At 42.4% G+C, this 144179-nt stretch overlaps 1 protein-coding gene across 3 annotated transcripts; it reads left to right on the top strand.

Annotated features, from left to right (window-relative positions):
- Positions 1-36036: 36036 nt before the first annotated feature.
- On the top strand, positions 36037-124951 carry LOC139370679 (prostate transmembrane protein, androgen induced 1). Of its 3 annotated transcripts, none has more exons than XM_071110301.1 (4): positions 36037-36406; positions 99035-99189; positions 115468-115521; positions 115981-124951. In XM_071110301.1, the coding sequence occupies exons 1-4, from the start codon at positions 36301-36303 to the stop codon at positions 116569-116571; spliced, it is 906 nt and encodes a 301-aa protein (XP_070966402.1). In that variant the 5' UTR covers positions 36037-36300; the 3' UTR covers positions 116572-124951. The 3 variants fall into 3 exon arrangements, with proteins under 3 accessions (XP_070966402.1, XP_070966401.1, XP_070966403.1); XM_071110300.1 differs by having other exon boundaries at positions 36077-36406; positions 99040-99189; XM_071110302.1 differs by lacking the exon at positions 36037-36406 and adding an exon at positions 93229-93267.
- Positions 124952-144179: the final 19228 nt, after the last annotated feature.

The following is a 144179-nucleotide window of genomic DNA, read 5'->3' as shown; positions in this document are numbered from 1 at the left end:
GGTCAACAGCCCTGCGCTCCCCACAGCAACTCGCCCAAACCTCCCCCACTTTTCCTTCACCCAAAACCAGATAGCTGATGTTCTGAAAGAGCAGCAAAATCTGGACCCCTACAAATCAGCCGGGCTAGACAATCTGGACCCTCTCTTTCTAAAATTATCTGCCGAAATAGTTGCAACCCCTATTACTAGCCTGTTTAACCTCTCTTTCGTATCGTCTGAGATTCCCATAGGTTGGACAGCTGCCGGGTCATCCTCCTCTTCAAAGGGGGAGACACTCTAGACCCATACTGCTACAGAACTATATCAATTTTACCCTGCCTTTCTAAGGTCTTCGAAAGCCGAGTCAACAAACAGATTACCGACCATTTCGAATCCCACCATACCTTCTCCGCTATGCAATCTGGTTTCAGAGCTGATCATGGGTGCACCTCAGCCACGCTCAAGGTCCTAAACGACATCATAACTGCCATCGATAAGAGACATGACTGTGCAGCTGTATTCATCGAACTGGCTAAGGCTTTCGACTCTGTCAATCACAACATTCTTATTGGCAGACTCAACAGCCTTGGTTTCTCAAATGATTGCCTCGGCTGGTTCACCAACTACTTCTCTGACAAGTTCAAATCGGATAGCCTGTTGTCCGGACCTCTGGCAGTCTCTATGGGGGTTCCACAGGGTTCAATTCTCGGGCCGACTCTCTTCTCTGTATACATCAATGATGTCCCTCTAGCTGCTGGTGATTATTTGATCCACCTCTACGCAGACGACACCATTCTGTATACCTCTGGCCCTTCTTTGGACACTGTGTTAACTAACCTCCGGATGAGATTCAATGCCATACAACTCTCCTTCTGTGACCTCCAACTGCTCTTAAATGCAAGTAAAACTAAATGCATGCTTTTCAACCGATCGCTGCCCTCACCTGCCCTCCCGTCCAGCATCACTACTCTGGACAGTTCTGACTTAGAATATGTGGACAACTACAAATACCTAGGTGTCTGGTTAGACTGTAAACTCTCCTTCCAGACTCACATTAAACATCTCAAATCCAAAATTAAATCTAGAATCGGCTTTTCGCAACAAAGCATCCTTCGCTCATGCTGCCAAACATACCCTTGTAAAACTGACCATCCTAACGATCCTCAACTTCTGCGATGTCATTTACAAAATAGCCTCCAACACTCTACTCAACAAATTGGATGCAGTCTACCACAGTGCCATCCGTTTTGTCACCAAAGCCCCATATACTACCCAACACTGTGACCTGTACGCTCTCGTTGGCTGGCCCTCACTTCATACTCGTCGTCAAACCCACTGGCTCCAGGTCATCTACATGTCTCTGCTAGGTAAAGCCCTGTCTTATCTCAGCTCACTGGTCACCATAGCAGCACCCACCCGTAGCACTCGCTCCAGCAGGTATATCTCACTGGTCACCCCCAAAGCAAATTCTTCCTTCGGCCTCCTCTCCTTCCAGTTCTCTGCTGCTAATGACTGAACTGCAAAAATCACTAAAGCTGGAGACTCTTACCTCCCTCACTAGCTTTAAGCACCAGCTGTCAGAGCAGCTCACAGATCACTGCACCTGTACATAGCCCATCTGTAAATAGCCCATCCAATCTACCTCATCTCCATACTGTATTTATTTATTTATCTTGCTCCTCTGCACCCCAGTATCTCTACTTGCACATTCTTCTTCTGCACATTCTGCCATTCCAGTGTTTAATTGCTATTTTGTAATTACTTTGCCACCATGGCCTATTTATTGCATTTTCTCTCTTACCTCATTTGCACATGCTGTATATAGATTTTTCTACCGTATTATTGATTTTATGTCTGTTTATTCCATGTGTAACTCTGTTGTTGTATGTGTCAAACTGCTTTGCATTATCTTGGCCAGGTTGCAGTTGTAAAGGAGAACTTGTTCTCAACTAGCCTACCTGGTTAAGTAAAGGTGAAATATTTTTTTAATTTGTTTTTTTATCAGCAACCATCACTCCAGTGTTAGCTAATCCAAGTTTAAAAGGCTAATTTGTCATTAGAAAACCCTTTTGCAAATATGTTAGCGCAGCTGAAAACTGTTGTGCTGATTAAATAAGCAATAAAACTGGCCTCTATGGACTAGTTGAGTATCTGGAGCATCATAATTTGTGGGTTCGATTACAGGCTCAAAATGGCCAGAAACAAAGGACCTTCTTCTGAAACTCATCAGTCTATTCTTGTTCTGAGAAATTAAGGCTATTCCATGTTAGAAATTGCAAAGAAACTGAAAATCTCGTACAACGCTGTGACTATTCCATTCACAGAACAACGCAAACAGGCTCTAACCAGAAAAGAAAGAGGAGTGGGAGGCCCCGGTGCACAACTGAGCAAGATGTCAAGTACATTAGAGTGTCTAGTTTGAGAAACAAACACCTCACAAGTCCTCAACTGCCAGCTTCATTAAAATGTACCCGCAAAACATAAGTCTCAACGTAAACAGTGAAGAGATGACTCCGGGATGCTGGCCTTGGAGGCAGTTTCAAAAACCATCAAGCACTATGATCAAACTGGCTATTATGAGTACAGGAAAGGAAGACCCAGAGTAACCTCTGCTGCAGAGGATAATTTCATTTGAGTTACCAGCCTCAGAAATTGCAGCCCAAATAAATTCTTCACAGAGTTCAAGTAACAGGCACATCTCAACATTAACTGTTCAGAGCAGACTGTGTGAATCAGGCCTTCATGGTCAAATTGCTGCAAGGAAACCACTACTAGAGAACACCAAAAAGAAGAAGAAACATGGTTGTGCCAAGAAACACGAGCAATGGACATGAGACCGGTGGAAATCTGTCCTTTGGTCTGATGAGTCCAAATTTGAGATTTTTGGTTCCAACCGCCGTGTCTTTGTGAGACTTAGAGTAGGTGAACGGATGATCTCCGCATGTGGAGGAGGAGGATGTGGAGGAGTGTGATGGTGTGGGGGTGCTTTGCTGGTGACATTGTCTGTGATTTATTTAGAATTTAAGCCACACTTAACCAACATAGCTACCACAGCATTCTGCAGCAAATCACCATCCCATCTAGTTTGCGCTTAGTGGGACTATAATTTGTATTTCAACAGGACGATGACCCAACAGACCTCCAGGCTGTGTAAGGGCTATTTGACCAATATGGAGAGCATGCAAAGCGGTCATTGTAATGGCTGTCGTGGGAAGAAGGTGAGGACCAATGCGCAGCGTTGTACGTGTTCATCTTTTTAATAAAGTAAATGTAACACTGAATAACAAAACAACAAAGACACAACCAAAACAGTTCTGTCTGGTGCTGCACAAAGACTGAAAACAACCACCCACAAAACACAATAGAAAACAGGCTACCTAAATATGGTTCTCAATCAGGGACAAAGATTGACAGCTGCCTCTGATTGAGAACCATACCAGGCCAAACACAGAAATAGAAAATTATAGAAAAATTAACATAGACAAACCACCCAACTCACGGCTTGACCATACTAAAAGAAAATACAAAACAAAGGAACTAAGGTCAAAACGTGACAGTCATCAAGGCAAAGGGTGACTAATTTGAAGAATCTAAAATATATTTTAATTTGTTTAACACTTTTTTGGTTACTACATGACTCCATATGTGCTATTTCATAGTTTTGACGTCTTCACTATCATTCTACAATGTAGAAAATAGTAAAAAGAAAGAAAAACCCTTGAATGAGTAGGTGTGTCCAAACTTTTGACTGGTACTGTATATATTTACCCAAAAATATATGGGGGATTGGAAATTATGCAGACAATTACATTGATGGAACCACAATCTATCTGTAATATTAAAGCTGATCTAGCCCCCCCAACATAAAAAAAAAACAGATTTAATCAGTCCCGAAAAATGTGCTGCGCACGCACATTGCCGAAGGTTACTCTCTGGGGACTGCACTCTCCCAGACCCTTCTTCACTACTGCTTTGCTTCTCACCCCACTACGTGAGTCTCCCCCGAGTTCTGAGTCAGAGCCCGTCGACCTTATCAGGCCAACGAAATGAGCACGTTCTGGTCCTCTCCAAGTCAGGTCAGTCGTCAACTGGGCCCAGTGACATTTCATCTGGCAGATAAATCTCATTGGCACGCCAGCTGTCTACGCAGGGTTCCTGCTCCTGTGAGCACACCAAACTTGCCCACTGCTCCAGTGGTCAGTCAGAAAAAACCTGTTGCCATGCAACCTGTCCAGCCTCCTGAACAACAGCCAGCTCTGTCTGCCCCTGAGCCATGTCAGGGGCTCATGCACGCCAGGACTTTGATACTACCTTTCATGGGGGGGGGGGGGGGGGGGGGGGGGGGGGCTCCTGTGAGTTTGTTGTGGGTCTTTTGACTCACTGTATTGTTATCCTGAAGAGCCACCGTACTTTGGCAAAACGGGGTTGTTATGCGAGCTCAGGACAGTGGGCATGTTACAGTGATAGCGAATAAACTTTGTGTCGTTGATAAAGAACAAAGTCTCGTTCTTCCAACACAATAATATATTGCATTATGTTATGGCTAGTTCTGACACCTACTGTCACACCCTGGCCATAGAGAGGTTTTTACTCTATTTTGGTTAGGCCAGGGTGTGACTAGGATGGGCATTCTATGTTCTTTTTTCTATGTTTTTGTATTTCTTTGTTTTTGGCCGGGTATGGTTCTCAATCAGGGACAGCTGTCTATCATTGTCTCTGATTGAGAACCATACTTAGTAGCTCTTGCCCACAGGGATTTTGTGGGTAGTTGTTTCCTGTTTTGTGTTTTTTCACCTTACAGGACTGTTTCGTTCACTCGCGTTGTTGTTTTTTGTCATTCAGTGTTCAGTTTATTTAATTAAATTTACTATGAACACTTATCACGCTGCGTGTTGGTCCCATGATTCCTATTCCTCATCATCAGAAGAAGAGGAGAACCGTTACACCTACATAAGTGTCAAAACCTACATCCCTGCCAAGAAAGTTCCCTTTCATTTGAAAGCTTGTTACTTGAATCCTTTGTTGTTTTAAATAATTCTTTACAGTCTTCTTTTTTTCATTATATTTTAAATAACTTGTAGAAATTGCACTTCTTGACACTATCATGAAGCATTATGACCACCCTGTACCACATTAGGGTGTGTTTGTAAATTCAATCTGGAGTGTTCTGAGTGTTCAGAGCGCACACTGGACGTGCTGGCAGAAGAGTAGAGTTGATCTGAGAGTTCTGACCTCACAACAGCAGTCAAGCACCCAAGCTAACTGGCTAGCTTACTAGCTACTTCCAGACACAAATGAGAGAACCTCACTCTGACCAATTTACTCAACCTAGCAGAGTTGGTTAGGCTGTTTTCATGTTATCCAGAGATTTGGTGACTGTAACTGTGCTGCTGGCAACAATTTAATGACGCTTTTTTTGCAGAGGAGAGTGCTCTGAAATCAGAGTAGATAGCCAGAGTGAATTTACAAACGCACCCTTACTTGGACTGAGAAAATACACTTTATGCCACTGTTAAGAAGCCTTATGACCATCCTGTGTCACTTCACTTGGACTAAGAAAATACACTATGACACTGTCAAGAAGCATTATGACCATCATAACCATATAAGCCACATAGCCCTATCACGTACATGCCCTTATATGAGTCATCATTCAAAAAGAGGGTGCCTTGTCCTGCTCCTGAAATCTACTCCTGCATTCATCTCAGTTATCAGCAACAGAGCATTGGGGTAGGTGCATGTCTGACATCAATGTGTGTGCAAGACAATTATCATTTTATATGGTCAATTTAATATATATATATACCATAAACATACTATTGACGCATACGCTATGGTGTAATGGAATGTTTTGCCTTGTGCGGAAGGTTTTGTGGGTTTTTACACTCTTATTAAGGTGCCATAACTAGCCATACAATAATGCAATATATGTAACAGGTCTAAATATTTGTGTCATGACAGTGTTATTACCATATTACAAAAGGTTATGACAAGTCATGTCAACTGCTATGACATGGTTATGACCATGTCGTAACGCGTTTAACCTGCTGGTTGTCAAGTAAAGTGTTACCAAAATATGATATAAAACACCATTATTTACATAGAGCTACAGTAGCATGATCTATGCCAAATTGCAGTTTTTTATTATACTAGGCATTCCATATATTCTACAACATCACTCTAACTGAATATGGCTGTTGTGTTGGTTGGATTTTCCAGGCAGGATCCAGAATGTTCTTCAGCTGGTGAACCTCTTCTTGTGTTGGGTAATTGCAGCTGGTTTAGCAAGCTTTGCCGCTGTGGCGATGTTGACAGGGATGTTGAGTTTAGGGGGGTGCGACTCTGGCTCTATGTAGACAACCGTCTGGTCCTTTCTGCACTCCACAGCCAGGTGGACAGCACTTTCTTCAACACCCACTGCTTCGACCTTTTGCAGAAGATTTGTTTGTACTGTAAGTCTCCTGGAAAGACATTTGAAAGGAAACACTCTGAAGTTTGTGTAAATGTGAATTGAATAGGAGAATAGGAGAATATAACACCATAGATCTGGTAGAAGAAAATACAAGGAAATAAACATGTTTTCTGTTTTTATTGTTGCTGCATCATCTTTCAACTGAACAAGAACATCCAAACATTCAGATAGGATGATGGGGACAATTTCAGTGAAAAACATAAGAGGGCAACGGTACTTGTGCAAAGTTTCAGAATGATAACTTCCATAATGAGTGTGCTACATGACATTTACCATGAAGTCACCCAGGTGTCCCACACAAGTAGCCCAAATGTACCCAAGTGGCCAAATTGGTGAAGTTATACATTTTGAATGGAATAACAATATACAAAATACCAAAATGGTATTCTAACACACCCCCCCCCAAAAAAAATGGAGAAAAAACATGAAAAAAATATATATACATTTACAAAATAACACTTTCAATATTTGGAAGACCCTCAGTCCTCTACACAATATTGTGCTGCTGATGCCAGGTGCCATAGCAGTCTCTTTCTGCTGTAAAGCAGAGGGTCACCAAGCATGTGATGCAGGTGACTTCATTTTGCAAAGAACACAGCGACGCCTCCATGCTGTGCCCTTTTGGCCCTGAGGCACATCCATGCCTGCAGAAATAAATTTGGGCAGTTGAACACCACTTGTGGCAGGAGCTGGATGAACCAGCTTCAGTGGGGGATGGACACCTTGGCACTGGGGGCTCCAATTCGGAGTCAGTGTCACTGTGATAGAAAATGTTCAGTTAGAATAGTTTCACATATGAGCCCTGTATCAACAGGTATAATAAACAGATATATATAGAGAGTACAGGGAACATAAGGTTGAATATATTATTATAGACCTGCTAGATCTACTGTCTCATTTATATTATGATATTTCAGCTAGATCTACTGTCTCTATTATATTACAACAGACCCGCTAGATCTACTGTCTTTATTATATTACAACAGACCAGCTGTATCTACTGTCTCCATTTCACTTTGGCCATTGTTGTGGGCCTGCCCTCCCTTCAACAGCCTTAAATAGGCTAGTTCATTTCACAAATAATATTTTATATTATTAATTTCAAACAACGGCATTAGCATGAGAAGAACTTACCAGTCCAAAACGATGTCCTCTCCCTTCAAAAAATATTCCTCCATTTGGGAATTGCTAAATGAAACGTCATCTATCAATTTCTTCTAAAATTGTGTGTACATCTGTATATCTAGACTTAGATTTAGCTTTCCCTGACTTAGTCGCCATACTGATTGATATATAAACAGCTGAATATGCGCTTTACCAAAACAATGCTGTGCGCAACATGTGTGGCTCCTTCCGGTATGAATCGTCAATGGCGAATGAACCTCTTTACGCCGGAGTTTACTACATGGGTTGGTCTTCCAACACATAAACATTACATATTGCCGTTTACCTCAGCTCATTGGCTATCTACTCAGCTAGATTTCAAGACGATCAGTGGTCATTGGGTTAAAATACATTCAATCAACGAAACAGCGGGCAAATCATTGGTGCACAATGATGTCATTATTTGTTGTCTTCAAATCGGTTTCTTTCAGTCAATACGTCCCACGAAATGACCCATCAGGTTTGGTTGTGTTACAAACAAACCAGTTTATTGCAATGAAACCAAACATGACTGGAAAAGTCACGTTTTGTGTGTGTATTTACCTCGAATGTGTCATCAAAAATGGAATGAGACGGAATTCACGACACAAGTGGTTCACAAAATGTTTCGTGTTAGGCTATAAAAATGGATTTTATCAAACAAAAGAACATTCATTGTGTAACAATGAGCATTGGGATTGCAAACAGAGGAAGATCGTCAAAGGTAAACAATTTATTTCATTGCAGTTTGTGATTTTGTTACGCCTGTGCTGGTTGAAATAGTTTTTTTTTATGGGGCTCTATCCTCATATAATCGCATCGTATTCTTTTGCAGTAAATCCTTTTTTAAATCTGACAGCGCAGTTGGATTAGCAAGATTCTAGGCTTTCGAAACATGCGAGACACTTGTATTTTCATGAATGTTTAATATGACTATTTATGTAGCGATCACCGAATTTCATCCCGCTACCGGGTTCTGCGCGCAGAGAGGTTAAAACCCACTCCACAAATCTCTTGTTAACAAACTATAGTTTTGGCAAGTTGGTTAGGACATCTACTTTGTGCATGACACATGTCATTTTCCATCAATTGTTTACAGACAGATTATTTCACTTATAATTCACTGTATCACAATTTTGGTGGGTCAGAAGTTTACATACACTAAGTTGACTGTGCCTTTAAACACCTTGGAAATTTCAGAAAATTATGTCATGGCTTTAGAAGCATCTGATAGGCTAATTGACATCATTTGAGTCAATTGGAAGTGTACCTGTAGATGTATTTCAAGGCCTACCTTCAAACTGAGTGCCTCTTTGCTTGACGTCATGGGGAAATCAAAATAAATCAGCCAAGACCTCAGAAAAAAAATGTAGACCTCCACAAGTCTGGTTCATCCTTGGGAGTAATTTCCAAATGCCTGAATGTACCACGTTCATCTGTGCAAACAATAGTACGCAAGTATATACACCATGGGACCACGCAGCCATCGTACCGCTCAGGAAGGAAACGCATTCTGTCTCCTGGAGATGAACGTACTTTGGTGCAAAAAGTGCAAATCAATCCCAGAACAACAACAAAGGACAACGATAGTACTTTTTGGAGAAATGTCCTCTGGTCTGATGAAACAAAAATAGAACTGTTTGGCCATAATGATCTATGTTTGGGGGAAAAAGGGGGAAGCTTGCAATCCGAAGAACACCATCCCAACCGTGAAGCACTGGGGTGGCAGCATCATGTCGTGGGGGTGCTTTGCTGCAGGAGGGACTGGTACACTTCACAAAATAGATGGCATCATGAGAAGGAAAATGATGTGGATATATTGAAGCAACATCTCAAGACATCAGTCAGGAAGTTAAAGCTTGGTTGCAAATGGGTCTTCCAAATGAACAATGACCCTAAGCATACTTCCAAAGTTGTGGCAAAATGGCTTCAGGACAACAAAGTCAAGGTATTGGAGTGGTCATCACAAAGCCCTGACCTCAATGTCATAGAAAATTTGTGGGCAGAACTGAAAAAGCGTGTGTGAGCAAGGAGGCCTACAAACCTGACTCAGTTACACCAGCTCTGTCAGGAGGAATGGGCCAAAATTCACACAACTTATTGTGGGAAGCTTATGGAAGGCTACCCAAAACATTTGACCCAATTTAAACAATTTAAAGACAATGCTACCAAATACTAATTGAGTGTATGTAAACTTCTGACCCACTGGGAATGTGATGAAAGAAATAAAAGCTGAAATAAATCATTCTCTCTACTATTATTTCACATTCTTAAAATAAAGTGGTGATCCTAACTGACCTAAAACAGGAATTTTTCACTGGGATTAAATGCCAGGAATTGTGAGTTTAAATGTATTTGGCTAAGGAGTATGTAAACGTCCGACTTCAACTGTACTTAAGGAAACTGAACATAAGTAAATTGAAAGTGGTTTTTTTCTGGAACCAAGTTACAGTACACAAACACCCACACAACAATATAACAAGCCATGCCGTGCACTGCTGTGCCCAGTCAGATCTTTGACACATTCACCCACTCCCACGCTGAAAGATCAGCCATAAAAATGTTGGTACCATTGTAACAGGTTGTAATCATGCCCTGGTTTCCAGCATGGGAACAGAAAAGGAAAAGCTGATGTGGTAGTCTCAGGTAGGCCTACTCCAAATCATTTTGACTTTGACACACACAAATGCAATCTTTGCAGGTCCACCAACCCATCTAAATACCGCTCACACCCTACAGTAACCTGTGGATCATGAGAAAACCTTCATAAAATAGCAGATTGTTGATAACCTATTTATTGACACTTGATGTATTGTCCAGTAATATTTAGTTTGAAGTGAGACACCTTCGGTCAATCATAACGCGTCCATAAAGACTCTATATCGCATGACGCTGTACTTACTTTAAAGTCAGACCCCTTTGGTAATTTATAACACATACATAAATGCAGGGTCGGCAGGTAGCCTAGGGGTTAAGAGTGGGGTTCAAATCCCCAAGCCAACATCTGTCAATGTGCCTTTGAGCAAGGCACTTAACTCTAATTACTCCTGTAAGTCGCTCTAAAAGACACCTTCGGGTTTTCATAACAGATACATAAAGGCTTATGGTAAACACAAATGTATTAACACTTAGGGAACAGCTAAAACAAATTCAAAGTTTAAACCATACTTTTATTCTTACATTTTTAAACAATACCCATGCTTTACATTTCAAAAAGTTCAGCAATTACATTTAATACACTACACAGGCCTGTGAATAGTATAGTTTGTACCTGAGCTGTGAATTAATGGTTCTTGCCTCTCTGCCTGCTAAAGGTACTGCATGTTGGTTCCAACCTCAAAAGGAATAACAAAGAATGTTAGCAGGTCTGTTAGGAAATGCTTTTGTCACACCATCTGGATAAGGAAATGTCTGTGCTGCACCAGAAATACTATAAATGAGGAGATGGGAAACTCCTTCGATTCATATTATTATATTCCCCTTTCATTTACAAATCTCATGACATGACTATGAGACGTGGCTATATCTAGGGGGATTTATTTTAGTTGAGCTAGCTATCTAATGTTAGCTGGCTAGCAATTGCTCTGAAGTCACCGAAAATATTTGAAATAACGATTGAGGTAGCTATGTAATCTAACTCGATGCTTAACTACTACAAAGACATTTAAATGACAATAAATAAAGGTAAACTTACACATTTTTTGCTGTCCAGTGGCACCAAAAGTGGGCATTTGATTTGCAAATTCCATCACGTGTGTTTACTCTGCTACTGATACACCGCTAACCAAACAGCAGTGTATGTGTTAAAAGGTAATTAAAGGGTAACATCACTCAAAAATCAAAGTTTCTTCTATTTTTCCCAGACCTCAAAAATGGTCCTCTGATGCAGTTTAAGCGTTGCTGTGAACACAGAGAATCTACTTTTTGGGGAATGGGGAAAAATAGGGGTAATCTGAAACATGGAAAAACAAACAAATAAACAGATTATCTCCATAGATAGATATTGGCAGTAGAATGGCCTTACTGGAGAGCTCAGTAACTTTCAACGTGGCACCGTCACAGTTCGTCAAATTTCTGCCATGCTAGAGCTGCCCCGGTCAACTGTAAGTGCTGTTATTGTGAAGTGGAAACGTCTCGGAGCAACAATGGCTCAGCCATGAAGTGGTAGGCCACACAAGCTGAAGCGCATGTTCTTGGTTGCAACACTTACTACTGAGTTCGAAACTGCCTCTGGAAGCAACGTCAGCACAATAACTGTTTGCCATGTTCCAACATCTTGTGGAAAGCCTTCCCAGAAGAGTGGAGGCTGTTATAGCAGCAAAGGGGGGACCAGCTCCATATTAATGCCCACGATATTGGAATGAGATATTTGACAAGCAGGTGTCCACATACCTTTGGTCATGTACTGTAGTGTATTATCACTATATAGCTGCAATTGAGGCAGCTTATTCTAATGCTTACCCTATAATGATGTACTAAATCACAGATTTGGCACATCATTGCACACATGTTGTTGCACATCATAAAAAAATATTGAGGCAAAAATGACAGACAGAAGCCTACAATTCGCAAATTACAGGTAACTGCCTAAATAAAGAAAACACCAACATAAGATGTCTTAATAGGGCTTTGGTTTACCACGAGCCAGAACAGCTTCAATACACCTTGGCATAGATTCTACAAGTGTCTGGAACTCTATTGGAGGGATGTGACACCATTCTTCCATGACAAATTCAATAATTTTGTGTTTTGTCGATGGTGGTGGAAAACGCTGTCTCAGGCGCCGATCCAGAATCTCCCATAAGTGTTCAACTGGGTTGAAATCTGGTGACTGAGACGGCCATGACACGTGTCATTGACATTTACATTGTTTTCATGCTCATCAAACCCTTCAGTGACCACTCGTACCCTGTGGATGGGGGTATTGTCACCCTGTGGGAGCATAACAATGGTAGCAAAAAAAATCACAACATTTTTATACATGACCCTAAATAAGCATGGTGGGATGTTAATTGCTTAATTAACTCAGGAACCACACCTGTCTGGAAGCACCGGCTTTCAATATACTTTGTATCCCTCATTTACTCAGGTATTTCCATTATTTTGGCAGTTACCTATAGAACTCAACTGATTGAAGATTACGTTGATTATATGATTAAAATATATAGGCCTATGTAGCCTATAGCCTACTGTATTTGTCTTTTCATGCTGTCATCTTGGCTTTCATTTGAAGCATATTTTTTATCCTTCGCTTGTTTCTAACAATTGCAAATACACTGGCAACTTTGTATTTATAGTCAACTTTGTTCTGAAGTTCTGGGTGGTCGCAGAGAAACAGATTAACACCTTGATTCTATATTTAGAGGAAATCTCCTGTGTATAAAGTGATGCTGAAGGGCAAAAAAAGCATCTAACGACGCACTTAGCTGTTCTAGTGGTCTGAGGCAGTCGTAAATAACGAGTGTTTTGAAGTGCAACTTAAGTAAAGATGCTTTCGGGAAACAGCTCAGAGATTTAACAATGCTCATGTGGTTCTAACAATTAATTTAGCTTTAAGATGCTTTTTGGAAACTGGGCCCTGTACCATACTACCCACTGGGCACAGATGGAATTTCAACGTCTAGTTTTGATGTACATTTGTTTGAGAAATCAACTAACGTGAATTCAATGTCAAATTAACAACAAATGTCAGCATGTCATTGGTTAAAAGTTTTGTGAAAAAAAGGAAATTTCCTTACTTTGATTACTTTTTGAAAATCCACATTGATTCAACGTCATCAGATATTTTTGGGGAGGCCGATGACATGGAACAAAGTTGATGCAACCAGGTTTTGCCCAGTGGGTACTAATTCTTCGAAAATCAAACAACATGCTGTCTATGAAGCCAATTAAGAGATAAGATGATGACACTAGGTCTATTGTGTGACTGCAAACCAGGGAGGAAACAAGTGAATTTCCTCTTCTAATGAACCAACATTTTAGGCGACAGTACATAGGAATTGCACAACTGACATTTTGTTAAAATTGAAGACAGATTACAGTTAATCCGTCTACCTTCATGAGGAACATGGTAAATCTCTGCAAATCCTCTTTTGAAAATTACATTGTGCCAGTCTTAAGACTGCAAATCGTTATGTGTGTAACAGGGAGACTAGAAGAGAACACACCTTAGATGCCACCAACCGCCATGTTCTGGCTCTCTCTACTCCCTCTCTGTCACGCTGAGCACTGCGAACATGATTAAGAATGCATGAGGAGAATGTTTTACTTGTTTAGATTATACCTTAGCTGAGCCATTTAACAGCCTGTTAGTAGCCCAACACCATTACTTCTATGACCTTTTCATAACAGAAATTAAGTGAGAAACAGCAGGAACAACACAGGGGGCTCTGTTTACATCTGGCGCTATGGAGGTGCAATTGTCAAACGCACGCTAGTTTTCACATTTTTGCAGAGGAAGTGTTTTTACATCAAACTAAGATGTTTGGTGCAGTTTATCTCAAGTGAAAACATTTGCATGAAAACTAGTCATCTCGTTCAATGACAACAAACACTTCCTTGAAGAATCCCATCCCTAGTTCTCGTGCTACTAGGAGTAAGAGTATATTATGGGTCTGCAATGGATAGCTGCCGTTTTACGGGCTCCTGACCAATTCTGCTATTTGGTGTGTTTTTTCACACTGATCTTAACTTTTTCTGTACATAATATTTCCACCATTTCCACCGGAAACAGCTTCTGGACATCAGCGATCACTAACCTCGATTTGGATGAAGATTTCTACTTCAACGAGTAGGCAGTTTTGTATGTACTGCTCATTCTGGACCAGGCCCTATCCCTGGGCCTCGAAAGATGAAGAGATGGCGCAAGAGAGGAAAATTAATGGGCTCCCTGACGAGAGTAAGTAATCCGCCTCTACCCTTTGGCGAGTAAGTAATCCGCCTCTACCCTCTGTTCTATTGGCGAACGTACAATCTTTAAAGAACAAACTGGACGAGTTCCGGAGTCGTGGCTGAACAAAGATATGGATATTAAACATCTAGCTGTTTTTTTTGTATCGTCAAGACCGAAAGGCAGCTTCGGATAAGGTTAAGAGTAGAGGTGTGTGTCTCTTTGTTAACAATAGCTGGTGAGCAATCTCTAATTTTAATAAGGAAGTCTCAAGGTTTTGCTCGGCTGAGTTAGAATACCTTATGATGGGGCCTCCCGGGTGGCGCAGTGGTTAAGGGCGCTGTACTGCAGCGCCAGCTGTGCCATCAGAGTCCCTGGGTTCGCGCCCAGGCTCTGTCGTAACCGGCCGCGACCGGGAGGTCCGTGGGGTGACGCACAATTGGCCTAGCGTCGTCCGGGTTAGGGAGGGATTGGTTGGTAGGGATCTCCTTGTCTCATCGCGCACCAGCGACTCCTGTGGCGGGCCGGGCGCAGTGCGGTGTAGCCTCCGACACATTGGTGCGGCTGGCTTCCGGGTTGGATGCGCGCTGTGTTAAGAAGCAGTACAGCTGGTTGGGTTGTGTATCGGAGGACGCATGACATTCAGCCTTCGTCTCTCCCGAGCCCGTACGGGAGTTGTAGCAATGAGACAAGATAGTACAACAATTGGATACCACGAAATTGGGGAGAAAAAGGGGTAAAATTCAAAAAATAATAATAATAATTAAAAAAAAAGAATACCTTATGATAAGCTGCAGACCATGCTTTTTACCAGAGAGAGTTTTCATCTATATTTTTCGTAGCTGTCTATTTACCACCACAAACTGATACTAGCACTAAGACCACACTCAATGAGCTGTATAGGTCCATAAGCAATCTAGAAAATGCACATCCAGAGGCAGCGGTCCTAGTGGTCGTTGATTATAATGCAAGGAAACTGAAATTTGTCAAACTTAATTTTTACCGGTCACCTGTGCAACTAGAGGCAAAAAAATTGTAAAACACCTTTAATTCACACACACATACACATAGAAATCTCACCCTCGCCCTCCTAACTCTATCCTCCTGATTCCTACTTACAAGCAAAAACTCAAACAAGAAGTACCAGTGAAGTGGTCTGAGGATGTGGATGCTAAACTACAGGACTGTTTCAGTAGCACAGACTGGAATATGTTCAGATAACATTGAGGCGTTTACCACATGAGTCACCGGCTTCATTAATAACTGCATCGATGACGTCATCCCCACAGTGACCATGCGTACATATCCAAACCAGAAGCCATGGATTACAGGCAACATCTTCACTGAGCTAAAGGCTAGAGCTGCTGCTTTCAAGGTGAGGATACTGATCTGGACACTTGTAATAACATCTGCTACAACCTCCAACAAGCCATCAAACTGACAAAACGTCAATACAGGACAAAGATCGAATTCTAATATGCCAGCTCTGACGCTCGTCAGATGTGGCAGGGCTTGCAAACTATCACAGACTACAAAGGAAAACCCAGCCATGAGCTGCCAACTGACACAAGCCTACCAGACAAGCTAAATTCCTTCTATGCTCGCTTCGAGGCAAGCAACATTGAACCATGCATGAGAGCACCAGCTGTTCTGTACGACTGTGTGATCTCGCTCTCCGTAGCTGATGTAATTTCTTTTAAACAGGTTAACATTCACATACGGATAGCCAGACCTCGTACTCAGAGAATGTGCTGACCAGCTGACAAGTGTCTTCACTGACATTTCAATCTCTCCCTGACCTATTCTGTAATGCCTACATGTTTCAAGCAGACCACCATAGTCCCTGTGCCCAAGACTATCGCCCCGAGGTACTCACATGTGTAGACATGAAATGCTTTGAAAGGCTGGTCATGGATCCACAGATGACAAAATCTCTATTTCACTCCACACTGCCCTCTCCCACCTGGAAAAGAGGAACACCTACGTGAGGATGCTTAGTACCTACAGAAATTATTGTTACAGCCTAAATTAAAAATGTATTAAATTGATTTAACACACAATACCCAAATTGACAAAGTGAAAACATGTTTGTAGAAATGTTTGCAAATATCTAATTGACTTAAGCATTCACACCCCTGAGTCAATACATGTTAGCATCACATTTGGCAGTGATTACAGCTGTGAGTCTTTCTGGTCTCTAAGAGCTTTGCACACGAGGATTGTACAATATTTGCACATTATACTTTTTATTTTGTTCTTCAAGCTCTTCATGTTGGTTGTTGATCATTGCTAGACAGCCATTTTCAAGTCTGGCCATAGATTATCATGCCGATTTAAGTCAAAACTGTAACTAGGGCACTCAGGAACATTCAATGTCATTTTAGTAAGCAACTCCAAAGTATATTTGCTCTTCCATGTTGGTTGTTGATCATTGCTAGACAGCCATTTTCAATTCTGGTCATAGATTATCATGCCGATTTAAGTCAAAACTGTAACTAGGGCACTCAGGAACATTCAATGTCATTTTAGTAAGCAACTCCAAAGTATATTTGGCCTTGTGTTTTCGGTTATTGTCCTGCTGAAACCTCAATTTGTGTCCCGATGTCTGTTGAAAAGCAGACTGAACCAGGTTTTCCTCTATAGGATTTTGCCTGTGCTTAACTCTTTTTCCATTTATTTTTATCCTAAAAAAAAACTCCTTAGTCCTTGCGGATGACAAGCATACCCATAAAATGATGCAGCCCCCAACATGCGTGGTATTCAGTGGTACTCAGTGATGTGTTGTGTTGGATTTGCCCCAACCCATAATGCTTTGTATTCAAGACATAAAGTTAATTTCGTTGCCATATTTATTTGCAGTTTTACTTTAGTTTATTTTTGCGAACATGATGCATATTTTGGAATATTGTTTATTATGTACTGGCTTCCTTCTTTTCACTCTGTCATTTAGGTTAGTATTGTGGAGTAATTACAATGTTGTTGATCCATTCTCAGTTTTTTCCCATCACAGCCATTAAACTCTGTAACTGTTTTAAAGTTACCATTGTTCTCATGGTGAAATCCCTGAGTGGTTTCCTTCCTCTCCGGCAACTGAGTTAGGAAGGACACCTGCATCTTTGTAGTGACTGGGTGTATTGATACAACATCTAAAGTTTAATTAATAACTTCACCATGTTAAAAGGGATATTCAATATCTGCTTTTTTTTACCAAAAGGTAGCCTTCTTTGCGAGTGTCATGGTTCCTCCTGGCACCAGAGGGCGGTAGAGACCGCCCTAGAGACTTTTATTGTACTCAGGTGTGTTTTATTATTTCATGATTGTTCCCCTTTAAGAGAGGTGTGTTTTCTGTTTCCCTTTGTTAGTTCTTGAATTCAGTTCCCTGTATGTCTCCCCCGTGTGAGTTTTGAGTGCTAGAGGATGTTGTTTTTGGGTTTAAGTATCGTTGTGTTCTCCATTATTCAAGTAAAGTGTTTATGTTTTTCCCAAGTTGTTGATTCCTGGTCAGGTTCATTCTCTGCTCATGGGATCAACTCTACCTTGTCACAGTGAGGAATTGGAAAACCTCCCTGTTTATTGTGGTCGAATCTGTGATTGAAATTCACTGCTCGACTTAGGGACCTTACAGATAATTGTATGTGTGGGGTACAGAGATGAGGTAGTCATTAAAAACCCATGTTAAACACTATTGCAGACAGTGAGTCCATGCAACGTATGTGACTTGTTAAGCAAATGTATACTCCTGAACTTATTTAGGCTTGCCATAAAAGGGATTGAATACTTATTGACTCAAGACATTTCAGCTTATTTTTTATTACATTTGTAACAACTTTGACATTATGAAGTTGTGTGTAGGCCGGTGACTCAATTTAATAAATTTTAAATTCAGGCTGTAACACAATGTGGAAAAAGTCAAGGGGTGTGAATACTATCTGAAAGCACTGTAGCTCAGAATTCAACACCATAGTGCTCTCCAAGCTCATCACTAAACTCAGCACCTAGGGACTAAACACCTGCAACTGGATCATGGACTTCATGACGGGCCGCTCCCACGTGTTGAGGGTTGGCAACACATGCTTGCTTATTCTCCTCCTGTACTGCATGTTCACCCACGACTGCGTGGCCGTGCACGACTCCAACACCATTAAGCTTGCTGATGACATGACGGTGGTTGGCCTAATCACTGACAATAATGAGACAGCCTATAGCGAGGAGGTCAGTGACTTGGCAGTGTGGTGCCAGGACAACAACCTCTCCCTCAACTTCAGCAAGACAAAGGAGCTGATTCGTGGACTACAGGGAACGGAGGGCCGAGCACATCCCCATCCACATCGGCGGGGCTTTAGTGGGTTGAGAGCTTCAAGTTCATCGGTGTCCACACCCTTAAGGAATTATCATGGTCCTCACACACCAATGCAGCCATGAAGATGGCCCTACAGGGCCTCTTCCCACTCAAGAGGCTGAATATTTTGTATGGGCCCAGATCCTAAAAAGTTCTACAGCTGCACCATTGAGAGCATCTTGACTGGCTGCATCACCGCTTGGTATGGCAACTGCTTCTGATCGCAAGCTGCTACAGAGTGTAGTGCGTACGGCCCAGTACATCACTGGGGCCGAGCTGCCTGTCATCCAGGACCTCTATACCAGGCAGTGTCAGAGGAAGGCCCTAAAAATTGTCCAAGACTCCAGCCACCCAATTCATAGTCTCTTCTCTCTGCTACCACACATCAAGTGGTACCAATGAAGCAAGTCTGGAACCAACAGGACCCTGAACAGCTTCTACCCCCAAGCCATAATATTGCTTAATAGTTAACAAATAGCTACCCTGACTATCTGTCTTTTGACTCATTACATACACTGCTGCTACTGTTAATTATCTATCCTGTTGCCTAGTCACTTTATCCCTACCTATATGTACATATCTACTTCAAAAACCTTGTACACCTGCACATTAACCTGCATTTCATTGTTATTCTACACCTGATACAAAACAAAGCATGTGACAAATACAATTTGATTTGATTAGTATGGTAGACCAATCAGAAGTATGGGCGTAGACTTCGGTTACCGAACTTCAACTTGCCTCAATAAAAATGTGTGTATAAACAGCAGAAAAAAAACCTGGCGAAACAAACAAAAACATAATCAAAACATTTTGTCATCATATATGCACAAACTGTTTTGACTCGGAAGCATGCCACAGACTTAATGTTATATCAACGGCAGATTCTTTTTGAGAATCTGTCTCGCACATAGGCAATGATACATTAGACATGAGCCTAGTAGTTTGTATAAAATTGCGAATGTTATGTGTAAAAACATTTAAGCCAACGTGTGCACCACAGGTGGCTGCTGGCACTTTAATTGGGGAGGATGTGGTCATAGTTGTCACTACTCCCGCTAGTAACCACCAGTAATGGCAACTGACATTACGCACACCTGGCAACAATCATTGCTCACACCTGTACTTCATCATCACCCTGATTAATCTCCCTTTATTTAGCCCTCAGTAGCCTCAGTCTTCAGGCAGTGTTGGTTTTGTTCATGTTCAGTATGCTACCCCTAGTTTGATTATTGTCATGGTTCTTAATCTCACCTTCTGCACCTGCTTCCTGACTCCCTATGTATGTGTTACAATAGTAAGGGGTTGAATGGAATTAATGGTATGGTATCAAACACATGTGTTTGATACCATTCCATTTACTCCATTCCAGAGATTATGAGATGTCCTCCCTCATGTGAGAAGGTACATAGCTCGATTGCAATGCAATTTCGTCTGCTATTTCTGGAAAAGTACAAATATGATCTGTAAGATGGTTCCATTATGTTTATGAAACATTCCATTTGCGAGTGTCACGCCCTGGTCTTAGTATTTTGTGTTTTCTTTATTATTTTGGTCAGGCCAGGGTGTGACATGGGTTTACTTATGTGGTGTGTTTTGTCTTGTTTTTTTTTGTATTGTGGTATAGTGGGGTTTTCTAGGAAAGTCTATGGTTGCCTGAAGTGGTTCTCAATCAGAGGCAGGTGTTTATCGTTGTCTCTGATTGGGAACCATATTTAGGCAGCCATATTCTTTGAGTGTGTCGTGGGTGATTGTTCCTGTCTCTGTGTTAGTGTGCACCAGTATAGGCTGTTAGGTTTTTGTGTTACGGTTCTTGTTTTTGTATTGTTTGTTTTTCATCTTTATTAAAGATGTATAAAAATTACCACGCTGCATTTTGGTCCGCCTCTCCTTCATCGGAAGAAAACCCTAACAGCGAGGAGAATAACGGTGAATGGACATTTTCCCCATTCTCTTTATATTATATTTAATTAATCTTTATCCAGCTCCTATGAAAAGTTTGGATGTGCGTAAAACCATCCATAGTCTAAATTGCCTTGTCTATATTATACACCCAGGGGAGAAATTATGGTGCCTGTAACTGTATTTAGACAGCCTATTTAAACAAGTTTTTATACCTATTTTGCCAATTGGCCTGAACCCCCGCCGACCCATCACGACTGGACTACTGATGTAATTTTCCCAAGTTTATTTTTTCTCAATCTGGCTCCTCTGTCGCCACGTCCCCTGAATGCCCATCTGCTAGCCTGCTATCCACGGCCCGCTAGATGTCTAGAGCATATCGGACTGTAAGCTTATGAGGCCCATCGGACAAATTCTTTGGCCACTATACCTACTTTGCCAATTGGCCTGGACTCTTTTACCACACAGAGCCCTTCTGATCGACGACGATTGGTCTGCCGACGTAACAGCACGAGGGGGCTACAACAGACTTAATTTGTCGCGACGTCCCTCTAAGGCCCTTCTGATAATTTGCTAGCCCCAGCCTGCTAGCTGCCTGAATCGCCGTGTCTCCGGCCCACCGAGCCATTCACTGGACCCCTATGATCACACGGCTACACATGCCTCTCCCGGATGTCAATATGCCTTGTCCATTGTTATTTTGGTTAGCAATTGCATTCCCCAGGCGCTCTCATTTGTTGACTTCTGTAACCGTAAAAGCCTTGGATTCATGCATGTTAACATTAGAAGCCTCCTCCCTAAGTTTATTATATTCACTGCCTTAGCACACTCTGCCAATCCGGATGTCCTAGCCGTGTCTGAATCCTAGCTTAGGAAGACCACCAAAAATCCTGACATTTCCATCCCTAACTGTAACATTTTCCGACAAAATAGAACTGCCAAAGGGGGCGGCGTTAGCCTGCAGAGTTCTGTCTTACTATCCAGGTCTGTACCCAAACAATTTGAGCTTCTACTTTTAAAAATCCACCTTTACAGAAACAGGTCTCTCACCTTTGCTGCTTGCCATAGACCACCTTCTGCCCCCAGCTGTGCCCTGGACACCATATGTGAATTGATTGCCCCCCATCTAACTTCAGGGCTCGTGCTGATAGGTGACCTAAACTGTGACATGCTTAACACCCCAGCCATTCAACAATCTAAGCTTGGTGCCCTCAATTTCACACAAATGATCAATGAACCCACCAGGTACAACCACAAGTCTGTAAACACGGGCACCCTCATAGATATCATCCTTTTTATTTTTTTTAATGCACCTTTATTTAACCAGGTAGGCTAGTTGAGAACAAGTTCTCATTTACAACTGCAACCTGGCCAAGATAAAGCACAGCAGTGTGAACAGACAATAACACAGATTTACACATGGAGTAAACAATAAACAAGTCAATAACACAGTAGAAAAAAAAGATTATTTACATTGTGTGCAAAAGGTATGAGAAAGTAGGCAATAAATAGGCCATAGGAGTGAATAATTACAATTTAACAGATTAACACTGGAGTGATAAATGATCAGGTAGTCATGTGCAGGTAGAGATACTGGTGTGCAAAAGAGCAGAAAAGTAAATAAATAAAAACAGTATGGGGATGAGGTAGATAAATTGGGTGGGCTATTTACTGATAGACTATGTACAGCTGCAGCGATCGGTTAGCTGCTCAGATAGCAGATGTTTAAAGTTGGTGAGGGAGATAAACGTCTCCAACTTCAGCGATTTCTGCAATTCGTTCCAGTCACAGGCAGCAGAGAACTGGAAGGAAAGGCGGCCAAATTAGGTGTTGGCTTTAGGGATGACCAGTGAGATGCGCGTGCTACGGGTGGGTGTTGCCATCGTGACCAGTGAACTGAGATAAGGCGGAGCTTTACCTAGCATGGACTTGTAGATGACCTGGAGCCAGTGGGTCTGGCGACGAATATGTAGCGAGGGCCAGCCAACTAGAGCATACAGGTCGCAGTGGTGGGTGGTATAAGGTGCTTTAGTAACAAAACGGCTGGCACTGTGATAAACTGCATCCAGTTTGCTGAGTAGAGTATTGGAAGCTATTTTGTAGATGACATCGCCGAAGTCGAGGATCGGTAGGATAGTCAGTTTTACTAGGGTAAGTTTGGCAGCGTGAGTGGAGGAGGCTTTGTTGCGAAATAGAAAGCTGACTCTAGATTTGATTTTAGATTGGAGATGTTTGATATGAGTCTGGAAGGAGAGTTTACAGTCCAGCCAGACACCTAGGAACTTAGATGTCCACATATTCTAGGTCGGAACCATCCAGGTTGGTGATGCCAGTCGGGCGTGCGGGTGCAGGCAGCGAACGGTTGAAAAGCATGCATTTGGTTTTACTAGCGTTTAAGAGCAGTTGGAGGCCACGGAAGGAGTGTTGTATGGCATTGAAGCTCGTTTGGAGGTTAGATAGCACAGTGTCCAAGGAAGGGCCAGAAGTATACAGAATGGTGTCGTCTGCGTAGAGGTGGATCAGGGAATAGCCCGCAGCAAGAGCAACATCATTGATATATACAGAGAAAAGAGTCAGCCCGGGAATTTAACCCTGTGGCACCCCCATAGACTGCCAGAGGACCGGACAACATGCCCTCCGATTTGACACGCTGAACTCTGTCTGCAAAGTAGATGGTGAACCAGGCAAGGCAGTCATTAGAAAAACCGAGGCTAATGAGTCTGCCGATAAGAATGGTAATTGACAGAGTCGAAAGCCTTGGCCAGGTCGATGAAGACGGCTGCACAGTACTGTCTTATCGATGGCGGTTATGATATGGTTTAGTACCTTGAGCGTGGCTGAGGTGCACCCGTGACCGGCTCGGAAACCGGATTGCACAGCGGAGAAGGTACGGTGGGATTCAAGATGGACGGTGATCTGTTTGTTAACTTGGCTTTCGAAGACCTTAGATAGGCAGGGCAGGATGGATCTAGGTCTGTAACAGTTTGGGTCCAAGGTGTCTCCCCCATTGAAGAGGGGAATGACAGAGGCAGCTTTCCAGTCCTTGGGGATCTCAGATGAAACGAAAGAGAGGTTGAACAGGCTGGTAATAGGGGTTGCGACAATGGCAGCGGATTTCAGAAATAGAGGGTCCAGATTGTCAAGCCCAGTTGATTTGTATGGGTCCAGGTTTTGCAGCTCTTTCAGAACATCTGCTATCTGGATTTGGGTAAAGGAGAAGCTGGGGAGGCTTGGGCGAGTAGCTGCGGGGTGGGGGGGGGGTGTCCCAGAACTTTTTGGAGTTAGAGCTACAGGATGCAAATTTCTGCTTGAAAAAGCTGGCCTTTGCTTTCCTGACCAACTGCGTGTATTGGTTCCTGACTTCCCTGAACAGTTGCATATCGTGGGGGCTATTCGATGCTATTGCAGTCCGCCACAGGATGTTTTTGTGCTGGTCGAGGGCAGTCAGGTCTGGAGTGAACCAAGGGCTATATCTGTTCTTAGTTCTGCATTTTTTGAACGGAGCATGCTTATCTAAGATGGTGAGGAAGTTACTTTTAAAGAATGACCAGGCATCCTCAACTGACGGGATGAGGTCAATATCCTTCCAGGATACCCGGGCCAGGTCGATTAGAAAGGCCTGCTCGCTGAAGTGTTTTAGGGAGCGTTTGACAGTGATGAGGGGTAGTCGTTTGACCGCGGGCCCGTAGCGGATACAGGCAATGAGGCAGTGATCGCTGAGATCCTGATTGAAGACAGCGGAGGTGTATTTGGAGGGCAAGTTGGTCAGGATGATGTCTATTAGGGTGCCCATATTTACGGATTTAGGGTTGTACCTGGTGGGTTCCTTGGTGATTTGTGTGAGATTGAGGGTATCTATCTTAGATTGTTAGACTGCCGGGGTGTTAAGCATATCCCAGTTTAGGTCATCTAACGGAACAAACTCTGAAGCTAGATGGGGGGCGATCAATTCACAGATGGTGTCCAGGGCACAGCTGGGAGCTGAAGGGGGTCGGTAGCAGGCGGCAACAGTGAGAGATTAATTTTTTTAATTAGAAGTTTGAACTGTTTGGTTATGGACCTGGAAAGTATGACATTACTTTGCAGGCTATCTCTGCAGTAGATTGCAACTCCTCCCCATTTGGCAGTTCTATCTTGACGGAAAATTTTATAGTTGGGTATGGAAATCTCAGAATTGTTGGTGGCCTTCCTAAGCCAGGATTCAGACACGGCAAGGACATCAGGGTTGGCAGAGTGTGCTAAAGCAGTGAGTAAAACAAACTTAGAGGGGAGGCTTGTGATGTTGACATGCATGAAACCAAGGCTTTTTCGATCACAGTCAACAAATGAGGGTGCCTGGGGACATGCAGGGCCTGGGTTTACCTCCACATCACCCGCGGAACAGAGTAGGAGTAGGATGATGGTGCGGCTAAAGGCTATCAAAACTGGTCGCCTAGAGCGATGGGGACAAGGAATAAAAGGAGCTATATTCAGGGCATAATGTGCAGACAGGTATGGTGGGGTGCGGGTACAGCGGAGGTAAGCCCAGGCACTGGGTGATAAGAGAGGTTGTATCTCTGGACATGCTGGTTATAATGGTGAGGTCACCGCATGTGTGGGAGGTGGGACAAAGGAGGTATCAGAGGTATGAGGAGTGGAACTAGGAGCTCCATTGTAAAAAAAACAAACAATGATATCTAACCTGAACAACAGTATACAAGGCATATTGAAATTTGAGAGAGACATACAGCGAGGCATAAAGTAATCGCAGGTGTTGATTGGGAGAGCTAGCTAAAACAACAGCTGATTAGCTGTTGTTGTCTCACCTAACACAACAACAGCAGGTAAAATGGTGATGACTAGGCAGAGAGGGTCGGATTAACTACACACAGAGCCAGTGTCCAGGGGGCAGCAGTAGATGGAACAGGGAAGCCACCACTACGCTAGCATGCGGGCGACACTGCTTTTAAAGTTAGTAGCCCGGGGCTAGTAGGAGCGTCTGCTCCGACGGAGGCTGGTTTGAAGGCACAGCGGATGGAGTATTCGTCGGCAGACCAGTCGTGGTGGTGCGGCGGGGCGCCGTGTCGATAGAGAATCCAAGCCAGATGGCGAAAGAGGTATTGTAGAATTTAGTTTGCTAGCCGGGAGATGTGCCTGGCTCACGGCTAACTGGTGCTAGCTTCGTGGCAGTGGCGTAAGCCACTATAGCCAATCGGTAGCAGCGGTGATCCGGTGCCAAGGTCCAGAGTTTGCAGCAAGGATCCGGTGGAGTATTGGGCTCTAGCCGTGTATGAGTGGGGTTCGGGTGAGCAGCTGAGTATGCCGGGAGGTGGGCCTCAGGGATAGCTTCGGTACTGGTTGCAAGCTAGCTGTGAGGATCAGAAGTAGTGGTCCAGGGATTATGGCAGGAATCCGGCATTGTTGTGGAGAGACAGTCCGATACTGGTAGACTGGCGAGTATTATCCAGGCTAAAAACAGGGCTGGTATCTGTGCAGAAGGTAAAAGCCGCTAGCAGTGGCTAACAATGACTAAACAGCTTGTAGCTAATTAGCTGGTTAGCTTCTGGAGGTTCTTGAATGTGTTCTAAAATTAAAAGTAATAGCGATTCCGTATCATATTGGTTGAGGCAGGTTACCGGAAGGTAAAATCGAAAAGAGATTAAAAATAAAATTTAAATATATATTCAAAAAATACGAAAAATACAAAAGTACACGAGAGGACGAACAAAACACGTCTTCACTGCTACGCCATCTAACCAACCTGCCCTCCAAATACACCTCTGCTGTCTTTAACCAGGATCTCATTGCCTGCGTCCGTAATGAGTCTGCGGTCAATGACCACCCCTCATCACTGTCAAACACTTCAGCGAGCAGGCCTTTATAATCGACCTGGCCTGGGTATCCTGGAAGGATATTGACCTCATCCCGTCAGTAGAGGATGCCTGGTTATTCTTTTAAAAGTGGCTTCCTCACAATCTTAAATAAGCATGCCCCATAAAAAAAAAACTAGAACCAGGAACAGATATAGCACTTGGTTCACTCCAGACCTGACTGCCCTTGACCAGCACAAAAACATCCTGTGGCGTTCTGCATTAGCAATGAATAGCCCCCGCGATATGCAACTTTTCAGGGAAGTTAGGAACCAATATGCAAAGGCTAGCTTTTTCAAACAGAAATTTGCATCCTGTAGCACAAATTCCAAAAAGTTATGGGATACTAAAGTCCATGGGGAATAAGAGCACCTCCTCCCAGCTCCCCACTGCACTCAGGCTAAGAAACACTCTCACCACCGATAACTCTACGATAATCAATCATTTCTAAAAGCATTTTTCTACAGCTGGCCATGCTTTCCACCTGGCTACACCTACCCCAGTCAACAGCTCTGCACCCCCCACAGCAACTTGCCCAAGCCTCCCCCATTTATTCTTCATCCAGATAGCTGATGTTCTGAAAGAGCTTCAAAATCTGGACATGCTACAAATCAGCCGGGCTAACCAATCTGGACCCTCTCTTTCTAAAATTATCTGCCGAAATTGTTGCAACCCCTATTACTATCCCGTTCAACCTCTTTCGTATCATCTGAGATCTTTAAAGATTGGAAAGCTGCTGCGGTCATCCCCCTCTTCAAAGGGGGTGACACTCTAGACCCAAACTGTTACAGACCTATATATATTCTACCCTGCCTTTCTAAGGACTTCGAAAGCCAAGTTAACAAACAGATCACCGACCATTTCGAATCCCACCGTACCTTCTCTGCTATGCAATCTGGTTTCCGAGCTGATCATGGGTGCACCTCAGCAAAGCTCAAGGTCCTAAACGATATCATAACCACCATCGATAAGAGACAGTACTGTGCAGCTGTATTCATTGACCTGATCAAGGCTTTTGACTCTGTCAATCACCAGATTCTTATTGGCAGACTCAACAGCCTTGGTTTCTCAAATGATTGCCTTGCCTGGTTCACCAACTACTTCTCAGAGTTTAGTGTGTCAAAATCTGAGGGCCTGTCCAGACCTCTGGCAGTCTCTATGGGGTTGCCCCAGGGTTCAATCCTCTGGCTGATTCTTTTCTCTGTCTACATCAATGATGTCACTCTTGCATGCTGGTGATTCTCTGATCCACCTCTACGCAGACGACACCATTCTGTATACTTCTGGCCCGTCTTTGGACACTGTGTTAACTAACCTCCAGATGAACTTCAATTCCATACAACACTCCTGCTCTTAAATGCAAGTAAAACTAAACGTATGATCTTCAACCGATCGCTGCCCACCCGTCCAGCATCACTACTCTGGACGGTTCTGACTTAGAATATGTGGACAACTTCAAATACCTAGGTGTCTGGTTAGACTGTGAACTCTCCATCCAGACTCACATTATTAAACATCTCCAGTAAAGTAAAAAATTTAATCTTGAATCGGCCTATTTCGCAACAAAGCATCCTTCGCTCATGCTGCCAAACATACCCTCGTAAAACTGACCATCCTACCGATCCTCGACTTTGGCGACGTCATTAACAAAATTGCCTCCGTCACGAGTCAGCAAATTGGATGCAGTCTATTACAGTGCCATCCGTTTTGTCACCAAAGCCCCATATAGTACCCACCACTGTATGCTCTCGTCGGCTGGCCCTCGCTTCATATTCGTCACCAAACCCACTGGCTCCAGGTCAGCTCTAAGTCTTTGCTAGGTAAAGCCCCGCCTTATCTCAGCTCACTGGTCACCATAGCAGAACCCACCCGTAGCACGTTCTCCAGCAGGTATATTTCACTGGTCACCCCCAAAGCCAATTCCTCTTTCTGCCGCCTTTCCATACAGTACTCGGCTGCCAATGACTAGAACGAACTGCAAAAATCACTAAAGCTGGAGACTTATCTCCCTCACTAGCTTTAAGCACCAGCTGTCAGAGCAGCTCACAGATCACTGCACCTGTATATACCCCATCTGCCCATCTGTGTAACGGTCTTCTTGAGGCGGACCAAAAAGCAGCGTGATTATATTGATTCATGTTTAATAACAAAAAGGATAAACACGAACACTACAAAACAACAAACGTGGAAAACCGTTACAGAATTACCCACCACAACAGGACCAAGTGGCGTGGTAATGGGCAGCAGCAGGAGCAGTGCGATAAAAACTTCTGGACTTGGGAAGAAATCCTTGATGGAAGAGGACCCTGGGCAAAACCAGGGGAGCGTAGCTGTCCCAAGGTGCGGCAGGAGAAGCGGCAGCAGGAGCAGCGCGAGGAGGAATGGACATGGGAGGAAGAATTGGACGGTAAAGGACCCTGGGCACAGCCTGGAGAATATCGCCGCCCCAAAGAAGAACTGAAGGCGGCGAAAGCGGAGAGGCGCTGGTATGAGGAGGCAGCACGGCGACGCGGATGGAAGCCCAAGAGTCAGCCCAAAAAATTTATTGGGGGGGGGGCTCACAGGGAGTGTGGCTACGCCAGGTAGGAGACCTGCGCAAACTTCCTGTGCTTACCGGGGGGCTAGAGAGACCGGGCAGGCACCGTGTTATGCTGTGGTGCGCACGGTGTCTCCAGTGCTGGTGCATAGCCCGGTGCGGTACATTCCAGCTCCGCATATCGGCCGGGCTAGAGTGAGCATCGAGCCAAGTGCCATGAAGCCGGCTCTACGCAGCTGGTCCCCAGTGCGTCTCCTTGGGCCGGCTTACATGGCACCAGCCTTGCGCTCGGTGTCCCCGGTTCGCCTGCATAGCCCAGTGCGGGCTATTCCACCTCGCCGCACTGGCAGGGCGACCGGGAGCATTCAAACAGGTAAGGTTGGGCAGGCTCGGTGCTCAAGAGCTCCAGTGCGCCTGCACGGTCCGGTCTATCCAGTGCCACCTCCACAAACCAGCGGGGGACTGACTGGAGGGGTGGCAGCTCCCCGCACCAGGCTTCCTGTGCGTGTTCTCGGCGCAGTACCACCAGTGCCAGCACCACGCATCAGGCCTACAGTGCGCCTCGCCTGTCCAGCGCTGCCAGCGCCTTCCTCCTCTCCAGCGCTGCCGGAGTCTCCCGCCTATCTAGCGCTGCCAGAGCCTTCCTCTTCTACAGCGCTGCCGGAGTCTCCCGCCTGTTCAGCGCAGTCAGAGCCTTCCTCCTCTACAGCGCTGCCGGAGTCCCACGCCTATTTAGCGCTGCCAGAGCCTTCCGCCTCTACAGTCAGCATGGAGCAGCCAGAGCCACCAGTCAGCATGGAGCAGCCAGAGCCGCCAGTCAGCATGGAGCAGCCAGAGTCGCCAGTCAGCATGGAGCAGCCAGTCAGCATGGAGCAGCCAGAGCAGCCAGTCAGCATGGAGTAGCCAGAGCAGCCAGTCAGCATGGAGCAGCCAGAGCAGCCAGTCAGCATGGAGCAGCCAGAGCAGCCAGTCAGCATGGAGCAGCCAGAGCTGCCAGTCAGCATGGAGCAGCCAGAGCTGCCAGTCAGCCAGGATCTTCCAGATCCGCCAGTCAGCCAGGATCTGCTATTCAGCCAGGATCCGCCGTTCAGCCAGGATCTGCCAGTCAGCCAGGATCTGCCAGAGCCCCTCAGCCCAGAGGCGCCGGAGCCCCTCAGCCCAGCGGCGCCAGAGCCCCTCTGTCCCGAGCAGCTGCCCCTCTGTCCCGAGCAGCTGCCCCTCTGTCCCGAGCAACTGCCCCTCTGTTCCGAGCTGCACCTCTGTCCCGAGCTGCACCTCTGTCCCGAGCTGCCCCTCTGTCCCGAGCAGCTGCACCTCTGTCCCGAGCTGCCGCCCCTCTGTCCCGAGCTGCCCCTCTGTCCATTGAGAAGGGTCGCCGTGGTTAGGAGGCCACGGAAGCAGACAATAAAGTGGACTAAGACAATGGTGAAGGGTTGGCCACGTCCAGCACCAGAGCCGCCACCGCGGACAGACGCCCACTCAGACCCTCCCCTATAGGTTAAGGTTTTGCGGCCGGAGTCCGCACCTTTGAGGGGGGGGGGGGGGGGGTACTGTCACGTTCTGACCTGTATTTCCTTTGTTTTGTATTTATTTAGTATGGTCAGGGCGTGAGTTGGGTGGGCAGTCTATGTTTGTTTTTCTATGTTTTGGGAGATTTCTATGTTTCAGCCTAGTATGGTTCTCAATCAGAGGCAGGTGTCACTAGTTGTCTCTGATTGAGAATCATACTTAGGTAGCCTGGGTTTCACTGTGTGTTTGTGGGTGATTGTTCCTGTCTTTGTGTTTGTTGTCACCAGATAGGCTGTTTTTGGTTTTCCACATTTATTGTTTTGTAGTGTTCGTGTTTATCGTTTTTTCATTAAACATGAATAACAACCACGCTGCATTTTGGTCCACTTCTCCTTCACAACAGGAAAACCGTTACAATCTGTAAATATCCCATCCAACTACCTGAACCCCATACTGTTATTTTATTCCTTTGCACCCCAGTGCCTCTACCTGCACACTCATCTTCTGCACATCTATCACTCCAGTGTTTAATTGTAATTATTTCGCCACTATGGCCTATTTATTGCCTTATCTCCCTTTTCCTACCTCATTTGCACACACTGTATATATACTTTTTCTATTGTATTATTGACTGTATGTTTGTTTATTCCATGTGTAACTCTGTTTTTGTTTGTCGCACTGCTTTGCTTTCTTGGCCACGTCGCAGTTGTAAATGAGAACTTGGTTAGACTACCTGGTTAAATAAAAAAAAAAGTAAAATAATGAGCCCATAATTCCGGTTGTGAAAATAGCACAAATATTTCTGACACACCCCTGAACCTATAACACTACTGCTAGTGCTAAGATTTACCATTGCATTAGATTTGTTTAAAATAGAGCCCAGGATGTTATACGTCGTCGTGGTCTATGGGCGCATTCTGCTGCCCATTCGGAACTCAGGAAATGCAACTCATCAGCCAATGGCAAATTCTTGTCTGTTAACGCAGGTTTCATAGCCACATTTAAACCAAGCTGTCAAAAATAATGATGCCGCAGACTGAAGTGGAGATACTGCCTGCGTCGGCGACATGGCCATGAATTGAGCAGCGCTATATTTCCTCTCCCCCGCCTGGCTCACGCAGCAAAGCTGCTCAAAGAACAAAGGAATGTTTGGCGGAAAAGAGGGGCAGAGCACCGAGCGTTATGATAATCATCACCATCTATACTGGGAGGTGTGAATTGCAGACAATTACCACACGCTCAGATAGAAGCCATTAGCCCAAACAAAGCAAACCATGTTTCCAAGTTGATACATGTGCATCCAGGTATACTTATGTGGGTAAGTCAACTTATTTGAATTACATCCTTTCACATGATTTAGTACGTTATTAACAAAGTATTCTTCATTGGAAGTAAACTTCTATGTTAAATAATTGCAATCATGGCTGTCTTGGTTGTAGAAAAGCAGGAATCTCTAAAGCTGGGGGGGGACACACACACACACACACACACTATGGCTGCACAATCCACCAACTGAGCAAAGGGACACATCCTTTGGCAGGGAATAGCTAAAAAGGTGTGGAAAACCATTGTAAATTTATGACACATCACAATACATCAAACCAATCAAATTGCCCTCCATAGGTAAAAACCGTGAAGTGGAACAACATTGTGAGGATGGCCGGGAAATTTAATCCGTCGCAGATTAAAACCATATCAAAATATGTTGATGTATGTCATCTTTTTGTTGTGTTTGTTGACATCACAGGAGGAACTACTATTACCTGGTTCGAAAACAGCGGGGAACATAACCTCGTCTCCAGGCTCAATTGCTATATACATTGCATTCTGAAAGTATTCAGACAGCTTCACTTTTTCCACGTTACAGCCTTATTCTAAAAAGGATTTCCCCTCACCAATCTACACGCAATACCCCATAATGACAAAGCAAAAACAGTTTTTTTTTGAAATTTTTGGAAATGTACTTTGTTGGCAGCGATTACAGCCTCAAGTCTTCTTGGGTATGACCCTACAAGCTTGGCACACCTGTATTTGGGGAGTTTCTCCCATTCTTCTCTGCAGATCCTCTCAAGCTTTGTCAGGTTGGATGGGGAGCGTCGCTGCACAGCTATTTTCAGGTCTCTCCAGAGATGTTAGACTGGTCTCTGACTGGACCACTGAAGGACATTCAGAGACTTGTCCCGAAGGCACTCCTGTGTTGTCTTGGCTGTGTGCTTAGGGTCGTTGTCCTGTTGGAAGGTGAACCTTCGCCCTAATCGGAGGTCCTGAGCGCTCCGGAGCAGGTTTTCATCAAGGATCTCTCTACTTTGCTCCATTCATCCTCCCCTCAATCCTGACTAGTCTCAGTCCCTGCTGCTGAAAAACATCCCCACAGCATGATGCTGCCACCACCATTCTTCACAGAGTGGATGGTGCCAGGTTTCCTCCAGACATGACGCTTGGCATACAGGCAAAGAGTTCAATATTGGCTTCATCAGACCAGAGAATCTCTTTTCTCATGGTCTGAGAGTCCTTTAGGTGCCTTTTGGCAAACTCAAAGCGGGCTGGTGTGCCTTTTACTGAGGGAATTGCTTCCGTCTGGCCACTACCATAAAGGCCTGATTAGTCGAGTGCTGCAGAGATGGTTGTCCTTCTGGAAGGTTCTCGTATCGCAACAGAGGAACTCTGGCCAAACCTACAAATTTAACATTGTACTTAATAGCAGGGTATGGCAGAGGTATTTAAATTGTTTTAAAAAATATAGATTTAAAAAATATAGATTTGATGTCGGTTGAAGCAACGTTGACATCACTTGTGGTCTTGCTGGCCTTAAAGAGAAAAGATAATGGTTGTTTATACTACATGTGCAAATATGTTGTGTGTATAAATAAGGCATGACAGAGATGGTTTGACATCCATTGCATTGCAATACAGATACATCAATTGGGAAGTACTATACAACCAAGACATGGCCGTTCCATTCTGTCAGACCCTGGGCTGGGGTGTATTCATTAGGGCACACAATTGTAAACCGTAGCAAAATGTTTTGCAAAGGAAAACATTTTTTTTCTTATTTGACAAATTCAGGTTAGTCTCTCCCCGTTCCTGCCTGTTTTCTTACATTTGGTTCCTAGTGAATATGCCCCAAGTGAATTTTGTCAGCAGTCAAAATGTTACATATTTCATTTAAATCCATAAAAAGAATCAAGTGCATCATACTACAATTCCCCCCCCCCCCCTTAGAAAAAAATGGTGTTCAATGCGAACTTGCCTTGTATTTCCATATTTTTGGAGGGCAGCTATTCCTCTAGTCCAGTGGTTCCCAAATGTTTTATAGTCCCGTACTCCTTCAAACATTCAACCTCAAGCTGCGTACCAACGCTCTAGCACCAGGGTCAGCACACTCTCAAATGTTTTTTGCCATCATTGTAAGCCTGTCACAAACACACTATATGATACATTTATTAAACATAAGAATGAGTATGAGTTTTTGTCACAACCCAGCTCGTAGGAAGTGACAGAGCTCTTATAGGACCAGGGCACAAATAATAATATAATAATCAATAATTTTGCTCTTAACCATCTTACATATAAAATTAACCACAGGTTAATGAGAAGGGTGTGCTTGAAATGATGCACATAACTCTGCAATGTTGGGTTGTATTGGAGAGAGTCTCCAAATTATTTTCCACACAGTCTGTGCCTGTATTTAGTTTTCATGCTAGTGAGGGCCGAGAATCCACTCTCGTATAGGTACGTGGTTGCAAAAGGGCATCAGTGTCTTAACAGCGCGATTTGCCAAGGAAGGATACTCTGAGCGCAGCCCAATCCAGAAATCTGGCAGTGGCTTCTGATGTAAATCAAATTTAAGGGATAACAAATCCAGTTGTTTGTGTCATCCATTTTGGGAAAGTACCTGCGTAATTGCGCACCCAATTCACTCAAATGCTTTGTTATAGCACATTTGACATTGTCCGTAAGCTTGAGTTCATTTGCACATAAAAAAAAAAATACAATGATGGAAAGACCTGTGTGTTGTTCTTGTTAATGCAGACAGAGAAGAGCTCCAACTTCTTAACCATAGCCTCAATTTTGTACCGCACATTGAATATAGTTGCGGAGAGTCCCTGTAATCCTAGATTCAGGTCATTCAGGCAAGAAAAAACCTCACCCAGATAGGCCAGTCGTGTGAGAAACTCATCATCATGCAAGCCGTCAGACAATTGAAAACTATGGTCAGTAAAACAAACTAAGCTCTCAATTAAAAAAAAACGTGTCAATACTTTGCATCCTTGATAACCAGCGCACTTCTGTATGTTGTAAAAGCGTTACATGGTTGCTGCCCATATCATTGCATAGTGTAGAAAATACAAGAGAGTTCAGGGGCCTTGCTTTAACAAAGTTAACCATTTTCACTGTAGTGTCCAAAACGTCTTTCAAGCTGTCAGGCATTCCCTTGGCTGCAAGAGCCTCTCGGTGGATGCAGCAGTGTAAACAAGTTGCGTCGGGAGCAACTGCTTATACACGCGTTTACCACTCCACTATGTCTCTCTGTCATGGCTTTTGCGCCATCAGTACAGATACCAATATGAGCAGCAGCTACGTTTGGCTACATAAGGCCTGTTAGTGGAATTCCCGCAAGAGAGTAACGGTTAATGTGATTGGATGTTAATTATTTCACTAGGCTACCTGTATTTGACATTGTGTTGTTATTTCGCTGAACACTAGATGGTTAAATTTGATTTTGACACCGAAACGAGACTACTCAGGCAAGGAAAAAACCTCACTCAAATGTTTAGCTACGTTGGAAAATGTGAGAAATAAAAATGTGAATCACACAGATCTGCAATGATAGTCTGAAATGTATGTACATTGTAGAAAATCATATAGGCTATTATATATCTTCAGACATAGAATAAGCTATTCTTTCTCTGGGTCACTGAACAGTCATGCGGCTTTCAAGACATTGTTATGTCATCGTTAAAACCATTAATCTATTTGCATTAGAGTAGACGACAAGCAAATGAGGCTGTGGTAAAGTTAGAACAAAATGTACTGCGTTGGATAATATTAAATGCAATAACATTTTAATTATAGCCCAGTAAGCCCACCCATGTGCAATACAAATGCTTGAAACAGAGCATGTTACTACTCTTTTTGAACACTAAAATTAAAATATATTAAATTGATCAGTGTATGACTGGTGTTTCAGTTTGATTTTCTTTTCCAAATCGAATGAAAATTACTGTCTGAATCTAATATGCAGCTTCCAATGCACATTGGCTACAATAAACTGTGTGGGCATTCAGACTGCGATTCGATTGGCCAGACATCCTGTCACTCTTGCCAGTTCAAGTCTGGTGTTGACGTAACCTTGTCTGCCTCTAAGCCCCGCCCCAAGAGGAGCTCAGCCGACTTGGACTTGAATGAGGTGAGCTCAGAAGCCCGTCAGACAGACGGATACAAAGTAGCACAAGCTGTTCACAAACATCGGAGATACTGGAGTACCGACGGCAGGCTGCGGCCCGGGGAGGGGGGGAGGACGAAGGCAACTGTGACCCCAGACCCCTGACTTCCACCCGCAAAGAATTTACCAAGAAAGAAAATATCGTTTTTATGTGATTTCTGCACCGTCGCGCGCGCTAGAGAAGTGAACTGGAGAGAGATCTTCGAAACGTTTTTCTCCTACATTTCCAGATTTAAATGTTCAACTTCATGGGTCTAATAAACGGTACAGCGGCCATCCAGACCAATGTATCCTGTACATGTAACTGCAAACGCTCGACTTCATTCCAAAGCATGGAGATCAGTAAGTACTTTTTGTTATGTTCAAGCTGCTACTTTTCTGTACTTTTCTTTCCCACTTCGAATGACCAAGCTTGTCAACCAAGCTAAGCTGTCTGTTAGGTCTCGCAGACTTCCATTGCGTGGCTGGTAGGCTAGCTAGCTTAGCTATCTATCCAAGCTCTTTCTGCTTTCAATTCAGCAAAATGTCTGGCTGACTGCCCGGTTTTTATGTGCAACGTTTCTCAGCCATAACATGTCACAGCTACTTTTTGTCTTGGGGATTTTTGTCAACTAAAAAAGGTCTAGACTGTCTGCGGTGGTTTGACATGATGAAATGAAAGCTTATCTGGTCGTCATAACAAAGTTGACTCTTGTGCAGGCCAGACGTCTGGCTATCTCTGATTTCCAGTAATTGGCTCTAAATAAGGTCAATTATACTTCCATAAAAGGTGGCTCAGTGAAGACATTTTATAATACAAACCGTGTACATGTATTGTGTATGTATATGGACAATGAAAGCAAATTAATTAATTCTGGTTATTGGAGTGATCTTGGAAACCTAAATCTTGATCATACCATGCAGACAGTGGGCCAAATATTTAATGGTGGCATGAGAGGCTTTCTTTATCACAACATTTTGCATATTTAAATCAGTAGATTGATTATTCTACCAGGGATTCATAATGAATTAATAAAACACAATAAATCGGTTTATAAATATGTTTATTTATATTTATTTATGAAATAGTTTAATTAGAGTAGAGGGGTGATTATTAGACATTAACAATAATTGTATTAGTATCGTCTCTTCTAAATCCACTCGGAAATGTCATTCAGTTATAATAGAGATTTGATATAGTCACAAACTAATTTAGGAGTAAAGTGGAATTTCCTATAATGACAGTTGTGCTAAGCTCTGCCTGCAAGAACTACATTATGTTTTGTCTAGAGATGGAGGGGATAAAAAAGAGCGAGAGATGGTCCCTGGTTTGATAAGAGAGTTTTCCCAAAGAGACAACCAGTCTGGATATCTTGGGACTGATCTGGACATATTGAATTCCTCAAAGTAATGGACTGTGAGCTCATGTCTCCTGCATACAGTCTCCTCTTTTCCACACAAAAATATTTTTTGCCAGGAAAGAGACAACATTCATTTTTTCCCCCCCCGGTGCAATTATGGAATTTTGAACGTGATCTGATCTTGGTTTCCCCATAATAAAAGCACCTTCTTGTATCCTGTCTGTAGTGCTTTGTTTCTCTGTGGTAGGGCAGTCTTGACTGAAGATGAAGTGTAAAAGGTGCATGTCTGAAAGTGTTTCCATTATCAGAAACAAATGCATTAGGAAGCCACTGCGTTTTGTCTAGACAGCCCCCCGAAAGAATGAGACGTGGTGGATGACAAAGCTTCAAAATCAGATAAATGGAAAATCTAAATACCATGGCCAGAATTAGGTTATTCACTTTGTTTGCCTCTGTTACTCAAAAACTCAGCCTATTTGGGAATGCTCTATCTCTCTGAGCATTTAAAAGAATATGTTGAAATCAATTTCAACGCTTATCTGACTGTGTGGGTGGTGGTGGGGAGCTCATCTCAAGCTTCGATTTGGTGCTGTCTGGTGTTCTAAAGAGCAGAAAGCCAATGAAAGATATTCGACAACCCACACTTCCTCTCAATCTCAGATGATATTTGTCACAACGTTATACAATGCACTTATTCAGTACACACACTCCTCTTTTCCCCCTATTTCTTCAGTGAAGCTGTATATTTCTAAGCTTCCAAATACTGCTTAACAATTTCATGGCAGGTAGCCTTTAAACGGTTAAGAGCGTTGGGCCATAACCGAAAGGTCGCTGGTTTGAATCCCAGAGCAGGCCAGACGGCTAGATGAAAAACTGTCGTTGTGCCCTTGAGCAAGGCATTTAACCATAATTGCTCCTGTGAGTAGCTCTGGATAAGAGCGTCTGCTAAATGACAAAAATGTCAAATGTACCCTATTTATTCGATGCAATGATAATTAACACTGGTGGAAAAGAGCGTTTGATGCACTATACCAAGTTATCTAGCCTAAATAAAGTCATTGATAAAAACGGACCTTCTATGGCTATTTTTCACTGCCCAGACTAGAGGGCTGAATTGTTTCTTGATTTGTGATGAATTCCTGTTGATGATCGTTTGATTCTGTCGAGGCTCTGGTTCCTTCCCAGCAAGTGCTTTGAAGACAGACTCCAAGAGGAATCAGAAAAGACTTCACTCTGCTCGAGATAGCGAGTGTGATACTTTAATTCATCGTAAAACGATACTCTCCCATTATACAAACACTAAAGGCAGTGGTTTAGGTTTTCTTTTAATCGCTTTCGGTCTGTCCCCCAAAAAGTGAAATATGAGTTTGCCTTTTAAGGGCTTATTCTCACTGAATAGAGTTATGGGGGTGAAATTTCTATTTACATAATATGTGCATACAGTTGAAGTCAGAAGTTTACATACACTTAGGTTGGAGTGATGACAACAACTCGTTTTTCAACCACTCCACAAATTTCTTGTTAACAAACTAAGTCATTTTTCCAGAAATTGTTTACAGACAGATTATTTCACTTATAATTCATTGTATCACAATTCCAGTGGGTCAGAAGTTTACAAACACTAAGTTGACTGTGCCTTTAAACAGCTTGGAAAATTCCATAAAATGATGTCATGGCTTTAGAAGCTTCTGATAAATTATGTAAATTAGCCTAAGTCAATTAGAGGTGGACCTAAGGATGTATTTCAAGGCCTACCTTCAAACTCAGTGCCTATTTGCTTGACTTCATGGGAAAATCAAAATAAATCATGCAAAACCTCTGGAAACAAATTGTAGACCTCCACAAGTCTGGTTCATCCTTGGGAGCAATTTCCAAATGCCTGAATGTACCACGTTCATCTATACAAACAGTAGTACGCAAGTATAAACACCATGGGACCACGCAGCCGTCATACAGCTCAGGAGGAAGACGCAATCTGTCTCCTAGAGATGAATGTACTTTGGTGCAAAAAGTGCAAATCAATCCCAGAACAACAGCAAAGGACCTTGTAAAGATGCTGTAGGAAATGGGTACAAAATCCACAGTATCCATATCCACAGTAAAACGAGTTCTATATCGACAACTTGAAAGGCCGCTCAGCAAGGGAGAAGCCACTGCTCTAAAACCGGCATAAAAAAGCCAGACTACGGTTTGCAGCTGAACATTGGGACAAAGATCTCACTTTTTGGAGAAATGTCCTCTGGTCTGTTGAAATAAAAATAGAACTGTTTGGCCATAATGACCATTGTTATGTTTGGAGGAAAAAGGGGTAGTCTTGCAAGCCGAAGAACAGCATCTCAACCGTGAAGCATGGGGGTGGCAGCATCATGTTGTGGGGAAGCTTAGCTGCAGGAGGGACTGGTGCACTTCACAAAATAGATTGCATCACTTGAAAGGAAAATGATTTGGATATATTGAAGCAACATCTCAAGACATCAGTCATGAAGTTAAAGCTTGGTCGCTAATGGGTCTTCCAAATGAACAGTGACCCCAAGCATACTTCTAAGGTTGTGGCAATTTAGTTTAAGGACAACAAAGTCAAGGTATTGGAGTGGCCATCACAAAGCCCTGATCTCAATCCCATAGAAAAGTTGTGGGCAGAACTGAAAAAGTGTGTGTGAGCAAGGAGGCCTACAAACCTGCCTTAGTTACACCAGCTCTGTCACAAGGAATGGGCTAAAATTCACCAAACTTATTGTGGGAAGCTTGTGGAAGGCTACCCAAAATGTTTGACCCAAGTTAAACAATTTAAAGACAATGCTACCAAATACTAATTGAGTGTATGTAAACTTCTGACCCACTGGGAATGTGATGAAAGAAATAAAAGCTGAAATAAATCATTCTCTCTACTATTATTCTGATATTTCACATTCTTAAAATAAGGTGGTGATCCTAACTGACCTAAAACAGGGCATTTTTACTTGGATTAAATGTCAGGAATTGTGAAAAACTGAGTTTAAATGTTTTTTGGCTAAGGTGTATGTAAACTTCCGACTTCAACTATACACTTTTCTATTTACATTAGCGACGGGAATGTCACGAGCCGAGAGAGGGTTCGGTATACGTTCTTGCATCGCAGCTCAAAAGTACTGTAAATGTCACAGTAGCCACTAGCCAGGAGGCCAAGCAAACTATTCACATAGCTAGCTACTAGCTAAAGTTATGCAAGCAACTCTTCATGCGTCTACCATATTACACTTAATTATTGCAACAAAACCATATTAATCTCTTTAATAATGCAACAATTCACAAGCATGTCAAGACTTTTTTTCTTTGACTGTAGACATTTTTACTTCAAGACAAAAGCACAGAGTTACTGCTAGCTAAAGCTAACAGCATGTCATCAAGTAATGTTAGCATATCAAAATGAACAATACCCCTCTAATACGAATATACAACTACAGTAGACCTACCTTTTTAACATTACAACCAACCAATCATTTTTTTTCAATATCATGCAAATCATAAGGCTTTGTGGTAAAATCAAATTGTTACTGAGAACTTGGGTATAATTCACTGGGGACTTTCCCACCACCCAAAAATAAAATACATATAGGTCATACATATAGGTTATGTTTCTTCATTTGTAGCATTGTATGGCAATTTCCATCTGTCCACGTTGTAGAATTTAGCACATCAGGGCTGCCACAAACGTGTAATAAACGTGCCAGCTTGTAGTCCTAAAAAAACGGACATTAGTTAGCATTTTCTACCTCTAGTTCATTGATCATTCCTATGGGCGAAATTAATGGGGGAAAGGAATGGAGCTTTGGGAAAAATGCCAAAAATAAGGTTGGAGGTTAACACAGGCTTAGGAGATCTTATGTTTCATTTTGTTCTATGAGAGAATATTAGTCAGTTAACGTGACATGAATTATGAAGCCTTTATGTGCTCAAAATGTCAGTTGCTAACGAGTTGCTAACGAGTCGCTAACTGTCAAATGGAACTACAACATTAGTCATACATTTTTTCACGTAACTATGTCGACCACGCAGATTAGTCTAACGCTACAGTCCACCAAAGAGCTAGTTAGCTTAGTGAGCTTTCTGCTTCCCAGCTCGAAGGAAAATGCAAGGATGTTATATTGTTTGTTTCAGGCTGCAACCTTTTTACTTGTTTTTATTACATAAATGCATCAAAATTCACAAATAGTAATATTAGCTGATGAGATTCTCATAAAACAAAATATATAAGATCTAAGCCTTGGTTTACTGCAGACCTTATTTTTTATGTTTATCCAAAACAAACAATTTCTCCATAGGCTTTGTCCAACAAGCCATGGCGGAGTTAGCTTCTGTAAGTGTCTACAAAAAGATTCCATTACTATTGCTCTCTATTTGCCCTAGCACTTTTCATTTGATTTAATAAAAAAATATTTACACAAGCGTTGAAAAGAGGGACAAAGTTATTTTGACTGATTCACCTCATGATTTGTTTAACCGTTTTTTTGTTTTTATCCTCGCTAAGGAGTTTTTCCAGGAGTTAAAAAAACAAATGTCCTGATTAGAAAAAAATCTGGTCCCAGATTTGTATGATTTACTATCATTTTTTTTATAGTATTGACATAAAAAAACTGTTGAGAGAAATGGGCTTCCATAGATTTACGTAAGCTCAATGCAGCCGGCAGGCGGCAGCTACTGTGACAATTTCAGAATGTAACAGGCTGTTACTGCAATTTCAGGTAAAAACTCAATAAAACAAGTCTCAAATATAACCAAAATGTCTATACATTTCAGCTGTTTCAAAGACATTGCTCTGCTATTATCCTTTACACTGTAGGAGTGTTGAGCTCAACTAAGACAATACACTACCCAGATCGGAAGGGGGGCAACTGTTGGGAGAGTGTCGTGCACAACCTCCGGAGGTAGCTCTTGAGACGTTATAATTTTGCAACTTTATACAACAGTATTGGCTCTCGAGAATTGATACCTCTTGACTAACCTCTCAAATGTCCCTTTGCTATTGTCAATGTGAAAACAATCTAATAGGCATGTCAATGTCCTCTGGGGTATAAGCCACAGTAAACACTGCTCTACAACCAACTAACTAATAGCAGTTTGGTATATACGTCAAAATAATGCCTTGGAGGTGTGAAACCAACAGAGCAGTCAGTCTCGCCAAAGCTAATGAGGCTTACAAACATTAATTCAACCTTAAATTCTCAGAAGGATTGGAAACAAGGAAGGGCCTTGGGCAAGGGATGGTTGTCTCACTAATTTCCATGGAGAATTCATATCTCAATCAATTGTAACATTTGATAATGAATAATATGATACGGTGTGGGTTCTGTCCATATTCTTGCTATTCACACAAGTTTGAAGAAAGGAGGGATCCAGTGCAGTCAAGATGGGCCTAATCATTTGTCGCTAAAGAATGTAATTTTTAAATAGGCCTAGTATTGTGCCCACTCTAATTTAATTTGGGTTGTATACTGTTTTTAAGAGCAAGGGCTTTTCTTTTGAAAGGGGAATTCACACAGTATACCTACACACACATACACCTGTGAACCAGGCTGGGAGTCTGGCACGCAACTTAATTTTCCTGTATCCTTACTCTGAAGACGGTTGGGAAAACAGGCATCGGGGAACATAACCAACCACAGACCGTGGAATGTTCTGCGTTAGACACCATTTTCTCTCTCTCTCTCTCTTAGCAGGTCTTCAGTTGAGCAATCTGCACAGGAGCCCATATTCCCCCAAAGAGGTGTTTGTTCATGCATTCTCTTGTTTCTCTGTTCTCTTTTCGTTGGTAAGGAGAGAGTCTGTCTGACTATCTCTCATAGGTCTGAATTTCAAGTGACTGTCATTCTTTAGAGAACAGAGCACATCTGCAGGTTGGCAGATTTGTTGGAATCAGAGCGCGGCAGCTTAGAGGTTGAGGTGATTTTAAATTAAAATCTATTCTGCTCTTTCTTATTGTGAAGTACAGTCTTGATTGTGATCAAATTGGACTTGGGTGAGCAACAAAGACTGTCCTTCATCGCTCTCTGTTTTTGGAAACCACTAGGTCTATTTTGGTGTGTTTCTTGTCATGCTGTAAACCTCTTAAATGCTGGCTAAATACATTTCAGTGTCTCGTGGGGAACGTCACCCCATTGGCTGTGTCGGGATTCTCATACTGAAAGTATTTACCTTGTACTACATATAACCTACTACTTAGAACATACTGTTAGTATAATGTATGCAGTAAGCTCCTACATACTACAGTTACACACTAGGCCAACATGCTACTGTTCATCCATATTAAGAAAATGTTCTATTGCTCCATCATGTTATCGACCACCATTTGTTCACTTTTGCTCTTACAGCCGTCCCCTTTTCTGGTTGCATTGAATTGTTGGTCTAAAAAGGGTGATTCTCTTACTGAAAAGTGTACAGTGAATTCCTACTACATGAAAAGGCTAAATTAAGTATGACATCCTGTCATTCAAGGCATACCCCAATTATGACACGTTTTTATATACTGCACATCTTTTTATTCTTGCATAGGGTACACTAAACATGTACTAAATAGGATGTAGTATGATTAATTGGATACAGTCTTGTAAAATGGAATACTGAAGCTATTGCCATCCTAAGCGTTATTTCAACTATCAGGCACCTTCTTTTCAGTGCCGCTAACACAATCCCCACCATTTTATGTTTATTGGAATAGCACTTCCTATTTACTTGTTTTGAAGAACAAATGATTTATGATTTGTAACCGTCTGGCCGGCATAGAACAGGCCCAGGCAGTGACAAGACGGACCACCCAGGAAAGTCTAGCTCACATCGCCCCCCTACCCCAACTTCCCCTCTCCTCATACCCAAGAAAACAGAGAATCAAATCTGCTACTAATTCAAGAGAACATGAGGAATATTCCATTGGACAGGATACAGGTTTTGTTCAGTAACTCCCTCCCTCCTTCACTCTTCTTTCTCTCTATCACTTGTTCCCACACAGTGCTATTCTCCTTTTTCCATTCTTTTTCAGTCAGGTGCAAACATGACAATGGTTGGCCATTTAGTGTTTAGATTATTTTAGAATCGGATAAACGTTAATCCAACACAATTACTTCAATGAAATGACAGTGGTTTGATTGCACATTTTTGAGGTGGGCAGTAACCTGTTAATGGTTAGGCTACCATTAGTTCTTATGCCTTCTACACATCATGTTCTTTTGTAAATGGAGGAATATTTTTTTTTCCTCATTAGGAGCAAGTCAAAAGTTACCTATTCTGGTTACAGAGGCCTAATAGAGGGTTTAATTATAATTTACCCTAATGTAGCAACATCAGGGTCATGTTCAGTGGTCATGAAATGGACGAAAACACTTTGAAACGGAGATGTGAAATGGGGAGGTACAATAGTTTCTGAACTTGGGTCAGGGTGAAAGTAAGAGTGTTGCACCATTTCATTCCAGACCTTGTGTGACTGCTCATGTGAAACCATTTTTAATCAAACCCTCATTTCTATATTATATCATAACCGTTACCAGGAGTCAAGATCTCTGACTCAGGTTGAAGGAATGTAACTTTGGGAGTCTACTATTTGCTCATACCTTCAAATTGACCTCCCTCCCCGGATCCTGCATGTACAGTAATTGCAGGGTATGATTATTTTAGTCACTCTATAACCCTGTGTGTACACCATCCCCACCCACCTAACCCCATCTCCATGGGTTACCGAACTAGGCCGCAGCCAAAACCAATGATCTCATCAGTACCACTCACTGCCCAGTCATTGAAAAAACACAAGCCTCTTCCCTTTGAAGTCCTTGCTCATCTGCTCTGACACACCGGCTGTGCGTGAGCTAGCTAGCCAACCGGCATCCATTTGCATTGGAAATGAGGTGGAAGACACAAGACCTGGCAAAACCTGCCAGCAACATGGGAAAAATCACAAAGTGAGTCCTGACCACAGACCTTACTCACTCACCCTACTTATCAAGATTATCAGATTCTTTAACTCCCTTCAGTTCTCCCCCTACAGCTCTATCTGTGGGTACCATTGGGCCCCTGTGAGGACTTGCCTGTGTACAGTACAGGGAATAAGGGTCCACAAGCAAGCAGATCGAGCTCTGAGCTGTATAATGCTTTATCTCCCCACCCCCTTCAGTTGTTATCAGTGTAGTCCTGGGCTCCATTCCCATCCAGTCACCCCCCCCCCCCTCTGCATCTACCCCGGCTCCCTCGCCCCCAGCCCTAGGGGGATAGGCACTAACATGCATGTCCTTTGTTGTCTGAAGCTGGCCAGAATGCCAGACTGGGGAGACTTTTTTTGGAATTTAGAATTTATTTGGGTTATTCAGTTCTGGGAAAAGAGTGACCGAGAGAAAGGGAGGATATTAGTGTGTGCATTAGAGGTCGACCGATTAATCGGAATGGCTGATTAATTAGGGCCGATTTCAAATAATGCAAATAAATTCATAAAAAATCCTACAATGTGATTTTCTGGATTTTTTTCCTCATTTTGTCTGTCATAGTTGAAGTGTACCTATGAAAATTACAGGCCTCATTTTTTTAAATGGGAGAACTTGCACAATTGATGGCTGACTAAATACTTTTTTGCCCCACTGTACGTGCATGTTGAACTAGTCGACTGGTTGATTGTTTGGTCGATAGGCTATTGGTCCAACGAGATATTTTTTTTAAATTATCCAGCAGTAGCATATATATATATATATATGGCACGCTCAGTGAACTAATCCATTGCGGAGGCAAGGGGTATGCCAGGTGTACTCTCTGCCTGAAAGAGATCAATTATGCCAACAAAGGGTATCCGGCTCTGCTGGCACATTGTAGAACAGATGTCCACAGACAGAAAGTGTGCAATGTAATAATGTGAAGTATAGCCCAAATATATTGTTTTTGTTGTGTTGTACTTGACAGTAACACACGTGTGTGTGTGTGTGTGTGTGTGTGAGAGTGAGGGGGGATTATAAAAATGTTAGTCAGTGATTTTGTTATTTTTGCACACATGTAGCCTTGTGCACTTGATCAATGTCTATAGTGGGCACTATAATAGAGCAAAAATATAATGCCTGTTTGTTTCATTCTATTTCTACTTTAAGATGTTTTTTTCCTATAGTGTTTGTGTCTGGTTACAAGCATTCTATTATAGAGGCTGTCATGCCTAACTGCAATATTAGTGTATTGTTTTTTTATCAAGACTTGAGTGTAATTTGCAGTAAAGTCTAGGCAACAAGTAACATTGGATTGCTTTCTTTATTTTTTTTTTAGCTGTGTGTTAGGTTCACATTAACCACTTTCTTTTACACAAAGAGAGAGATCATATTCTTTGTTGTTTACTTAGTTAAAACCTGCATTTCCCCCTAGCAGGGATTTTTTTTTGCATGTTTCAGTGCAACAAAAAAAGTGTCACCTTTTTGGGCCCTCACCAGTTTGCATCCCAGGCATAGAAGTAGGTTTATAGGCTACCTGGCTTGCACGCAAATGTATGCATATAAATGTGCCCACTTGTGGATCTGATGGTGTTTCTGATTGGTTTAATAAACCACCACTAATGAGCTGTGGAGATTCTCAAAGTAATGTTTTCTTTACCTCAAACAGCAAACAAACAAGTCTGTTTTTACATCCATTGATATTGACAATAGATCCTCAATATATTTGTAAAATCTTTCCAGTTCTTTCCCTTCGATAATCACTCAGCGTGAAAGGGAAAAATGTCATGCTCTGATCCAATGGTAATGTCATAAAATAGGCCTACCTGATTACCTCTTATCCCTTGCGCAGATAGCCTACAGCTGTGTCTGTCCCGAGCTCACTGGTGCAGGAAACTCTTACATGCTGACCACACTGGTCTCCTTGCATGAGTGAGTGTTGCAAAATACATTTACATATACATGTTATTCAATAATTGAATTCAAACTGCTTGCGCGTCAGCGATCATCTGCGTAGCTAGGCGCTAAAATAGACCTTGGTTCTATTTTAGATGCTTGATGTACTGTAAGTCCCACCTCTTCCATCTCCTCATTGGTTTTTAGGAGCATATACCCATGTGGGTGATTGAAAGTTGAACATTCCAGTCCAGTTGGTTGCAGTAATGCACTGTAAAGTTGATTGCCAACCGCCATATAAAATCCACAGAAGAAGAAGTAGACTGAACAAGGAGAGATTACTAGAAACTATGTTTCCCCTTTTATCTGTGGATGAATTGTCGGAGTAGGGAACACACGATTTTGTGTGACTGAAAATGGCATAAAATTCTACAAAGATCCAGTAAAAGAAAAAAGTGCTGTGTACATTTCAGGTAAAATAACAACCCAATGTTTTTATCCCAGGACATAATAGCTATCAACAGCAAGCTAGCTAGCTGAATATCCATGAATACTTCATAATGTTTTCCCTTGTCCCCAAATTAATATTGTTGGTTCAGAGTTCGTTTTGATATTTCAACCTGCTTGTCCTGACCACATCTGGTGTGACTGGACAAAATCCACATGCGCGCGATGGCAAATGACATTTCAATAGCATTTTGGGTCATTCCATGTGATTTCAGCAAGCTATGACACCCACCATCTCAAATTGTTCTGAAATGGTTTCTGTAGTTATAAACAGATAAGCATACCTGCAACATTTTGTTCAAAGACAATTTGGCCTCTTTGAAATTAATTGAATGCACCCAAATTGGCCATATAATTTATAGGATTCATAGAATATTCAGCAAATATAGTACCCACTGTCTGATTTCGACCAAACCTCTTCTTAACAATGATTAAGACGTGAAGAATCAAAATTAATGTTCAAAAGCCAGCCACGGACCTCCAAGACCCCATACCAAGCCCACCCAACAGCAAGTATATAGTATCTGTTCTCTATGGTTTGACAAGTGGTATGACGCTGCGGCTTGGATAAATATTTATTCAACTTATGTAATGTATTCTCAGCGAATTTGGTGCTGTTTATTTTTCCCTTTTCAGAGAAGTTGTCTATGTCCCATCACACAACCTGATAATACCAGGTTCTAACCCCTAGATGGTGCTGATCCTGCTGTTAGGTGAAAAAATAAGAATCTCCTCCCCTCAATGTTAACTCAAAACTTATTATTTAAATGATAATGATTTATACACGTACAATTAAGAGCTACAGTTGGGAGAATGTATTTGTCCAAATAGATCTCAAAGAAAAATCTTGAAAACAAAAAGCAGGACTATTTATTATTAATTTCATTCTTTCACTTTTCTGTCTTCAGTGCATCTCCTGTTGCAGTGATGTTGTTAAAATCCCAAATTATTTTGGTGGCCAAGTAGCAGTGTTTGTTACTCTAATGATGCAGATGATGCTTGTTTTTGGAAGAAAACGTGTGTCCTCTTTGTTTTGCCAAGAAAGTGACTTTGCTGGATTACTTAGATGCATGCTTTCCTTCAATGTTTTCATCATTCACATCCTACACAATTCCAATCCAGTACTCATCATCATAGAAGCAAAGTAGAAAATTAGAGGCTCGCACATTCACCATTGTATTCTCATCTATGGGTTTCCTTAGGAACAAACTTAATGCATAATCTGGGCAGTACCCAACTTCAGCTGTGGCCAATTAACTATCTAGTGGTGAGGACAATTTCAATGACAAATTTCTCCGAACAGGGGGAACAAAACCCTCACAATTCTTTGAGAATACATTACATAGGATAAAGAAACAATACTCCAAGCCACAGCTCTATACTACTTGCCAGACATAGAAAACTGATACTATATACATGTTTTTGGTGTGGGGGGTCCGTGGGTGGCAAAAGTAATATCTGTGGATTCGTCGTGTCTTACTTGTAAAAAAGAAAAGAAGTTTAGCCCTAATTGAATGTTGGGTACTATATTTATTGAATATATGAATACTAACAATTTAAAATGGCCAATTTGGATGCAATCAATTATAAAGGGAAAGACAGCCACATCGCGGATACTGACACCTTGCTCCCGGACAACCTAAACAGATTCTTTGCCAGCTTTGAGGAAAAAATACCGAGCTGCCGTGGTCCACCGCTGCTCACGAGGACTGTGAGCTCTCGTTCTCTGTGGCTGACGTGAGTAAGACATTTAAGCGTGTTAACCCTCGCAAGGCTGCCGGTCCAGATGGCATCCCGAGCCTTGTTCTCAGAGCATGTGCCTGAAGGGTTTACTAACATATTCAATCTCTCCCAGTCTGTTGTCCCCACTTGCATCAAGATGTCCACCATTGTTCCTGTACCGAAGAAAGTGAAAGTAACTGAACTAAACGACTATCGCCCTGTAGCACTCACTTCTATCACCATGAAGTGCTTTGAGAGGCTAGTTAAGGATCATAACATCTCCACCTAACTTGAAACCCTAGACCCACTACAATTTGCATCCACCCCAACAGATCCACGGATGACGCCATCGCACTGCACATTGCCCCATCCCTTCTGGATAAGAGTAATACCTATGTAAGAATGCTGTTCATTGACTATAGCTCAGCCTTCAACACCATAGTGCCCTCCAAGCTCATCACTAAACTAGAGGCACTGGGTCTGAACCCCGCCCTGTGCAACTAGGTCCTGGACTTCCTGACAGGCCTACCCCAAGTGTGTTTGCTCAGCCCCCTTCTGTTCACCCATGACTGCGTGACCACACACGTCTCCAACTCAATCAAGTTTGCAGACGACACAACAGGAGTAGGCCTGATTACCAACAACGATGAGACCTCCTTCAAGGAGGAGGTGAGGGCCCCCGCGGAGTGGTGCCAGGAAAATAACCTGTCCCTCAACAAAACAAAGGAGCTGCTCATGGACATCAGTAGATAGCCGAGAGAACACACCCAATCCACATCAACGGGGCCACAGTGGAGAGGGTGAAAAGCTCCAAGTTCCTCGTCGTGCTCATCACTGACAACCTGAAATTATTCATTCACACAGACAGTGTGGGGAAGGCGCCGCAGCGTCTCTTCAACTTCAGGGGCTAAGCTGAATTTCTTCAGCCTCCTAAGACCCTCAGGCACTTTTACAGATGCACCATTGAGAGCATCCTGTCGGGCTGTATCACTGCCTAGTACGGCAACTGCACGGTCCGCAACTGCAGGGCTCTCCAGAGGGTGGGGCAGACAGCCCAACGCTTCACCGGGGGCACACTGCCTGCCGTCCGAGACATCTACCGCACCCAGTGTCACGGGAAGGCCAAGAAGATCATCAAGGACCTCAGCCGCCACAGCCTGTTCACCTCGCTACCATCTACAAGATAGAGACAGTACAGGTGCATCAAAGCTGGGACAGAGACTGAAACAGCTTCTATCTCCAGCCCATCAGACTGTTAAATAGTCACCACTAGCTGGCCTCCGCCCAGTACCCTGCCCTGAACTTTAGTTACTGTTACTAGCCGGCCAACATCCGGTACTCAAACCTTAGGGTAGCAGTCTCTATCTATGTACAGTGCCTGATTTTGTGTCATTGATCTACACTCCATTCCCCATAATGTCAAAGTGGAGTTTTGTTTGTAGAAATGTTTTGAAATTAATAACAAATAAAGCTGAAATGTCTTGAGTCAGTAAGTATTCAATAAGATGCATGGACCCGTTCTGTGTTCAATAATAATGGTTAACATGATTTTTGAATGACTACCCTATCTCTGTACCCCACACATACAATTATCTGGAAGGTCCCTCAATCGAGAAGTGAAATTCAAGCTCAGATTCAACCACAAACCTGGGAGGTTTTTCAATGCCTGGCAAAGAAGTGCACTGTTTCGGTATACAGTAGGTAAAAAAAAAAAAATTGAAGTAAAATAAATAGACATTAAAAGATACAGGCGTCCTTCCTAACGCTGTTGCCGGAGAGGAAGGAAACTGCTTCGAGATTTCACCAAGAGGCCAATGGTGATTTTAAACAGTTGCAGAGTTTAATGGCTGTGTAAGGAGAGAACTGAGGATGGATCAACAATATTGAAGTTACTGTACAGAATAAAAATGTTCCAACACATGCATCCTGTTTGTAACAAAGGACTAAAGTAAAACTGCAAAAAAATGTGGCAAAGCAATGAGCTTTTTGTCCTGAATACAAAGCGTTATGTTTGGGGCAAATCCAACACAACACATCACTGAGTACAACTCTTCATTTTCAAGCATGGTGGTGGCTGCATCATGTTAGGGGTATGCTTGTCATTGGCAAGGACCAGGGAGTTTTTGGGGGATAGAAATAAACAGAATATAGCTATACGTACAGGCAAAATCCTAGAGGAAGACCTGTTTTCCAACAAACACTTTGAGACAAATTCACAAGAATTCTTGGCCTCAACAGCTTCCACCCCCACCCAAGCCATAAGACGGACAATTTATATTGACACCCTGCCTCCCTTTTGTACACTGCTGCTACTTGCTGTTTATTATCTGTGCATAGTCACTTCACTGCCACCTACATGTACAAATTACCTCAACTAACATGTACCCCCGCACACTTACTCGGTACTGGTGCCCCCTGTACATAGCCTATTTATTGTTATTCTCATTGTGTTACTTTTTATTATTAGTTTTTATTTTAGTCTACTTAACTCATCTTGAACTGCATTGTTGGTTATTGGCTTGTAAGTAAGCATTTCACGGTAAAGTCAACACTTGTTGTATTTGGCGCATGTGACAGTAGGACAATAACCTAAAACACAAGACCAGATCTGGAGTTGCTTACCAAGACGACCGTGAATCTTCCTGGGTGGCGTAGTTACAGTTTTGACTTAAATCAGCTGGAAAATCTATGGCAAGATTTGAAAATGTCTGTTTAGCAATGATCAGCAATCAACTTGACAGAGCTTGAAGAATTGAAAGAATAATAGGCAAATATTGTACAATCCAGATGCGCAAAGCTCTTAAAGACAAATCACTTTCAAAGGTGATTCCACAGAGTATTGACTCGGGTGTGTTAAATGCTTATAGAAATTTATATTTTTCTGTATTTAATTTTCAATAAATTTGCTAAAATATCAGCAATGGAGTATTGTGGAGTATTGGATGTATGGATTGTGTTTAGATGGGTGGAAAAATATATTTAATACATTTTGAATTCAGGCTGTAAACACAGCATTTTGAATAAGTCGAGGGGTATGAATACTTTCTGAAGGTAATGTACATAGCCATTGAACAGTGGTCACTTTGACAATTTTTACATACTGTTTTACTTACTTAATATGTTGATTCTGTATTCTAGCCAAGGCTCATCCTGTATAACTACTGCTGTACACCTTTGCTATTCCTATACTGTTTATACCTACTGTCATATACATACTTTTCGTCATGTAGTGTGTGTAATATACAGTATGTGGACACCTGCTCTTTTCAAACATCTCATCTTCCAAAATCATGTGCATTAATGTAGAGTTGGTGTCCCCTTTGCTGCTATAAGAGCCTTCACTCTTCTGGGAAGGCTTTCCACTAGATGTTGGAACATTGCTGCGGGGACTTGCTTCCATTCAGCCACGAGCATTAGTGAGGTCGGGCACTGATGTTGGGCAATTAGGCTTTCATCCCAGGTCAGGGCTCTGTGCAGGCCAGTCAAGTTCCACACCGATCTCGACAAACCATTTCTTTATGGACCTCGCTTTGTGCATGAGGGTTTTGTTTTGCTGAAACAGGAAAGGCATTGCGCACAGTGATCTTTGGCTTGTGTGTGGCTGCTCAGCCATGGACACCCATTTCATGAAGCTCCTGACTGTTATTGTGCTGAAATTGTATCCAGAGGCAGTTTGGAACTCGGTAGGGAGTGTTGCAACTGATGACAGACAATGTTTACGCGCTACACGCATCAGCACTAAGCGGTCCCATTCTGTGATCTTGTGTGGCCTACCACTTGGCGGCTGAGCCGTTGTTGCTCCTAGACGTTTCCACTTCACAATAACTGCAGTTACAGTTGACCGGGGCAGCTCTAGCAGGGCAGACATTTGACAAAATGACTTGTTGAAAAGGTGGCATCCTATGACGGTGCCACTTTGAAAGTCACTGAGCTCTTCAGCAAGACCATTCTACTGCCAATGTTTGTCTATGGAGATTGCAAGGCTGTGTGCTAAAACAAAATGTATACACCTGTCAGCAACAGGTGTGGCTGAAATAGCCGATACCACTAATTTGAAGGGGTGTGTGTGTGTGTGTGTGTGTGTGTGTGTGTCAGTCCATTTCGAGTCCAGAGCAAGCAAAATCGTATGGCCTACCTGTAGCAAACTAAGTGCATGTTGCAGGAGGGCACCCTGCCAGCAGAGTGCTCGTTGCCAGCCGGGTAGCCCTGTTCTTTGCCAGAATATGTTACATCTTCCTCCCATAATATTGAAGGCAGTGCAATTTTACAGCTGCTTTTCTTTAGTCATATAGCCAGTAGCCACCCTAATTAGGCATATCTGAAAATGATCAATCAAATTGGCTAATAGTAGATTGCTAAACTATTTTATATGGATGATAAATGTTGCCAGGTAAAACTGGGGGAAATTAACAAGTTCTTTCTGGTCACTAATCTGGATATGTGAGCCCGCCTTTGCGTGCCAATGCTGATGATTGGTCAATGGTCAACAATCAAGATGTGCAACATTTTGGTTCTGAAGCATAGATGAGAATTTAACAATGATTGCAGGCAGTGAGTTCAGACCAAAAATAAAAAATGTATACTCCTAAAAAAACATTGGGTGAAAATTATACCACCATCGTAAAGGGCACTTTTGAAGACAGGAAGGGCAAAGGGGCGTGTGCTCTGCAAAGGTAGAGCCTTGTCTGTGCAGGTGTTCTGCACAGGTGTTCTGCCGCTCAGCAAATTATCCCAAACAAAAACACGATTTCCTCTTTCACAAAACCACTCACTCCCTCGCCCTCCTCTGTTTTGTGTTTCTCTTATTCCTATCCACTCGGAACATTTTGTAAATTCTTTGGGCGTCTGTGGGATACAGGACTGTACCACTGTAACCGCAACAATGAGAAGCACTCTGCTCCACCAGCTGCCCCTCCCTCTTTCCATTTTACACAGCCCACTCAACACCTTAACTATTACATAGAGAGAAGAGAGCTGTTATCTCCCATCCAAACATCCAAACGAGTGAGAGGGAGGATGAAACAGAATGAAAGATATCAACCTGCCTGGAGCCCAACGGAGACTGCACCTTATTGTTCTTCTATACGAGGGCATCCATTTTACCATGTTCATTTTTGGATTCATATATTTTTATAGCAATATGCTTGCGCAAACCACATCACAGGTTTTTGCAGACTCACCCCAGTGACAGTATCTAGGCCCTCTGCTTGCTGCACACAGCTTCTCTGCTCTGCAACCCTGGCTTTATTTAGCCTGCCTACACACGCACACACACACACTACGAAGAAGCTCGCCAACCCGTTTGGAAGAGATCAGTAATATTAAGAGACTGTTGCTCCTCTCTTTGTGACCCAGACCCCAGTGAGAGAAGCGGATTAACATGGCGGATCCCCTAAAATAATGTAGGAGAGAAGTCGATGCGTCAAGTGTGACTGGGTCGTCCCTGTTTGACGACTGTGGTGCATGAATGGAGCCTGCAGACAGTGGGAGGCGACTCAGACACTGTCTGGCACTAATAACAGTGGTGCGTGTGTGCTTGTGTAGGAGCATGTGCATGTGATCAACCTGAGTGAGTAGAGACTAAATGTCTGCTCGCATTAGTGAATGCAGTTGTCTGTTATTGAATCAACCGCTTGAGTTTTGTTTCTCTCTTTCCCCTCCGAGTCTTCTGTGAAAGTTAGATTGGTCCACCAGCACATCTGGCCAATTTGGAAAATATCAACGTTTAAAGGAAGGGTTTCTTCGATCACTCGGTTGCAATTATTCCCAAACAATATTTTTAAAGATGCTTGATGGAAACACTATTTTCAACTGAAAACATAATCACCTGGAGAATTTATCTGCAGGAGAGAATGACTTTTGGCAAACTCCAGGTGTTTACTTTTGTTGGCTGACATGAAAATAGATATCTTTGGCTACGCACACCACGCAAATCCTGGGACCCTTGTTAGGGTCAACGGCAACGGCATCAACTTTCCTCATTACCAGGATATTTTAGGCTAAAACTTGGCTACCAGTGGAGCTTCCAGCAAGACAATAACCCCAACCACACATCAAAATCCTCAAAGAAATGATTAATTGGCCACAAAATCAACATTTTGCAATGGCCATTTCACTCTCCAGACTTCAAACCCATTGAAAACCCGTGGTTTCAATTGACATGGGTCCATAAGCCCAAACAAATTAGATCAAGGATCTGGAAGGATTATGTATGGTGGAATGGTCGACGATCCCTTCCAATGTGTTTTCCAACTTTTTAAAACATTTAAACATTCAGTGTCGTTATGCTCGCAAGGTGAGGGGTGTCAATAATTTTGACCCCTACATTTTTTTGATAGAGATTTTGTTTAACAAGTAATACAAATATTTCTCGGAGCAATTGTATTTATATAAAATAATATAGTTTGCCATTTTTTTTGGAGCATACAATATACACTGCTCAAAAAAATAAAGGGAACACTTCAACAACACAATGTAACTCCAAGTCAATCACACTTCTGTGAAATCAAACTGTCCACTTAAGAAGCAACACTGATTGACAAAAAATTTCACATGCTGTTGTGCAAATGGAATAGACAACAGGTGGAAATTATAGGCAATTAGCAAGACACCCCCAATAAAGGAGTGGTTCTGCAGGTGGTGACCACAGACCACTTCTCAGTTCCTATGCTTCCTGGCTGATGTTTTGGCCACTTTTGAATGCTGGCGGTTCTTTCACTCTAGTGGTAGCATGAGATGGAGTCTACAACCCACACAAGTGGCTCAGGTAGTGCAGTTCATCCAGGAGGCACATCAATGCGAGCTGGGGCAAGAAGGTTTGAAGTGTCTGTCCGCGGAGTGTCCAGAGCATGGAGGCGGTACCAGGAGACAGGCCAGTACACCAGGAGACGTGGAGGAGGCCGTAGGAGGGCAACAACCCAGCAACAGGACCGCTACCTCCGCCTTTGTGCAAGGAGGAGCAGGAGGAGCACTGCCAGAGCCCTGCAAAATGACCTCCAGCAGGCCTCAAATGTGCATGTGTCTGCTCAAACGGTCAGAAACAGACTCCATGAGGGTGGTAATGATGGCCTGACGTCCACAGGTGGGGGTTGTGCTTACAGCCCAACACCGTGCAGGACGTTTGGCATTTGCCAGAGAACACCAAGATTGGCAAATTCGCCACTGGCGCCCTGTGCTCTTCACAGATGAAAGGAGGTTCACACTGAGCACATGTGACAGTCTGGAGACGCCGTGGAGAACGTTCTGCTGCCTGTAACATCCTCCAGCATGACCGGTTTGGCGGTGGGTCAGTCATGGTGTGGGGTTGCATTTCTTTCCATGTGCTCACCAGAGGTAGCCTGACTGCCATTAGGTACTGAGATGAGATCCTCAGACCCCTTGTGAGGACATATGCTGGTGTTGTTGGCCCTGGGTTCCTCCTAAATGCAAGACAATGCTAGACCTCATGTGGCTGGAGTGTGTCAGCAGTTCCTGCAAGAGAAAGGCATTGGTGCTATGGACTGGACTACATTAAAGTTGGATCAGCCTGTAGTGTGGTTTTCCACTTTAATTTTGGGTGTGACTCCAAATCCAGACCTCCACGGGTTGATAAAAATCAATGGAAATCAAATTTGTGTGATTTTGTTGTCAGCACATTAAACTATGTAAAGAAAAAAGTATTTAATAAGAATATTTCATTCATTCAGATCTAGGATGTGTTATTTTAGTGTTCCCTTTATTTTTTTTGAGCTGTGTAGTTCAGTATTTGAAACATTTATTTCATACAGTCATTTTTCCTAGTCTTTATCAAGGGTGTCAGTAATTTCGGACCCCACTGAGTATTCAATCGGGTACCCCTTTGTTAAGCGACTGACCACCCCTTTCTCTTTCCCATTTAAAACAGGATCATTCACTGCCCATCTGGCACAAGTTCTCACACTTGTTAAGCAGAGGTTCTCCCTCTCTATAAATACAAACTCCCTCTGTCACTCCAAGCCCACTCCCTGCCACCCCTACCTCCTCTACAGCATACACTTGCAGTCACACTAACCTTCTCCCGCCGCCCAGTATAAAAGTCACAGATCACATGGGGGTAGAGGGCTGCATTCCCGTGGGATGCCCACAGGACCTGCGGGTCCTGATAGAGATCATTGCTACACGGTCTGCATTTTTCACGCTGCGGGCGGGAGTGGGCGTTCAGACAGAGCTTTGCGCTGAAAATATTTTTGTTGTCCCCCAGATTATTTAGAAATTGCCGTCTTTCTGCTTTGTATTCGTTAGCCTAAGGCCTCAAACACACCTACAGCGTCATTGCTCAAAATGGTATGCAGCATCATCTGGATATGTGTGCAACAAAAGTTCAACATTCACCTGCTACCCCTTTCTGTCAAGCCGTCTGTACATACAATTTGATGCGTATGTTCAATAAATCCAAATTATGCACCACACAGAACGCACTGCAATTGCACAATGCTGCAAGGCAAACGGAGCATTCCATTGTAAAAGTAACTTAGATCACATGAGGGCCCTCTCTATTTTTATACCCATTTACAGGTGGTGTCTCTTTGTAATTGAATTATTAACTACAGTGGCTGGCTGGCTAGTAGCCCCAAGCTCTTGTCTGACACTGAGCCAGACTGTCTCGGACAAATGGCTACTACTTTAGCAATGAAGGCTAAAGCTGACCCATAAGAGCTGATCTAAGTTCAGGTTAGAGTTTTATGGCCTAGTGGTGAGGGTTAGGATTGAATAGATCTAAACTGAGTTTAGGCTACTGTAGATCTGTTGTAAGGGTCCTTTCTACATGTACCGTGCCTTTGGAAAGTATTCAGACCCCTTCACTTTTTCCACATTTTGTTACGTTACAGCCTTATACTAAAATGTATTAAATGTTTATCCTCATCAGTCTACAAACAATACTCCATAATGATAAAGCCAAAACAGCTTTTTTGACATTTTTGCAAATGTACACTACCGGTCAAACGTTTTAGAACACCTACTCATTCACAGGCTTTTTCTTAAATGTACTATTTGTGTACTATTTGTGTACTAATGTGTACTATTTTCTACATTGTAGAATAATAGTAAAGACATCAAAACTTTGAAATAACACAGTGTTAAACAAATCAGAATATATTTTATATTTGCGATTCATCTAATGCAGCACTACCATCATCACTCTCCTTCTTGGCAAAATAGCACCTACACAGCCTGGAGGTGTGTTGGGTCATTGTCCTGTTGAAAAACAAATGATAGTCCCACTAATCCCAAACCAGATGGGTTGGCATATCACTGTAGAATGCTGTGGTAGCCATGCGGGTGAAGACTGTTAAACAGCCTTGAATTCTAAATAAATCAGTGTCACCAGCAAAGCACCCCCACACCATTAACATCACCTCCTCCATGCTTTACGGTGGGAAATACACATGCAGACATCATCCGTTCACCCCACACCGTGTCTCACAAAGACACGGCGGTTGTTACCAAAAATCTCCAATTTGGACTCCAGACCAAAGGACAAATTTCCACCAGTCTAATGTCCATTGCTTGCGTTTCTTGGCCCAAGCAAGTCTCTTCTTATTATTGGTGTCCTTTAGTAGAGGTTTCTTTTCAGAAATTTGACCATGAAGGCCTGACTCACACATTCTCCTCTGAACAGTTGATGTTGAGATGTGTCTAACTCTGTGAAGCTTTTATTTGGGCTGCAATTTCTGAGGCTGGTAACTCTAATGAAGTTCTTGACTGTATTGACTGACCTTCATGTCTTAAAGTAATGATGGACTGTTGTTTCTCTTTGCTTATTTGAGCTGTTCTTGCCGTAATATGGACTTGGCCTTTCACCAAATAAGACTTTCTTCTGTATACCCCCCTACCTTGTCACAACACAACTGATTGGCTCAAACGCATTAAGAAGGATATCAATTCCACAAATGAACTTTTAACAAGGCACACCTGTCATCAAAGCAAACAGTGGCTATTTGAAGAATCTCAAATATAAAATATTTTTGATTTGTTGAACACTTTTTTTGGTTTACATGATTCCGTATGTGTTATTTCATAGTTTTAATGTCTTCACTCTTTTACAATGAAGAAAATAATCAAAATAAAGAAAAACCTGAATGAGTAGGTGTTCTAAAACATACCTTATTTATGTAAGTATTCAGACCCTTTGCTATGAGACTCGAAATTGAGCTCGTGCATCCTGTTTCCATTGATCATCCTTGAGATGTTTCTACAACTTTATTGGCGTCCATCTGTGGTAAATTAATTTGATTGGACATCATTTGGAAAGGCACACACCTGTCTATATAAGGTCCCGCAGTTGACAGTGCATGTCAGAACAAAACCAAGCCAGGAGGTTGAAGGAATTATCTGTAGAGCGCCGAGACAGGATTGTGTCGGGGCACAGATTTGGGGAAGGGTACCAAAAAAATGTCTGCAGCATTGAAGGTTCCCAAGAACACAGTGAAAAAGTTTCATACCACCAATACTCTTCCTAGAGCTGTCTGCCCAGCCAAACTGAGCAATCAAGGGAGAAGGGCCTTGGTCAGGGAGGTGACCAAGAACCTGACTCTGACAGAGTGACCGTCAGAAGAACCTTCCAGAAGGACAACCATCTCTGCAGCACTCCACCAATCAGGCCTTTATGGTAGAGTGGCCAGACGGAAGCCACTACTCGGTAAAAAGGCACATGACAGCTGGTTTGGAGTTGGCACCTAAAGGCACCTAAAGGACTCTCAGACAATGAGAAACAGTATTCTCTGGTCTGATGAAACCAAGATTGAACTCTTTGGTCTGAATACCAAGCTTTAAGTCTGGAGGAAACCTGGCACCATCCCAACAGTGAAGCATAGTGGTGGCAGCATCATGCTGTGGGGATGTTTTTCAGTGACAGGGACTGGAAGACTAGTCTGGATCGAGGCAAAGATGAACGGAGCAAAGTACAGAGATATCCTTTGAAGAAACACTGCTCCAGAGCTCTAAGGACATCAGACTGGGGTAAAAGTTCACCTTCCAACAAGACAACGAACCTAAGCACACAGCCAAGTCAACGCAGGAGTGGCTTCCGGACAAGTCTCTGAATGTCCTTGAGTGGCCCAGCCAGAGCCCAGACTTGAACCCGATCGAACATATCTGGAGAGACCTGAAAATCGCTTTGCAGCAACGCTCCGCATCCAACCTGACAAAGCTTGAGAGGATCTGCAGAGAGAAGAATGGGATAAACTCCCCAAATACAGGTGTGCCAAGCTTGTAGCATCATATCCAAGAAGACTCAAGGCTGTAATCGCTGCCAACGGTGCTTCAACAAAGTACTGAGTAACAAAAACCAGTGGCAAAAAATACCCCAACTCCAGCCTCTAAAAACCCACTGGGTTTGCCTTCAAATTGACTGACTGTAAATCCACAGGCAGATGCCAGCAGCCAGCTCAGTGCTGAATAGCTCAGAAACATTGGAGCTTTCACACTGGATGCCACGAACCAAAGTCTGAATACTCATGTAAATGTGATATTATTATTTTTTTTAAATACATTTGCAGAAATTTCAGTCAACTATTATAGGGTATAATGTGTAGATTGATGACAGGAAAAAAACAATTGAATCCATTATCTAATAAGGCTGTAATGTAACAAAATGTGGAAAAGTCAAGGGTTCAGAATACTTTCCAAAGGCACTGTGTGTTCACAAACTATGCCCTTACCCGTAGGTTCCATAGAGCTAGCATGGCTAGGCTAAGTGTAGCTACACTCTCCATCTTGCCTCTTTTGAATGTTAGCCGGCCACAATGGCTCTCAATCAGTGGTTTGCAGGTCCCAGAGTCAAGCTAGCCTTGCTATAAACAGAACACCATGTGTTGCAAATAGAGCCCAGTGGTGCTATCACCATTGAGCACTCATTCATTACACCACCTCTCTTATTCTCTCTCTTGTTCTCTCTCTGTCAGTGTCTGTCCTGTCCCCCTCTACCCTCCCTGTAGCAGATCCTCCTTGCTGTTCTCCCAGTGACTTTGGTTCTTGGCATCCAGTGTGAAAGCTCCAAGGAGATCAGCTTTGTTTCTGAGCTATTCAGCACTTTGAGCTGGCTGTTGGCATCCGCCTATGGATTTACAGTCAAAGTAAATTTGATGGCAAACCCAGTATGTTTTTACAGGCTGGTGTTGGGGGGTCTTTTTTTGGCTATGGTTTAAAAAAGACATTCATATTTGATATTGATATTTGATGTTCATATTTGATAGAACACTAAACTCAGATGTTCTAATTTTTGTGTCTTTGGTAAGTTATACCGTTCATCTAAACAGAGCTTGAAGTTTTTTAGCAAGGCTTTTGCAGAAGATGTACATTTTTTGCTGTAGGACATAATCGATCTTGGGCAGTCACTCTATTGATTGAAAACATGATATTAAAGAGTCTCACATCTAAATAAATTATCTTAACCCATAGTAGTTTCTCCTCACAAAGGGCTTATTCACTGCAGTGCATGGAGAGTGGAGTGGGGCATGGGAATAAGTGGAGATGGGAGGAACGTATGTTGGCACAGAAGAGGGCAACTCCCCATCAGAACAAACCAACCCAAAGCCCCTAACAGGCCTTCATTAGTCATTCTGCTAATCACTACCCATGTCTGGTTGCCCCCACTGTGGCAGAAAGGTTGGGGTTGGGCCGTGGGGTGGGGTAGCTATCTGTCCCTCATTCTCTGTCTCCCTCTCTCTCACACTCTGTGTCGTATTGAGCCATATTGGCCCTGAATAGTGCATATGTTCACTTCTGGGAAAGCCCAGAGAACAATGTCCAGCACTCCGGCAGAAGATTTCTCTTTCACATGAAATAAGAATATTTCATTCATTCAGATCTAGGATGTGTTATTTTAGTGTTCCCTTTATTTTTTTGAGCAGTGTTTTTATATGTACATATTATTTTTCCATCCTTTTAGATTTGTGTGTATTAGGTAGTTGTTGGAGAATTGTTAGATTACTTGTTAGATATTACTGCACTGTCGGAACTAGAAGCACAAGCATTTTCCTATACTCACTAACATCTGCTAACCATGTGTATGTGACCAATACATTTTAATTTGATTTGAATGTACGGCAGGGCAAGACATTAACGCCTGTCCGGGACAAGTAAAAAATAAAATGTTGGGCAAGCAGAATTTAGGTTTAAGTTGTCCGAATGGGCAAGTAAATACATATCATACAATATAAAATAATTACTCTGATCAGAATTGGATCAATGTCCTCCAGATGCAATGTTTTGCACTGTGTTCTACCATTTCTGCAGATTGCATTGACGGGCATGAGCAGTCTTTTTCAATTACCCTTTGAGATCAAATCACAGAGCTGCGTGTAGCCTCGTGTGCACCGTTGTTGATATTCGTTGCTTTATTTATTTATTTATTTATTTATTTATTTATTTATATATATATATATATATATATATATATATATATATATATATATATATATATATATATATATATATATATATATATATATATATATATATATATATATATATATGGTGGAAAGTGAAACCAGGGACACAGAAAATCTTAAATACAATAATCATGAACAAATACTTCCTGGGGACAGAAAAGGCACCGCATTGTAGAAATGATCCACCATATATATAATCGAACCCACAAATGCTGATGCTCCAGATATATATTTATTTTGCATCAGGTGGATCATTTCTACAATGCGGTGCATTTTCTGTCCCCAGGAAGTATTTGTTCATGATTATTGTATTTAAGATTTTCTGTGTCCCTGGTTTCACTTTCCACCATGTTTTTATTTTTTATTCCACTTTTAAAAAAATATCCCCTTCCCAGAATGACATCACATTCAGGAAGTGTCATAATGCTGGCCTTCTAGGCAGAGTTCCTCTGTCCAGTGTCTGTGTTATTTCACCCATATTTATCTTTTCTTTTTATTGGCCAGTTTGAGATGTGGCTTTTTCTTTGCAACTCTGCCTAGAAGGCCAGCATCTTTGCGGGTACAATTTATTGAAGCTGCTAGTTGTGGACATGGGAGGCATCTGTTTCTCAAACTAGACACTCAAATGTACTTGTCCTCTTGCTCAGTTGTGCACCGGGGCCTCCCACTCCTTTATAATCTGGTTAGAGACAGTTTGCGTTGTTCTGTGAAGGGAGTAGTACACAGCGTTGAATGAGATCTTCAGTTTCTTGGCAATTTCTGACATGGAATAGCATTAATTTCTCAGAACAAGAATAGACTGACAAGTTTCAGAAGAAAGGTCTTTGTTTCTGGCTATTTTTGAGCCTGTAATCGAACCCACAAATGCTGATGCTCCAGATACTCAACTAGTCTGAAGAAGGCCAGTTTTGTTGCTTTATTTAAAATAGTTTTCAGCTGTGCTAACTTAATTGCAAAGGGTTTTCTAATTATTAGCCTTTTTAAAAATGATGAACTTGGATTAGCTAACACAACGTGCCATTGGAACACAGGAGTGATGGTTGCTGATAATGGGCCTCTGTACGCCTATGTACAGTGGGGCAAAAAAGTATTTAGTCAGTCACCAAATGTGCAAGTTCTCCCACTTAAAAAGATGAGAGAGGCCTGTAATTGTCATCATAGGTACACTTCAACTATGACAGACAAAATGAGGGGAAATAATGGAGAAAATCACATTGTATGATTTTTTTAATGAATTTATTTGCAAATTATGGTGGAAAATAAGTATTTGGTCAATAACTAAAGTTTATCTCAATACTTTGTTATATACCCTTTGTTGGCAATGACAGAGGTCAAACGTTTTCTGTAAGTCTTCACAAGGTTTTCACACACTGTTGCTGGTATTTTGGCCCATTCCTCCATGCAGATCTCCTCTAGAGCAGTGATGTTTTGGGGCTGTTGCTGGGCAACACAGACTTTCAACTCCCTCTATGGGGTTGAGATCTGGAGACTGGCTAGGCCACTCCAGGACCTTGAAATGCTTCTTACGAAGCCACTCCTTCGTTGCCCAGGCGGTGTGTTTGGGATCATTGTCATGCTGAAAGACCCAGCCACGTTTCGTCTTCAATGCCCTTGCTGATGGAAGGAGGTTTTCACTCAAAATCTCACGATACATAGCCCCATTCATTCTTTCCTTTACACGGATCAGTCGTCTTGGTCCCTTTGCAGAAAAACAGCCCCAAAGCATGATGTTTCCACCGCCATGCTTCACAGTAGGTATGGTGTTCTTTGGATGCAACTCAGCATTCTTTGTCCTCCAAACACGACGAGTTGAGTTTTTACCAAAAAGTTATATTTTGGTTTCATCTGACCATATGACATTCTCCCAATCTTCTTCTGGATCATCCAAATGCTCTCTAGCAAACTTCAGACGGGCCTGGACATGTACTGGCTTAAGCAGGGGGACACGTCTGGCACTGCAGGATTTGAGTCCCTGGCGGCGTAGTGTGTTACTGATGGTAGGCTTTGTTACTTTGGTCCCAGCTCTCTGCAGGTCATTCACTAGGTCCTACAATGTGATTTCTGGATTTTTTTACTCATTTTGTCTGTCATAGTTGAAGTGTACCTATGATGAAAATTACAGGCCTCTTCCATCAATTTTAAGTGGGAGAACTTGCACAATTGGTGGCTGACTAAATACTTTTTTGCCCCACTGTAGATAATCCATTACAAATCAGCTGTTTCCAGCTACAATAGTCATCTACAACATTAACAATGTCTACACTGTATTTCTGATCAATTTGATGTTATTTTAATGGACAAAAAAATGTGCTTTTCTTTTGAAAACAAGGACATTTCTAAGTGACCCCAAACTTTTGAACGATAATGTATTATAATTAGTGTTTTATTAGTGACTCGAGCTATTAGCACCAGGCAACATGACTAACCTAGCATTACAGTGTATTATTTAGCTTGCGCCATGGCTAGCTCCAAAGTTGATCCTTCACCATTTAGGCCTAGATTTTTTAGTAGTCTTGAAGCTTTTTGCAGTAGTTAGCTCTATTTCTAGTCCATTACAATTTTATGTTGAGCCCTATGGTAGCTTAGTGCTCAGCCAGTGCCATATTTGGCTTTATCACTAGCATAGAGGCTAGCTAGCTAGTGCACCTCACTGCAGGTGAACCTGAAACAGATTTCCGTTATCTGAGCTGTTAATGGTGTCCGACCGGTGAGTGAGTCTCCTCCTTCCGTAGCTGCTCTCGACTGGCCTTTGTTTAGCAGTCTAGACATGATGCAAAGGGGAATACAGCAGTGCCACGACTCAGACAGACACCGAGACCTCCTAACCCCTTGCCTGTCACTCCCAAAAGTCGGCCGGGCCTAATATATGCATGTATGTGTGTAGGGGGCAGGGACATGGGAAATTGGGCCATATATGTGATATGCATAATCTGCATTCTAGATGAGGTTACAGAGGGGCTCCAAGCACTGGACTGGTGGTGTAGCCACGTTTTTCCCACAAATTAAGTTCAGCCATTCAGGTTTTGTTTATTGTTAATGCCCGTGTGATATTTTAGCCTTTGCACAATTAAATGGTTAAATTGTTAGTGCAACGACTGAGGTAAAAACTCTCAATATAACTTTACAATGGCTACACACACAGAACTACAATTCTGTTTTGTGACTAATATCATTTTGTAGGAATGAATAGAAGGACAAGTATTCAGACCCCTTAAATTTTTACATTTTGTTACGTTACAGACTTATTCTAAAATGTATTTAAAAAACATTTTTTTCAGCAATCTGCACACAATACTCCATAATTCAGGCCCTTTGCTATGAGACTCGAAATTGAGCTCATCCTTGAGATGTTTCTGCAATTTGAATGGAGGATTGTTTCAGCACAGATCTGGGGAAGGGTATCAAAACATTTCTGCAGCATTGAAGGTTCCCAAGAACACAGTGGCTTCCATCATTCTTAAATGGAATAAGTTTGGAACCACCAAGACCCTTCCTAGAGTTGGCCACCTGGCCGAACTGAGCAATCGGGGTAGAAGGGCCTTGGTCAGGGAGGTGAACAAGAACCCGATGGTCACTCTGACAAGCATTTCGTTACACTCGCAATAACATCTGCTAACCCTGTGTATGTGGCCAATAAAATTTGATTTGATTTGACAGAGCTCTAGAGTTCCTCTGTGGAGATGGGAGAACCTTCCAGAAGGACAACCATCTCTCCAGCACTCCACAAATCAGGCCTTTATGGTAGACTGGCCAGACGGAAGCCACTCCTCAGTAAAAGTCACATAACGTTCCGCTTGGAGTTTTCCAAAGGCATTTGAAGACTCTTAGTCCATGAGAAACAATATTCTCTGGTCTGATGAAACCAAGATTGAACTCTTTGGCCTGAATGCCAAGCGTCATATCTCTGGAAACCTATCCCTACATTGAAGCATGGTGGTTGCAGCATCATGCTGTGGATGATTTTCAGCGGCAGGGACTGGGTACCTAGTCAGGATCAAGGGAAAGATGAACAGAGCAAAGTACAGACAGATCCTTGATGAAAACCTGCTCCAGAGCACTCAGGACCTCAGACTGGGGCAAAGGTTCACCTTACAACAGGACAACGAACCAAAGCACACAGCCAAGTCAACGCAGGAGTGGCTTCCGGACAAGTCTTTGAATGTCCTTGAGTAGCTCCGCCAGAGCCTGGACTTAAATCTGATCGAACACTTCTGGAGATACCTGAAAATAGCTGTGCAGCAACGCTCCCCATCCAACCTGACAGAGCTTGAGGGGATCTGCAGAGAGGGATGGTAGAAACTCCCCAAATACAGGTGTGCCAAGCTTGTAGCGTCATACCCAAGAAGACTCGAGACTGTAATTGCTGCTAAATGTGCTTCAACAAAGTACTGAGTAATAGGTATGAATACTTATGTAGATGTGACATTTCAGTTTTGATTTTTTTATGCATTTGCAAACATTTCAAAAAAGTTTTTGCTTTGTCATTATGGGGTATTGTGTGTAGATTGAAGGGGAATAAACTATTTTATAAATTTTAGAACAAGGCTGTAATGTTAAAATATGGAAAAAGTCTAGGGGTCTGAATACTTTCGGAATGCACTGTATACACTATAGGACAGGGGTGTACCTGAACAAGTCACATTCCTCTTTCCATGTAACTCAGTGGTAGGAATAACACGTGTAACGTAGATGAGAGTTGTAAGGCCTATCCAGTTTTCCAGTCCTCTTATATTGTGTAATAGGTTGTATTTTCTGTAAACATTCTTCTCCTAATGGTGGCTGTGAGGGCTGTCACTTACAGTGCCTTGCGAAAGTATTCGGCCCCCTTGAACTTTGCGACCTTTTGCCACATTTCAGGCTTCAAACATAAAGATATAAAACTGTATTTTTTTGTGAAGAATCAACAACAAGTGGGACACAATCATGAAGTGGAACGACATTTATTGGATATTTCAAACTCTTTTAACAAATCAAAAACTGAAAAATTGGGCGTGCAAAATTATTCAGCCCCTTTACTTTCAGTGCAGCAAACTCTCTCCAGAAGTTCAGTGAGGATCTCTGAATGATCCAATGTTGACCTAAATGACTAATGATGATAAATAAAATCCACCTGTGTGTAATCAAGTCTCCGTATAAATGCACCTGCACTGTGATAGTCTCAGAGGTCCGTTAAAAGCGCAGAGAGCATCATGAAGAACAAGGAACACACCAGGCAGGTCCGAGATACTGTTGTGAAGAAGTTTAAAGCCGGATTTGGATACAAAAAGATTTCCCAAGCTTTAAACATCCCAAGGAGCACTGTGCAAGCGATAATATTGAAATGGAAGGAGTATCAGACCACTGCAAATCTACCAAGACCTGGCCGTCCCTCTAAACTTTCAGCTCATACAAGGAGAAGACTGATCAGAGATGCAGCCAAGAGGCCCATAATCACTCTGGATGAACTGCAGAGATCTACAGCTGAGGTGGGAGACTCTGTCCATAGGACAACAATCAGTCGTATATTGCACAAATCTGGCCTTTATGGAAGAGTGGCAAGAAGAAAGACATTTCTTAAAGATATCCATAAAAAGTGTTGTTTTAAAGTTTGCCACAAGCCACCTGGGAGACACACCAAACATGTGGAAGAAGGTGCTCTGGTCAGATGAAACCAAAATTGAACGTTTTGGCAACAATGCAAAACGTTATGTTTGGCGTAAAAGCAACACAGCTCATCACCCTGAACACACCATCCCCATTGTCAAACATGGTGGTGGCAGCATCATGGTTTGGGCCTGCTTTTCTTCAGCAGGGACAGGGAAGATGGTTAAAATTGATGGGAAGATGGATGGAGCCAAATACAGGACCATTCTGGAAGAAAACCTGATGGAGTCTGCAAAAGACCTGAGACTGGGATGGAGATTTGTCTTCCAACAAGACAATGATCCAAAACATAAAGCAAAATCTACAATGGAATGGTTCAAAAATAAACATATCCAGGTGTTAGAATGGCCAAGTCAAAGTCCAGACCTGAATCCAATCGAGAATCTGTGGAAAGAACTGAAAACTGCTGTTCACAAATGCTCTCCATCCAACCTCACTGAGCTCGAGCTGTTTTGCAATGAGGAATGGGAAAAAATGTCAGTCTCTCGATGTGCAAAACTGATAGAGACATACCCCAAGCGACTTACAGCTGTAATCGCAGCAAAAGGCGGCGCTACAAAGTATTAACTTAAGGGGGCTGAATCATTTTGCACGTCCAATTTTTCAGTTTTTGATTTGTTAAAAAAGTTTGAAATATCCAATAAATGTCGTTCCACTTCATGATTGTGTCCCACTTGTTGTTGATTCTTCACAAAAAAATACAGTTTTATATCTTTATGTTTGAAGCCTGAAATGTGGCAAAAGGTCGCAAAGTTCAAGGGGGCCGAATACTTTCGCAAGGAAATGTAATAAAACCCAACTGGTCACACAGACCAGAGCAAGAGGCCCCAGGTCCCACCTCCCAGTCCCATCCACCTTTCCCTCTATGATGATTGGCTTAGGAATTCTGATGTATGTAAATTAAGTTTTGCATATGAAACCAGACTTGCCGTGCATCAGAGGGGAAATGGGAAGGTCTGGGGGAAATTGAAAAAGGGTGGGGACAGGGTGTCTCCTGGCAACCTGGCTGTGTCTCGGGGAGAAGGTCATTGGTTATTATGGGGTGGCACCCCTGCAATCAAAGCAAAGGGTTCATTGTCAGAATGACTGGGGGTTGGGGGTGAGCAGTGCTTGTGTGGTGATGGTAGTTCTGTTGCCCTAAGACCACAGAGCTAGCCTTATCAGGCCTACCACCCCCTCCGTTCTCTACCCCTGTTCTTTAATATTACACTCACAATTGCAGCCATAATTTCAGAAATACTCTAATTTAAAAGTATTTTCCCACATCCCCCACAATTGTTTTAAAACCCACTGCATTTCCTTTCGATTTCTTCCTCCCAGTGGCTGCCATGAATAAATGACATGACAAATGTTCCTCGATACTAGTCTGCGAGAGATGGTTTCAGTTGCTCAAGTTTTGTCCTGCCCCAACATCTTGCCCAGAACCATCCAGACGGAAGTCATCTGAACTTGAGGCTCAGGCATGAGTAAGCGCTGACAGAGTTGAAAGTAAAGCCCTTTCTCTCCTCCCCTCGAACGGAGCTATAAAAATTTAAACCCAGGAAGCAGCCCTCTGGGCCCGATGTGCTCTTCCTGAAACTGACTCATGGCTGCTTGATTTGCTTCCGTATGGAGCAGAGAGGCTGCTGGCTGAGGTTTGTGTGTGTGCGTTCATGTGTGTGTGTCCATGTCAGTGTGTGTGGGAGTGTATGTCCCAGCTCCTAACCTTCCAGCTGGGGCATTGTGCAGAGTGCAGCTGAACAGACTCACCCAGACCATCCTGCACAGTACAGAACGCTTAGCTGTCTGTGTCCAGTGTGACGGATCAATCTCATTAACCATAGTCATACACATCCGCTTCCTGCATTCTCTGCCCTATGTAACTAACTTGGGTAGCTTACATGGACCATTTGCAGAGATTTTGACTATTTCCAGTGATGCGACAAAACCATAACCCTTTATATTGCAATCAAATCGCCTTGTTTATAATAGCCCAAAACTATGGGAGAATAGTGAAGCAGAGGGATGCGTAAACCTTTATCCCTGCATTATTCATTAAGGGCAACATGGCTGTTCAAACCTAATGAAGTTTAGTTCAACCGCCCAAGGATAATGTCCTCTGAAATCTTAAATGGCAAGTGTAATAATATTTGCACAAACCTGGCTCCCCAAGGTCCTAGCTTGACGACTGGACATGTATTATGCAATGCTTTTTAGCACAGCCGGCTTTGCAATTGTCTAAATGAATTTCCTTTTTAATTACCATTAGGCTGTCTGCAGTTAGCATCAGCGGCTAATGTACGGCCTAAAGAGGTCAGAGTGAGGTAAAGTTCCCCCGTCTGTTTTCCCCTCAAACTTCAAATGTTTATAGCATTCTACAGTTTATTTAGTAGACAATCTCTCAAAGTTATTTTTACCTGGTTTTATGTATTTTGACTTTCATGTTTTAACGAAGGCCTAAAGCTTATTGTATTAAGGACTTATTTCCCCTCCCTTTTAAGCCGGTAAGTATGTTGCGTCCAACTAGAATAGGGGCAATTCCACTGCAAGAGAATGATTCTAAGACTCAGATTTTTCACTTTAAAAGTATGGCAAACAAAAACCATTGATTGCGAAGTTAAACTATACAAGGACTACTTTGAACAATTTTCACAGAACATTTAACAAAAAACATGGCAGATGTAAAGTTTGGTAACAGAATGATTGTAAACTCTACCTTGGTTTGTGACCATGTTTTCTAAAAACTCTTAGATATCTACTCTGAATTAAGATTCAAAGATGTCTGCAGAATGATTGGGGTGTCAGCAATGATATGACACGTTGAGTTTGGAAAATGTATTTTGGTTATTGAACTACTGTAAGTGAAGTGGATTAACACCCGATAACAGAGTGATGGTAACAGAATGACATCATGGGTCCCTGATCTGTACTACACAGAGATGCATAATTATGAATGTCATTCTCTTCATGGTGATGGATACTGAAAAGGAACACAAAGGTAGAAAAATGTAATATCCTTATTTTGGGTTTTATTCTACATACTACCTATTATTTTAATGAGCTCTGCTCCCAGACAAGACCAAATTTAGTTGTTCTAGACCGCACCAAAATCTGTACCAATCATAGACGTGAAATGTTTCACAGGTTTGGACAGCAAATCAAATCAAAGTTTATTTGTCACGTGAGCCGAATACAACAGGTGTAGTAGACCTTACAGTGTAATGATTACTTACAGACTGAAATGGTGTTAGATGAACAATAGGTAAGTAAAGAAATAAAACAACAGTAAAAAGACAGGCTAAATATAGTAGCGAAACCTGTACAAGTAGCAAGGCTACATACAGACACCGGATAGTCAGGCTGATTGAGGTGGTATGTACATGTAGATATGGTTAAAGTGACTATGCATATATGATCAACCGAGAGTAGCAGCAGCGTAAAAGAGTGGTTGGTGGGGGGCGGGACACAATGCAGATAGCCCGGTTAGCCAATGTGTGGGAGCACTGGTTGGTCGGCCCAATTGAGGTAGTATGTACATGAATGTATAGGTAAAGTGACTATGCATATATGATAAACAGACAGTAGCAGCAGTGTAAAAAAAAGGGGTTGTGGGGGGGCACACAATGCAAATAGTCCGGGTAGCCATTTGATTACCTGTTCAGGAGTCTTATGGCTTGGGGGTAAAAACTGTTACTCCTTTTTGTCCCTGACTTGGCACTCCGGTACCGCTTGCCATGCGGTAGTTGAGAGAACAGTCTATGACTGGGGTGGCTGGGATCTTTGACAATTTTTAGGGCCTTCCTCTGACACTGCCTGGTGAAGAGGTCCTGGATGGCAGGCAGCTTTGCCCCAGTGATGTGCTGGGCTGTACACACTACCCTCTAGTGCCTTGCAGTTAGAGGCTGAGCAATTGCCGTACCAGGCAGTGATGCAACTAGTCAGGATGCTCTCGATGTTGCAGCTGTAGAACCTTTTGAGGATCTCAGGACCCATGCCAAATCTTTTTAGTTTCCTGAGGGGGAATAGGCGTGTGTTTGGACCATTTTAGTTTGTTGTTGATATGGACACCAAGGAACTTGAAGCTCTCAACCTGCTCCACTACAGCCCCATCGATGAGAATGGGGGTGTGCTCGGTCCTCCTTTTCCTCCACAATCATCTCCTTAGTCTTGGTTACGTTGATGGATAGGTTGTTATTCTGGCACCACCCGGCCAGGTTTCTGACCTCCCTATAGGCGGTCTCATCGTTGTCGGTGATCAGGCTGTTGGCACTGTTGTCGTCTGCAAACTTAATGATGGTGTTGGAGTCGTGCCTGGCCGTTCAGTTGTTGGTGAACAGGGAGTACAGGAGGGGACTGAGCACGCACCCCTGTGGAGCTCCAGTGTTGATGATCAGCGTGGCAGATATGTTGCTACCTATCTTCACCACCTGTGGGTGGCCCGTCAGGAAGTGTTGGATCCATTTGCAGAGGGAGGTGTTTAGTCCTAGGATCCTTAGCTTAGTGATGAGCTTTGAGGGTACTATGGTGTTGAACGCTGAGCTGTAGTCAATAAATAGCATTCTCACATATGGGTTCCTTTAGTCCAGGTGTGAAAAGGCATTGTGGAGTGCAATAGAGATTGCATCATCTGTGGATCTGTTTGGACGGTATGCAAATTGGAGTGGGTCTACGGTTTCTGGGATAATGTTGTTGATGTGAGCAATTACCAACCTTTCAAAGCACTTCATGGCTACGGACGTGAGCGCTACGGGTCTGTAGTCGTTTAGGCAGGTAGTCTCTATGCCCAAGAACACAATGGTGGTCTGCTTGAAACATGTTGGCATTACAGACTCAATCAGGGACATGTTGAAAATGTCAGTGAAGACACCTGCCAGTTGGTCAGCACATGCCCAGAGCGCACGTCCTGGTAATCCATCTGGTCCTGCAGCCTTGTGTATGTTGACCTGTTTAAAGGTCTTACTCACGTCGGCTACAGAGAGCATGATCACACACACAGTCGTCCGGAACAGCTGATGCTCTTATGTATGCCTCAGTGTTGCTTGCCTCGAAGCGAGCATAGAAGTGATTTAGCTCTTCTGGTAGGCTCGTGTCACTGGGCAGCTCACGGCTGTGCTTCCCTTTGTAATCTGTAATAGTTTGCAAACCCTGCCACATAAGATGAGCGTCGGAGCCGGTGTAGTACGATTCAATCTTATCCCTGTATTGACGCTTTGCCTGTTTGATGGTTCATCGCAGGGCATAGCAGGATTTCTTGTAAGCTTCTGGGTTAGAGTCCCGCTCCTTGAAAGCGGCAGCTCTACCCTTTAGCTCAGTGCAAATGTTGCCTGTAAATCCATGGCTTCTGGTTGGGGTATGTACGTACAGTCACTGTGTGGGGACGACGTCCTCAATGCACTTATTGATAAAGACGGTGACAGATGTGGTGTAAAGTTCAGTAGGGTAAAACAAACAGTTGAGCATATTTCAGTAAAGTACAGTGCAAAACAGTAAATTGTACCTCTAGTGTGCTCTATTGTATTATACTAAACTCTACTGTTTTGTGCTGACCTATACTCTGCTCTTCTTTACTCTACTGTGCTGTCCAAACTTGTGAAACAGACGTCTATGGTAGGTTCAGATTTGGAAGGACCATAACTACTTTTCAAGGTCCATGGACATCCTGTGATCAGTGGGTGAAAGAGCCAGGAGAGGTAACATTAACGAGAGAGAGAATGGTTGACCTGTTTTCACACTCTTGCTTTGACCCCCACGCGACAAAGAGAAAGATAGTAGTTATGAGTTGAACATAACTAGTATGCCAGTGGAAGGGAGGACCGTAGCAGGTGACCCAACTGAAGTTTGTGACTAGTATGAATTCCCAGTTGTTCATTCTGTTACCGATTTGGTAACATAATGACGTGTTTTAATCACTTAATAAATCATAAAAAATGTATCAGTGAAAACACTAAGTAAATGGTTGGTCTACCTTTTCTCGTTACTTCTGTGCATTATCCTCCCTCATGAGGGGGAGAAGTTAGAAAATATCCTAGATGTGTTGGTTTTTGCTATCAGCATGACAAGAAACGAAGCAATATTTCTTAAAATTCCATCTGTTTGAACAGAAGTCAAATCCTCTTAGCTTTCATTTGACAACAAATTTGATGCGCTCGTATGAACTTCACATGTTAGTGCTCATGGGGCTTTTTTACATGGAAATGCCCGTAGACTTTACAGACAGTCACAATGGGAGAGAAATTTAGATGGGGGTTCTTTTAGCTTTCCTGACGATTGTGGTTGAGTAGGAATTTGAAGTAAATTGAATCAAGTCAACACCTGTCACTCCTATTCTCTCTGTGAAGTTAAAAATGTCACTTCATGCTTTGATCAAACATTGTTGAATTAAAGCTGCAATATGTAGCTTTTCACACATGTTTAGATGATACAATGATTCTCTACACTATACTTGCTTGTTTTATCACATAAACGAAAATTAGGCAAACTATTAGAATTTGAACAACCAAGAAAAGAGCGATTTCTACAGTGCTTCTTTAAGTTTGGCTGCAGACAATTTGCCTGCTAAGCATAGTAACACATGTTACATTTTTATGTTGGTGATGGTGTGTGCTCCCGTCTGGTCTGAAGTGGCCATTGTTTGTGGCCTTGTCTAGACTGGCTGCCGACCGGGCTTACTTGCTGATGCAGGCAGCAAACAATGCGGCAAGCTGCTGAATGTGTGTGTGTGTGTGCCCCATAAAGGAATCCCCCTCTGCCCGGCAGGGACAACTGAACACACACACACACATATATATGTATATAATATATGTATGTGCTGACACGGATTTAGAGAAAGGGGTGTGTCTGTCTCTCCTCCCACCCTCAAAATAGGAAACAGCTGGGACTGTCTAAATACCATACACACTCATCTGAATTGTTCACTATTGTTTGTCTATAGGGTGCAGGGGGTGGGTGTCTGGTGCCCTTTGCAGATGTTTAATGCAATTTGTTAATTTGTCCTTCCCTTTCTTTTCATAGCTTTCTCTCTTATTTGCCAGAAAAGGCAGCACCCGTAGTGAAACTTCAAAGTCCTCATTATTGATTCCTGTATAGTTATCGCTAGTCCCCGCACAGAACATATTTGACAAATTGTTTCTGAGGTAAATCATAACCACCTGTTGATGATTGTAATGCTTCCGCAGGTTCATCAACCTAAAACCTTGGAATGGATGTTGTGACATAACAGAGAGCTTAAACCCGCCAAATGGCTTCCGGTTGTCTTTTTGGGTTGAAAAAGGATGTGATTCCATAATCCCAAAAAATGAGGGCTCAGACAAAGAAATGCCTCACCTAGACTGAATTCAGCACGGGCAATTAAGAGCAGCTGTAAACCATCAATCCAGGCATCTGCAGAACAGCAAATCTCTTTGGAAGTGCCTTTCGAGAGCTGCCTTTTTCCTGGGGTCATGTATTGGCACTCCCACCAGAAGCCAAGAGAGAACGCGATCGTAGGGAGTGAGGGAACGAACGAGTGTTGGCCACACACTAGCTCCTGTGCACCTGTGTTCACTTCATGCTGGCAGTGGGGTCTGCTGTGCTTCCTTTACCATTCATTCCATTTCTGCTCCTCCCCCCTACTCCCGCCTACAGCCATAATTATAACCTGGCACATGGAGCTCTTGCTGTTGTTATTGTTATTTCTCAATCCTGGCAGATGTCTTCATCTCTTAAAATGACTCATTTGGACCTCCGCAGCGCTGGGCAAGAGCACGTAATGAAGTGCAACATGCTTCACGGCCGAGGTTCAACCAGTTATTAGAAGGGGTTTATGGGGCTACGTTCAAGAACCAACACAACCCCAGCTAAATACCAAAAATTTCTTCATAACATTGAACAAAGCTTAACCACACCGGTTGTGTAGTTTTAACACCATTGACCTTGTAATCTAAACACATTTCAGACATGTTAGACTTGTTCAAGCTACCATAAATCTGTAGAATAAATGTTGTAAAGCCCTTGGCATATAATGACTAGTTTCCACATTAGGTGTTAAGCTAGTTGCTTTGATGTTGTGACTAATGCCCTATGAGTCTCAGCAGCCCTTGTGGCTGCCTGCCACATGTGTTCAGCTTGCTATGTTTCCTGACCAAAGCAAACAACTCTGCTTTTATTTTTCCTCCACATCTGCACCATTTAGCCTTCCCAGTTAGCGCTAGCATGGAGGGCTGTTGTGTATATCTCCAAGCTTGATTATGTGCAAAGACGAGAAGTCCATCCAAGTCCCGGCAGTACACCATCAGAAATGACTGGATTTGAGACACGTTTCATTATGTACCTAGAGGGCTTTAGCTCGTAAAATTAACGTTCGAAACAATATCGATGAGTCATGGTGTAAACACTGACTTTACAGAGCCCAGGGGGAAATTGTGTCGGATGTTGAGCCAAAGTCCACTTTTTTGGATTTGAGAAACCAGCCGACTAACGTGCCTCATCCTGAGCCAAATAATTTTTTCCATTGGGCGAGCCCTTAGTCGTCAGAGCTGTGGGAATAATTTCAGTAAAGTAAATGCTGAGCTTACTGAACTTTTCTCCTCTAATCTCTTGTCTATGTTTAAGGAAAAAATACATTGTTCCTTTCAATGTCTGGGCAGTGTCTATGATTCCAACTCCAATTCAGATCTTCATCGTCCTTCATTCAACCTCACTCATCCGAGCATACATTCATTAAGTGGGATTTGTGTAGCTGGGGTTTGTTTTGTCTAGTTCCCTCCCCCGATGAAAACAAACCGGATTCCTGCCAGGGCTCTTGTAGTTAGACGAGTTTGACTGTGGTGGTGGTGGAAGTGGTGTTCTCTCTCTAGACAGACACTGTTATGTCTGGACGAGTGTAGAGTCTGTCTGCAGCTGCGGCTGACGGGTATGGCAAGTTTTCAGCTCTGGAAAAACTTGGCAGCCATCTGTTTATAGATGAGGCTGCCATGTTGGGGAACGTCTGTGTTCCCTCCAAGAGACAGTTTACACAGCGCAGACCTGGAACATAAAACCCAGCACCTGGAAATGGCCTCTCTTTATCGGCCTCCAAGGCCCATGCAGTCATTAGCCGTTTCGTCTGTTCCCACAAGCTCTTAAAGTCAACACTGGTGCAGACTGTTGTTTTTTTATTATCAAGGTGAACGTGAAACATTTTCACTTGAACTCTTGAACTTTCTATTCTCATTAGAATCCCTTCCTGTATATGGCCAGGCTATATTTAACAGTTGGAGTATGTTTTCCCTACAATAGGCCTGTCATGTCTTATGTCTGGACACCCGTTGGCAAGATTAACTGTAGGGAGAAATTCACAGTGGACAGCTTCTAGGTTTGTATGTCTGTGTATATGGATGTTGTTAGGGGAGACAAAGCACATCCCACCCTATTCAGACTGTAGCCTAGATAATAATTATGTCTAGCACCACTCCAGCTCAAAACGAATGACTGTCAGACAGAGCGAGAGGTGCGTCCTTATTGGAGTTAGCCAAGCGCTGGATGACTTGCTCTTTGCTCCCCATGTTTTCTTATTCAAATGAAGGAGAGCGTGGCTGTGTGCCCTTGGTGACAACAGATAAATGAGGTGGCAAGCCAGGGACCGGGGGAGTGCGAGACGAGGTCTAGGTCTAGCTCCCGCTGGCTAGAATAACAATGAGCGTCACACCGCTCGGCCCGCAGACAGGCCAGTTGATAACAAGGTTAGATTTTCATAAGCTACAGACAGTCAGACAGTCAGGTCTGGGGGTACATGCCGGTGGGTGAGGCAGGCTCAGTCCCGCAGTGAGCAGTGCGCTAATCGTCCGCTGAGCTGTGAATGATGGCACGGAGGAGGAAACTCAATTTGAGATTCTGCCATGATTCTTTTAAAACACTGGGCACAGACTCGACAGACGGCTCTCAAGCTGTTCTGCCGGCTTTCCTTTTCAATCTTTAGAAGGGATGTTTATTTTTGTGTGTTTAACACCACTATTGTGCTCCGTATTGTGACGTTGCTTACTTTTCCTCCATATTGTTTCAAGGGTGGTGAATCACAAGGAGGGTATGTACAGTATGACTATACCTTAGGCCACACACACTGTAAAGGCAACCTGCCACACTCCCATCCCATGTTATATCTAGCCAAAACCTGACCTTTCGAAACTCCCTGTCCTGTAGCCACAGAATCAAACAGATCTGTTCTTCCTATTTTCAAAGCTCCTTCACCCATACAACTCCTTTGCTTTAGGACACTCTTCTAGCAATGTGGAAGTACTCAAGTTAATCCAGTAGCCCTGCTCATCCTTTGTTCTTCCCTTCACTTGTCTGTTTCAGTAATTCGCCAGCCAGGCCTCCCCTGTGGGTTCTAATAGGTGGGGGTGGGATTTAGTGGCGAGAGTAGGTGGGGTGGTAGAGTGGGGGGATGTAGTCTAGGATTCCCTGAAGCTGCCAGCTCTGTCTAGTCAGGGAGAGGAGAAGGAGGAGGCGATGTCTGTCACCCCCCTCCCTTGGGACGAATCCGAGATGAGTGAGAAAATGAGTGTGTTTATTCTATTTATGTTCGAACAGGGTCGTTCCACCTCAAAAAGCACAAGAAATAGGTTTTCGATGCCCATCATATCAGATTGTTCTGAAATAATTTATGTAGTTAGTAACAGATATGATTAACATTCCTGAAAAATTATTTTGTTAAAATATAATTTGATCTCTGAGAAATTAAGCTACTTGATTGCACCCAAATTGGCCATTTGCATTTATAGGATTCAGATAATATTCAATAAATATAGTATCCAACGTTCAATTTGGAACAAACTTCTTCCTACCAATGAGTAAGAAATTAGGAATCCCCCCCCCCCCCCCCCCCCCAGACCTCATGCCAATCACACCCCAACAACCAGTATACAGTTTCAGTTTTCTATGTTTGACAAGTATGGACTCTGTGGCTTAAAGTATTGCTTCTCCGTAATCTGTAATGTAGTTCCTGTGAATCTGGTGATGTTTTTTCTCCCTATCTGTTCAGAGAAATTAGCCACTGAAATAGCTTGCATCGCTTATTTACCTTAAAGTAGTGGAAAAGTACCAGGTTTTGACTACCTAGATGGCGCTGTTCCTGCTATACTGCCACTCCTTTTATCTGTTATGCTCATCTCTTGTGTTTATCAAATAGATCACATTTCCTTGGCAACTTTGGGTAGAAAACCAATAGATATGTCTCATTATGAAAATACATTGTGGTCCATCCTCACAATTCCTCCATGAAAGCAATTCAGTTTGTCCTAATAGCAACCCAATGCTTCAACCCAACTTTCCTTGAATAGTCCAACAAGTGGCCGCTGTCAGAGGGTTATCCTTATGCAGTTCTCATATGATTGTCATCATTTTATTGTAAATAAGAATAGAATACGTTTCCAAACACTTCTACATTAATGTGGATGCTACCATGATTACGGATAATCCTGAATGAATCGTGCTTATCCTTATTCATGGTAGCATCCACATTAATGTAGAAGTGTTTAGAAACATTCTATTCTTATTTACAATAAAATTATGACAATGCATTATGTACCATTCATTTATATTGGGCACAAAATAATCTGAAACACAACCAAAACAAACACATTCATCCAACAAGTTTGTAGAGTCACAAACTTAATGTAGTCATTGCGTGCTAGAAATATTAGACCAAATATAAACTCTCTAGTTGAGCCGACTCTGAGCTGGGGTAGTTCATTTCACGTCTCAGGGCCTCAGCTGTTTGAGAGAGTGGTGAATGTGCTGCAAATCCAGGGGGACGCAGGCGAACATAACAAACAAACCACTGTTCGTGATTCCACTCGTTCGAAAAGAGGCAGGTGTGATTAGAACTCGGTCAGATCAAGGATATAAGCGCTCTGAGCATTGATCAATGCTAGGGATCCTCATATGTAGTTACATTCCTGATTAGAACTGCTGTAGCCTAATGGTTTGCTCATTCACCAGGAAGGGTCTAATAGTTACTATTCCCAACCTTTTTTGAAGGGAATTAACCCACCACAAAGGGGCTGTTTCCTGCACACATATTATCGTAAAAGAGCGACAAACTGATTTGCTTTCATGGAGGACTGGCTTGAATTCTGAGGATGACCACAAAATGTATTTTTTATTCATGAGCCAAATCTATTGGTTTCTACCCAAAGTTACGAAGAAAATGTTGTGATCTACACTGAACAAAAATATATTTGCAATATGTAAAGTGTTGGTCCCATGTTTCATGAGCTGAAATAAAAGATCCCAGAAATGTTCCGTACGCACAAAAAGCTCTCAAATGTTATTTACATTCCTTTTAGTGAGCATTTCGCCGTTGCCAAGATTATCCATCCACCTGACAGGTGTGACATACCAAGAAGCTGATTAAACAACATGATCATTACACAGGTGCACCTTGTGCGGGGACAATAAAAGGCCACTCATTATGTTGTTTTGTCACACAACACAATGCCACAGATCTCAAGTTTTGAGTGAGCGTGACTGCAGTAATGTCCACCATAGCTGTTGCCAGAGAATGAAATGTTAATTTCTCTACCATAACCCACCTCCAACGTCGGTTTGGCAATACGTCCAACCGGCCTCACAACCGCAGACCACGTGTATGGTATTGTGTGGGCGAGCTCATGGCAATGTTGTGAACAGTGTCCCTTGGTGGCGGTGGGGTTACGATATGAGTAGGCATAAGCCATTGACAATGAATACAATTGCATTTTATCGATGGCAATTTGAATGCACAGTGATACTGTGACGAGATGCTGATGCCCATTGTCGTGCCGTTCATCCGCCACCATCACCTCATGTTTCAGCATAATAATGCAAGGATCTGTACACAATTCTGAAAATGGCCCAGTTCTTCCATGGCCTGCATACTCACCAGATTGAGCACTAGTGGGATGCTCTGGATCCCACTGTCTACAACAGCGTGATCTAGTTCCCGCCAATATCCAGCAACATGGCATAGCCATTGAAGACGAGTGGGACAACATTCCACAGGCCACAATCAACAGCCTGATTAACATTATGTAAAGGAGATGTTGCACTGCATGAGGCAAATGGTGGTCAAACCAGATACTGACTGGTTTTCTGATCCACACCTCTACCTTTTTTTTAAGGTATCTGTGACCAACAGTCAGTCATGTGAAATCCATAGATTAGGGCCTAATTTATTTATTTATATGAACTGTAACTCAGTAACATATTTTAAATTGTTGCATGTCGCATTTATATTTTTGTTCAGTATATCAGTATATTTAATGAACACGAGACCAGCAAACTGGATAAAAGAGTGGTGACATAGAAGGAACAGCGGCATCTAGTGGTCAAAACGTGGTACTTTTACACCATTGTACTGTAAATAATGCAACCAACTTATATTACACATTTCTCTGAACACGGGGGGTGAAAAACATCACCAGATTCACAGGGAATACATTACATAGTATGGAGAACAAATATTCCAAGCCTCATACTACTCAAATAGAGAACTGATACTGCATAATGGTTGTTGGGGTCAATTGGTGTGGGGGTCCGTGGTTGACTTTTGCCAATTTTTGGGGATTCCTCATGAATTACTCATTGGTAGAAATAAGTTTGTTTCAAATCGGATGTAGGTTACTATATTTATTGAATATTATCTGAATCCTATAAATTTAAATGACCAATTTGGGTGCAATCAATTAGCTTAATTTTCTTGAAGGTACATTTTAATTTAAACAAAATAATTTTGGAACAATCTGAGATGGTGGGTGTCATGGCTTGCTGAAATGACATTGAGCGACTCAACACACACGTTCAGGGAGTGGTGGTCAATCCCAGACAGACATGCAACATATTTCATGTCTGTCATATTTAATATTTCAACATAGTTCAATGGGGCACAGGCTTGGTGGAGATGGTAAAGATGGCGTGGTTCTAGTTTTTTGGCCCCTGGCACCTTGACCTGGATACCATGAGACCCCCCCCCCCCCCCAAAATGGCACGTATTCGAAGTCTGCCAGATTCACACCAGTCTTCTAGACAAGCATCATCGGCCGCTGTCGCAGATCGAACGTGGGTTATCACAAGCTGTGCACTGGGACAAACATTGGCTGTGCTTATTCTGCTTTTTTATTTATTTTTATTTTTCCAAGGTGTACCTCCCAGTCAGCAATCTAACTAGTCACCAAATGTGTGCCCAGTTGACCATCATTCCAGTGAGATTATTAATTTCCTTCATCCCTGATGTAAGATCAGTTCAGAGTTTTATGTCTTTACAGTGGACTACATTGCACTGTTTGGAGCACAGTTGCTTTCTGCAATTCATTTGCTTCTCGAGGTAATTCATTGTCCTACATTGGGCTGGGACTCTGTGTTGCCTGGTGTACTTTGGCAGAGTTGCATGAGGCTCAGTGTACAACCCCTGCATCTCAATATCCAAGTGTCCTCCACACACACTAATGGCATGATGCCTCGAGTCCCTTCCTGGTGCTTTACTACAGTTACTTTCGTTTTTTTCTCTCTTTTGCAATGCTGCTCTTGTTAAAGTGTTTTGGTCTGAAATACATTTTACATCCCTTCATGGCACAAACTGGTGAAATAAAGGTACAATTAAAATAGCACTGTACATATAATGTTGTCAAGTCTGCCTGTGTATCTCTCTTATAATGTTTGTGTGTGTTATGTCCACTTAGTGTGTGTTTGTGCATTCCCATATGTGCACATATATTTGTGAATGTCTCATAACCTGGCCTAGGAGTCTCATATGCAGCATCTCTACAAAACTGTGTGTATCTCTGTGGTGGGGAGCAGCATCCCGAGCATCTGCTGTTGTGTCTGGAAATGCTTTAGAGACACGCAGAGCAGCAATTGAAACTTGCTCTGAGATGTTAAGCTACGCCTGAGAGCTCAACATATAGAGAGGTGGAGATTTTAAAGAGCAACAATTCCGGTTTTGTTTGTCTAGATTTCCTCCCGACTAGATGACAACCATATTTCCACTAGACCTGTTTTCCGACAGCTCTTGTCCGGACTCGCCGTTCATTCTATCAAATCTACCTTGACTCTTCCATGTGTGCCCCTGTTGTTTGGGTTGAAATAATTACTATAACTTGATTTTGATTAAAGCACAGTCGGCTTTGTTTATTGAACAGTTGCTTCCCCCAAGACTTGTTCAAACAAAGACTCCAGGAAGGTTTCCCATTACTTTGGGCCTTCTCCTCACCCTCTCTCTCTCACTCCCACCCATTAACCCACCAGACATGTGTGAACACACAAACACCCTTGAACTTCACCAAAGCTCCAGTTCTAAACTGGGTGGGTGGTACATGGTTTGCTTGTGGTTAAATTTGCTCTGCTAAATAAAATAAAACCCGTCTCAGAATTGTCACTGAACAGACTTCACTTAGTATTAGCATCAGTGCTAATGGCTACACCATGTTAGCAAAAGCGAATAACTCGCTTACTCACCTCCTGTTCTTCACCACCCATTGCTATCAAACTATGTTTAACTAAAAGTTCCTAGCGTTTAGGCTGAGCCTTCTCCGCTTAGCATTAGCATCTAGTGCTATCATTTTAACATATAAGGTAAAGCTAACAATTCACTTAGCTCCCCCTTCCCTCCTCTTTTTCCCCCCACCCGTATCAATAGTGTGAGTGTCCCGATCTAAAGTTCCCACACTTGTTGGTTGTGGCTGTATGACCGTGGCTCCAAAGTCAATGAAAAGGGGTTGCTTTGTCCTCCCCCCCTTTCTGTCTGACTATTGCTCCCCACTGTCTCGGTCTCTCCCTGCTCTGCCCTTCTCAGTGACTGCGCAATGCAGGCCTGCCCTGTTTGCTCCGAGCATTGCACCCCCTCCAACCCAGCCTTTTTAATGGAAATTGGCAAGCAAATGTTGTGCACCTCTGACCTACAACCCGCCGCCGACACACACACACACAAGCGCACACCCATCCTGCTTGCCCATGTGAGCAGACCATTTTACAGACTGATATATCCCCCTTTCCTTACACACACATCCTCCCCACACCCCGCTATCTGGCCACTCCCAAATTCCCTAGACTAACAGTGTGTCGAGTCAGTGACAGGGAGGGAGAGACAGATGAGAGAGTGGAGTGCTAACCCTTCCCCCAACCCCCCCCCCCCCCCCCCCTCGTCCCGCTGTCTGTCTGCGTGCTTAGAGCTGTCTGGCTCAGCAGTGACCGCGAATGCCCCGGCCTGACACTGAGCAAGGGAGGGAACAGAGGTGGGTGGGGGGGGGGTGCAGGGTTGTCTTCCTTCTGTGACAGGGGACTCCCTTGACCCCCCTCACCTTCCCCATTTGGGGGCGAGTGAGTATCTCCACAAGCTGTATTGTCTAGAGAGAGAGAGCAAGTGGCTGGGGTGCTGTTGCTCTCTAGCTCGAACACACACACACACACAAACAAAATCAGCGACCCTTTTTGCACAAACCTTTTTAACTCATCACATATGCTGCTGCTACTGTTTATCTGTTACTTTATTCCTAGTCATGTACATATCTACCTCAATTACCTGGTACCCTGTAAATATAACCAAGTTATTGTTACTCATTGTGTATTTATCATTACTTTTATTACTTTTCTATTATTTCTCTCTGCATTGTTGGGAAGGGCCCGTAAGTCAGCATTTCACTATTTGTCTACACGTGTTGTTGAGAAAGCACGTGACAAAAAAATCTTTTTTTTTTTGGTGTTAAAAATCGCACAAAAGAGAACCCTCCCCTGAACATCCTCCGTGTCAGCTGGCGTGTGTGTGCGCACACAGGCCTAGTTTTGGGGAATGATGATTATTTATTTATTATTTTTTTTATTTAACCCTTGTTTTACCAGGTAAGTTGACTGAGAACACATTCTCATTTACATCAATGACCTGGGGAATAGTTACAAGGGAGAGGAGCGGGGATGAATGAGCCAATTGTGAACTGGGGATGACTTGGTGATGACTAGGTGACCATGATGGTATGAGGGACAGATTGGGAATTTAGCCAGGACACTAGGATTAACACCCCTACTCTTACAATAAGTGCCATGGGATATTTAGTGACCACAGAGAGTCAGGACAAATCAAATCAAATTTTATTTGTCACATACACATGGTTAGCAGATGTTAATGCGAGTGTAGCGAAATGCTTGTGCTTCTAGTTCCGACAATGCAGTAATAACAAGTAATCTAACTAACAATTCCAAAACTACTGTCTTGTACACAGTGTAAGGGGATAAAGAATATGTACATAAGGATATATGAATGAGTGATGGTACAGAGCAGCGTAGGCAAGATACAGTAGATGGTATCGGGTACAGTATGTACAAATGAGATGAGTATGTAAACAAAGTGGTATAGTATAAAGTGGCTAGTGATACATGTATTACATAAGGATACCGTCGATGATATAGAGTACAGTATATACGTATGCATATGAGATGAATAATGTAGGGTAAGTAACATTTATATAAGGTAGCATTGTTTAAAGTGGCTAGTGATATATTTACATCATTTCCCATCAATTCCCATTATTAAAGTGGCTGGAGTTGAGTCAGTGTCAGTGTGTTGGCAGCAGCCACTCAGTGTTAGTGGTGGCTGTTTAACAGTCTGATGGCCTTGAGATAGAAGCTGTTTTTCAGTCTCTCGGTCCCAGCTTTGATGCACCTGTACTGACCTCGCCTTCTGGATGATAGCGGGGTGAACAGGCAGTGGCTCGGGTGGTTGATGTCCTTGATGATCTTTATGGCCTTCCTGTGACATCGGGTGGTGTAGGTGTCCTGGAGGGCAGGTAGTTTGCCCCCGGTGATGCGTTGTGCAGACCTCACTACCCTCTGGAGAGCCTTACGGTTGAGGGCGGTGCAGTTGCCATACCAGGCGGTGATACAGCCCGCCAGGATGCTCTCGATTGTGCATCTGTAGAAGTTTGTGAGTGCTTTTGGTGACAAGCCGAATTTCTTCAGCCTCCTGAGGTTGAAGAGGCGCTGCTGCGCCTTCTTCACGATGCTGTCTGTGTGAGTGGACCAATTCAGTTTGTCTGTGATGTGTATGCCGAGGAACTTAAAACTTGCTACCCTCTCCACTACTGTTCCATCGATGTGGATAGGGGGGTGTTCCCTCTGCTGTTTCCTGAAGTCCACAATCATCTCCTTAGTTTTGTTGACGTTGAGTGTGAGGTTGTTTTCCTGACACCACACTCCGAGGGCCCTCACCTCCTCCCTGTAGGCCGTCTCATCGTTGTTGGTAATCAAGCCTACCACTGTTGTGTCGTCCGCAAACTTGATGATTGAGTTGGAGGCGTGCGTGGCCACGCAGTCGTGGGTGAACAGGGAGTACAGGAGAGGGCTCAGAACGCAACCTTGTGGGGCCCCAGTGTTGAGGATCAGCGGGGAGGAGATGTTGTTGCCTACCCTCACCACCTGGGGGCGGCCCGTCAGGAAGTCCAGTACCCAGTTGCACAGGGCGGGGTCGAGACCCAGGGTCTCGAGCTTGATGACGAGCTTGGAGGGTACTATGGTGTTGAATGCCGAGCTGTAGTCGATGAACAGCATTCTCACATAGGTATTCCTCTTGTCCAGATGGGTTAGGGCAGTGTGCAGTGTGGTTGAGATTGCATCGTCTGTGGACCTATTTGGGCGGTAAGCAAATTGGAGTGGGTCTAGGGTGTCAGGTAGGGTGGAGGTGATATGGTCCTTGACTAGTCTCTCAAAGCACTTCATGATGACGGATGTGAGTGCTACGGGGCGGTAGTCATTTAGCTCAGTTACCTTAGCTTTCTTGGGAACAGGAACAATGGTGGCCCTCTTGAAGCATGTGGGAACAGCAGACTGGTATAGGGATTGATTGAATATGTCCGTAAACACACCGGCCAGCTGGTCTGCGCATGCTCTGAGGGCGCGGCTGGGGATGCCATCTGGGCCTGCAGCCTTGCGAGGGTTAACACGTTTAAATGTCTTACTCACCTCGGCTGCAGTGAAGGAGAGACCGCATGTTTTCGTTGCAGGCCGTGTCAGTGGCACTGTATTGTCCTCAAAGCGGGCAAAAAAGTTATTTAGTCTGCCTGGGAGCAAGACATCCTGGTCCGTGACTGGGCTGGGTTTCTTCCTGTAGTCCGTGATTGACTGTAGACCCTGCCACATGCCTCTTGTGTCTGAGCCGTTGAATTGAGATTCTACTTTGTCTCTGTACTGGCGCTTAGCTTGTTTGATAGCCTTGCGGAGGGAATAGCTGCACTGTTTGTATTCGGTCATGTTACCAGACACCTTGCCCTGATTAAAAGCAGTGGTTCGCGCTTTCAGTTTCACACGAATGCTGCCATCAATCCACGGTTTCTGGTTAGGGAATGTTTTAATCGTTGCTATGGGAACGACATCTTCAACGCACGTTCTAATGAACTCGCACACCGAATCAGCGTATTCGTCAATGTTGTTATCTGACGCAATACGAAACATCTCCCAGTCCACGTGATGGAAGCAGTCTTGGAGTGTGGAGTCAGCTTGGTCGGACCAGCGTTGGACAGACCTCAGCGTGGGAGCCTCTTGTTTTAGTTTCTGTCTGTAGGCAGGGATCAACAAAATGGAGTCGTGGTCAGCTTTTCCGAAAGGGGGGCGGGGCAGGGCCTTATATGCGTCGCGGAAGTTAGAGTAACAATGGTCCAAGGTCTTTCCTCCCCTGGTTGCGCAATCGATATGCTGATAAAATTTGGGGAGTCTTGTTTTCAGATTAGCCTTGTTAAAATCCCCAGCTACAATGAATGCAGCCTCCGGATAAATTGTTTCCAGTTTGCAGAGAGTTAAATAAAGTTCGTTCAGAGCCATCGATGTGTCTGCTTGTGGGGGGATATATACGGCTGTGATTATAATCGAAGAGAATTCTCTTGGTAGATAATGCGGTCTACATTTGATTGTGAGGAATTCTAAATCAGGTGAACAGAAGGATTTGAGTTCCTGTATGTTTCTTTCATCGCACCATGTCACGTTAGTCATAAGGCATACGCCCCCGCCCCTCTTTTTACCAGAAAGATGTTTTTTCCTGTCTGCGCGATGCGTGGAGAAACCTGTTGGCTGCACCGCTTCGGATAGCGTCTCTCCAGTAAGCCACGTTTCCGTGAAGCAAAGAACGTTACAGTCTCTGATGTCCCTCTGGAATGCTACCCTTGCTCGGATTTCATCAACCTTGTTGTCAAGAGACTGGACATTGGCAAGAAGAATGCTAGGGAGTGGTGCGCGCTGTGCCCGTCTCCGGAGTCTGACCAGAAGACCGCCTCGTTTCCCTCTCTTTCGGAGTCGTTTTTTTGGGTCGCTGCATAGGATCCACTCCGTTGTCCTGTTTGTAAGGCAGAACACAGGATCCGCGTCGCGAAAAACATATATTCTTGGTCGTACTGATGGTGAGTTGATGCTGATCTTATATTCAGTAGTTCTTCTCGACTGTATGTAATGAAACCTAAGATGACCTGGGGTACTAATGTAAGAAATAACACGTAAAAAAACAAAAAACTGCATAGTTTCCTAGGAACGCGAAGCGAGGCGGCCATCTCTGTCGGCGCCGGAAGTAATATCGCACCTGCTGTCTCTAACTCTGAATGATCGGCTATGAAAAGCCAACTGACATGTACTCCTTCTACAACATGTACACCCTCTACAACCATTGTGATGGTTATTATTTGACCCTGCTGGTTATCTATGAACGTTTGAACACCTTGGCCATGTTCTGTTATAATCTCCCCCCAACACAGCCAGAAGAGGACTGGCCATCCCTCAGAGCCTGTTTCTTCTCTAGGTTTCTTCCTAGGTTCCTGCCTTTGTAGGGAGTTTTTCCTAGCCACCGTGCTTCTACATCTGCATTGCTTGCTGTTTGGGGTTTTAGGCTGGGTATAAGGGTATAGCACTTTGTGACATCGGCTGATGAAAAAAGGGCTTTATAAATTAATTTGATTGATTAACGTCCCATCCAAAAGACGGCACCCTACACAGGGCAATGTCCCCAATCATTGCCCTGGGCCGTTGGGAAAGGATACCTCCTCCTGGCCATCCAACACCACTTCCAGAAGCATCTGTTCTCCAATCCAGGGACTGACCAGGACCAACCCTGCTTAGCTTCAGAAGCAAGCCAGCAGTGGGGTGCAGGGTGGTATGCTGCTGGCATTATGAGCAACTCTTTTTTTTAAATTTATTTATTTTATTTTTTTTTTAATTTTACCCCTTTTTCTCCCCAATTTCGTAGTATCCAATTGTTGTAGTAGCTACTATCTTGTCTCATCGCTACAACTCCCGTACGGAGACGAAGGTTGAAAGTCATGCGTCCTCCGATACACAACCAACCAAGCCGCTGCTTCTTTAACACAGCGCACATCCAACCCGGAAGCCAGCCGCACCAATGCGCCGGAGGAAACACCGTGCACCTGGCCACCTTGGCTAGCGTACACTGCGCCCAGCCCGCCACAGGAGTCGCTGGTGCGCGATGAGACAAGGACACCCCTACCGACCAAGCCCTCCCTAACCCGGGCGACGCTAGGCCAATTGTGCGTCGCCCCACGGACCTCCCGGTCGCGGCCGGTTACGACAGAGCCTGGGCGCGAACCCAGGACTCTGATGGCACAGCTGGCGCTGCGTACAGCGCCCTTAACCACTGCGCCACCCGGGAGGCCAATTATGAGCAACTCTTGAACGGTTAAACAGTGTGTATCTGTTTGTGTGCGTGTGTTTAAATTTAGCCCAGGCTTTAGTTGTTGTTGCAGTGGTCCGGAAAAAGGGAAACCGCAAGGTCTCCTCATTGCGCAGTTTTTTCCACAATCTGTTCCTAGGGATTTATTCTGGAAGCTTTGTTGGAAAGCTTTGGTAAACTTCTCTGTTCGGTCTGGGAGCAACCGCTCAGAGGCCATTTTCTCCTCAACCCCCGACTATCCCTTTTTGAACATTTCCATTTGCATTCCTTAAGATAAGCCATTTCAGGAGCATGAAGGCTTGCTTTTCTCAGAACAACATTCCTCTCCTCTATTAAAAATACCCAGAGAAGATAGATAGAAGATGGACTACTTGAATAAAGTGGATTCATGTCTATAATTAAAAAGGCTGTTAATAGCAATACAAAAAATACTTCTCACGACACAGTGTTGCTGGTGGACAATGTAGCGGCTTTCATTTGTTTCTATGATATAGGTTAGGCCTAGTATATGATGTAGACCTACCTTATGATATATGGTACTCAATAACACCATGACCCTGGTAGTGGTGTGAATGTTTAACTGTTAAAACAATTAAATAAATAGGGATCCTTAACATTAATTAATCCCCCCCCCCACCCCCAAATGTAAATCACGGTACAGTTATTACAAAACATATTATTTTTGAACTAGACGATAGGCTAGAAACGGGTGCCTGGAGAAGTGGGTATACTCAAATTTTTCAAACGGCCCACTTGGTGAAGGAAAGACGCCCTGTGTAGAAAACCAGGAGACCCATGGGGCGGCGCACAATTGGCCCATCGTCGTCCGGGTTAGAGGAGGGTTTGTCCGGCAGGGATGTCCTTGTCCCATCACGCTCTAGCGACTCCTGTGACGGGCCGGGCGCATGCACACTGTCACGGTCGCCAAGTATATGGTGTTTCCTCCAACACATTGGTGTGGCTGGCTTCCGGGTTAAGCGGGCATTGTGTCAAGAAGCAGTGCGACTTGGTTGGGTTATGTTTCGGAGGACGCATGGCTCTCGACCTTCGCCTCTCCCGAGTCCGTACGGGAGTTGCAGCGATGAGACAAGACTGTAACTACCAATTGGATACCACGAAATTGGGGCGAAAAAGGAGTAAAAAAAATGTAAATCACAGGTTTCAGTTTTTTTTTATACGCATCAGAGGGGATTAAGAAGTGAGTAGATGCGATGCCCACTGAAATAAAAGTGGGTATACAGCATATACCTGCGTATATAGCCTCCATTGCACAACTAGCTATAAAGGCCAGGGAAAAGTTCTGTAATTTAAAAGGTACACTCAGCGATATAAAGTAGATGCAGAAAGTATACAGCATAGTGGGTCAATTTCCGCAACAACTAAGAGTGTTGAAGCGCAAGGCTCAACTTCTCTACTGTTTTGGTACCTGGCTACGCTGTCAACAGTGTGAAGCGAACCTGTGCACATGAGCAGATACAGGTTGTGACTATGTGATAGCGTTGCATCTTGCTCATCTCAATATCCTAGCCTATTCATTGGTTATAGGCACTGCTTTACTGAAGTTACAAGACATTGAAAGAAGAAACAAGAAATTGTGAGACAGCTTTTGATTGCAAATAGATACGCCTAGTGCACGCTTCTGACTCTGTCTGCCTGGTGCCGACATACTGTGCACCCCCCCCCCCCCCTCTCGCTGTCCCTCGCTAACAATGGAAGATGCAAGTTTGATTGTGTTTTTGGAAGGACAGCTCCGTTCCAAAAATACTGAATCTTAGGAGTCGATTCCGCTCTTGACACTCAGAAATGGGAGTCAGCACCGGGAGTCGATGTGTCAGGAGTCGAGGAATCAATTATTTTGTAGTATACCCTCATCACTATGTCATCGTTGTTAACAGTTCTAAAAAAGAGGCCTGTATGGCAATAGAGAGTGATGTGCCCAGCTACGCAGTCTCTGCCTGCCTGGCACACACTGGCCCCACTACGTCTCTCTGCTGCTAGCCCTGCCATCTGTGTGGAGCCTCATCCCTGTGTGTGCATGCTGGTGTGTCCGTGCCCCCGGGCACCATGTCAGAGAGTAAGGCTGTGCGCCAGCTGACAGGGCCGTTCCAGACAGTGGGTTTGCATAGTCGCTGGCTCAGGTCACTGGCCATATATTAACCCTGATGCTTTAGTAGAGAGACCCTAGCAACAACACTGTTTGTTTGTGGGAGCCGGGTTTAGGGTTGGGGTGTGTTTTGGTTTTATGAGTGTGAATTTACCTTAAGTCAATATTGAGGAATGAGGCCGAGGAACGATGATTTCTCATAACATACATTCGTATTATCCTCCGGTTTGTGTATTTTAGGCCGTGAATAAATGTGGCATGTGTATATACAGTACCAGTCAAAAATTTGGACACACCTACTCATTCAAGGGTTTTTCTTTATTTTTACTATTTTCTACATTGTAGAATAATAGTGACGATTTTCAAAACTATGAAATAACACATCATGTAGTAACCCAAAAAACTAAATATGTTTTATATTTGAAATTCTTCAAAGTAGCCACCCTTTGCCTCGATGACAGCTTTGCACGCTCTTGGCGTTCTCTCAACCAGCTTCATGAGGTAGTCACCCGGAATGCATTTCGATTAACAGGTGTGGCTTGTTAAGTTAATTTGTGGAATTGTAGAAAATAGTACAAATAAAGAAAATCCTTGAATGAGTAGATGTGTCCAAACGTTTGACTTAAATTTATAAACATTTATGAATGTGCTTTTCCATAGTAATTCTGTCTAGTCTTTCTCTCCCTCTTTCTGTCTCGCTCCCATCATTATTCTCTTCATCTCTGACCCATCTGTCTTTCTCTGGATTGTGCCACCACTCCCCCTCTCCCTCTCCTCTCCCTTTGGAAATCTTTTTTTTTTTTTGCACCCCATTGTTCGGAGCAGTAGGGGACACTCATTGTGTGTGTGTGTCGAGTAATGCGTGTGAGAAAGTGGGGACAAGGCTGCAGACCTTTTGCGGGCCGCGGTGTGTCGTTCTGCTCAGTGAGCACACCGGTTGGGGCTCTCGCCAAAGTTGAGGTATTAGGGGTAACACGATGCAGCCGGTCTCAGGGGGTCCCCACCACCACCATAACTGCGTACAGACTCAATGTAGCGGTGAGTTGTGCATTAATTGTTACTATCTTGGATTTTAATCATTGGGTAAAATCTGTAGGAGTTTGTTTTTTCTCTTCGTGCATTAGTTTTTTTTCCCCCAAGTCAAAAGTCCAATGCGATGAGTCATTGAGCTCGTTTTCTAGACTATCTTGAATTTGGGTTTCTTTGCCAATTGTGTGGTTGTCTGTGTATAACTAGCGTGATAAAAGCCTTTGTTGTTGTGTGAGGACGGCAAACTCCTTTAATGCTGCTGCAGGTCAGACATGGTTGTGTAATAGTCGCTGGTAAGACTTCTGGAATGTTGTAACAAACTATTTTCAAGTCTCTAGCCTGCGAGAGCATTTCAGTATCTGGGTTATGAGCACACTGCATAGCTTGGTCTCTTTGTTGTTTTGAATGGAATAGGTTAGGGGCAAATCCATGACAACAGAATTACACTGAGACTCAGCTTTTTCACTTATACAAAACAAAAAACAATGTTTTCAAAGTTTAACAAACTATGCAACTCTATGCACAATGACTACTTTGAAGAAATTACACAGTATATTTCACAAAAACACATTTACTGGAAGAACAGTGCAGATGCTAAGTTTGGTAACAGAATTACAGTAAAATCTCCCTCCGTTTATGCGACCATGTTTTCCCAAAACTCTTAAATACTGTTAAATATCTTCTCAAAATGAAGATTCAAAGATGTCTGCAGAAAGAATGAGGTATGAGCTGAACATAACAGTATGCCTGAGGAAGGAAGGAAGGAAGGAAGGAAGGAAGGAAGGAAGGAAGGAAGGAAGGAAGGAAGGAAGGACAGTAGCAGGTGACCCAACTCTGGTACTATGATTTCTCATTGTAGCCAATTCAATTGCAGTAATTCTGTTAGATTTGTTGGTAATTCTGTTACGGATTTGGTAACAAAATTATGAGTTTTAATCACTTAAATAATGTTTTACTAATTACTTGTTACTTCTGTGAACTTTTGTTACCCTCTCTCCTCATGGGGATAGACATGAGAAAATATCTTTAACACAGTGCCTTCAGAAAGTATTCACACCCCTTGACTTTTTCCACATTTTGTTGTGTTATAGCCTGATTTGAAAATGGGTTTAAATTGAGATGTCACTGGCCTACACACAATAGGCCAGTGTGGAATTATTATTATTATTATTTTTTTTTTTTACAAATTAATTAAAATTGAAGTAAATTAGTATTGGAGTCAATTAGTATTCAACCCCGAGCCTAAATGCGTTCAGGAGTAAAAATGTGCTTAATGATGCACTACGCCTTTTTCTAATTGCTAAAATTTGAGGCGGCAGGGTAGCCTAGTGGTTAGAACGTTGGACTAGTAACCGGAAGGTTGCGAGTTCAGACCCCCGAGCTGACAAGGTACAAATCTGTCGTTCTGCCCCTGAACAGGCAGTTAACCCACTGTTCCCAGGCCGTCATTGAAAATAAGAATTTGTTCTTAACTGACTTGCCTGGTTAAATAAAGGTAAAATAAAAATAAAATAAAAAAAATAGTTTGCCTAATTTCAGTTTGTGGCAAAACAAGTAAGTATAGTGTAGAGAATCATTGTACCATCTAAACCATTGTGAAATATATTTTCCATAACAAAGCTGGTGTACAAAACTGAAAGTAAAAGACGCAAAAATGAAACTTAAGAACAAGAAGCATAGAAATAGCACACACAGAGCAGATCTTAGAGTTTCTTTGAATGAGAAGGACAGAACTTTAACTCATCTTTCTACGTGAATTTGGTTGGGTTGCCAAAAAAGTTACATATTGCAGTTTTAACAAGTCACATAAGTTGCATGGACTCACTCTTTGCAAAAATAGTGCTTAACATTATTTTTGAATGACTACCTAAAAAAAAATTCAAAAACAGGCATTGAATTTGTGGTGAAGTTATTAATTACACTTTGGATGGTGTATCAATACACCCAGTCACTACAAAGATGCAGGCGTCCTTCATAACTTAGATGCCAGAGAGGAAGGAAACCGCTCAGGGACTTCACGATGAGGCCAATGGTGACTTTAAAACAGTTAGAGATGAATGACTGTGATAGGAGAAAACTGAGGATAGATCACCAACATTGTAGTTATCCACAATACTAACCTAAATGACAAAGTGAAAAGGAGGCCTGTACAGAATAAAAAGTATTCCAAAACATGCATCCTGTTTGCAATAAGGCACTAAAGTAAAACTGCAAATAATGTGGCAATGAAATTAACTTCATGTTCTGAATACAAAGTGTTATGTTTGGGGCAAAATCAACACATCACTGAGTACCACTCTTCATATTTTTAAGCATGGTGGTGGCTGCATCATGTTATGGGTATGCTTGCCATCGGCAAGGACAAGGGAGTTTTTGTGAGATCAAAAGAAACAGAATTGAGATAAGCACAGGCACAATCCTAGAGGAAACCTGGTTCAGTCTGCTTTCAACAGACACTGGGAGACAAATTCGCCTTTCAGCAGGACAATAGCCTAAAACACAAGGCCAAATAAACACTGGAGATGCTTACCCAAGACAACGTTGAATGTTCCTGAGTGGCCTAATTACAGTTTTTACTTAAATCAGCTTGAAAATATATGGTTAGACTTGAAAATGGTGGTCCAGCAATGAACAAACAACTTTGATAGAGCTTGAAGAATTTTCTTAATAATAATGTACAAATATTGTACAATCCAGATGTGAAAAGTTGTTCTAGATTTACCCAGAAAGACTCACAGCTGTAATCATTGCCAAAGGTGATTCTAACGTGTTTTGACTCGTGAATAGTTATGTTAAAGAGATTTGTATTTATTTTTTTACTTTGTAATTATGGGGTATTGTGTGTAGATGAGTGATGGAGAAAAAAATCTATTTAATCCATGTTGAATTCAAGCTGTAACACAACAAAGTGTGGAATAAATCCAGGGTTATGAATACTTTCTGAAGGCACTGTATGTGGGTTTTTGGTAACATAATTACAAGTTACAAGGCAAATTTACAGAAGGCAAATAATTTCTCCAAAACAAAGTATAAGTGGTGATATTAGCTGGCAGGGATCTTTACTTCAACATTATTGTTGTTTTGATGAATTGTAATGCCTATTTTCTGGTAGGTGTTTTCTAAGAAGCTTTTTCAATCTGTTTGAACAAAAATCAAAGCCATTTAATTCATTTGTATCTATGCCTTCATTTCCCCAAAATATAGACTCAGCTTTATTTTGTCACATAATTTGATATGCTCCTATGAACTTCATATGTTGGTGCTTTTACATGGAAATTACCTTAGGCTGTTTCACAGAGGAAGCTACTGTGTTAGCTTATGCTTTGCTTATCTGTTCAGTTAGACTGTCTGTGTTTGGTTTGAGTTGTTGCTTGGGGCAAAAGTCCCTGCTGGATTTTTTATGTGGGGCTGTCCGTGAACTTTCTCTCTCTCGCTCTGACTGTTGAAGTGTGGGAAGAACACAAAGTATGTCTGAGTTAGAAAGTGTGTGTGTGCGCGTGCGCGCGGAGTCCTGCATTTGTATGTCTCTGTCTGCTTCTGGGTCTGTTTGTGTGCTCCGTCTGCCAGGGTCACGTGGGGGGAGGGGAAGGTCAGGTTGTCCTGCCCTGTCTCCAAACAAAGATTGCTCTGTCTACCTCGACACTGTTGTGAACTCTTCTGGGAAAAGAGCTCCGTCGTCTCGGAATCAATAGAGCCTCTGAGCTGACCAATAACTCTACTCATTTTACTACACACGCACACGTGGTGCGCTATGGTGATAATATTCAAACATGACATAAGACTGGAAGCAGCCAGTCTGATGACAGTATAAGTTGTCATCAATGACATCATACCTGTCATAATACTTGAGATGTCTTGCATATCATCGATGATGTGGTACTTAAAATAGTTCCTGTTTGGCTTTTCTATTGAGTAGGATATCATATGTGCCTACTTTTAAGAGTTGTTACGAATACTAAGGGTATGTTTCAAAATAATTTTCACAATATTGGTCCCAAATATATAGCTTGGCGAAATGGACAAAAAGTTAAATAGAGATAAATGTAACTATTTTACTCTAAAGGTAAATCCATCAATAAAATAAATATATGCAGCAGGATTTATTTTTATTCCAAGTAAGACAACTGAGATGGTATGCTATGTTATAAAAAGTGAGCTATTTCAACATATCCCGGGAATGCATCATTGATATGTTGATGTGCAACCTGTCAAAATAGGATCCAGAATGATCAAATTCTTTTTGGGGCTCTTCAGAGATTAATTTGCAGACCACTTTGTGCATGGGCCTATTGGCATAGGCTATATTAGCCTATTTACCACCTGAGAAAGTGGGAACTCAAAACACTTAGAAATGTACTAATTCTAAGCTCTTGTTGCTAGATAGCCATGTATGCTAATTGATTAATTTATCAGTAAATGTAATGTCCTACAAAACATTCCAGCGCCAGGCCTAAGCTACTTGATGTGGGCCTATTCAGTGCAAATGGCATGTTCCACTCAGCTCTGCGGGCACATCAAAATCATACTACGTAGCCTACTCCGGTTGGAAAGTGGTGCCATGAACTCAATATTGAGAGGTGAGAAATAAATGATATACTCAGACAGCTGTGACACTCTCCTTCCTCTATGTAACAAGAAAATAGTATTTTTCTTGCAATTGCATTTTGAGTAATGGTCATATGCTTGTGTTTATCAGAATGCATCTCTCCCTCCTCCGTGCGCACAGTCGTGAGAAGGCAGCCCACAGTGAAACGGGGACAGGCGGATACTTTCATAGCAGGAATCAACATAATGCATAGGCTATTACTGTTGACCAAAGATAATGGTTTTAGAACAAAAAAATTGTCAGGAACATTGTTTAGCAAAATCACGGAATATTACTGACCTAAGCCAAATGCTTCGGTAGGAGGAGGGCAATGTCGGTGTCGGTAATTTTTTGCTTTATCATCACAGCTCTACCCAAACATACTTACTAGGAGCCAAGCAAGGAAGTACTACATTAGTGAATGAAAAATAACTCAATTGAATTATATAGCAGTCCCCTTTTAGCCAAAGGTAAGTTATAGAGGACCTTATCATGTAAATACCTAGTAACAACATCTGCAGATATTTTTTATTTTGTATTTTGTATTACCAGAGACAGGATGATTGACTTGAAGGTATGTGGTAAGTACATGGTAATAAATAAATACAATATACCATAGATGTTTTTACTTGGTATTTACATAATGGGTACCTCAATACTAACTCAACAAAGTACTGAGTATCAGGTCTGAATACTTATGTAAATGTAATATTTCCGTTTTTATTTTTGACAAATTTGCAAACATTTCTACAAACCAGTTTTTGCTTTGTCATTATGTGGTATTGTGTGTAGATTGATGAGAAGAAAATAAAACGTTTAATCAATTTTAGAACAAGGCTGTAACGTAACAATGTGGAAAAGTCACGGGGTCTGAATACTTTCCGAATGCACTGTAGACCTATGCAAGTTGCTTTTCGTAACATCGGACTAAGTTGTCTTCAATTACCATGGTCCCAAACACCCTTTCCCAATAAACTGCAATGTACATATCCTCCTATCTGTCCTCTTGGGTTCTTCAAATTTCTATGAATGGAGTTTCTCGCACATCCAATATAATAACCGGCGCTAGACTAAAATAAGGTCCAATACATAGTATCCTCTCACTTGATGATATGTTGATGAAGCTTAGGTGATACAATCATCAAGTATTCCACTCTTCCACTAGCTCTAACCTCTCCCTTCTCTCTCCAGCCCAGTTGGAGTTTGTGCAGATCCTGGTGATCGTGGTGGTGATGATGGTGATGGTGGTGGTGATCACATGCCTGCTCAACCACTACCGCCTGTCAGCACGCTCCTTCATCTCCAGGCACAGCCAGGCTCGCAGGCGCCAACTACCGCTGGCCTCAGTAAGTACTCTACACTGACCAGGACGTAGACTACTTTACAGCCTCCACATAGACCAGGGTGGGAAGTCTACTTTACAGCCTCCACACAGACCAGGGTGGGGAGTCTACTTTACAGCCTCCACACAGACAAGGGTGTAGACTATTTTACAGCCCCTATAACTACTTGATAATTACATCTCACTGACCAGGGAATATACTTTACTTGACAGCCGCCACACAGACCAGTATGCAGCCTTAACCAGTGCTTCCCAAACTGTGGGCTGGGACCCACTTGTGGGTCAAGGCAGGGAAAGAGATAAAGGTCGCGGGATACACATTTTGGTGCATTGCACATTTTCCGGATGGACACAACACTTTCAGTGTCAACTTAAAGCTGCAATATGTAACTTTTTGGGCGACCTGGCCAAATTCACATAGAAATGTGTATTATAGATCTGTCATTCTCATTGAAAGCCAGTCTAAGAAGCTGTAGATCTGTTCTGTGTGTGCTACTTCTATGCTTTTGGTTTTCTACACCAGCTTTAAACAGCTGAAAATACAGTATTTTTGGTTGTGGAAAATATATTTCACAGCGGTTTAGATTGTGCAATGATTCTTTACACTATCTTACATGTTTTGTCACATAAACTAAAATTAGGCGAACTATTACATTTTTTGCAACCAGGAAATGGCAGTACTGTTTCTGCATAGTGCATATTTAAATAACTATACCAGATATATAGTATGCAGAAAAGATAATATACATTTGAAGTCGGAAGTTTAAATACACAAATTTCTTGTTAACAAACTATAGTTTTGGCAAGTCGATTAGAACATCTACTTTGTGCATGACACAAGTAATTTTTCCAACAATTGTTTAGACAGATTATTTCACTTATAATTCACCGTATCACAATTCCAGTGGGTAAGACGTTTACATACACTAAGTTGACAGTGCCTTTCAACAGCTTGGAAAATTCCAGAAAATTGTCATGCTTTAGAAGCTTCTGATAGAAGCTGTACCTGTGGATGTATGGAGTTGTACCTGTGGATGTATTTCAAGGCCTACCCTCAAACTCAGTGGCTCTTTGCTTGACATCATGAGAAAATCAAAATAAATCAGCCATGACCTCAGAAAAAAAATTGTAGACCTCCACAAGTCTGGTTCATCCGTGGGAGCAATTTCCAAACGCCTGAAAGTACCACGTTCATCTGTACAAACAATAGTACGTAAGTATAAACACCATGGGACCACGCAGCCATCATACTGCTCAGGAAGGAGATGCATTCTGTCTCCTAGAGATGAACGTACTTTGGTGCGAAAAGTGCAAATCAATCCCAGAACAACAGCAAAGGATCTTGTGAAGATGCTGGAGGAAACTGGTGCAAAAGTATCTGTATCCACAGTAAAACAAGTCTTATATCAACATAACCTGAAAGGCCGCACAGCAAGGAAGAAGCCACTGCTCCAAAACCCGCCATAAAAAAGCCAGACTACGGTTTGCAACTGCACATGGGGACAAAAATTTTACTTTTTGGAGAAATGTCCTCTGGTCTGATGAAACAAAAATAGAACTGTTTGGCCATAATTACCATCATTATGTTTGGAGGAAAAAGGGGTAGTCTTGCAAGCCGAAGAACACCATTCCAACCATGAAGCACGGGGGTGGCAGCATCATGTTGTGGGGGTGCTTTGCTGATTGAGGGACTGGTGTACTTCACAAAATAGATGGCATCATGAGGAATGAACATTTCGTGAATATATTGAAGCAACATCTCAAGACATCAGTCAGGAAGTTAAAGCTTGGTCGTAAATGGGTCTAACTGACCTAAGACAAGGAATATTTACTGGGAATAAATGTCAGGAATTGTGAAAAACTGAGTTTAAATGTATTTGGCTAAAGTGTGTGTAAACTTCCGACTTCAACTGTATACTCGGTATATAATATACTGAGTATACCAAACATTAGGACCACCTTAATATTGAGTTGTACCCCCCCCCCCCTTTTGCCCAGCAACTCCACTCTCACTTGTCTCCAATTCCACATCCCAACCCTCAGCTTCCTTCAGCCCATCCCACCGATCTCTGCTGGCCACCCTCTTTTGATTTCTACGCACCATATATCTTTCAACTATGCTGTAGTGTTTTAACATACAATTTGAATCTATTAAATCGAACAGAATCCACAGATTATGAGTTGAAGATAAATATTTTAACTAAGAGTATTAGTATATTAGTGATTGACTGACCAGGTCTCTCCAGATCTCCCTACAATACTATTTCTAGGGTCAATTTTCGATCAATGTTATGCATTTTCAGCCATTCCTGAACCGGAGACCAGAAACAGGCTACCTGAGGGCAATACCAAAACAAATGGTCTATTGATTCTGTATCCTTACAACAAAATCTGCAGCGCTGCAATGATTGCAAGCCACAAATATTCAAAATTTTGTTGGTGGCAAAAAATTCTGTACAATAATTTTACAACAAAATCTGCAGCGCTGCAATGATTGCATGCCCCAAATGTTCAACATTTTGTTGGTGGCAAGAATTCTGTATAATAATTTTAGCTGGAAAGCACGATGTCTTGAATCTTGTTTTTATTTAACCTTGATTTCAACAGGGAGTCACATTGAGATTAAACATATTTTACAAGAGAGCCCTGTACACATTACAATAAAAACAGAATATTAAAACATACACGTGTATAAAACAGTATAATTCAGCACACAATTAACAAAAATAAACATTTAATAAAAGCAATCACATTCAACTACATAGAGGTTCTCAATCAATAATTTCAACTACCTGAGTGGCACCAGTACATCTAGCTGCAGTGAACTCTGCACAAATTAGGTGCAAAAAACTAAATGCGGATTTTCCTATGTCTGTGGAGACTGAAGGGATCTCTAGTGTTATCCATTCCTGTGAACGGGTTTGGTAACTTATTATTCTTATTTTAATTAATGAAGTTACATATGGAGGGAGTTTCTGTAAGATTACTTTGTAAATAAGTAAATGAGAATTCAGCTCTCTTCTTACAGACATTGAGGCCCATCCCACATTTGTATACAGACTACAATGATGAGTCCTGAAATTGTCCCTGTGATAAAACAAATTGCACAATGGTAAACTGCGGTTTTAAAAGAGAGGTTGCCGTATGCATGTAAACAATTTCACCAAAATCCAATACAGGGAGAAGCGTTGCTTTAACAATATTTCTCCTATTTTTAATACTAAGGCATGATTTATTTCAATATAAAAAAATTATCTTGGAACTTAGCTTCTTAGTCAGATTTGTTATATGTGTTAGGAAGGATAACTTGTCATCAATCCAGACACCTAGGTACTTATATTGAGAAACAAGCTCAATTTGGGCTCCATTTATAGCACAAATATGCAGGTTCTCAAGGTCAACATTTCGTGACCTAGAGAGCAGCATGAGCGTGGTTTTTACTTGTATTTCTGAATTGAATCAAAGTCATGCTGAAGTTCACAAATGGCCTGCTGCACTGAGAAGGCACAGGAATACAAAACTGTGTCATCTGCACAGAGATGAATGCTAAAATAACTAACAAAGTGAACAATAATGCACCCAAAATTGAACCCTGGCGAAAACCTTTTTGAATCTCAAGAAATTCTGATTTAACCCCACCTATCAAGAATGCCTGAGTTCTGTCGCTAGGATAATTCTGAAACCATAAACAGGCTGTATATCCCAGGCCTACTCTTGATAATTTCTTCAGCAAAACAGAATGATCAACAGTGTCGAACGCCTTTGACAGATCAATAAACAAGGCAGCCCAGCTCTTTTTAACATCCAAGGCATTGACAAGATCATTAGCAACTAGCGTGGTTGCTGTGTTAGTACTATGCCCAGGCCTAAACCCTGATTGGTTTATATTAAGAATACAATTATCAGATAAAAAGGATGAAGTTGTACATTAACCAAGGATTCAATAATTTTAGCTTAACAAGGTAGTCTTGAAATGGGGCGATAGTTTTCAAGATCATTTGCATCACCACCCTTATGGAGTGGCAGAACATGTGGATTTCCAAGCTTTTGGAATACTTCCTGATAATGTTAAATTGAAAATGTGGGCTACTGAGCCAGCAATAAGGGGTGCTGCACATATAAGCAGACCAGGATCCAAATGATTAGCCCCTGTGGATTTTTTGGGGTATAATGTTAACAAAAAAAACTCCTGACTAGCATTTTCAGTATCATTCAATAGATTTTCACCATCTACATCCAAACTACTCTTTTCAAGAGCTGGCTTTGAAATATATTCAAATATAAATATAAAATGGCGATTAAATGCATTAATGATATCAATTTAGTCAGTAATAGGGCCAGAATCTAAATTAATTTATTGGGGGAGAGAAGAGGGGATACAACCCTTCAGTCATTTAACAGCTTTTTAAAATTTTGCTGGGTTCCCGGTACATTCAGATAGTATATTAACATAATAATCTGATTTTGCTTTTTTAACTAGTTTTACACAGATTTCTCAACCGCCTAAAAGACTGCCAGTCTGTGTCTGGGAGTCTGTGAATCTAGCTTTGGGCCAGGCAGCATCTCTGTTGTGTATGACTTCAGATAGCTCTGGACTGAACCAAGGGCAAGATTCAATTTTTTTAAAGGGAGCATGTTAATCTACAATACAATTGAAAACATTTGAGAAGTGGTTGAAAACATTTGAGAAGTGGTTAAGAGACAACTCTGGGTCAGGTATAGATGCAATACAATCAAAGTCACCAAAATAAAGGTCACAAAAAAGGCCTGTTCATTAAAATGTTTAAAATTGAAATTGTTGATAAAACAAGGTTTGGATCCATATATCCCTGACATATGCAATAGGACAGTGGTCACTAATATCCCAAGCAAATACCCCACTCCCAGCGTATTTCTCTGCAGTGTTTGTAAATATGAGGTCAAACAAAGTCAACTTTGTAGGGTCCTTTAAGTTTGGATGAGTGGGCTTTGTAATCAGCTGGGTCAAATTTAGATTAGTACAAAAATCATTTAGACAATCAGCATCCTGCGTTCTCCATGCAAGATTAAAATCTCCAGCAATCAACACCTCCGGTGTAATAGAAATGGCAATTAAGTCGGTGAGTTTGTTTAGTACACATTTTTTGGCGGAAGGTGGATGATAGATTCCTATAACTGTTTTTCTTGAGTTGAAACACAACTGCAGATTTAAAGCCAACAATTCAAATTGTTTAGGACTGGAAGTAGCCTTTAACAGAGACACACAAATAAGATTATTTGTGTAAATAGCAACACCACCACCTTTGCCTTTCCTATCATCCCTAAACACATTGTAACCATCCATAGCAACATCATACACTGCTCAAAAAATAAAGGGAACACTTAAACAACACAATGTAACTCCAAGTCCATCACACTTCTGTGAAATCAAACTGTCCACTTAGGAAGCAACACTGATTGACAATAAATTTCACATGCTGTTGTGCAAATGGAATAGAAAACAGGTGGAAATTATAGGCAATTAGCAAGACACCCCCAATAAAGGAGTGGTTCTGCAGGTGGTGACCACAGACCACTTCGCAGTTCCTGTGCTTCCTGGCTGATGTTTTGGTCACTTTTGAATGCTGCCGGTGCTTTTACTCTAGTGGTAGCATGAGACGGAGTCTACAACCCACACAAGTGGCTCAGGTAGTGCAGCTCATCCAGGATGGCACATCAATGCGAGCTGTGGCAAGAAGGTTTGCTGTGTCTGTCAGCGTAGTGTCCAGAGCATGGAGGCGCTAACAGGAGACAGGCCAGTACATCAGGAGACGTGGAGGAGGCCGTAGGAGGGCAACAACCCAGCAGCAGGACCGCTACCTCCGCCTTTGTGCAAGGAGGAGCAGGAGGAGCACTGCCAGAGCCCTGCAAAATGACCTCCAGCAGGCCACAAATGTGCATGTGTCTGCTCAAACGGTCAGAAACAGACTCCAACACCGTGCAGGACATTTGGCATTTGCCAGAGAACACCAAGATTGGCAAATCTTGCCCAACACCGTGCAGGACGTTTGGCATTTGCCAGAGAACACCAAGATTGGCAAATTCGCCACTGGCGCCCTGTGCTCTTCACAGATGAAAGCAGGTTCACACTGGGCACATGTGACAGACGTGACAGAGTCTGGAGACGCCGTGGAGAACGTTCTGCTGCCTGCAACATCCTCCAGCATGACTGGTTTGGCGGTGGGTCAGTCATGGTGTGAGGTGGCATTTCTTTGGGGGGCCGCACAACCCTCCATGTGCTCGCCATAGGTAGCCTGACTGCCATTAGGTACCGAGATGAGATCCTCAGACCCCTTGTGAGACCATATGCTGGTGCGGTTGGCCCTGGGTTCCTCCTAATGCAAGACAATGCTAGACCTCATGTGGCAGGAATGTGTCAGCAGTTCCTGCAAGAGGAAGGCATTGATGCTATGGACTGGCCCGCCTGTTCCCCAGACCTGAATCCAATTGAGCACATCTGGGACATCATGTCTCACTCCATCTACCAACGCCACGTTGCACCACAGACTGTCCAGGAGTTGGCTGATGCTTTAGTCCAGGTCTGGGAGGAGATCCCTCAGGAGACCATCCGCCACCTCATCAGGAGCATGCCCAGGCGTTGTAGGGAGGTCATACAGGCACGTGGAGGCCACACACACTACTGAGCCTCATTGTGACTTGTTTTAAGGACATTACATCAAAGTCAGATCAGCCTGTAGTGTGGTTTTCCACTTTAATTTTGAGTGTGACTCCAAATCCAGACCTCCATGGGTTGATAAATTTGATTTCCATTGATCATTTTTGTGTGATTTTGTTGTCAGCACATTCAACTATGTAATGAAAAAAGTATTTAATAAGAATATTTCATTCATTCGATGTGGATGTGTTATTTTAGTGTCCCCTTTATTTTTTGGAGCAGTGTATATCAACTCATACACCCTGTACCATGGAATCGGTACATCAAAAATCTCTTCCCAACTATTTAGCAATCCTTATGGCACAGCTGTCAACATCCTTGTCCTCAAATGAAACTGGTATTCCTATCTATTTATGCTATTTTTATTCCTCTGCCTGTTTTGATCCTTTATATTGGGCAGACAGACCAGTTCTAATCAAATGTTATTTGTCACATGAGCCGAATACAACATTACCATGAAATGCTTACATGCAAGCCCCTAACCGACAATGCAGTTCAAGAAATAGAGTTAAAACATTGAATCAATCCAAAAATAACACAATAAATGTACAAAACAATAATGACGCTATATACAGGGGGTACCGGTACCTAATCATTGCAGGGGTACGGGTTAGTTGATGTAATTTGTAAAGTGACTATGCATAGATAATAAACAGTGAGTAGCAGCAGTGTGAAAACAAAGGGGGTGGTCAATGTAAATAGTCCGGCTGGCCATTTGATTCGTTGTTCAACAGTCTTATGGCTTGGGCGCAGAAGCTGTTAAGGAGCCTTTTGGTCCTAGACTTGGTGCTCCGGTACCGCTTGCCGTGTGGTAGCAGAGAGGACAGTCTATGACTTGGGTGACTGGAGTCTTGGACCATTTTTTGGGCCTTCCTCTGACACCGCCTAGTATATAGGTCCTGGATGTCAGGAAGCTTGGCCCCAGTGATATACTGGGCCGTACGCACTACCCTCTCTAGCGCCTTACGGTCAGATACCAAGCAGTTGCCATACCAGGCACTCACAGACAATATCTTTGCAGTTTTGGAAACGTCAGTGTTTTCTTTCCAAAGCTGTCAATTATATGCATAGTCGAGCATCTTTTCGTGACAAAATATCTTGTTTAAAACGGGAACGTTTTTCATCCAAAAATTTAAATAGTGTCCCCTATATCCAAGAAGTTAACTTAATCCTGTATTGACACTTTGCTTGTTTGATGGTTCGTCTGAGGGCATAGCGGGATATCTTATAAGCGTCCGGATTAGTGTCCCGCTCCTTGAAAGCATCAGCTCTCGCCTTTAGCTCGATGCGGATGTTGCCTGTAATCCATGGCTTCTGGTTGGGATTTGTAGGTACGGTCACTGGGGGGACGATGTTGTCAATGCACTTATTGATGAAGCCGATGACTGAGGTGGTATACTCCTCGATGCCTTTGGATGAATCCCGGAATGTATTAGTCTGTGCTAGCAAAACAGTCCTGTAGCGTAACATCCGCGTCATCTGACCACTTCAGAATTGAACGATTCACAGGTACTTCCTGCTTTAGTTTTTGCTTGTAAACAGGAATCAAGAGGATATAATTATGGTCAGATTTGCCAAATGGAGGACGAGGGAGAGCTTTGTATGCTTCCCTGTGTGTGGAGTAAAGGTTGTCTACAGTTTTTTTTTCTCATCTGGTTGCACATGTGTCATGCTGTTAGAAATGAGTTAAGTTTGCCTGCATTAAAGTCCCCAGCCACTAGGAGCGCCGCTTCTGGATCAGCATTCCCCTACCTCCTCCCGCTGGCACCTGCCTAGTTTTGGGGTAATGATGTAATCAATTGGTTGTAATCTTGGATTGAGCAGACCTTCCCATACAATTCTAATAACTCCATGAAAGACATAACTCTACCATTCCAATTTACAATATCATTTAAAAACAAAAACCCTTTTCAAACATTCATAAACAAAGGTCTTTTATCAACCAGCACATTTGAGGTCAGCCATAATATTTGTTGTAATATTTGTTCTATCTTTTCAAGGGAATTAATTTGGAATTGTAGCCAGCTCTGTGATGCTTGTTTGAAAAAGAGATACTTTGAAAAATGTTTCATTTTCAATTAATCGAAAATGAGACGTGGCAATCTGCACCAAGACAAAAAGGCAATTTTTAAACAATAGATGAGTTTTTCTTAGTAATATACCAATTAGGGTTCAAGTAAAACTTTTGTATAAGTGAAGCTTTTAGAAAGAGGTTTAGTGCTTTTATATTTAATAATCTCAACCCACTCAGTTCATATTCATTATATAGATAAGGTACACTTTATTTTGCCTGGTTTAGCATCCCAGATAAAGCGTAATATATTTTGCTCATATGATTTGAAAAATGAATCACCAGGAGTAGGCAGCGCCATAGGTAAGTGAGTAAACTAAGATATGACTAAGGAGTTAATCAGGGCAATATTTCCATAAATAGAGAGGTGTATATACAGTGGGGCAAAAAAAATATTTAGTCAGCCACCAATTGTACAAGTTCTCCCACTTAAAAAGATGAGAGAGGTCTGTCATTTTCATCATAGGTACACTTCAACTATGACAGACAAAATGAGAAAGAAAATCACATTGTAGGATTTTTAATGAATTTATTTGAAAATTATGGTGGAAAATAAGTATTTGGTCAATAACAAAAGTTTATCTCAATACTTTGTTATATACCCTTTGTTGGCAATGACAGAGGTCAAACGTTTTCTGTAAGTCTTCACAAGGTGTTCACACACTGTTGCTGGTATTTTGGCCCATTCCTCCATGCAGATCTCCTCTAGAGCAGTGATGTTTTGGGGCTGTTGCTGGGCAACACAGACTTTCAACTCCCTCCAAAGATTTTCTATGGGGTTGAGATCTGGAGACTGGCTAGGCCACTCCAGGACCTTGAAATGCTTCTTACGAAGCCACTCCTTCGTTGCCCGGGCGGTGTGTTTGGGATCATTGTCATGCTGAAAGACCCAGCCACGTTTCATCTACAATGCCCTTGCTGATGGAAGGAGGTTTTCACTCAAAATCTCACGATACATGGCCCATTTCATTCTTTCCTTTACACGGATCAGTCGTCCTGGTCCCTTTGCAGAAAAACAGCCCCAAAGCATGATGTTTCCACCGCCATGCTTCACAGTAGGTATGGTGTTCTTTGGATGCAACTCAGCATTCTTTGTCATCCAAACACGATGAGTTGAGTTTTTACCAAAAAGTTCTATTTTGGTTTCATCTGACCATATGACATTCTCCCAATCTTCTTCTGGATCATCCAAATGCTCTCTAGCAAACTTCAGACGGGCCTGGACATGTACTGGCTTAAGCAGGGGGACACGTCTGGCACTGCAGGATTTGAGTCCCTGGCGCCATAGTGTGTTACTGATGGTAGGCTTTGTTACTTTGGTCCCAGCTCTCTGCAGGTCATTCACTAGGTCCCCCCGTGTGGTTCTGTTTTTTTTGCTCACCGTACTTGTGATCATTTTGACCCCACGGGGTGAGATCTTGCGTGGAGCCAGAAATCTTGCTTGTTTGTAGATGACCAAATACTTATTTTCCACCATAATTTGCAAATAAATTCATTAAAAACCCTACAATGTGAATTTCTGGATTTTTTTTCTTCTAATTTTGTCTGTCATAGTTGAAGTGTACCTATGCTGAAAATTACAAGCCTCTTTCATCTTTTTAAGTGGGAGAACTTGCACAATTGGTGGCTGACTAAATACTTGTTTGCCCCACTGTACCTCTCCATAATTGCAGGATCTTGCAAGTTTTCTATTGAAATTCATTGTAGAGAGCTCATTTATATCTATCTATGGATACCAAGTGTGTCTACTTCACCGTCAGCTCATTTTATAGGTAAACTGCAGGGTAATGTAAAAAAATTTAAAGATCCAATGCGTAATATTGTACTCTTATCGTAATTAGGTTTTATTCCAAAGAGTCCAGAAAAATCTAGATCTTCAATGAGACATTGCAGTGATCTAGCTTGCGGACTTAATATAAAACCTGAGTCATTGGCATACATGGACACCTTTTTGTTTTTAAGCCTTTGATTTCTAATCCTCTAATTTATTATTATTATTTTTTTCACCTTTTTATTTAACCAGGTAGGCTAGTTGAGAACAAGTTCTCCTTTACAACTGCGACCTGGCCAAGATAAAGCAAAGCAATGCGACACAAACCACACAGAGTTACATATGGAATAAACAAACATAGTCAATAATACAATAGAAAAAGTCTATATACAGTGTGTGCAAATAAGGTAGGATAAGGGAGGTAACGCAATAAATAGGCCATAGTGGCGAAAAAATTACAATATAGCAATTAAACACTGGAGTGATAGATGTGCAGAAGATGAGTGTGCAGGTAGATACTGGGGTGCAAAGGAGCAAAATAAATTAAATAAATAACAGTATGGGGATGGGCTATTTAGATGGGCTATGTACAGGTGCGGTGATCTGTGAGCTGCTCTGACAGCTGGTGCTTAAAGCTAGTGAGGGAGATATGAGTCTCCAACTTCAGTGATTTTTGCAGTTCGTTCTAGTCATTGGTAGCAGAGAACTGGAAGAAAAGGCGGCCAAATGAGGAATTGGCTTTGGGGATGACCAGTGAAATATACCTGCTGGAGCGCGTGCTACGGGTGGGTGCTGCTATGGTGACCAGTGAGCTGAGATAAGGCGGGGCTTTACCTAGCAAATAATCATAGATGACCTGGAGCCAGTGGGTTTGGCAACGAATATGAAGCGAGGGTCAGCCAATGACAGCATACAGGTCGCATTGGTGGGTAGTTTTTCGGGCTTTGGTGACAACGGATGGCACTGTGATAGACTGCATCCAATTTGCTTAGTAGAGTGTTGGAGGCTATTTTGTAAATTACATCGCCAAAGTCAAGGATCGGTAGGATAGTCAGTTTTACGAGGGTATGTTTGGCAGCATGAGTGAAATATGCTTTTTGCGAAATAGAAGCCGATTCTAGATTTAATTTTGGATTGGAAATGCTTTATGTCAGTCTGGAAGGAGAGTTTACAGTCTGACCAGACACCTAGGTATTTTGTAGTTGCCCACATATTCTAAGTCAGAACTGTCCAGAGTAGTGATGCTGGGTGGGTGGGCAGGTGTGGGCAGCGATCAGTTGAAGAGCATGCATTTAGTTTTACTTGCGTTTAAGAGCGGTTGGAGGCCATGGAAGGAGAGTTGTTGTTATTTGATCTGATTTTATTAACTAGCATTTCGATAGCCATAACGAATAGATATGGTGACAGCGGACACCCTTGTTTAACTGCTCTTGACAATTCAAAACTCTCCGAGAAGTAGCTGGTATTTACTATTTTACATCTGGGGTTGTTATACATTACTTTTACCCATTTATATAAGAGAATCACCAACATTGGAAAAATCCAGGCATTTATAAATACATTCTGTTCTTACTTTATCAAAGGCCTTTTCAAAATCCACTAACACCTGGCCTGACTTCTTAGATGTTTCATGTTGTTCTTTTATCTCTAGTAGTTGTCGTATATTATCTCCAATGTATTGTCCGTGTAGAAAACCGGTCTAATCAGGATGAACAATACCTGGTAAAAAACTTTTTTTAAATTCTGAGTGCTATGCATTTCACTAGTATTTTTGCATCAACATTGCAGGGTAAAAGTCCTCCTTTTTTTAAATAGACTGGATCTTTATATTTGCCATCTGGGTCTTGTTTTAATAATAGTGAAATCAGACCTTTCTGCTGAGTACCTAACAGACTACCATTTCTATAGGAGTAGTTAAAACAAGCTAACAATGAAGCTTTGAGAATATAAAAAAAGGCTTGATATACAGTGCCTTGCGAAAGTATTCGGCCCCCTTGAACTTTGCGACCTTTTCCCACATTTCAGGCTTCAAACATAAAGATATAAAACTGTATTTTTGTGTGAAGAATCAACAAGTGGGACACAATCATGAAGTGGAACGACATTTATTGGATATTTCAAACTTTTTTAACAAATAGAAAACTGAAAAATTGGGCGTGCAAAATTATTCAGCCCCTTTACTTTCAGTGCAGCAAACTCTCTCCAGAAGTTCAGTGAGGATCTCTGAATGATCTAATGTTGACCTAAATGACTAATAATGATAAATACAATCCACCTGTGTGTAATCAAGTCTCCGTATAAATGCACCTGCACTGTGATAGTCTCAGAGGTCCGTTAAAAGCGCAGAGAGCATCATGAAGAACAAAGAACACACCAGGCAGGTCCGAGATACTGTTGTGAAGAAGTTTAAAGCCGGATTTGGATACAAAAAGATTTCCCAAGCTTTAAACATCCCAAGGAGCACTGTGCAAGCGATAATATTGAAATGGAAGGAGTATCAGACCACTGCAAATCTACCAAGACCTGGCCGTCCCTCTAAACCTTCAGCTCATACAAGGAGAAGACTGATCAGAGATGCAGCCAAGAGGCCCATGATCACTCTGGATGAACTGCAGAGATCTACAGCTGAGGTGGGCGACTCTGTCCATAGGACAAATCTGGCCTTTATGGAAGAGTGGCAAGAAGAAAGCCATTTCTTAAAGATATCCATAAAAAGTGTTGTTTAAAGTTTGCCACAAGCCACCTGGGAGACACACCAAACATGTGGAAGAAGGTGCTCTGGTCAGATGAAACCAAAATTGAACTTTTTGGCAACAATACAAAACGTTATGTTTGGCGTAAAAGCAACACAGCTCATCACCCTGAACACACCATCCCCACTGTCAAACATGGTGGTGGCAGCATCATGGTTTGGGCCTGCTTTTCTTCAGCAGGGACAGGGAAGATGGTTAAAATTGATGGGAAGATGGATGGAGCCAAATACAGGACCATTCTGGAAGAAAACCTGATGGTCTGCAAAAGACCTGAGACTGGGACGGAGATTTGTCTTCCAACAAGACAATGATCCAAAACATAAAGCAAAATCTACAATGGAATGGTTCAAAAATAAACATATCCAGGTGTTAGAATGGCCAAGTCAAAGTCCAGACCTGAATCCAATCGAGAATCTGTGGAAAGAACTGAAAACTGCTGTTCACAAATGCTCTCCATCCAACCTCACTGAGCTCGAGCTGTTTTGCAAGGAGGAATGGGAAAAAATTTCAGTCTCTCGATGTGCAAAACTGATAGAGACATACCCCAAGCGACTTACAGCTGTAATCGCAGCAAAAGGTGGCGCTACAAAGTATTAACTTAAGGGGGCTGAATAATTTTGCACGCCCAATTTTTCAGTTTTTGATTTGTTAAAAAAGTTTGAAATATCCAATAAATGTCGTTCCACTTCATGATTGTGTCCCACTTGTTGTTGATTCTTCACAAAAAAATACAGTTTTATATCTTTATGTTTGAAGCCTGAAATGTGGCAAAAGGTCGCAAAGTTCAAGGGGGCCGAATACTTTCGCAAGGCACTGTACCTTTACCGGTATGCCATCAAGCCCTGGGGGTTTTCCAGACTGAAAGGATTTTATAGCCTCAAAGTTCTTCATCTGTAATTTAGTCTTCGCACTGATCCTTTTTGTACATTTTGTTCATTTTTATTTTTTTGTATTTGCAAATAATTCCTTACAGTAATCATCATTCAGAGGTTGAGGATGAGACAGAATAGAGAACATCTGCTTCAAATATTTAGCTTCCTCTTTTAAAATATCATTTGTAGAATCATAATAACGAGTATCTGCAAATTCTTTTTGGTAGCATTCCTGTGTTGGAGATTCAGGAAGAATTTGCTGCATTTTTCTCCATATTCCATCCAGTTTGTTTTATTTTTGTAATAGATTACATTAGATCGTTCTTGAATAAGTTCCTCCAGTTCTTTTTGTTTTTCCTCCAACCTATTTTGAATCTCTAGTATCGTTTTTATTTTGATCTACCTGTACTATTTCATGTATTTCCCTTGTTGGTCTTGGCTCTTTAGACAGAAACTGCTTTTTTTTTATTGATACATTTTGAATTCAATGACCTCTGCACATACATTTATAGGTATCCCAAACAATAAGGGGATTTATTGAACCTATATTGTACTGGCAAAATTCAGTTATAAATAATACATTGTCCTCCAGTAAACTTTGATAAAATTTTCACATTTTCACGCAGAAATTATGTAACAGTTATTGTGAAGGCCAATTGGATGATGATCCGATCGCATTCTGTCTCCTATCAATACTTTTTAAACATTTGACGCAAGAGAGAAAGAGAAAATAAAGTAGTCAAGACGACTAGCTTGATTAAGTCTCCTCCATGTATATCTCACTAGGTCAGGGTTTTTTAGTTTCCAAATATCCATTATTTCTAAGGTGTCCATAATATTTGTGATTTCCTTAAGGGCAAGGTGATAGTTTGTATCGTGATTTATTTATATACATACATACATACAAACAGTTTTTGCTTCGTCATTATGGGGTATTGTGTGTAGATTGATGAGGGGACACACACGATTTAATCCATTTTAGAATAAGGCTGTAACATAACAAAATGTGGAAAAGGTCAAGGAGTCTGAATACTTTCTGAATGCACCGTATATAGAAAAATACATGTTTAAACATGTTTAACAATCGAACAAGATTTGTTTTAGTCTGGGACAGCCCTAGTTGACTCCAATGCTTCCCACAGTTGTGCCAAGTTGGCTAGATGTCCTTCATGTGCTGGATCTTTGTTGATACACTCAGGAAACTGTTGAGTGTGAAAATCCCAGCAGCGTTGCAGTTCTTGACACAAACCGGTGTGCCTGGCACCTACTACCATACTCCGTTCAAAGACACTTAAATATTTTGTCTTACCCATTCACCCACTGAATGGTACACATACACAATCCATGTCTCAAGGCTTACAAATCCTTCTTTATTGAAGTGGATTTAACAAGTGAATAAGGGATCATAGCTTTCACCTGGTCAGTCTATGTAATGTTTTGTATACTCGTTTTAATGTCTGGTGTTTCTTTCTTTGTGTGTCTTTGTCAGAGGCTTACGGGAGACAGGTTGTCTGCCACATGTCTGACACATCGCCCAGTGCAGTTATCTGAAGATTCCAAAACCATATGACTGCACTGCTGCTTTCTGAATCACCCACACACACTGCTGCTTTCTGAATCACCTAGCCTGTAATTCATTCGTTAGGAGATGTGGGGAATGATGCCGTGTGTGCGTGTGTGTTTTGGGCTAGGCAGACGTCTGTGTACTCTGCAGGAGGGGGTATGAGTCAGAGATGACAGAGCTTTCTGTGTCACGGTCAGTGTCTGGCTGTGTGTTTGTTTAGGATTGCTTGTGTGAAGAGCACTTGAACAGTACATGTAGCTCTTGTCCAATTTACAGCCCATCTAGGTGTAGAGAACAAGGCTCAGATAGGACAGAAAGTTTACAAAGGCACTCCAGTATTAGCCCTTGGATTCTGCCTATTAAGAGATGCTATACAAGTATACCTTACTCTGTCTGGCTCTGGGGTTGATCTCATCACCTTCACCCTATGCTCAAAGGTGGTTGTCTCTTTGGCTGGAAAGGTAAGTACTCCACTTAGTTGCACAACATGGTATGCAGTGAATGATAAATTCTTCTCTCTCTGTCTTTCTCCTTGCACCTCGCCATCGCTCTCTCAGGATGGGAGTCTGTGGTCCTCAGATGGCCCAGGGTCCACCAGTGGAATGAGCGAGGTAAGGGGGATTATGGGTAATATTGTTTAGCCATTAAGACTTTACATCTATAGGGGTCATCCCTAAACCCAGGGACCTAAAATTCATCCCAAATGGGCTGAAATGTATTATGGATTTGTCCTCTGATATAAGAGCAGAGAGGCTATGGGTGTTTATGGATGTTCATAGCAAAGAGATGACAACGATGGTGCTGTATTGTTTTGTATGGTTGCTCAGCCCCCTGTCAATATACCCTCACTCAATATACCTTCACACACTCTTTTTGTCACTGTGGATAAAAAGAGTGTTCTGAACAAGAGGACCACAATGGAAATAAGTTCAACTTTTTTTGTGTTATCCTCAATTATTTTAAGTGCATTGCATCTAAATACAAGTTGTCAATTTCATCAAAATAATCACAAAAATGAATGACCAAATATGTGTGTTTGTGCTAACTTTCCCTCTACTCCTCCCTTACAGCAGCAGGTGTACACCCCCCGGCCCCCGGACCGCGGCCCTTCCTACCTGCAGAGGGAGCGTCTGGCCCGCTTCCAGCCCACCTACCCCTACCTGCCCCATGCCATCATTGACCTGCCGCCCACCATATCGCTGTCGGACGGCGAGGAGCCCCCGCCCTACCAGGGCCCCTGCACCCTGCAGCTTCGCGACCCCGAGCAGCAGCTGGAGCTTAACAGGGAGTCGGTGCGCGCGCCCCCCAACCGCACTGTCTACGACAGCCACCTCCTCGATACCTCCCTGTGCCCGCCGCCCAGCCTCAATGCAGGAGTCAGTGCTACCACTGTAGCCACATCCGCACAGGCCTACTCCAGCCGAGTGGAAGGGGCGCCGCCGACTTATAGTGAGGTTATAGGGCACTACTACCACCCCTCTTCCCTGCCCAGGCACCACCACCAGACTTCCAGTGGCAGTGGGGGCATGGGGGGCGGAGGCGGGTTAGGAAGCCCGGGTCCCTCGCTGCTCCATGGGATACTCCAGCAGGCCCACCTGGGCAGCTTGGAGAGCAGGAACGCACGCAACAAAAAGGAGAAGCAGAAGCCTCGGCAAGTGTGACGGCAGTGTTGGTGTCGGCTGTTTTATTTCTTTCTCTGCACTTCAGCTGAACTGTTGGTGTCAGGCAGGGTTGGGGAGGGGAGGTCGACATGGGGTGGCAGGGGGAGGCAGACGCAAAAAAAAGAAATGCCTCCCCTCTGAACTTTACCCCCCCGGTCACCGTCATAACTGACAACCGTCGCCGCTGACTTACTTTGTATAAATATTTACTTGTTCTTTGTTGTCTCCGTGCTTACAGCTTTTTTTCTATACTGACAAATGCGAAAACAAAAAAAGAGTTAAATTTTTTTATTTTATTTTTAGGTTTATTTTGTTTTTGTATCCCTTTTGCATAATTTCTAGTCACTTAATTCCTTGTAGTTTATCCTTAGTTGCTCCCAGAGTCTTTTAGAATGACCAGGTCTTCCTTTTTTTAGATGGCTCTTTTAGTGATCCGCCACCTAACCCCGTCTAGCTTTGTGTGCTGTCCGTGTACAGGCTTGTACAGTGCATTGATAGCAATCTTGTATCAGGTTGCCAGATTCAGGCTCTCACGGGTTGCCAGATCGAAGCTCATATGTTAGCCCTAGTTAGCCTCAGCTCATGACCCAGTTGGCCACAGTGTAGACACCCCCGTCGCTCATCAATCCACATCAAAGGGTGAGTAAGCTTAGCGGTGTGGTGGTCAGCGTTGGCATCCATGGAAACACATGATTGACAGCTGACTGGGTCTGTGTATCAACATGTGCACTGGAATAGAGAGTCCTTTGAGGTCAATTGAGTACAGTACTTTGCCCACTGTAGTGCTTTATGGCTATCTTGCTGTACTATCTGGACCCATCTGAGTTTAGTACTGTACTTTGGGTCTTGTCCAGTCGATTTTAGTACTGTCTTTGGGTCTTTGGACAGACAAGTTCAGGAGTTCCCGTGTGCAAATGCTCTTCATTTTTTTCTGGATCTTTTTTAAAGAGATGTTTGCACAAGATTCAAGACTGTTTATCTGGAGAAAAAGAAAAGAAGTCTGCAATATGTATCATAAGAGAGGAGAGTGTGAGCAGGGGTATTTTTGTAAACATGGATTCTAAAGAGAAAAATACATTTTTTTGTTTTTTATTTTTTGTCTGCTCTAGAAATAAAAGTGAAAACGGTAATCTGTTGGGGTGCCAACTCAAATGTGTTTAACATTGTGCTATCTATACATATACATCCGTATGTATATGTATCAATGTATGTGTGTAAACATATATACACGTATATAGAAACGGAAAAACAAAGTTAAAAAGCACGATTTTAGAGTTATTTATATAATTGTTGAAAATAATTGCACTATTTTTTTATATAACAAAATGGAACGAGGAAAAAAGAGACCTGGAGTTTTGCGTGCATGTGTGATCATGAGTGACAGAGCCCTCAACCTTTGAACCCCCAACTTTGAACTCCAGTTCAAGTTTATTATCTGCAGAGCCCCCAGATTTTTGACCAGAAGTAGGGTGAAGTTGCTCCTAGATGCTGATCTTGGGTCAGTTTTTGCTTTTTCCCTACTAATGGTTAAGGTAAGGATAGGGGAAGAGAAGCTGATCCTAGATCTGTACCTAGGGGAAACTGCATCTGACCACAATTTCATAGGACTGCAGCGTACAGTAGCCTACTAAACAAAACAGCAGTACCGTAAGGCCAAAATCGGACTTAAAACATTTTGTACGTGACTTTCAAATTGATTTCCTATTGATTTTAGGCAAACGTTAGAGTTAAAGTTGCAGATTTTAATTCAGGATTCTGCTCGTAGGCCCTATTCCATATGCTTAACTCTTTCACCTTTCTTGGCCTTTAGAAAGTCCAAATCAACACAACTCCATTAACCTCAATTACCTACTATCACTCAAGATGTATTTGTCAAATCATTTATTTTGACAAACTACCTCAACAAGCAACATGTGAAGCACGTAGTCTCACCTACCTTCAGATATTTTCATGGTTAGTGCCCGTATTAAATTTAAACTCATGGATTTTTTGTTTTTAATGCAAGCCTCCACCATGTGTAGGTTTGGAACAGAAAAAGATTAATCAGGAAACTAAAGTTGGAGTGGTGACCTTCACCACTTTCCTCTAAGCTTTGTATCTGAATGTCAGGCCTTTGAAGCGGCCAGGTGAGCGCGAGAGTGCTTTGTCAATAGAGAGCATGACTGAGCGTTTAGCAGGCAACTGTACGCTGCACACATCCTCCTACCGTCTGGGCTTTTCTCCAACAGGCATCTCTTAGCACTTTAATGAAGAAGGAGAGAGATGCAATCTCCCTCAGTCAGCATTGGTCTCACTTCAATATTGATATTATGCAACTGCTCCCTCTGAGGTGAGACTCAAACTGCAAGGGGGCCCAACTTAAGATGGTATCACAGCAAAGAAGAGAGATGTGTGTGTGTGTGACAATAATAAAATTCAAATTATATATATATACACACACACACACATACATACACGTGTGCACACACACACAGTGAGCTCCAAAAATTGGTACAGTGACACATTTTTGGTTGTTTTGGCTCTGTACTCCAGCAATTTGGATTTGAATTTATATAATGACTATGAGGTTAAAGTGTAGATTGTCATCTATAATTTGAGGGTAATTTCAACTGTTTAGAAATTACAGCACCTTTTGTACATAGTCCCTTCAATTCAGGGGACCAAAAGTATTGGGACAAATTCACTTGTGTATTAAAGTAGTCAAGTGAAGTATTTGGTACCATATTCATAGTACGCAATGACTACATCAAGCTTGTGATTCTACAAATTAGCATTTTTGTTTTGGTTGTATTTCAGATTATTTTGTGCCCAATAGAAATTAATAGTAAATTATGTATTGTGTCATTTTGGCGTTCACCCCATATGGATAAAAAAAAATTGAATTAAAGCTGACAGTCTGCACTTGTATAATTTAAAATCCAAAGTGCTGGAGTACAGAGCTAAAACAAAAAAATGCGTCACTGTCCTAATACTTTTGGAGCTCACATATACAGGACCAGTAAAACGTTTGGACACGTCAACTCAGTCAAGGGTTTTTCTTTATGTTTACTATTTTCGAAATTGTAGAATAATAGTCAAGACATCAAAACACATGGAATCATGTAGTAACCAAAAAAGTGTATTTTAGATTCTTCAAAGAAGCCACCCTTTGCCTTGATGATAGCTTTCCACACTCTTGGCATTCTCTCAACCAGCTTCACCTGGAATGGTTTTTCAACAGTCTTGAAGGAGTTCCCACATATGCTGAGCACTTGTTGGCTGTTTTTTCTTCGCTCTGTGATCCAACTCATCCCAAACCATCTCAATTGGGTTAAGGTCGGATGATTGTGGAGGCCAGGTCATCTGATGCAGCACTCTAACACTCACCTGCTTGGTCAAATCGCCCTTACACAGCCTGGAGGTGTGTTGGTTCATTGACCTATTGAAAAGCAAATGATAGTCCCACTAAGCACAAACAGATAGGATGGCGTATCGCTACAAAATGCTGTGGTAGCCATGCTGGTTGAGTGTGCCTTGAATTCTAAATAAATTACTGACAGTTTCGCCAGCAAGGCACCATCACACCACCTCCTCCATGCTTCACTCTGGGAACCACACATGCGGAGATCATCCGTTCACATACTCTGCGTCTCACAAAGAGATTGGAACCAGAAATCTCAAATTTGGACTCATCAGACCAAGCAAGTATCTTCTTATTTGTGTCCTTTAGTAGTGGTTTCTTTTCAGCAATTCGACCATGAAGGCCTGATTCACGCAGTCTCCTCTGAACAGTTGATGTTGAGATGTGTCTGTTACTTGAACTCTGAAGCATTTATTTGGCCTGCAATTTCTGAGTCTGGTAACTCTAATGAACCTATCTCCTGCATCAGAGGTAAATCTGGGTCTTCCTTTCCTGTGGCAGTCCTCATGAGAGCCAGTTTCATCATAGCGCTTGATGGTTTTTGAAGAAACTTTCAAAGTTCTTGAAATGTTCTGTATTCACTGACCGTCATGTCTTAAAGTAATGATGGACTGTCATTGCTCTTTGCTTATTTGAGCTGTTCCTGCCATAATATGGACTTTCTGTATACCACCCATACCTTGTCACAACACAACTGATTGGCTCAAATTAATTAAGAAGGAAAGAATTTCCAGAAATTAACTTTTAGCAAGGCACACCTGTTAATTGAAATGCATTCCAGGTGAATACCACATGAACCTGGTTGAGAGAATGCTAAGAGCGTGCAAAGCTGTCAACAAGGCAAGGGGTGGCTACTTTGAAGAATCTCAAAAATAACATGTATTTTGATTTGTTTAACACTTTTTTGGTTCCTACATGATTCCATATGTGTTATTTCATAGTTTTGATGTCTTCACTATTATTCTACAATGTAAAAAAATTAAGAAAACCCCTGGAATAAGTAGGTGTGTCCAAACTTTTGACTGGTACTTTATATATGTACAAAAGTGTGTGGACACCCTTTCAAATGAGTGGATTAGGCTATTTCAGCCACACCTGTTGCTGACAAGTCTATAAAATCGAGCACACAGCCATGCAATCTCTATAACACATTGGAAGTTGAATGGCCTTACTGAAGAGCTCAGTGACTTTCAACGTGGCACTGTCATAGGATGCCACCTTTCCAACAAGTCAGTTCATCAAATTTCTGCACTGCTAGGCCTGCCCCGTTTTACTGTATGTGCTGTTATTGTGAAGTGGAAACGTCTAGGAGCAACAACGGCTCAGCCCTGAAGTGGTAGGCCACACAAGCTCACAGAACGAGACTGCCGAGTGCTTAAGCGCGTAGTGCGTACAAATTGTCTGTCCTCATTTGCAACACTCACTACCGAGCTCCAAACTGCCTCTGGAAGCAACGTCAGCACAATAACTGTTCTTTGGGAGCTTCATTAAATGGGTTTCTATGGCCGAGCAGCCGCACACAAGCCTAAGATCACCATGTGCTATGCCAAGTGTTGGACTCCATTAGACTCTGGAGCAGTGGAAACACGTTCTCTGGCATGATGAATCACGCTTCACCATTTGGCGAATCTGGGTTTGGCGGATGCCAGCGCAACGCTATCTGCCCTAATGCATAGTGCCAACTGTAAAGTTTGATGGAGGAGGAATAATGGTCTGGGGCTGTTTTTCATAGTCGGGCTAGGCCCCTTAGTTCCAGTGAAGGGACAACATAACACTACAGCATACAATTACATTCTAGACAATTCTGTGCTTCCAACTTTGTGGCAACAGTTTGGGGAAAGCATTTTCCTGTTTCAGCATGACAATGCCTCCATGCAAAAAGCGAGCTCCATATAGAAATGATTTGTCGAGATCGGTGTAGAAGAACTTGACTGGCCTGCACAGAGCCCTCACCGCAACCCCATCGAAAACCTTTGGGATGAATTGGAAGCCATGTTCCAACATTTAGTGGAAAGCCTTCCCAGAAGAGTGGAGGCTGTTAATGCAGCAAAGGGGGGACCAGCTCCATATTAATGGCCATGATTTTGGAATGAGATGTTTGAAAAGCAGTTGTCCACATACTTTTGGTCATGTAGTGTCTATATGTGTAAGACACCTTCCTTGCACTTTCTTCCCGTTGGCCCCACTTGATTTATTTCTTATGTTTACATTTCATTTTAGGACAAATACCTGAATTAAAATAAAAAATGTCTGACCCTTCATAAGCAAGCAGCCAAAGGATTGATTTAAGGGTTGTGGCCATTTGACCTCTGACCCCTAGTGACATCTCATGATGCAGTTTGATGACCTCGGAGGAGAGCTTGGGCAGGTTTCCTGTTTTGATTTCAGTCTTTGCTTCAGGGAAACCAGTGCTGACTGATTACAATACAGGCAGGGTGGGGAAGTGACACATTACGAACCAAAAAAAAGGAACCACTATTGGCATACCGTACTAAACCGTACCGCTGTTTAACCTTGACATAACACTTTCATGGCGTTATGCCTGTCGTAACATTCTATGACTGTTCGTTACAATAAAACAATATCAGTACTTGAAATTAAATGTCATGTATAATGACGACAGACATGCTAATGACAACTACATAATGTGGGTATCCTGTCAATTTGCATGAAGTAAAGAGCTACATTTTCCTCCGAACTCTAAACTTGTCAACATTTCTGTTAATACAATGCACTTCGTACATAAATTGAAGGCATTGCAAGCTCCAATAACCCCTAACATATTTGGTTGCGTTTTCGTACACTACCTTACCCATCTAATGAACTCTTACCGTCTAGACTGGGTGCTCAGATGAAAGCAAACAGAACCACTCAGACAAAACAAATAATACTGAATATTCCAAATGGTGTTCCCTTAGGGTTGGTACCTTAAATCACCCCCTGTCCCCATTTGAAATGAGCTACAGTTCCAGAGAGATGCCCGTGTCCAATGATGGAGTCCCACATAGACCTTCCTCGTGCTGCCATTGGCTGGGTGTCGGTCCCCTTGGAAATGTTCAGTGTTTATGTGCGCCTGCCTGTGATGACAGATTAGGCTCCGTCTGTGCTGTCAGTCTGCCTAGACTTGCCCTAGACTGACTCACAAAATGACAGACGTATGGATGATAATGTTGACAGAGTTGTCGCGAAGAGTGTTGCAATATACCTACTATTTGCCTTTTGATAATGTAGTAATTGTTTAACTTAGAGAAATGTAATGGGTTTTTTTTTCTTCTGTTTTTTCTTAAAAAAATATATTTTTGCTCCAATTCATTGTACACGCATATAAGGGTTTTGCTGAATGAATAACAGAACATTTATTCCATGGTTTGACCACCAGGTGTCTTCACTAACTATATTGTCTACCATAGCGAGTCAGACTTTGGAGACAATAGCCCAAACCAGGTTGGGCATCACTTTGTTTCAATGCAGCCAGTACCACAGGTTTCTGCACTTTATTTAAACTGGTAGAGTTGATGGGAAGTACTTTTAGGTGACCAAGTGCCAGATCGATGCATTTGCTCCTATTCGCTATTCGAGATCCCTTTAGTCGTCTTCAACATGCGCTATAGTACTTAGTGTGGAATATATGCCTCTTGCTTTTGGCGGCCCCATTTTGAAGACAAGTACAAGGAACAACCAGATGGGGACAGGCTTAAAGGCATCACCCTGGGCCAGAACCTTCTTTACCTTCGTCCACCCTCCCAACTACAGCCTCCTTGACCAGTGTGAACCTTACGGAGTCCATATTAGGACAGCTGAGATTAAAGCCATCCTAATATGGACACCATAGAGTGGACCTGGATGGGTTAAATTCTGCCATATTACCTATTGGTCTATATACCCAAATCACTATAGATTCCCTTCACCACCACATGCTCAGTTTCTAGATGTGTGCCTTTGAGGATTTTGTGGTTGAGACTTTTTTTGTAATGTGTGTTAGTGCAATTTTCTTCCTCTGGATTCTGTTGCCTTTTTCACATGAAACAAATCGCCCTTGTTATTTACAATACCAAAAAATACAATAGAGAATTGACTCCCATGTTCTATCATACGATGATAATTTCCAACTTCGCTGCATGCATACCGATAAGAGTAAATATTAACCTTGAAGCACTAAAGTAAACCAAATGGGTGAAGCATGGGATGGAGAGGTTTCTAAGGGCCCAGCTCTATGAATATAGAACATAGCAAACAGAACCTGTCCTATTATGCAGTACATGTCCCACTACTGCATTATAAAACAGGGGTTTGTACTTTGCTGCATTGTAATCATCATCTGCTTTAGATTCCGATATTTCCTTCAATAAGTTACTGTTGAGGGTTTCAGTGTGGGGGAAAAAAAGCATTTCCAAAGAAGGAATCATCCTAACCAGACTCTTTTAGACTGTCAAGAGTCAAAATGACTTGAACTTTGTTATTTTCCTTTGTTTGACTGTTTTTTTTTGACTGTTCTGTTGCTTTGCTTGTTTTGCCCTTCAAATTAGCATTGCTTTGAGTCTTTTCTTTTTTGAAATAAATAAATGAGCGATGATAAAAAAAATATATATATGGTTGCAGTATAAGCATATTTATCAAACTCTTAAGCAATTTATTAACTGTACAGAAAAACCGACTATCCTGGTGCTTATTTTGTTATGACGCTTTGTGTACTGATGAAGAGGTAATGTTGTACTGTCTATATAAAATCAGTTATATTCTATAACATGTTCTATGCCGAGATGTATTGCAGTAAATATATAGATGCCTACTGTTGTCGACAATAATTGCTTACGTGTATCAACATTGTTTATTTAAATTTATATTGGATCCTTAAAGTGTTACTGGGTTTGTACCTCTATTTGATAAGAACAGGAGACAATGTCTATAACAGAACATGCTATGAATCTGATACATTTCAATTAGCCCCCGATTAAACAAGTAAAAACATTTTATAAAAACTGTCTGCTTTTTGTCTTTTTACTCACTCACTTTCACGTCATTGACCCTGAAGATTAAAAGACATTAAAACACACCATATTTAGTTTATTATTTCTTATTGGTGCATTGTCGAGAATAAGACAAGAACCTGCAAGTAAGCATTTAGTTGGACGATGTATACCACGTGTATCCTGTACATATGACAAATAAAACTTGAAACTACACAATTTCTTTTGATGCATATTGTAAGTGTATAAGTGACAATTTCACAGTTTTCACTGCTCTGAGGATGTACAATATTAGTAAAGTCCTAACATTGTATATGGTCATTCACTGATACTTTACCAGTTTAATCAGTTGCTTATTTGACAGTGATATTGGTTACTACAACAAGATGGCAGTTGTACACAATTGTTGGAGCAACGCTTTGCTGCAGCTTTCCCTCATGCTAGTGTACACCAGTTGTAGGCAGTGACACTCAGTATCCAGCAGGAGGTAGGCTTTTATAATTTATTCTTATTACTAGACCACACACAGTATACGAGCCGGAGTACTAGTTACATACTAATGTTAGATTCCAAATTGACCTCTAGCCCCTACTCCCAAGCCAACCAAACAAATATTTAAATATGTAATTGCACTGAACTATACCTTTTAATGTGACAAACTCTTGCAGTTACACAGAAGCATACGATTTATTTTACTAAGCTGCAGTACAGGTTAAGTTTTGAATTCCCCCAACTGACCCCCTACAGCCCTCAAACTAAACTCTTGCAGCTAGTTCCACTGCTTGTTTCATTGTTACCCTCTAATCAGGGACTGATTTAGACCTGGCACACCAGGTGTGTGCAATTAAGTATCAGGTAGAACAGAAAACCAGTAGGCTCAGGACCACGTAGGGTAAGAGTTGAATACCCCTGCCCTACAGCATATTCAAATTCACAATACACAAGATTTCCAGTTGTTAATGGTCATTTCAATTGACAATATACCATTGATTCTTAAATAATATAACTCATTATTTCACTTTATAAGGCATTTGTCTTAGAAGATTATCACCCTATTGTAACCCTAAATCTAAAGTTGTATAACTCAAATTTGTATATTTTTGTTGTCAAATGAATAGCTTAATAGTTTAAAACCCATTTTGATCTCATTGACTGTCAATCATTGCATGCATAGCTCTGTGGATAGGAGTTTCCCAGACCCATCCCTCAGCTTAATACAAACAAAATGGTGGGGCTGCTGTTAAGGTGAAACACAAACTCAGGATTGTGGCTTTAAGGAATCCCACATTATCCTGTATAGTTAATGATCCAAAGGGTGGAACAGAGTGAACACTGTGTTTCCTACAAGTCAGTTTTCTCACTCAAGACTTATGTAACGGTTCTTGATAGAGGAATCAAGGGAATTGAGTTTATGATTAAACATCACAGTATCAAATAGGTCATCTAGCATTCATTTCCTCCGACAATATAGTCTGTTAGAAACAGCTCTCCCTTTTTGTCTGGTGATGGTGTATTCTTGTAATGTTGTATGACATTGGCAAAAATAATTATGTTGTGGTACCAACAAATGCCATGGTATTAACTTGTTTTTTGAAGCAAGTCCTTGATTACCATAGAACTCTGAATCCAAATAATACTTCACATTTCAGTCTGAAAATAAGGTTTAAATAAAATTATGTTAAACTATTTTAAAGGTAAAATCTGTGATTTCTACATGAATTGTACAGTTACAGAAGTATAAATAGCCTTCCTCTCCCAAACATACCACACCTGTTATTGGTAATGATGAAAGGTTAGCATGTGTTGGCGGTATGATCTTTGTGCCTCTGTAACTTTTTCCCTCATAATTTTTCAAGATTCATTCAGGATAATCCGTAATGATTTTAGCATCCATATTAAAGTAGAAATGTTCAGAAACATATTATATTCTTATTTGCAATAAAAGTGACTGCAAAATGACACTACATTATCTATGATTAATTTAAATTGGGCACAACATAATCTGAAACACAACAAAAACAAACTGCAAATGCGTCCAACAAGTTTGTAGAGTCACAAGCTTGATGTAGTCATTGCATGTTAAGAACATGTACAACAAATACAACACTTTTGGCTACTTTAATACACATATAAGTGTAAACTTTTGGTTCCCTAAAATGGGGGACTATGTACAAAAAGTGCTGTAATTACTAAACGGTTGACCCGATAAAGATGAAAATACCCTCCAATTAAAGCTGCACTTTAACCTCATAGTCATTGTATAATTTCAAATCTAAAGTGCTATAAGAGGCAAAACAGCAACAAAAATGTGTCTGTCCAAATACTTTTGCACCTCTCTGTGTATACTGATTGATTCTTGACAAATATAACTTATAAATGCCTCATGAGTTTAGTTAAACTTTCATACCCCATCAGAACCCCAAATATAAGATTGTTTTACTCCGTTGTTTATAAACAATGCAACTGTAAACAAACACTGTAGCCTCAAAACATGGCCGGGATTTCAATCCGATCGCTGATTTAGACAATGTGCCATTTAAAACTAATTCCAATTGAGCCATATTATGCAGCGTTTACCGTGAATGATGGTCTCCGCGGTACATTGCTTTTAAAAAGTGCATTTAAAAGTCCCAAAATGTGCTCCTTCAAAGCTTAATAAACAAAATGATATTGGCAAGATCAGTTTGCAGGTCTCTCTTGTCTTTTAACAAATGCTTTCAAAACGTGAAATACATTGGGACTAGAAAAGAGAAGAGAATATGAGACTTGGATCATTAGGACATGCAAAGGAAAATGTTTTATAATGGAAAACCAGGTTCCCTCACTTTTTCAGTCCATTTTCCATCCATTTCAGTTTGGTGCCTAATTAATACAACCCTGGTTTCCTTTTATGGCAACCTGTCCTCATGTTCCGTAGTTCAGCCATATCTCATGCGGTAGTTAAAGGGTACCAAAGAGTCATAAACTCAAATGTGTCTTGCAAAACCTCGGCTAAAGAATGATTCAAGCGACAAGCCATATCAGTTACAATACAAACCATTCAAACCTTTTAGATAAACTCTCGTCTTTGGTGCGTACATTGTATGTTTTTAGCATTAAACAATTCAGCTGTGCGCAGGCTGATGCTATCGCCACGCTATCTCCCCTGAGCAAATATTATTTGGGATCCCGCAGGCTCTTACATAATTTAATTGCTCACTTTGCATAAGAAACATTGTGTTGACAGGGTTACAAAGTAATAAACTTCTCCTATTAATAAAATGTAGGCTGAATATTGCACTGGATTAGACCCAAAGGTTATTTAGGTTATATTATAGAGTATATTTACATATTGGGTGATAGTGAATGATAGGGCTGTGTGTAAAATAGTTTATACCTGTAATCAAGAAGTCAATTGTTCACAATTGATTAGCGTGTTTTTTTTAGAGGTGCTAAATTTACTTATATAATTTTGACGATATTGACACAAAGGGATGTACTATTTTCATTCCTTTCAGAAAATAAACTTTGCACTGTTACTTCAAATCTGTCAATAAGGATTGTAGCATCCAGCCAAATCATTCTAATATGTTACTTAAATTGAAACAGCAATGAACATAGTGCCAAATCATGTTGTTCCTATCCTGTATGAATCTGCTGGGAGCTAACCAACATTAGGCTCTAACTAGCAAATCAAACGGCTCTGGGATACGAATAATAATGTCAGCTAGGGAGACAGCCAGCTAACATTAGCTAGCTAGCTAACAGTACACTTTAGCTTAAGACATGTAGCTAACTAGCTAGGTAAACAATTAACCTAGCTAGGTAAACAACGTGTAAGATCACACACATCACGTAACCTTAGCTAATGAGCCAGTCAGCTAACGTTAGCTAGGTAAATAGCAATGAACATAGTGCCAAATCATGTCGTTACTACCCTGCATGAATCTACTGGGACTTATTTGGTGAAATTGTATTTTAAAGTACACATATTAGCTACTAATTACTCGTTTGTACATCTGTATATAAGTAGCTAATAAGGTCTTTATTTTGTATTATTAGCAATGTTTTAGGCCGTAATTAAGTATTTTCTTATTCAAAGTTCTGATTTAAAGACACACTATGGAAGTTTAGATGCTAATTGTTTCTATAAAATGTTTACTTGATTGTTGAATACATTTCTTATCTCATGAAACATTTTCAGTTTCATGCAAGCATTGTATGCTGTTTCTCGTGAGTGTGGGGAACTGTGCCCCTTTGCGTTTCATGTTACATAATACGCCATACAACCAGCATTCATATATATATGAAAATATATTGAATATTGGCTGCATGGTGTATATGTGGGGAGGTGTGCTCCTTTCTGTCCAATGAGGTCAATTGATAAGCGTGTTTTTTTAGAGGTGCTAAATGTTCTTACAGTTGAAGTCAGAAGTTTACAAACACTTAAAGTCATTAAAACTTGTTTTTCAACCACTCCACAAATTTCTTGCCAAAACCATAGTTCATTAACTAGTCGGTTAGGACATCTACTTTGTCCATGACACAAGTAATTTTTCCAACAATTGTTTACAGACAGATTATTTCACTTATAATTCACTGTATCACAATTCCAGTGCGTCAGAAGTTTACATACACTAAGTTGACTGTGTCTTTCAACAGCTTGGAAAATTCCAGAAAATGATGTCATGGCTATAGAAGCTTCTGATAGGCTAATTGACATCATTTGAGTCAATTGGAGCTGTACCTGTGGATGTATTTCAAGGCCTACTTTCAAACTCAGTGCCTCTTTGCTTAACATCATGGGAAAATCAAAAGAAATCAGCCAAGACCTCAGAAAAAACATTGTAGACCTCCACAAGTCTGTTTCATCCTTGGGAGCAATTTCAAAACGCCAGAAGGTACCACGTTCATCTGTACAAACAATAGTACGCAAGTATAAACACCATGGGACCACGCAGCCGCCATACTGCTCAAGAAGGAGACACGTTCTGTCTCCTAGAGATGAACGTACTTTGGTGCGAAAAGTGCAAATCAATCAATCCCAGAAAGACCTTGTGAAGGTGCTGGAGCAAACAGGTACAAAATTATCTATATCCACAGTAAAACAAGTCCCATATCGACATAACCTGAAGGCCGCACAGCAAGGAAGAAGCCACTGCTCCAAAACCACCATAAAAACGTCAGACTACGGTTTGCAACTGCACATGGGGACAAAGATCGCACTTTTTGGAGAAATGTCCTCTGGTCTGATGAAACAAAAATAGAACTGTTTGGCCATAATTACCACCATTATGTTTGTAGGAAAAGGGGGGAGTCTTGCAAGCCGAAGAACACCATCCCCAACCGTGAAGCACGGGGATGGCAGCATCATGTTGTGGGGGTGCTTTGCTGCAGGAGGGACTGGTGCACTTGCCAAAATAGATTGCATCATGAGGGAGGGAAATAATGTAGATATATTGAAGCAACATCTCAAGACATCAGTCAGGAAGTTAAATATTGGTCGCAAATGGGTCTTCCAAATGGACAAGGACCCCAAGCGTACTTCCAAAGTTGTGGCAAAATGGCTTAAGGACAACAAAGTCAAGGTATTGGAGTGGCCATCACAAAGCCCTGACCTCATCCTATAGAATTTTTGGGGGGCAGAACTGAAAAAGCATGTGCGAGCAAGGAGGCCTACAAACCTGACTCAGTTACACCAGCTCTGTCAGGAGGAATGGGACAAAATTCACACAACTTATTGTGGGAAGCTTGTGAAAGGCTACCCGAAACATTTGACCCTAGTTAAACAATTTAAAGGAAATGCTACCAAATACTAATTGAGTGTATGTAAACTTCTGACCCACTGAGAATGTGATGAAAGAAAGAAAAGCTGAAATATATTATTTTTTACTATGATTCTGACATTTCTCATTCTTATAATAAAGTGGTGACAAACAGGGATTTTTTTTACCAGAGTTAAATGTCAGGAATTATGAAAAACTGAGTTTAAATGTATTTGGCTAAGGTGTATGTAAACTTCCGACTTCAACTGTATATCATTTTGAGAAGATTGACACAAAAGGATGTCCTATTTTCATTCCGTCCATAAAATAAACTTTGCACTGTTACTTTAAATCAGTCAATAAGCATTGTAGCATCCAGACAAATAATTCCAATCAATCATACATTGTAAAGTTAAGTAACCCTTACAATTCATTCCCTTCATTCCTGCAATTCTACACATTTTGACATGACTTATGCCATGTTCATATGAGTGAAAGTGACTAACAAAATGAATCGGGGCCCCGTGGAGGTCAGGGCCCCTGGGGACTTGCTCTGCGTGCCGGTCGGCAATTTGTCCATGATTACTTTTTTCAGATAGGCTGGCTAGACTAATTTACCTTTTTTCCACGAATAGAGTACCTTTTGAGTATTGTAATTTTTTTCTATAATAACAATTTTTTTTCACATAATTTTATCATTCTGTCATAAAGAGCATAACAAACATGTTTTTTCATCTCAACAGGTGTCACGCCCTGATCTGTTTTTCCTGTCTTTGTGATTGTCTCCATCCCCTCCAGGTGTCGCCCATCTTCCCCATTATCCTGTGTATTTATACCTGTGTTTTCTGTCTGTCTGTGCCAGTTCGTCTTGTTGTTCAAGTCAACTCTCAGTGCCTGCTTTTCCACAGTCTCTCTTTTTCTCGTGCTTCTGTTTTTGACCCTTGCCTGTCCTGACTCTGTGCATGCCTGCCGTCCTGTGCCTTTGCCCCTACTCTGGATTGCCTGCCACTGTCGTTACAATAAACATTGTTACTTCAGAATAAATTAAGCAAATTCCCACTGCAAAAACTGGTTGAATCAGTGTTGTGATGATGTTGAAACAACGTGGAACAACGTGGAAAACTGATTGGATTTGGAAAATTTTGTATTTTTTTCAATAAACTTTTAACTTAAATCCAATAACATGGTGACATATTTTGTATATTTCACTTTGAATACATGCTAGTTAACAATTCAATCAAATGTAAATAAAAATAGACGTTGAACTGACGTCTGTGACCAGTGGGACACTTATAAAGTTGACAATTAAAGTTACAAGGTTGACCATAACAGGGTTGACGGTTTCATCTTAAATCAACCATAATTCCCCATGTGTGCAACAAGGAGGGGCAATTGAAGGCAAGCTTAACAATTTTTTTTTTAACTTGCTAAAACATTTCTAGCCTATCTATGCATGGGTAACAGCATTGACGTGTTATGCTCAACTCGCTCAGTTTTCCACAACAAAACACCAGAAAATGTCTAAAAGAGTTAAACCAGCTCACCTGTTCCTACGGAATAGTTTTACCATGTAAAAAATAGTGTTCAGTTCACATTACGGGATTGACCTTATACCTGAGGGACAATTATATTTTTTATCACTAATTACAAGTCTGTTGTAGCTCATATTTTTTACCAAGATGGCATAGCAGTTCAGACGTCTTTTGTCCTCGTCTTGTCGTGTCCTGTATATATATATATTTACAACTTTTTTCACATACATTTTATTTTTATTTTCCATCAACTCATCTTCAAACCACTCTCCTGCAACCCGCCTCACCAATTTATATTTATAAAAAAGTATTATTTACCTCAAATCTGTAATCCTCCAAGAAGCTAGCCAGAAACTCCAAGAAGCTAGCCAGAAACTCCAAGAAGCTAGCCAGAAACTATCCAGAAGCTAGCCCAGAAGCTAATCCAGAAGCTAATCAGAAGCTAGTTCAGAAGCTAGTTAGCTTCTTTACTGGCAAATCGTTAGTATTCAGCTAACCACGGTTTGTGGTCATCAGCTATCCTTTAGCTCGAAAATCTATTGCCAGTTTTGTACGGCGCAGCGCGGCTCGGATTTCAACTGCTCTCTGGACATTCATACCCGGATCTCACAGCTAGCGACCCCCAACCAACCTCTCCACTCACTGGACCCTTTTGATCACTCGACTAAGCATGCCTCTCCTTAATGTCAATATGTCTTGTCCATTGCTGTTCTGGTTAGTGTTTATTGGCTTATTTCACTGTAGAGCCTCTAGTCCTGCTCACTATACCTTATCCAACCTAATAGTTCCACCACCCACACATGCAATGACATCTCCTGGTTTCAATGATGTTTCTAGAGACAATATCTCTCTCTTCATCACTCAATACCTAGGTTTACCTCCACTGTATTCACATCCTACCATACCTTTGTCTGTACATTATACCTTGATGCTATTTTATCGCCCCCAGAAACCTCCTTTTACTCTCTGTTCCAGACGTTCTAGACGACCAATTCTTATTGCTTTTAGCCGCACCCTTATTCTACTCCTCCTATGTTCCTCTGGCGATGTAGAGGTGAATCCAGGCCCTGCAGTGCCTAGCTCCACTCCTATTCCCCAGGCGCTCTCTTTTGACGACTTCTGTAACCGTAATAGCCTTGGTTTCATGCATGTTAAAATTAGAAGCCTCCTCCCTAAGTTTGTTCTATTCACTGCTTTAGCACACTCTGCCAACCCGGATGTTCTAGCTGTGTCTGAATCCTGGCTTAGGAAGAGCACCAAAAATTCGGAAATTTTAATTCCAAACTACAACATTTTTAGACAAGATAGAACTGCCAAAGGGGGCGGTGTTGCAATCTACTGCAAAGATAGCCTGCAGAGTTCTGTCCTACTATCCAGGTCTGTACCCAAACAATTTGAACTTCTACTTTTAAAAATCCACCTCTCTAAAAACAAGTCTCTCACCGTTGCCGCCTGCTATAGACCACCCTCATTGCCTGCATCCGTAATGGGTCAGCGGTCAAACGACCTCCACTCATCACTGTAAAAGGCTCCCTGAAACACTTCAGCGAGCAGGCCTTTCTAATCGACCTGGCCGGGGTGTCCTGGAAGGATATTGATCTCATCCCGTCAGTAGAGGATGCCTGGATATTTTTTTTAAATGCCTTCCTAACCATCTTAAATAAACATGCCCCATTCAAGAAATTTAGAACCAGGAACAGATATAGCCCTTGGATCTCCCCAGAACTGACTGCCCTTAACCAACACAAAAACATCCTATGGCGTTCTGCATTAGCATCGAACAGCCCCCGTGATATGCAGCTGTTCAGGGAAGCTAGAAACCATTATACACAGGTAGTTAGAAAAGCCAAGGCTAGCTTTTTCAAGCAGAAATTTGCTTCCTGCAACACTAACTCAAAAAAGTTCTGGGACACTGTAAAGTCCATGGAGAATAAGAACACCTCCTCCCAGCTGCCCACTGCACTGAAGATAGGAAACACTGTCACCACTGATAAATCCACCATAATTGAGAATTTCAATAAGCATTTTTCTACGGCTGGCCATAATTTCCACCTGGCTACTCCTACCCCGGTCAACAGCACTGCACCCCCAACAGCAACTCGCCCAAGCCTTCCCCATTTCTCCTTCTCCCAAATCCATTCAGCTGATGTTCTGAAAGAGCTGCAAAATCTGGACCCCCACAAATCAGCCGGGCTAGACAATCTGGACCCTTTCTTTCTAAAATTATCGGCCGAAATTGTTGCCACCCCTATTACTAGCCTGTTCAACCTCTCTTTCGTGTCGTCTGAGATTCCCAAAGATTGGAAAGCAGCTGCGGTCATCCCCCTCTTCAAAGGGGGGGACACTCTTGACCCAAACTGCTACAGACCTATATCTATCCTACCATGCCTTTCTAAGGTCTTCGAAAGCCAAGTCAACAAACAGATTACCGACCATTTCGAATCTCACCATACCTTCTCTGCTATGCAATCTGGTTTCAGAGCTGGTCATGGGTGCACCTCAGCCACGCTCAAGGTCCTAAACGATATCTTAACCGCCATCGATAAGAAACATTACTGTGCAGCCATATTCATTGATCTGGCCAAGGCTTTCGACTCTGTCAATCACCACATCCTCATCGGCAGACTCAACAGCCTTGGTTTCTCAAATGATTGCCTCGCCTGGTTCACCAACTACTTCTCTGATAGAGTTCAGTGTGTCAAATCGGAGGGTCTGCTGTCCGGACCTCTGGCAGTCTCTATGGGGCTGCCACAGGGTTCAATTCTTGGACCGACTCTCTTCTCTGTATACATCAATGAGGTCGCTCTTGCTGCTGGTGAGTCTCTGATCCACCTCTACGCAGACGACACCATTCTGTATACTTCCGGCCCTTCTTTGGACACTGTGTTAACAACCCTCTAGGCAAGCTTCAATGCCATACAACTCTCCTTCCGTGGCCTCCAATTGCTCTTAAATACAAGTAAAACTAAATGCATGCTCTTCAACCGATCGCTACCTGCACCTACCCGCCTGTCCAACATCACTACTCTGGACGGCTCTGACTTAGAATACGTGGACAACTACAAATACCTAGGTGTCTGGTTAGACTGTAAACTCTCCTTCCAGACCCATATCAAACATCTCCAATCCAAAGTTAAATCTATAATTGCCTTCCTATTTCGCAACAAAGCATCCTTCACTCATGCTGCCAAACATACCCTTGTAAAACTGACCATCCTACCAATCCTCGACTTTGGCGATGTCATTTACAGAATAGCCTCCAATACCCTACTCAACAAATTGGATGCAGTCTATCACAGTGCAATCCGTTTTGTCACCAAAGCCCCATATACTACCCACCATTGCGACCTGTACGCTCTCGTTGGCTGGCCCTCGCTTCATACTCGTCGCCAAACCCACTGGCTCCATGTCATCTACAAGACCCTGCTTGGTAAAGTCCCCCCTTATCTCAGCTCGCTGGTCACCATAGCATCTCCCACCTGTAGCACACGCTCCAGCAGGTATATCTCTCTAGTCACCCCCAAAACCAATTCTTTCTTTGGCCGCCTCTCCTTCCAGTTCTCTGCTGCCAATGACTGGAACCAACTACAAAAATCTCTGAAACTGGAAACACTTATCTCCCTCACTAGCTTTAAGCACCAACTGTCAGAGCTCACAGATTACTGCACCTGTACATAGCCCACCTATAATTTAGCCCAAACAACTACCTCTTTCCCAACTGTATTTAATTTATTTATTTATTTTGCTCCTTTGCACCCCATTATTTTTATTTCTACTTTGCACATTCTTCCATTGCAAAACTACCATTCCAGTGTTTTACTTGCTATATTGTATTTACTTTCCCACCATGGCCTTTTTTGCCTTTACCTCCCTTCTCACCTCATTTGCTCACATTGTATATAGACTTGTTTATACTGTATTATTGACTGTATGTTTGTTTTACTCCATGTGTAACTCTGTGTCGTTGTATCTGTCGAACTGCTTTGCTTTATCTTGGCCAGGTCGCAATTGTAAATGAGAACTTGTTCTCAACTTGCCAACCTGGTTAAATAAAGGTAAATAAATCAATAAATAAATATGGAATTGTTTTAAGATGGTCATACCATGGATCATTTAGCTATTTGATTTTGGGTGTAAAAAAAATATATATAAAACAAAAACAAATAAAATATTGAATTGGTCTTTTACTACTTTGGCCCATAGAAAGGCATTGAATTACACATTCATAAATGGCCAAATAGACAGTCAAAAATAAAGGAGTAAGGTTTGAATGGTGTCTGTCCTAAATCCTGGATCATGCCAAGGTTCTTTGCACTCTGTGAGGGGGACACCATGGAGTTGTCAATCGTCATGAAGAGGTCTTGGAGCAGGCAGGCCTTCCCCGGGAGGAAGAGGAACTCCTTCTTGTTAATGTTAAGTTTGAGGTGCGGAGTTATCTATCAGGCATGCAGAGATGCGTTTCGCCCAAGTTGTTGAGTGTCACCCGATATGACAGAGCCGAGTGACTTGGTGTATGAAGAGAATAAGAGAGTACAGAGAACCGAGCCTTGGGGTACACCAGTAGAGAGTACGTGGTGCAGACACAGATCCTCTCCATGTCACCTGGTAGGAGTGGCCTGCCAGGTAGGATGTAATCCAAGAATGTGCAGAGTCTGAGATGCCCAGCCCTGAGAGGGTGGAGAGGAGGATCTGATTGTTCATGGTGTCAAAGGCAGCAGATAGATCAAGGAGTATGAGAACAGAGGTGAGAAAGTCCGCTTTGGCCGTGTGGAGAGCCTCCATAACACAGAGTAGAGCAGTCTTGGTTGAGTGACCCATCTTGAAGTGGTTAGGGTTATGAAGATTGTTCTTAGAGAAATAGCCAGAGAGTTGGTCAGAGACAGCACACTCAAGTGTTTTGGAAAGAAAACAAAGAAGGTATACCGTTTCTCAGTAAAGTATTATGTTTATCCTTAACCACTGATTCCTCGTCTGGTCTCTTCTCTGCACCTGGGTCCAACCTCACCACGTCACAGCAAGCTTCTGCCAACAACATGGACCCACCAGAGATCATCCAGATCAAGAATGTTGTAACCCACCAAGGAGCACTTCTGGAGCGGCAGCAAGAACAACTCCTGGCGTGGGAATAGCAGCCACCATCCTGCATCTTCATATTAGCCTTCACTGTCGAGCTGCGATGAGTCTTCGCCTGGACAAGGGGAGACCCTGACAAGCTGTGCAGTTATTCCCCCCCCCCCCAGGCTACCCAGTCATCGTCTGTCACTACCCGCAACCCTCCAATGGGACACCTAGAGCCTCGCCACATCCCAATGCATCCATTAAAGACCAAGACTTCTCTTCTCTCCCTCCCGAATACTTCGAACTACGGGAGGCTTTCAGTAAAAGTCAAGCAGCCACCCTCCCTCCTCAACATCCATACAACTGCACCATAGAACTCCTACCCAGCTCCAGCCATCCCCGGGGCTGTTTTTACTCCCTCTTGATCCCTGAACATACAGTCATGGACAATTACATCCGGGAGTAGCTGGAGGCAGGTTTCATTCACTCCTCAACACCCCCAGCTGGTGCACGCTTCTTATTTGTTGAACAGGATCATGATTAAGAATCGTTACTTCCTACCCCTGATATCCGCCACCTTGAAGCTGGTCCAGGGGGCCCAATTCTTTACCAAACTTGACCTCCGCAACGCTTACAATCTGGTGAGAATCAGGGAGGGAGATTAATGAAAAACTGCCTTTAACACCCCTAGTGGCCACTATGAGTACTTAGTCATACCATTCGGATTATCGAACTCACCAGCAGCCTTCTAAGCATTGGTCAATGATACTCTTAAGGATATGTTGAATAGGTTCGTCTGATATTCTCCAAGTCCCTTCCTGAACACATCCTGCACATCCACCAAGTCCTGAGATGCCTCCTGCAGAGTCAACTATACATCAAGATTGAGAAGTGTGAGTTCCATTTATACCAAATCTATTTCCTGGGCCACAGTATCTCTACCGCCGGCATCCGGGTCCATTCAAATGGACCCTGTTAAGGTTAGGGCGGTCACTGACTGGCCCTGGCCCACCTCACTCAAACAAGTTCCACAGGATTTCCAACTTTTACAGGCATTTTAAGGCCCTAACCCACAAGTCCCAGACCCATTTTGTCTGGACCCCGAGGCTGGCAGGGCATTCATGGATATCAAGGGACGTTTCACCTCCAGACCCATCCTCGTTAATCCTGATCCTCCTCGTCCCTTTGTGGTAGAGGTGGACACCTCGGACACCGGAGGGGTCCTGTCACAGCAGAACGAGGGGACAAGAGACTGCACCCATGTGCCTTTCTTTCCAAGCGGTTCTCGTCAGCAGAATGCAACTACGATGTAGGCAACCGGGAGCTCTTGGCAGTCAAGTGGGCCCTTGGTGACACTGGCTGGAGGGTGCACCTCATCCTTTGGTGATCTGGACGGACCATAATAACTTGGTCTCCATTCAAGAAGCCAAGAGGTTGAACGCTCGCCAGGCTAGGTGGGCTCTGTTTTTTTTACAGGTTCAACTTCACTCTAGTCTACCGCCCAGGATCCAAGAATCAGAAAGCAGATGCACTGTCCCGCCAACATGATGTCTCTAACAAGGAGAGGGACTCTGAGCTCATTATCCTCAGCTCCCGTGTTGTGGCTCCCGTGTTATGGAGTATAGAGACCACGGTACGACAAGTCCAGACCTGAGAACCTGATCCCGGTGGGGTGCCCACTAACAAACTTTATGTTCTGCGATCAGCCCATTCTCGAGTGCTACAATGGGGACACTCCTCTAAATTAACTGGGCATCCAGGGTTTAATTGGACACTGGAGGTCCTGAGGCAGAAATGATGGTGTCCCAACATGATTGAAGATGTGAGAACATTTGTTGCATCTTGTTCCACCTGTGCCCAAATCAAGTCCTCATGACAGTGACTGGCTGGGTTGCTCCAACCTCTGCCCATCCCCAGCTGGCCCTGGTCCCACCTGTCGCTAGACTTTATCACAGGGTTACCTCCATCCCAAGGGCTTACCACTATTCTGGTGGTCATTGATTGGTTCTCCAAGGTAGCCCATTTCTTTGTCTTACCCAAGTTGCCCTCAGTGAAGGAGACCGCTGATCTCATGACTACCCATGTCTTTCGACTACACAGACTTCCCCAGGACATTGTCTTGGATCGTGGGCCTCAGTTCGTCGCACAGTATTGGAAAGCCTTCTGCTCCCTGTTGGGGGCGTCAGTGAGTCTCTCCTCGGGGTTCCACCCACAGTCTAATGGGCAAGCGGAGCGGGCCAACCAGTAACTGGAGAAGTTCCTCTGCTGCTTATTCCCCACCCAGACCAGCAACTGGAGCAAGTTCTTCATCTGGGCAGAGTATGCTCACAACACACTACCTGAACTCGTCCACTGGACTGTCGCCGTTCAAGTGTCAATTCGGGTTCGCCTGAACAAGAGGCCTAAGCGGGGATGCCATCAGCCTTGGTGTTCATTCGATGATGTTGCTGCATCAAAGTGCGATCCTCCTTGCTCCGCTCTTCTACCCAACACCAACACCACGCAAACTGGCTCCAAAGGCCTCTTCGCACCTACGAACAGGTCAACGAGTGTGGCTGTCCACCCGTGATCTTCCCTTAAAGATGGACTCACGGAAGCTCGCTCCACGCTACATAGGACCATTCAAGATCCTGAGTCACAACTATGTGGTGGTCATCCTGGCTCTGCGGCTGGAGTCACTCCTAGAAGGGGGGGTACTGTCATGGTTCCACCTGTCACCAGAGGGCGCAGAGACCGTCCTAGAGACATTGACGACAGGTGTGTCCTATTCACTCATTATGATTTCCCTGTTAAAAAAGGTATGTTTTCTGTTGTCCTTTGCAGAAGCTTGAATTGTGTCTCCTGAGTGAGTTTGTGACTTAGTGTTTGTTGTTTTCCCAGTGTTACTGTGATCCTTCCGTTACAATTTCTCTGTAAAGTATTATGTTTATCCTTAACCACTGATTCCTAGTCTGGTCTCCTCTCTGCACCTGGGTCCAGCCTCACTGTGTCATAGTTACAGATCAATGTGCAAAGATTGATGTCAAATATGGACCTTCTTGATATCTGGGTGCATGACACAAGCTCGGATATTTTGGTTCTCACAGTGACTTAGCTAAATGGCTTGATACCGAAAAAGTACATTGACATTGCTGATTACAACATCTTCAGGTGTTACAGACTGAAAAAAGGGGAGGGTGGCTATTAGTGATGGTCGATGCCATTTAAGATGAGGAAGGACAAAAACATTTTTTTTAATGAGAAGGGCCTTATTTCTATTACAGCGTATTGGATGACTGCCATTCATATTCCATTCACCCAGCTCAATGTAACATCGATAGGTTTATGCTACTACATGATGCCCAAATTTCCCTATACCCATCAGGTGGTTGCTACAAGCTAGTCTATGAATGAAAGTTTACAACGTAGGTGCAGAGGTTGAGAGAAATTTGAATAATCAAGGTGACAGACATTGACACATACAATACCTCCTTGCACAATCTTGCATGCATCTAGCTGATCTAGGGTGTAGTCATTAGTCCAACAGTTGTAAATGAGAGTTTCTATTGGACAAATTCAGGTATGTTCATTCCCGTCAGGAGGCTTAAATATCCTGATCTAGTCAGATATATATGGTGAAGTCTCGTTCAAGTTAGTCATCTTGACTACTTTCTTATGTCATTTTCGCTGGCACCAAAAGATTGTTGGTTGGGGACAGAATGCGGTCGGTCGGACCATCAAATAATTGGTATACACATTACTCTTACAACATTTCTGCGAGGGCAATGATATTGGAAGGTAATCAAAGCCTACTGGATGACAACTTGCTTTTTCCTACATAACATACTGTAGGTACAGCAGATCCCCGTATTGTATGGCACCCCATATTTAGAGGCCATGCAATACTCATCTTTAAAACATACTAATCAGGGTGGATGACATGACAGGTGGCAGCGTGATAGGCACAGCTTGTCCCATGAATTAATCACAAAAATTGAGGATTAGCTAATAACTACGAAACAAATATTCTGGATAATATAGAGAATCTGAAACTATTTATTGATCAGCATTTTGATATGCTGAAAAAAGAAATGGATACATCGAAGCGATTAAGAGAAGACCTTTTCTCGAGTTCTACGAGCGAAACGTTTGGAAAGCAGGTGGGTGGAATATAAGGACAATTGGAGGTTTACAAAATTGCAGCTACAGTATGCTTAACAGTACAAATTATTATGTTACAGCTATATGGACAATTAATCATCATAGTGCTTTTTAATGGTAAGTTTACAAACATTGGTTGTGGTAAATAGAATTGAAACTTGTGTCTCATTATGCTAAGTGAGGAAATAAGTATAGTAAGTTATAATTGTAATTTAATTTTTTATTTATTTCACCTTAATTTAGAGTGTTGGAAGCAATTTTGTAGATGACATCGCCGAAGTCGAGGATCGGAAGGATAGTCAGTTTTACTAAGTTTGGCGGCTTGAGTGAAGGAGGCTTTGTTGCGGAATAGAAAGCCGACTCTTGATTTGATTTTCGATTGGAGATGTTTGATATGAGTCTGGAAGGAGAGTTTGCAGTCTAGCCAGACACCTAGGTACTTATAGATGTCCACATATTCAAGGTCGGAACCATCCAGGGTGGTGATGCTGGTCAGGCGTGCGGGTGCAGGCAGCGAACGGTTGAAAAGCATGCATTTGGTTTTAATAGCGTTTAACCTCTCTGATCTCCCCATCCCGGATCCGGTATCAGGAATACAGACTCAAGCTCATTACCATAACGCAACGTTAACTATTCATGAAAATCGCAAATGAAATGAAATAAGTATGCCATCTCTCAAGCTTAGCCTTTTGTAAACAACACTGTCATCTCAGATTTTCAAAATATGCTTCTCAACCATAGGAAAACAATTATTTGTGTAAAAGTAGCTAGCTAGCATAGCATTTAGCGTTAGCATTAGCGTTAGCATCCAGCACGCAAGATTTCAACAAAAACATAAAAGCCTTCAAATAAAATAATTTACCTTTGAAGAACTTCGGATGTTTTCAATGAGGAGACTCTCAGTTAGATAGCAGATGCTCAGTTTTTCCAAAAAAGATTAATGTGTATTAGAAATAGCTTCGTTTTGTACATTCCATTTGGCTACCAAAAAAAAAACGCAAATTCAGTCCTCAAAACGCGAACTTTTTTCCAAATTAACTCCATAATATCGACTGAAAACATGGCAAACGTTGTTTAGAATCAATCCTCAAGGTGTTTTTCACATATCTCTTCAATGATATATCGTTCGTGGAAGCATGGTTTCTCCCCTCAATCAAATGGAAAAATACCAGCACCTGGCTTTGCGCACCGATTTCCACGCAGGACACCAGGCGGACACTTGGAAAATGTAGTCTCTTATGGTCAATCTTCCAATGATATGCCTACAAATACGTCACAATGCTGTAAACACCTTGGGGAAACGACAGAAAGTGTAGGCTCATTCCTTGCGCAATCACAGCCATATAAGGAGACAATGGAAAACAGAGCTTCAGAGATTCTGCTCATTTCCTGGTTGACGCATCATCTTGGTTTCGCCTGTAGAATGAGTTCTGGGGCCCTTACAGACAATATCTTTGCAGATTCTGAAACTTCAGAGTGTTTTCTTTCCAAACGGTCAATAATATGCATAGTCGAGCATCTTTTCGTGACAAAATACTGCGCTTAAAACGGGAACGTTTTTTATCCAAAAAATGAAATAGCGCCCCTAGAGATCCAACAGGTTAAGAGCAGTTGGAGGCCACGGAAGGAGTGTTGTATGGCATTGAAGCTCGTTTGGAGGTTAGATAGCACAGTGTCCAAGGACGGGCCGGAAGTATATAGAATGGTGTCGTCTGCGTAGAGGTGGATCAGGGAATCGCCCGCAGCAAGAGCAACATCATTGATATATACAGAGAAAAGAGTCAGCCCGAGGATTGAACCCTGTGGCACCCCCATAGAGACTGCCTTATGCTTATCTAAAATGGTTAGGAAGTTACTTTTAAAGAATGACCAGGCATTCTCAACTGACGGGATGAGGTCAATGTCCTTCCAGGATACCCGGGCCAGGTCGATTAGAAAGGCCTGCTCACAGAAGTGTTTTAGGGAGCGTTTGACAGTGATGAGGGGTGGTTGTTTGACTGCGGCTCCGTAGTGGATACAGGCAATGAGGCAGTGATCACTGAGATCCTGGTTGAAGACAGCGGAGGTGTATTTGGAGGGCCAGTTGGTCAGGATGACGTCTATGAGGGTGCCCTTGTTTACAGATTTAGGGTTGTACCTGGTTGGTTCCTTGATGATTTGTGTGAGATTGAGGGCATCTAACTTAGATTGTAGGACTGCCGGGGTGTTAAGCATATCCCAGTTTAGGTCACCTAACAGAACAAACTCTGAAGCTAGATGGGGGGCGATCAATTCACAAATGGTGTCCAGGGCACAGCTGGGAGCTGAGGGGGGTCGGTAGCAGGCGGCAACAGTGAGATACTTATTTCTGGAGAGAGTAATTTTCAAAATGAGTAGTTCGAACTGTTTGGGTATGGACCTGGAAAGTATGACATTACTTTGCAGGCTATCTCTGCAGTAGACTGCAACTCCTCCCCCTTTGGCAGTTCTATCTTGATGGAAAATGTTATAGTTGGGTATGGAAATCTCAGAATTTTTGGTGGCCTTCCTGACCTTCCTCAGACACGGCAAGGGCATCAGGGTTAGCAGAGTGTGCTAAAGCAGTGAGTAAAACAAACTTAGGGAGGAGGCTTCTGATGTTGACATGCATGAAACCAAGGCTTTTTCGATCACAGAAGTCAACAAATGAGGGTGCCTGGGGACATGCAGGGCCTGGGTTTACCTCGACATCACCCGCGGAACAGAGGAGGAGTAGAATGAGGGTGTGGCTAAAGGCTATCAAAACTGG

Source organism: Oncorhynchus clarkii, chromosome 17 (assembly GCF_045791955.1).
Source record: "Oncorhynchus clarkii lewisi isolate Uvic-CL-2024 chromosome 17, UVic_Ocla_1.0, whole genome shotgun sequence".
Taxonomy (NCBI): domain Eukaryota; kingdom Metazoa; phylum Chordata; class Actinopteri; order Salmoniformes; family Salmonidae; genus Oncorhynchus; species Oncorhynchus clarkii.
The sequence above is the reverse complement of the archived record's forward strand: the minus strand, read 5'-3'. Positions and strand labels throughout refer to the sequence as shown.

Bases quoted from the DNA above. Each gene is read 5' to 3' on its own strand.
- LOC139370679 (XM_071110301.1), top strand. From the start codon at position 36,301: ATGTTCAACTTCATGGGTCTAATAAACGGTACAGCGGCCATCCAGACC. The intron at 36,407-99,034 runs GTAAGTACTTTT...TTCTCTCTCCAG, and splicing joins ATTCCAAAGCATGGAGATCA to CCCAGTTGGAGTTTGTGCAG. The intron at 115,522-115,980 runs GTAAGGGGGATT...CCTCCCTTACAG, and splicing joins CCACCAGTGGAATGAGCGAG to CAGCAGGTGTACACCCCCCG.